Source organism: Pan troglodytes, chromosome 1 (genome assembly GCF_028858775.2).
Source record: "Pan troglodytes isolate AG18354 chromosome 1, NHGRI_mPanTro3-v2.0_pri, whole genome shotgun sequence".
NCBI lineage: Eukaryota > Metazoa > Chordata > Mammalia > Primates > Hominidae > Pan > Pan troglodytes.
The window spans coordinates 67,052,344-67,162,067 of NC_072398.2; the positions used below are offsets into that span (position 1 = coordinate 67,052,344).

A 109,724-nucleotide genomic window follows, 5' to 3' on the forward strand; every position below is an offset into this window, starting at 1 on the left:
GATTTTGGAGCATTTCAGACTTTGGATTTTGAGGTTAGTGGTGCTCAACCTATACTAAGCAGATGGCTACAGTAAGGCTGTTCTGAAGCTTGGCGATGTCTTCACCTCTTGAGAGGAAGAATCCTAATGGGTGAGGGTAAACCACCCAAGGAGCCGGTGTGGGTGTGTAGCCCAGAAACACAGAGCTGAACAGGCTCAGGAAGCCCCCAAGTCCACTGAAGGTGCTGAAACAGTCTCACTGGGACTGGGATGAAACTATAGCTGGGTGCTAACTAACTAAGGGGCAACCTTTACAGTGGAAGATGTGTCAACAGGAGAATGGCCTGCCAGGGTCCAGGAAAAGGGACTTGGCAAAGCGAGAACTTAGGTCTATCCCCAGTACTGCCCATATAGGTTGTGTGAGAGCAAACCTGCAGCTGGAGCCACAGGTAACAGGACCCTGTGCAGTTATAACCGGGAACCTCTGTTTTAAAAATCACCCATTTCCTTTTCTTCCTTCCCTTCCCTCTTACCCCTTCATTCCTTCCCTCTCTAGACAATCCCCTCACCAGTGCATGCTTATCTAATTATGCTCTTACCTAAGAAATCCCAGAGGCTAATATTGAAACAATCCAGGTACCCCACTCCTCCCACTTAGGGGGAGTTGTGAACAATTGAGCCAAAATCAAGCTAATACCAACCAGACCTCCTGATGAGCAATTAACCAAGAGAGCCATCGGAACAAGACACACAAGTCCAGTACCCTGTACCACTCCCACATGTCCCCTATACCACATATCCCTTTAAAAACTCTATGGTAAGTTATAAAATGTAAGATGGTACTTTAGAATGCTAGCTTGCCATCTTCTGGGTTTGCTGGCTCTGCTTTTCCTCCCAGCACCCCTTGCCTCTGGCTTTGCAGCAGCAAGCAGCTGAACCTGGGTCCGGTTACACAGCCGTGTCCTTGGGGTGCAGAAGAGGCACCAGGCTCCTGATACCAGCCCCAGCTCTGATTCAGTGCTCTTGGTGCTGTAGTTCAACTTGTCTACACTGTCCTATGCATAGAGCCAGGCTGGTGAGCCTTCAGGAATGTCCTGGGATCCTCGGCAGTCCCGTTTTTCCTGGTAAAGAAGGACTGCACATCACTGTGCAAAGGGCCTCTGCCACATCTCATCCTCCCTCCCCTCCTAAGTGAGAAAACCTGGCTGAAGAGCAGAAGCTTGCTCTCCAGAGTAGCCATGCCTGGAGCCCTCACACCTCTGCCCTTCCCTAACTAGCCTGGGCACCTGGGGTGGAGGTGGTGACAGGTGGGTGGGGGAAGCGTGTCAAAATAGAGTTTTTGTCTCTGCAAGGCCAAGGACTGGGTCTGGCCCAGGCACTTTCATCTGATGAGGCCCAGCTCTTAGCAGATTGTTGATACTTTTTATTCCAAATGTAAGATTTCAATTCTACATATGTACAAGAATGTAATTTGCTTCATTGATGTTTTCAAACATGATGACATAAAATTGCTCAAAGTACGCCTTTATATTTTTATACCTTACTTATATTTTATTTCTTTTTAACTCACCCAGCCCACACTCCCCATTAGATTTGCCAGAGGTTTTCATGGTCTTTTCGAAGAATAGACATGCTTACTGTTCAATATAGGCAAAACCAGGCCACAGCTCATCCTGCCAGGAGAATCCACACCTACAGAGGGATGCCGCACTCCAGCAGCCCTATAGGAAATTTCTTTCAAGAAACTTGCTTCACACCCGTGGCCAGAGTGCTATGAAGAGAGGTCCTCTCTGGTTACGTTCAGTGCAGCAGTTGAAAGAGGAAAAGGGAGTATGTTTTTATGGAAACCTCAAATGCCCTTCCACATCTCCTGTGAATTACCTCTGTGTTCAGGCAGCCGAGCTAGACAGCTGCGAGGAGAGGCGTGTGGTTTTGATAGGGGCCTTGGAAAGAAAAGGCCCCTTGTACCCTGGCCAGCGCATGTAGGTGGTGTGACCTGGGAGGACAGCGGAGCCAGGAGCTCCGCAGCTGTGTTGGAAGCCAGGCTCCCAGCGGCAATGTTCCAGGGAGCCAAAGGGGGAGCCAGAGAGCCGGGAGGCTCCAGCCTGGTCCAGAGAGAAAGTGACAGCACCTGCCCAAGGCGGTAAGCAAGGATCAGGGAATATGGGGGAGAATTCCGGACGGTGGCGAGGCCCCTGCCTTCCCCTTCCTCTCTCCTTCCCTCTCCTCCCCTCTCCTCCCCTCCCCTCCCGCCTCCCCCTCCCCTCCCCTCCCCCCTCGCCTCCCCTCACCCCTCCCTCTCCCCTTCTCTCTCCCCTCCCCCCTCCCCTTCTCCCCTCCCCCTTCTTTTCCACTCCCGTTCCCTCCTTCCACTCCCCTCCTCTTCCCCCTCCCCTCCCACCTCCTCTCCCCGCTCCCCTCGTCTTCGTTTCTTCTTTCCTTCCTTCCTTCTCTCTCTTTCCTCTTTCTCTTTCTTTTTCCTTCCTTCTTTCTTTTCTTTTCTGTATTGTCTTGCCTCTTTCTTTCTCTTTCTTTTTTCTTTTCTTTTTCTTTTTCCTTCCTTCCTTCCCTCCCTCCCTCCCTCCTTCCTTCCTTTGTTCCTCCCTTCTTTCTTTCTTTCTTCTAAGAACAGAGAGGAAAATTTTCTTTTCTTTTTCCTTTGAGACTCGGTCTCACTCTGTTGCCCAGCCTGGAGTGCAGTGGTTTGATCATGGCTCACTGTAGCCTCAACCTCCTGAGCTTAACTGATCCTCCTGCCTCAGCCTCCTGAGTAGCTGGGACCACAGGTGTGTGCCACCACATCCAGCTAATTTTTAAAAATTCTTTGTGAAGGTGAGGTCTCCCTATGTTGCCGAGGCTGGTCTCGAACTCCTGGGCTCAAGGGATCCTCCCGCCCCAGCCTCCCAAAGTGCTGGGACTACAGGTTACAGGCATGAGCCACTGCACCTGGCCCCAGATTATTCTTATGTACAGCAGGGTTGATGCAATGTACAATGTTTTTCAACTGTGTTTGACCAAGAATCAGAGCAAACCAGACTATGAGATACAGTCTTCATTATATACCCCCAGACTATGTTTATAAACCTAAAACAAAAATTACATGAAACTATACTTTTATGTGTGAGACACTTTGATATATTCTACTGTCTTCTGTTCTATTCTAAAAAAGAATGTTGGTTGTGGCTCACTAAAGTGATTCCCTGTCATATTCACAGATTGTGTCCTGCAGTCTGAAAAACACTGACATAGTAAAGCTCAACAAATGTTTGGTGAGTAAATGAATGATCGAACAAATAAATGAATACTTCAATCTCAACACCAGTAAAACAGAGGGGCTGCACTAGATAATTTCTTAGATCTCTTCATTAAAAATACTGAGGTCGATGCCTTTGTTTTTAAATTTCCAACAGCTTCATCATGCCCCTGGGCTCTGGTAAGCCTCAGTTGAAGGGATTCCCACTGATACAAGAGATCAGAGGGTTCTTTTTCAATGTGTTTATTACATAAAGATAAGCAGTATCTTCCCTTCTAACCTCCCCAGACCTTCTATCCCTGAGCCCAGAAGGACCAGCAAAGTCAGAACGTAAACCTAAGGTATAGAAGATTCCCAGAAGTCTCATTTGTGGTGTTCTTCCTCAGTTTTCTACAAGGTCCCAAGGCTGAGGTGGAATGTGGAGGAGTGGAGGCCTGAAGTCTCTGTGGCCTTGAAAGATGTGGTAGTCAGTGTGGGCCAAGAAAATATGCTGCTATGCCAGTAGACAATTTGAATCTTCAGCCTCTTGTACCCTGAGGGTTCCATGAACCCATCCAACTGCTTGCAGTGAAGCCCAACCCACTGCTTGCAGCTTATGCTCCCTCGGCCTGGGCCAGGGGCTTCCAGGGTCATCTGGCAGGGTCACTATAGTGCAATGTAGGTCTTGAGAAGCTTGGAAAGGGCTGGTCTTCTGGTGAGCTCCAGAAGTGGCTCCAGAGACCACTGCCTCAGTAGGACCTGGTTATACTGAGTAAGGGCTTCAGAAAGTTTGAGGAAAAGTTTCCAGTGGAGACCAGAGGTGGGTTCTCTGGGTTCTCTGCTATTTAGACAGGAGGTAGAGGTGCCTTCCTACCCCATATTATATTGTTAGCTAATACTGATTGGGCACTTGTCCATCCCTTGTACTCTGCAAAGCACATCATCTCATTTAAACCCCACAACAACTCTGTAAGCTAGATATTAAATATTATTATTAGCCATAATTTACAGATAAAGAAACTGGGGCACAGAAAGGTTAAGCAACTTGCTCACAGTCATGCATGGTGTAGAAATAGGATTTACCCAAGTAGCCTGATGTCAGAGCCCGTATGCTCCATCACTACACTGTTCAGTCTTCACCGGGGCAGGTGGTGTTGAGTTAGTGAAGAGAAGGCATTCTACCTGGCACTGTTCTGCAGGGGGTGCCAGGAAGTACTGACATGTGATGTCATTGCCTTATAATGTCATCCCATCCAGAGCACAACCCTTCCACTCTGTCACTGATTGCCACGTGTGCCAAGTGTAGCACGCGATGACAGACCCAGGTTTATGACATCACTGCTCTAGGAACGTTATTGGCCTCAAAAAAGGCTGCTTGGTCAGTCTCTCAGTGCGAATGTTTGGGGCTAGGAGACCAGAATCAGAGAATGGCACCCTTCTGGAAGCAGAGTAATTAAGGGCTAGCATTCTGGAAGAACAGGGATGGAGCAAAGGTATCAGCAAGCTCCCAATAGCTCTAGGATAAAAATAATAAGGGTTATAATTTATTGAAAAATGACTATACAGCTAACACTAGACCAAATGCTTTTAAAATGTGGTTTCAGGTTATTTTACAACGCTATCATGAAATTATTCTTATTCCCATTTTATGGATGAGGAGCATGAGGCTCAAAGAAGTTAAGTAAATGGACCAAGATCATCAAACAAACAGAAATGGGATTTAAAGCCAGGCCTTTCTGACTCAAGGTTGTGTACTGAGTTCCTGTCCAATTCTGCTTTCTGCATGTGTATTCATACTCAGCAAAGTTTGCTGCCTGCATGAAAAACAATATTTAAAGTCTCCACCATGTATTGGCCACTTAACTGCCTCTATCACTCCTCCTCAAGGATGATGAAGGGCTGGGGCAAGAAGAAGATTAGATAGTATACCTCACCAACCATTCACACTGTTTGGAAGCAGCTCAGGCAGATTGCTGTGATGACAGCTGGCAGCAGAGCATGGGGAAGAACATAGGCCAGTGTGGCTCATGTTCCACCATGTCACTCCACTCCACCCATCCAGTCCATGTCATTGATAGGGACAAATGAGCTCCTGCACCATGCCCATCAAATGCCCTTCTCTCTCCCAGATGCCTTGTGTTACTCCTTCAGTCTCTGCTTTTTCCTCTTCCCAGACAGGTGGGCAGACCCTTGTTTTCACTACTGCCAGTCAGCAGCTCAGAGGAATTGCCAGATTTTAGAGGCAGACTTGCAAATAATAACCAATACATAAAAGAACACCTACTTTGTTTCCATGCTTAAGGAACTGGGCAGAATGACACAGATTTCAGAAGTTCCTAAAAGCAGGAAAAGGATGTGGCCTTAGGGAAAGGGCCTTCCACTCTCCATTTCTGGTGGTCCTTACAGTGAGTGTTGGAAAGATTAAATGAGACAGTAAATGTGCTTGTGCTGTCAAAAGGGAAACACACCCAGGAAACAAAAGGGATTCCTGTCCCTTGGAGTCTGAGCAATAGGTTGACCAGTGGGATGGGCAAGACCTGGGATTCAGATCTGAGGCCTGATCTGCACCCACTATGTGCCACTCATTAGGATAGTGAAGTCTCACATAGATAAAGGCACATGGCACTTCAAAACAGCGTTCTTAAGATGGCTTGGAGGATGTATCAGGGTAGGTGACTCAGGGAGATAAGGGGCTTGTGTACACCTTGTCTCTTGATGTAGCCTCCAGGCCAGTCCTGGTCCCATTCACCACTAGGTGGACTATCCCATACCAGTGAGATGGCAACACCAGTGTGTCTTGAAAACCAAGGAGGACTCACGTGGACAATTTAACGTGGAAGTCCCAAGGTGTCTGATAATTACTCGGTTGTTACGGTTTCTAGAAATAAAGCATGATGGAAAACAGGCTGTCCAGGCTGAATGAGGAATAGGTGATGAGACTGTGCAGGCACTTAGTGGGAACCATCTCTCTGGGCAGCAAGGCTGAGGGAGAAGAATGCCTTCTGGGGGAATGACTATAGTGACCACAGATACACAGGTCACATAGCCTTGGGGAGGAGGGACTAAGACTTTCCAGGAGGAAATAAGGGTAGAGTCAAGCAAAGGCCAAGCATGCAGGCTCTGAGGGACAGTGTTTGGGAATCTAATGTGGTAGTGGTTAAGAGTGCAGACTCTGATACCTTGGCTCAAATTGCAGCTCCACTATGTAGGAACTGTGTGGCTGTGGCCCTTAAGCTGCCTATGGCTCTGTATCCTCCATCTGTAAATGCAGGTAACACTAGTAGTAGCTGCTTCGTTAGGATGTGATGAAGATTAATTGGGGCATTGTGTGTGGCATGCTAGCATAGTGTTAGCACTAGTAACTGCTCAATAAATGTACCATTGCTGTGAGGCTGGGAATGGGAGGGACATACACACACACACACTCATCCCAGCTCCAACTTTCATCTCCACAGGCTCCTTCACAATCAGTGAAGAATTAGGTACTTTCTTGCCAAAGATAGCTGAAGCTCAAAGCCTGTACCATATGGACACTTGGGATATTTTGAGCAACCATGTTGGGATGCGGGCTAGTGGCAGCACCAACTGATAACGTGGCTATGGGAGCTATTTTAAGTGTTCACCTACTCTCCCCATCCCATGCTCTCCCCAAATGCCAATGGTTCTCAACATTTTTTGGATCATGGCCCCTTCAAGAAATGGATGGCTACCAAGGATCCTCTTGTCAGAACAGCACATGTCCACATATCTGCCACATTCTGCACTTTATTTCAGAGGCTCTATGGACTTCAGAATTTGAACCCTATTCCAGATATTCAGACTCAGAGACCTAGAGGTATGTCTCTGCTGCCTGCCTCTTTCCTCTGAAACCATGCCTTAAAAACACCAAGGGGACATTGAAACCTGCTTTTCTGGATCACATTCTGAAAACTGCTGTTCAGAAGAGTTGCAGCTTCAACAGGGCCACAGGGATATAAAAGAAGCCCTGGAATGATGTCTTCCCTAAAAACAACAAAATCATCAATAATGAATAGGAAGAACCAATATTGTGAAAATGGCCATACTGCCCAAAGCAATTTATAGATTCAGTGCTATTCCCATTAAACTACCACTGACATTCTTCACAGAATTAGAAAAAACTATTTTAAAATTCATATAGAACCAAACAAGAGCTTGTAGAGCCAAGACAATCCTAAGCAAAAATAACAAAGCTAGAGGCATCATGCTACCCAACTTCAAACTATACTACAAGGCTACAGTAACCAAAACAGCATGGTATGCTACAAAAACAAGCACACAGACCAATGAAACAGAAAGAGAACTTAGAAATAAAACCACACATCTACAACCATCTGATCTTCCGAAAACCTGACAAAAACAAGCAATGGGGAAAGGATTCCCTATTTAATAAATGGTGCCAGGAGAACTGGCTAGCCATATGCACAAAATTGAAACTGGCCCCTTCCTTACACCTTACACAAAAATTAACACTAGATGAATTAAAGACTTAAACGTAAAACCAAAAACTATAAAAATCCTAGAAGAAAATCTAGGCAATAACATTCAGGACATAGGCATAGGAAAAGATTTTATGAAATCGCCAAAAGCAATTGCAACAAAAGCAAAAATTGACAAATGGGATCGAATTAAACTAATGAGCTTCTGCACAGCAAAAGAAACTATCATCAGAGTGAACAGACAACCTATAGAATGGGAGAAAATGTTTTCAATCTATCCATCTGACAAAGGTCTAATATCCAGAATCTACAAGGAACTTAAGCAAATTTACGAAACCCCCCACAAACAACCCCATTAAAAAGTGGGCAAAGAATGTGAATAGACACTTCTCAAAAGAAGACATACATGCAGCCAACAAACACATGAAAAAAAAGCTCAACATTACTGATCATTAGAGAAATGCAAATTAAAACCACAATGAGATACCATCTCATGCCAGTCAGAATGGCGATTATCAAAAAGTCAAGAAACAACAGATGCTGGCGAGGTTGCGAAGAAATAGGAATGTTTTTACGCCGTTGGTGGGAATGTAAATTAGTTCAACCATTGTGGAAGACAGTATAGTGATTCCTCAAAGATTTAGAACCAGAAATACCATTTGATCCACAATCCCATTACTGGGAATATACCCAAAGGAATATAAATAATTCTATTATAAAGATACATGCATGCATATGTTCAATACCGCACTATTCACAATAGCAGACTTGGAATCAACCCAAATGCCCATCAGTGATAGACTGGATAAAGAAAATGTGGTATATATACACCATGGAATACCATGCAGCCATAAAAAGGAACAGGATCATATCCTTTGCAGGGACAGGGATGGAGCTGGAGGCATTATCCTCAGCAAACTGGCAAAGGAACAGAAAACCAAACACCGCATGTTCTCACTTATAAATGGGAGCTGAACAGTGAGAACACATGGACACAGGGAGGGGAACAACACATATTGGGGCCAGTTGGGGGAGTGCGGGGTGGAGAGAGCATCAGGAAAAATAGCTAATGCATGCCGGGCTTAATACCTAGGTGAAGGAAGGGTTGATAGGTGCAGCAAACCAGCATGGCACATGTTTACCTATGTAACAAACCTGCATATCCTGCACATGTATCCCGGAACTTAAAATTTTTAAAAATCATCAATAATAACAATGAAAGCAGCTAACGTTTTTGGGTACTTGCTATGTTCCAAACACCGAACTAAGCTCCTTACATGCATTATCTCATTTAATACTCCCCAAACTTCCATGATGGCAATAGTATCCTGGTCCCTGTTTTGCAGATGAGACACTAAGGCACATAGAGGTTAAATAACTTGCCCAAGATCACACAGCTAGTAAGTAGTAAGATTCAAACCCAGACCCAGACCCTGCTGTCAATCAGTATACTTTGTGACAACCTAGTGATGTCACAGGAACCACACTTCCATCACCTATTTTAATGCCCTGAATGTTCATCCTAATAAATGCACATTAGACTTGAGTGGGTAAAAATTCTGAATGTACTGAGTCTTCTACCTTGGGCCAATCCTTCTCTTCAAAATGAACCTGCATGGGAATCAATGCTGAAAGTGGAAAGAGACCCCAGACAGGCCTGGCATCTGTATGCATAACACAGAAAACCATCTCCCTGCACCCCTACTCCCAGTTAAAAGGCTGTGGGCATCTTTGAGCCAATGAATGGGCTGCTACAAAGAATTCTGGGAATCCCAACCCCTCACAGTTCTGCAACTCACAGTCCTGCAAAAGGTGGGTACTAGAATAGGGAGGTGGGCATATAGGCCAAATACTCTGTTCTGCCTTCCAGGAGGGAAAAAGCATGCTACCCAGGAAGCTCACAAGTGACATGTGGCCCATGGGCATACCAGGGCTAAAGTGAAGGATGGACTGCTCTGTGGAAAGAAGGAGTGAAAGTGAACAAGAGGCATAGGGCCACCTGCAGGAAGACTGAGAGGAGGGAAGGAGGAAGGCTGGCTTTGGCAGGGAGGGGAGGCAGGAGCAGAGGGAGCCAGAGGATCGGTTCAGGCAGTGAGAGAGGGCAGCCCCACTCTATTTCCCAGGCTGCTCTCTGGATGCAGGCAGGAAGGTTGAGTGTATTACACTGGCCCCACCTCCAGAGGCTCTCTCTGCAGCCGCTGGACTGGACACAAAGCGTGAGAGACAGAGACACCATCTCTGCTGATTTGTACCTAACTGGTTCCTGTTGCTGAGAGCCCACGTGTCACAGAAGCCAGGGCAGAGGCCCCACACTGCTGTCTGCATTTCCCAGGTAAGCAACTGCCTGTGTGTGAGCCAGGAGTGGAGAGCAAGGCCTGAAGGCGGTGAGCAGAGAAGAAAGTAGGAGGCGGCTGCCTAGGATGGACTTTAGTACAATCTGGAAAGAATGAAGGAAAGAAGAGGGGTATGGGCTGGGGTTGCAACAAGCCCTTAGGGTAGGCTTCTGCAGAGTGTTGATGGATGTATGAGGTTGGGGAGTCAAAGGCTGCATTTGGTCCACTCTTGGCTGGCAAGTGCAGAGGAAGTTCCAGCAAAGGACTGCTCTGACAGCCTCTGGGGACTAGCACATCTGGGGAGCAGAGAGGCCCGCCATACCATGGCATCAGTGTTCCTCTTTCAGACCAGGTATATTTGTGCAGACTTTGCCAGAAAATCCCTCCCTGTGCCCCTGCCTGCCTCCAGGTCTTCCTGGTGGTCGAGAGCATGCGTGTGGCAGCGACAGGAGGAAGAAAGCAGGACATATTCACTGGGGATATGGCTTCAGATGGAGGAGGGATACCTCATCTGAAAAGAGAGTCTCCTGACGGGCTCTGGAGAGGAGATTGGTTAGCTAGTGGAGGGCTGTGTGCCACCCTAAGGAGGCTCCCCTGTGGCCCAGAGGAAAAGAATGACACACAGACTGTGGAAAATGGGGTATTTGTGCTGGAGGTGGGGTGGGGAGCGGGTAAAGTCAGTGATCTGTGAACAGTGCCACAGAAACAAGCAGTATGTTGTCGTAAAGAGGGAAAGAGACCTAAGACATGTGTTTCATACAAATCCAGCATCCCTTTGCTGTCCCTGCTGGGGGACCCACAGCCCCGGATCAAGCCTGCTGGTCTGAGCAAGTTCTATGAGGTTGGCTAGTGGTATGTCCCCTCTATGAACTACACATTCACTCCCTAAGATCCACTACGCTGAAAATATGTCAGACCTGGGCTCCTGTCAAAAGGCATGCCAGCTACCCTCTGCCACGTGATGGGTGAGGGAAGCAGTGAGAGAAGAGGAGTGGTCCCTGGGCTTTAGGGCACAAAGAGACATGAGATGCTGAATTCCAGTCACAACTGCAATGTGTCCTCCCTCCATCCATGGCTTCTGTATCCAGAGCAGAAAGTGAGGATTCCTCCATACTGCTCCCTCTTCATACACACAGGGTAACTGGGCTCATGATCAGGCAGAAACCAGGGAAGAACAGTTTAATGAGATGGGGATAGGGTTAACTGGACCAGCCAAATACAAAGATCACTCCTTTTATCCAGTCTGAGATGGCAGTGAAAGGTGGGCAGAGGTAGAGAGAAGGAGCTTTCAGAAGGTAAATACTCCGTGACTAATACTCTTGAGCACCCCAGGCAGTGGCCTCTGCAACATGGGTCCTGGCTCTGATGGGCAGCCACTGGCCTCTCTCTTTGGCGGAGGGCAATCTGGGTCAATGAAAGCAGGGAGGAGCCCAGCAGCGAGGCCCTGTAGCCAAGGTTCCTTGGCCCAGAAAACACAAGGGGCTTTGATGCCTGCAGAAAGCCACGGCTTTTCACCCCAGGATGCTGCAGCTGCTCTTGGGCAGAGCCCAGCCCCAGAGCAGGCTTCAGTCTGAAGGCCACAGCTGGGAGGCAGGACCATTTGGGGCTTAATGGCCTTAAAATTAGAGAGAAACCCCACTGCTGCTGTCTATGAGCTGTGTGGCCTTGGGCAGGTAAGTAACCTCAATAAAGCTCAGTTTCCTGGTCTGTAAAATTGAAAGAATAATATAGTAATAATAGCATCTATCTTTTTTTTTTCTTTTTTTTTTTTGAGACGTAGTCTCGCTCTGTCACCCAGGCTGGAGTGCAGTGGCGCGATCTCAGCTCACTGCAAGCTCCGCCACCATGCCCAGCTAATTTTTTTGTATTTTTAGTAGAGACGGGGTTTCACCGTGTTAGCCAGAATGGTCTCAATCTCTTGACCTCATCATCCGTCCGCCTCGGCCTCCCAATAGCATCTATCTTAAAGTTTGCTGAGACGAATAAATGAAATTATGTTTGTGAAGCACTCAACATAGTGCCTGGCTCATAACGTGTGCCCAGAAAAATGAGAGTTTTAATACCCCCTCTGGGATTCTCAGAAGTTTCTCTCCAGACTAAAGCAGATTTAGCCCTCTGGTCAACAGTTGTCCCCCTGGAGAGGCCCTCAGTACACTGCCTCTCTAGTAACTCCTTTAAAATCTGTCACTCATCCAATCCTTGTTAACAAATCCTCCAGCAGGCTTTCTCCATGTCTTCAAGCTAAAATAAAATAAGTTTTAAAATAAAACCCAAATGGCTCTCATGTCTCATGTGTTATGTTTGAAATCCTACATCTGGCTTCTTGAGTCAGGAGATGTGTACCCCAGTGGACATCTGTGGTATGCCAGGGGATCAATATGGCACACTTGGGGGAAGATTAAACATTTAAACCCAGGTAACTTTAATACTATTTTCTATAAAACAAACGCGACTGGCAGGGCACAGTGGCTCATGCCTGTAATCCCAGCACTTCGGGAGGCTGAGGCAGGTGGATCACAAGGTCAGGAGTTCAAGACCAGCCTGGCCAAGATGGTGAAACCCTGTCTCTACTAAAAATACAAAAATTAGCTGGGCATGGTGGTGGGCACCTGTAATCCCAGCTACTCAAGAGGCTGAGGCAGAGAATCACTTGAACCGGGAGGCAGAGGTTGCAGTGAGCCAAGATCGCGCCACTGCACTCCAGCCTGGGTGACAGAGCGAGACTCCGACTCAATTAAAAACAAAAACAAAAATGAGACATAAAATGTAAACTCTCCTGAATGTTTATGATGAAGCAAAATTTCAAAGACAGGTCAAGCTCTCAGTGGGCATCCTCTGCCCCCGGGTGCTTATGGGTCCTTCCTGGCAGTTAGGAGTTCCTCAGAAGTTACAAGGGCCTGAGAAGCCCCGCTTAATCAGTGAGGGGCAACTGGTGCCTTCCTGACTCACCCTCATTCTCCCAAGGGCTGCTCCTTATCTTTGGAAGAGGTGGCCTACACAGCCCAGGGCCTGAGAGGTAACCCTAGCTGACACCATCATGGGATGGCAGACTTCCATTCCTGGCAGGGACAGCAAAAGCCAGCCTGGTTTCCAGCTTCCTGAGTGGGGGACACTGTAAGAGTGTCTTAGGAGGACCACAGCTTGGTTCCTACCCTCTCATCGAGTTGTCCCCCATGCTGACAAAGGACACATTTGGTTAGTGGTTGGGGATGAGCACCCTAGACAGGACAAGGCACAGCTGGCACCCAGCAAATGCCCCACCCTGGCTATTCCTGACAGCATGGTCTCCTGGGGCTTATAGCAAGTGGGATCTCCAGAGGGAATAGGATGACTGGAATTTTCAGCAGAGCCAGGCCTCTGTCCTCAGTGAGGCTCAACAATATGCCTGACATGGAGACCAGTTGGAAACAGAGCTATAGTGGGAACCTCAGTCCCTCTGCTCATGAAAGTGATTAAGTACATTCTTTGTGATTTTCTCTTCGTACTTTTCTTTTTGCAGGTATCCTGAGCCAAGCAGGATACTCCTCCTCAGAGGAGCAGGCAATAGAAGCGCCTGAACATCATGGCACAAGTGGACTCCCAGGACAGGTGGGGAGAGGGGTCTCCTCTCAGCAGCTTGACTGAGGAGGCTCATGACACCCAGATGCTGAGCATGAACTTAGAGAGTGACGATGAAGATGGTGGGGAGGCCGAAAAAGAGGGCACCGCTGACCCGTTGGCCTGTCCAAGGGGCAGCTCCCCAGTAACACACGAAAATCCTGACTTGCCATGGCCCCATCCACTGGGCAAAGAGGAAGAGAAATTCTCTGACTCCTCCAGTGCTGGGGGCATGGGGCAGAAACCAGTGGAAATGTCTGGGAAAGCCAGTTGGAACAGAGATGTGACAAAGATCAAGGAGACCCAGGGTTCCCCGGGAGCAAGCAGAGCTCTGGGTACCCTTCCCAGTGGTCTCGCACACAAATTGTTAGGTCAGATGCAACCTCTTGGGGACCGACTACCTGCGGGTGATGATGGAGACTCGAGGGCAAACCAGGACGCAGTCTTGGATGTCCCATCCAGCTTCCCCAGCAATGGAAAGTATCTCTGTGCGCACAAAAGTGTAGACACGTGCGCAGGGAACTCTTCTCTGTTGTGTTTCCCCAGGCCGGGGAGCAACTGGGACCTTCCCACGCAAGAGACACATACACCAGCCCAGGCGTCGGCCACCCCAGCCAGCCTGGCTGCCGCGGTCCTGGCAAAAGCGCGGAACAGCAGGAAAGTACAGAACCAGGCGGGCCGGCGCGAGGGCGGAGAGGCTGAGGCGCGTCCCTACAGGTGCCTGCGGGGCGGGCGGGCCTTTCAGAAGCCCAGCAAGCCGCTGAGCCCCGCGGAGACGCGCGGCGGCGCCGCCAAGCGCTACGCGTGCGAGCTATGCGGGAAGGCCTACTCCCACCGCGGCACACTCCAGCAGCACAGGCGCCTGCACACGGGCGAGCGGCCCTACCAGTGCTCCTTCTGCGACAAGGCCTACACCTGGTCCTCTGACCACCGGAAGCACATCCGCACCCACACAGGCGAGAAACCCTACCCGTGTCCAGACTGCGGGAAGGCCTTCGTGCGCTCTTCGGACCTGCGCAAACACCAGCGCAACATGCACAGCAACAATAAGCCCTTCCCGTGCTCCGAGTGCGGCCTGACCTTCAACAAGCCGCTGTCGCTGCTGCGCCACCAGCGCACGCACCTGGGCGCCAAGCCCTTCCGCTGCCCCGCCTGCGACCGGGAGTTCGCTGTGGCCAGCCGCATGGTGGAGCACCAGCGCGTGCACTCGGGCGAGCGGCCCTTCCCCTGCCCCACCTGCGGCAAGTGCTTCACCAAGTCCTCCAATCTGTCCGAGCACCAGACGCTGCACACCGGCCAGAGGCCTTTCAAGTGCGCTGACTGCGGCGTGGCCTTCGCGCAGCCCTCGCGCCTCGTGCGCCACCAGCGCATCCACACTGGCGAGAGGCCCTTTCCTTGCACGCAGTGTGGCCAGGCCTTTGCCCGCTCTTCGACCCTGAAGCGGCACCAACAGATCCACTCCGGGGAGAAGGGATTCCTCTGTGCCGAGTGCGGCAGGGCCTTCCGCATTGCCTCTGAGTTGGCCCAGCACATACGAATGCACAACGGAGAGAGGCCCTACCAGTGTGAGGACTGCGGCCAGGCCTTCACCAGGTCCAATCACCTCCAACGACACCGAGCCAAGCACGGCACCTGCAAGAAGGAGCCCATCCTTTCCTCCTCTGACGAGTGAAGATAGCATCGTCGACCTCACTACTTGGAACCTTCCCAGGTGGGCCCACTCACATGGTATTGCCAGCCTCACTGGTCAGCCTCGCCTCCCAGCAGGTCGCGGGTCATGAGTGGTCCATTTGATTATTTATTTGATCCCTTGAACAGAAAGTCACCACCGAGAGAGCACCCAGGTGGGTGGTTTCACATCAGTGGTTCTGAGTGTCCGAGGTCATAAGCAATTGGAAAAGGGAAAGACAAAGTAGTGGGAGCTGATCAAACGTTGAGTTCCTTGGGTTGGGGAACCTGAATCAATCAGAAACTGCTTCTAGAATTACATGCTGGGCACTGGGCCGGGCTCCAGGGATAAGGTGGGGAAAAAGACTAACCTGTCCTACCCTCAAAGCCAAATGCAAATACTGAAAAGAAGGCCTGAGGGGCTGGTCCTCTTTAGAGAAAGATGCTTTTTGGTTTTTATATAAATAAAGGAATCCCCAGAAGTGGTCCCTATGATGAACTCCCCCAAAGCAATGCCGTTTTTGGAGGAACTCAAACCCAGTCCAACATCCCATCATTTCACTTGACTGCAGAGATGGCTTTACCCTTAGGATATATCTTTATGAGTCTTGGCTTTGAAGTGGAGAAGGGCTTTATCTTAGAGAAGGTGGTTTATGTCATATTCCAGTTATTCTAGAAGTTCAGGACAGCCTTAGCATCTGAAAAAGAAGCCCATTCCTCTTTATAGTGGAATTTAGTAAGTAGATCTAACCCGAGTCTCACCCACAGAATTCATATAAATTCATATATGCCTTCTCTCTGGCTGCCTCTTTTCCTGTTTGCACTCTGAGGGCTTAAGTCATATGTGATATTTACAAAGCAATTGGCCCATTTACAGAGAGACATATATAATTTCTCCACAAAGCCTTGACCATGGTTCATGAAACCGTTTGGGTTCATTTAAATTTGTCTGAATCATTAGTCTTGACTTGAAGTGAACAAAACACCCTTTGCCCAAGTGCCATTGGCTTGTCTGCATTTCAAAATCATTAAAACCAGGTATGGAAGCCTACGTGCTCACAGTTATCTAATGAGGTTATTTCAAAGTTTGCATTACTAACAGCCATTCTGCAAAGTGTATTGATGTGTATAGTGATCTGTATAAAGTCAGTAGTTCTTAGCTGAACCTCAACTGTGAGGAATCTATGACTCCACAGATGTCCTTGGTGCACATAGGCAAACGGCACTTCTCATCTTACTGAAGTTAAATAAGATATTCCATAAGAAGGTATAGTGCCCTTTTTGGGGGAGTACCTTTAGTATATTCCTAAAATTGCCACCAAAGAATGCCAAATCTGAATTTCTCTTGGTTTCCACCTGATTTGGAACTAGAGTGTGACCTCTAAATAGCATTCTCATGACACATGGGGGCGCCAAAGAGAAGTAAGAGAGATAGCTAGATAGCTAGATAGTCTTGTGTCTTGTTTGACCAAGGTAACCGTAATAAAAGAGTCCATCCCCATCCTTTACTGTTGATGTGACCTTGGGCTTCAGTTTCTGCATCTGCATTGGCAAAATAGAAGTCATAGTAGTAGGTAAAAGTTAGAGTGATCCTACTATATGACGGAAACTTTGGCTGGATGCAAGAGCTTTAAATTGGTAGAAAAGTCACAAGATGAGCTTGTGACTATGAAGAGAGCAAAAGCTAACTTTTTTTTCCTAGATAATCAATAAAATAGTTGAAGACTGAAGGATTACTCCTTTTCATTGTATCCTTTCTTGAAGATGGTCATTAGTATAGTTTTTACAAATTAAAAAATTTGGTTTTGTTTTATAATTTTTATGGAGTTGTTCGCCAAAACCTGGTTGCATAGGAGTCACCTGCGCTGTTTGTTAACCATATAACTTTCTGAACCCTAACCTTGAATACTGATAAAGGTCTGCAGTGTGGTATCTAGGTATGGCTTCCACATGGGCATAGCTTTGGAGAAGGAGTGAGCGTACTTGTTAATAGGCAGAAACGCTGGATTTGCTTGTGCTGGGTATCTTTGGTGCTGTATACTATGTTTCTGGAATATAAGGGGTAGAATGTACTGAACAGGTCCAAGAGAAGTTCATTAGTCCTTCAGGCCTTTCACAAAACAACTCAGATTTTAAGGAAAATTGTCCCAACCAGTCTTTTCTCACAACAACTGCCAGGGTCATTCTGAGTAGGTATTAGAGAAGAAAGGAATCCCATTGGAACCAGTAGTCACAGATCACTGGACCAGACAGTGGTACACAAGTAGAAGGCAACAGTACATGGAGTGGACAAAAGAGAAGCCAACCAGCTGTGAGGTGGCTTGGGGCAAATTCTGCCCAGTAGAGTCTGTCCATTCAGAGTAGGGGTAGTTGAGTCACATCTTTGGAGAAGAATCAATGCTTGAAGACAGGTTATTCTGTCTTGCATTTGTGCCCCAAATTATGCCGAGCTACTTTCTGGTTTTCTGTTAACCTACTGTACATCACAGCAGACAATCTTATTTCTCTATTATGTAATTAAAAATCAGGGTAAAGCCAGGTGTGGTGGCTCATTCCTGTAATCCCAGCACTTTGGGAGGCCAAGGTGGGAGGATTGCTTGATCCCAGGAGTTTGAGACTAGCCTGGGCAACATAGTGACACCCCCATCCCTTTAAAAAAAAATTTAAAAATGAGCCAGGTTGGCCAGGTGCGGTGGCTCATGCCTATAATCCCAGCACTTTGGGAGGCTGAGGTGGGTGAATCACCTGAGGTCAGGAATTCGAGACCAGACTGGCCAACATGGTAAAACCCCATCTCTACTAAAATTACAAAAATTAGCTGAGCATGGTGGCAGGCGCCTGTAATCTCAGCTACTCGGGAGGCTGAGGCAGGAGAATCACTTGAACCCAGGAGGTGGAGGTTGCAGTGAGCCAGGATCACACCATTGCACTCCAGCCAGGGTGACAAGAGTGAAATTCCATCTCAAAAAATAACAACAAAAAAAATGAGCTAGGCGTGGTGGCACACACACATAGTCCCAGCTACTGGGGAAGCTGAGGCAAGATGATTACTTGAGCCTAAGAGGTGGCAGCCGCAGTGAGCTGTGATCATGCCACTGCAATTCAGCCTGAGTGACAGAGTGAGATGCTGTCTCAAAATAAATAAATAAAATAAAATAAGGGCAGGGCCTTCTTCGTGACAAAAAGAATTTAAAGCTTCTCTCTGGGTTAATGCTGTTTCCACAGTACAGGTTGCCAAAATTAATTTGAATATACCCAGTAAAAATGTTCATTTATAAGTTTCCACTTAATAAAAATTCCCCTGATGGGTTCACCAGTCTATGGTGCTCATGACTTGTATTCTTTAGATCATAATGATAATAGCCAACACTTACATTGTGTTCAGTTTGTGCCAGGAACTGTTCTAAATGTTTTATATATGTTAACTGTTTTTTAAAGCAAACTTATGGTGATTCTTATCCCCATTTTTTTAAGATTAGGAAATCAAGGGAGAAAGATACCACAGCTAGAAAGTGGCTGGCACAGTAATGATGTGACATTTAGACATGCTTGCTCCAGAGACTGTTCACAGGGCCAACTGCCTCTGTTTGGAATGGAGTCGTTGATGTGCATTTTTAAAGTGGATGACAATAAATTCAATTTAAACGATGATAAAAATTGAAACACAGCACAGCAGAAATCATGGCATGACTCAGGAACAAAGACCTGTGAATGACTTAATGGATCTGGGAGAGTCTGGGTTGGCAGCTCTTAATCATTGATGCCTTGGAAACTGTCAATAACCTAGCCAGGGGGAATAAATTGGAGTTAAAGGAGTAATACTTCCTTGAAGGCCCACTGTTGTTTCATATCACTGGCTAAAGAAACATTCTGTGCCTGTGCCTTACACAGAAAAATATACCAGCAGTTAATCTTGGCAGTCAACATTTACACACTCTATACTCTAAATGCATGCACATTGAAAAGCTATATTAACCTGATATGAACACAATAGATCACCCAGGAATTCCAACTAGAGCTTAAAAAATCTTGCTTGGAAGAAAATTTTGTGTAAAGCATTAGTTTAATTGCCAGAACACTCAAGCAGATGTCATTGCTAGACTCAGAACTAGAATACGAACTACAAACTCCATGACCCATGAACATATTGCCAAAGATGGAGTGACTCAATGTTTCATCAAACCAGAAGAGGGCAGCTGTTTAAGTTGACAGGAAAGCTCATTTTTAACATCAATTTCCCTCTTTCCATTCTGCATTAAACCATGCCAGTACAATTTTTCCACTGTCTAGATAATGTTTTTATCTCTCTCTCTCTCCTCCTCATTTTTCTCCTTAACCACCCCCACCCTACAACTTTCAGTCAAATTGGTTCAGAGTTTCACTGTTTAGGAGTGTCAGGAACTCAGCAGATTGGTTCAGCAAATGAATAGAACTGCTATAAAATATAAGTTATCACTAAGATTTAAAGAAAAACACCTCTTGCTAAAAACAAAGACTACATGGAGGAGGCCAAAAACAGGGATAGAGGGAATCTCTTGTGGTAGTTCAGATGAAGTCAAGGACAAGTGGGGACAGAGGTAAGATGAGAAGATGCCAGAGATTTCAGGGGTGGAGTTAATAAGGCTTGGTGAAAGGATAAAAATAGCTACCATTTAGTGAACACTTTTTAGGGATTGGGCACTACATTCATTATCTCAATTAATTCCTACAATAATCTGTTATGAAAGGTCCTTGAAAAATATTCCCACATGGGGTCTGCAACAATTTTCCTTTCCAGGAACGCAATCAAGATTAATAGGTCATGCTATTGTCTGTTATTGTTAAGCAAAGGTCAATAAGGTCTACGTGTCCTCTCTAAGAATAGGCTGCCTGTCTGCAACAAGGAGAATATGTAGCAAATTTCTTGCCTTTTGGTTTAGAAGTTATGCCTGCTTACATTTTTATTTTTCATCATCACTGTGGTGGCTTTAAAAATGTGTTCACAAATTCTTTGACATACCTCCCTTCAAGAGTGGAGCCTAGTTTCCTTCCCTTTTAGTGTGGGCTGGACTTAGTGACTCGGTTCTAATGGATAGAATAAAGCAGAAGTGATGGTGTGTGACTTTGGAGGCTAGGCATAAAAAGTACTGTGGCTTCCATAGGATACTTTGTTTCTCTTTCTCTCTCTTTTTCCCTCATTCACTTGCTCTGGCAGAAGACAGCCACCATGTCATGAGTAGCCTTGTAGAGAGGCCCTGTGCTGAGGAACTGGGTGTTCCACCAACAGCCACATCAGTGAACTTGTAAGTGGATCCTCTATCCCCAGTCAAGAGTTCAGTTGACTGGAGACCTGGCTGACTACTTGATTGAAACCTCATGAAAGACCAACAGCCAGAATTGTGCAGCTAAGTGGCTCTCAAATTACTGATCCTTGGAAACTGTAAAATAATAAATACTTGTTTTTTTTAAGATGTTGAATTTTGGTTGGTAATTTGTAATGCCACAGTAGATAACAATAATATAAAGAACAACTTCCTCCTAACGAGTAAGAGACTAGTCACCACAAGCCCTGATTTCTACCTTAAGTAAATTGCCAGAAGGTTTGGAAACATGTCTGCTGCCTCTTGCCACATTCTCTCCAATGGCCACCCACTAAGGCTGGTTGAGGCCCAGTTGTTGCATAGGTACCCTTGTGTAATCTGTCCCATTGCCAAGTGAGCCTTAATAGCTCCAGGGCCCAGGAAGAGGGAGCCTTTGAGAAGGGGGCAGAAATACGTGGACACCAGTATCACATCTGATAAGGAATTGTAAGTATGAATCCCTTTTGGTCACTCTCTTTCTTGGTATATTTCAATTCTTAATTCAAAGATAAGTAAATTAATGTATGGTCTTTCCTAGAAAGGGGAGAAATTCGTAGTTCTCCAGAGCCTAAAACACAGTCCTTTGAGGGCAATATTATAATATTATCCCCATTTTGCAGAAAAGGAAACACCATGCAAAGGATTACTGCCAGTAAAATTACAAATGTGAAGGAAAGCATTTATTACAAGTATACTAAAGATGGTGCTTTTGTATTGATATACCAGTCCTGAGAAAAGTAGTAAAGAACTAAGGATAAGGATGAAATTAGAGTGAGTCTGAAAATCACTCCAGAGTTTCCAAAATGCTATAACCAATTAGATCTGCAGCTGTTTCCTAAATCTTCATGATGAAAATGCTTCTGAACCTTTTCTTGAATCACAAGCTACTTGAGAATCCAATAAAAGCTGCGGACCCTATCAAAAACCCCTCATTACTGATGTTTTGTGTTACAATTTCAAGGAGTCACAGGCCTCCTGAAGCCCATCAACTGGCCTAAAATAAAGATTCTCTTTTGAATTCCACTTCCAAATATGTCTCGAGCACCAAAACCCAGGAACTGAAGTCAGTTATAATAGCAAAAGGGCTAACACAGACTTGCAAAGTAAGCCCTATCAAAGACTATCTTTTGGATAATTTTTAAAAGAGAAAAACAAGCAAGGTAACTAAGACAGCTTATACTCCAAAGGGGTAAACAAATTTCTTCAAATACTGAAATGAATGTATTGCTGATACAGGAAATCAGTCATGTTATGTCTTATAAATGTAACGATTACTCTTGGAATATATAAATGGTATATGTAGTTTGAAAAATCATCCAAATAAGTATTGTCACAGCTTTTAAGAAAAATAAATACTTTCTTTTGAAAAGTACAAATAATTAATGACAAAGATAAACCAGACTGCAAATGGACTTGAGGAAAGAGGCTACATTTACATTCAGAACTGCATGCCAGCCATCACAGGGATTGCAATTACGGAAAACTTCAATAAAGACTAGTCCTTAAGAAACCAAGTAGAACACCAGATTATGAAAATGGCTTGGCTCCTTGATAAGGCTTATTTATTTGAGAATTAAATAATTTTTACAGTTGAGTTTATCAACTATAAAAATTTATATATATAAATATATTTATATATAGCTTATCAACTATAAACTCAACTGTAATAATTTATTTAATTTTCAGCCATTAATAACAGTATTATCTATACCTGTAAGTACCTATCTTATTCTTGCTAGAAATAACCACAGCATTTCTAAGGGGGAAAAACTGCATTCTTAGATTTATTTCAAGCCATTCATGAGGGGCAGGGCCTGGAGGAGAAGCCTGAACTGAGTAAGTTAGTGACAGAAAACTTGTTTTATTGAATAGATCTTAATAGACATAAAAACAAAAGGTGGAGATAAACTTGACAGCTCAGCCACTAGGGTCCCTCCACTTCATGAGTCCATCATGCCTCCTCAAGGTCCCTGGCTGAGTGACAGCATGAGCAGAGGAAGCACGGGAGACTGCTTTCTCTCCAGAATGAATCCGCTGATAGGGTTGCAGGGATACCAGCTGAGTGAAAGTCCCCCACACTCATCTCAGTAGAAAGGCTGCACTCTAGAGTGCATTTATTGGTATCTTTTTCACCTGTCCACCTGGACAAAGGCCACACCACACTCTTGGCATTTTTGTGGCTTGCTCTGCTGAGGGGCCACCTTAAGTCTTGACAGCAGGTTTGATTTGTGAAACTCCTTACAGCAGAGAGGACAGATGTGTGGTTTGCAGTCTTCCTTCCCTGTGTTTTGTTCATCTGAACTGTGCTGGCTTTGGTGTACCATGGACTAGGGATCTCTCACAGTACACTTTCCATAGTCATTTTGGAGCACTCCATCTCATGCACATTACACAGGTGCCTCCAAACATCCGCTGTGCGGATGAAACCTTTATCACTTTCAGGCCCCTTACATGGCTGGTCTCCAGAGTGAATCAATTTGTGCATGCATAGGTTGGCAGCCCAGAATAATTCCTTGCTACAGGTGGGGTGACAGTAGGAATCCTCCCCTAAATGGTTCTGCTTATGCTCCTGAAGTCCTGTGAGGTCCGAAAAAGATGTCCAACAATTGTGCTGTTGATCAGAGCAATCTTCTCTAGAGATCAGATCTATGTCTTCATCATAAAATGTCAACAAGGATCATATTTTCATCATCCTCAATAGACTCTCCCTGAAGTTCTTCTGAGTGCTCAGAACAATATGATTCTATGCCTTCATCCTCATACTGTAGGTTAAAGTTGGTTCTAGAAGTGACCGAGATCCCTATAGGGGTTTCACTCTGGGAGTGGTAACAGATTTCATAAGTTTCCTCATCTTCACACTAAAGTTCTACCAGAAGCTCCTGCCAACCTGAGAAAACTGCTAAGATACAGCCAGCAAGGAGGGTAGCCAGTACTCCTCCTGAATATCCATATGCAGCCTTAATTCCTGATTTATCTTTCCTGAGCTCAGGCTGGAGTCATCTGAAGATGCCTTCTCTGTGTCCTGGGCATCATCTGACTGCCTTGCTACCTCTATGTCCATTCTCAGGCCACTGGGCTGGGTATTTGTTTTTGGCTTTTTGGTGAAGGTCCTTTGGCCCTACATACTTCCTAAACAGTTTTGACATAGCTTTATTTTAACTTTTAAACATCCTAAAGGAAAAGAAAATAACTTTTATTCATATAATTTGCTAAAATCTACTCAAAGAACTACAAAATTATTTACATTTTTCTCAATAGATAAATGGTTTCTATTTATTTAATTTGAGACAGAGTCTTAACTCTGTCACCCAGGTTGGAGTGCATGGTGTGATCTCAGCTCACTGCAACCTCCATCTCCTGAGTTCAAGCAGTTCTCCCAAGCAGAATCAGGCCTCAGCCTCCCGAGTAGCTGGGATTACAGGCATGCACCACCATGCCTGGATAATTCTTGTATTTTTAGTAGCGATGGGGTTTTGCCATGATGGCCAGGCTGGTCTCAAATTCCTGGCCTCAAGTGATCTGCCTGCCTTGACCTCCCAAAGTTCTGAGATTACAGGCATGAGCCACCACACGCGGCCAATAGTTTCTAATTCTAAAAAGAAGTAGAACAGTAGTTGCTTGACCTTCAGTCAAGATGGTGTTGGAAGTTTACACTTTAACCACCACTCCTGAAATACATAGCAATGCAATTATAGATAAGATATAACAAGAGAAAATACTTAAAATATAGCTGTGCTTAAAATTAAGATTAAAACCCTTATGGACTATAACTAAATAGAAATACAATGCAGTAGTTGAGACTAAAGATGTAGGCTTGTTGGGTTCTGTGTCTGAGAATTGGCAGAAGTGGCTGAGAGTACAGTTCCCAAAGTATAAATAAAATAAAAATGAAACTTAGGTAGAAAAAGTTGTGCTCACAACCTGTGAGATGCTTATACAAAGCTGCATAGCTGGAATAGCAGTTAGAAGAAGATACATCCTCTGAACCAGGATGTGGTCACAATAAGAAGAAATTAGTAATCTAGAAGACAAGCAGGAGAGAAAGGGATTACAATGAAAAGTTGGTTCTTTGTAGACACTAATCAAAAAGAGAAAGCACTAGCAGGACTGTTAAAGGGAAAAGGGAGAAAGGCACCAAAATATTAGAAATGAAAAGGGAGGCTAAGCATGGTGGTTCATGCCTATAATCCCAGCAGTTTCAGGCTGGTCTCAAACTCTTGGCCTAAGTGATCCTCCTGCCTCTGAGGTAGCCTGAGGCTAGAAGGATCACTTGAGCCTAAGGCTAGGAGGATTTTTGAGCCTGAGAGGTCAAGGCTGCAGGAGGATCACTTGATGCCAAGAGTCTGAGACCAGCTTAAGCAACACATTGAGACCCATCTCTACAAAAAATAAAATATAAAAAATTAGCTGAGTGTAGTGGTGTACACCTTTAGTCCCAGCTACTCAGGAGGATGAGACAGGAGGATCACTTGAGCCCAGGAGGTCGAGGCCACAGTGAGCCGTCATTGCACCGCTGCACTCCAGCCTGGTGACAGTGAGATCCATCTCTAAAAAAAAAAGAACTAGAACAGAATAAATAATATTTGAATAAACTAAACCACCTAGTGCCTGTAAATTTAAAAACTTCAATGAAATGGAAAAGTTTCCGGAATAATATAAATCATCAAAATAGCCCTGGGAATATAGTTCAAATCAGGCTGGGTGTTGCGGGAAGTCAGGGACCCCAAACGGAGGGACTGGCTGGAGCCGCAGCAGAGGAACATAAATTGTGAAGATTTCATTTTAATATGGACATTTATCAGTTCCCAAATAACACTTTTGTAATTTCTTATGCCTGTCTTTAATCTCTTAATCCTGTTATCTTCGTAAGCTGAGGATGTACGTCACCTCAGGACCACTGTGATAATTGTGTTAACTGTAAAAATTGATTGTAAAACGTGTGTTTGAACAATATGAAATCAGTGCACCTTGAAAAAGAACAGAATAATAGCGATTTTTAGGGAACAAGGGAAGACAACCATAAGGTCTGACTGCCTGCGGGGTCAGGCAAGAAGAGCCATATTTTTCTTCGTGCAGAGAGCCTATAAACGGACGTGCAAGTAGGAAAGATATCACCAAATTCTTTTCCTAGCAAGGAATATTAATATTAATACCCTGGGAAAGGAATGCATTCCTGGGGGGAGGACTATAAATGGCCGCTCTGGGAGTGCCTGTCTTATTTGCTTGTGATAAGGACTGAAATACGCCCTGGTCTCCTGCAGTACCCTCAGGCTTATTAGGGTGGGGAAAAACTCTGCCCTGGTAAATTTGTGGTCAGACCAGTTTTCTGCTCTCAAACCCTGTTTTCTGTTGTTTAAGATGTTTATCAAGACAATATGTGCACAGCTGAACATAAACCCTTATCAGTAGTTCTGTTTTGTCTTTTGTCCTGTTCCCTCAAAAGCATGTGATCTTTGTTATGCTTTTTGCCCTTTGAAGTATGTGATCTTTGTACCTACTCCCTGTTTTACACCCCCTCCCCTTTTGAAACCCTTAATAAAGTCTTGCTGGTCTGAGACTCAGGCGGGCATCACGGTCCTACCGATATGTGATGTCACCTCCGGTGGCCCAGCTGTAAAATTCCTCTCTTTGTACTCTTTCTCTTTATTTCTCAGTTGGCCAACACTTATGGAAAATAGAACCTACGTTGAAATATTGGGGGCAGGTTCCCCCAATAGCTGGGTGTGGTGGCTCATGCCTATAATCCCAACACTTCAGAAGGTAGAGGTAGGACGATCACTTGAGCCCAGGAGTTTGAGACCAGCCTGGGCATCATAGGGGAAACAATGTCTCAATAAAATATTAAAAAATTAGTCAGGTGTGGTGGCGCACACCTGTGGTCCCAGCTACTTGGGAGCATGAGGTTGGAAGATCGCTTGAGCCTGAGAGGTCAAGGCTGCAGTGAGCTGGGATCACACCAGTGCACTCTAGCCTGGGTACCAGAGAAGACCCTGTCAAAAAAAGAAAAAAGAAAGAAAGAAAACATTCAGGCCAGGCACAGTGGATCACATCTGTAATCCCAGCACATTGGGAGGCCAAGGCAGGCAGATCACTTGAGGTCAGGAGTTTGAGACCAGCCTGGCCAACATGGTGAAACCCCATCTCTACTAAAAATACAAAAATTAGCCAGGCATGGTGGTGCCCGCCTTTAATCCCAGCTTCTCAGGAGGCTGAAGCAGGAGAATTGCTTGAACCTGGGAGGCGGAGGTTGCGGTGAGCCAAGATCATGCCACTGCATTCCAGCATGGGCAACACAGTGAGACTCTGTCTCAAAAAACAAAACAAAACAAACAAAAGACAAACAAAAAATTTCAAATCAATAAGCACTAAAAATTATTAATCTATTATTTAAATTTTTATTCCCTTTCCCTCAACCTCCAAATAACTTAGGCTTACATGGTTTTACAAGTAAATTCTATCTATCTATCTATTCTTCAAGGAATAGATAATCATTTTCTAATACAGACTATCCTAGAAAATAAAATGAGAGAGGGCAACTTTTACATAAGACTGGATTAGGAAGATATAAGGGAAGAAAATTATGACTGCATCTCACGTGTAAATACAAATATAAAAATCCTAAATAAATGTTAGCAAATAAAATCCAATAGGGAAAAATAAATCCTCAAAACCAAATAACAATGAAACAAAAAAATATATGACTAAGGAAGATTTATCCCAGGAATAAAAAGATGTTGCAATATAAAGAAATTCTACTGAAGTAATTAACCACATTAACTGATTAAAATCAAAGAAACAGGATAATCGTAACAGACATGATAGAAAAAGTATTCAATAAAACTCACTAGAAATTCATAATAAAAACTCTTGGAAACTATGAAATTAAAAGACACCTCTTTAGATTTTCTTGACAACAGAGGTTAAGACAGAGACCGAAGTACTAAGTACTCTTTTTGGGAGATGATTCCAGGAAGTAGGAGTGAGGCCACAAGGAGGATGAAACAAGCAAGGAAGGCAAGCCAATATAAGGGTGTGTGTTATCAAGATTGCTGCTCTAAGCAAGAAGGTCTCAATACCACTGAGACTTCTAGGAGTATACAAAGAATTGTCCATCAGAGAAAAATAAGACTAGAGGCTGAGGCATCTATTCATAAGCTCCCATCCACCAATGATTGACAGATGCCCACAGGCAACATTAACACCCCCAGCCCAGGACTCCCAGGTTGTACCCACACTAGGACTGAGTGGGCTCCTGTGGTTTCTGAGAAGGCCTGCTATTGCAGAGAAGTCATTGGGCAAAAGAGAAAGACACATGGCATATGCTTGAGGTGAGATGCTGTTAGCATAAGCCACCAATGTCTGCTATAGCTGTGGCTATAATTAGAGGTGGACAGAGGGGATGTGATGCTGGGTACCAAAAATGTCTATCGTAGCTAACTAACAAAAACCTACAACTGACTGGGTGTAGTGGCTCATGCCTGTAATCCCAGCATTTTGGGAAGCCGAGGCGGGCAGATCACTTGAGGTCAGGAATTTGAGACCAGCCTGGCCAACATGGTGAAACATCATCTCTACCAAAAATACAAAAATCAGCCGGGTGTGGTGGCTCACACCTGTAATCCCAGCTACTTGGAAGGCTGAGGTGGGAGAATTGCTTGAACCTGGGAGGCGCAAGTTGCAGTGAGCTAAGATCATGCCACTGCACTCCAGCCTGGGCAACAGAGTGAGACTCTGTCTCAAAACAAAACAAAACAAACAAAAAAACCTACGACCAACATCATAATGGTGAAATGCTTTAAAGTCAGAAACAAGAGAAGGAGCCTCCTGTTATGAAAATTACTGTTCAACATTGTATCTGAAGGCCTACCTGATGCTATAAGGACAGAGAAGTATAAAAATTTAAAAGGAAGAGACAAAACTGTATTTGTAGATAAAATAACTGCCTACAAAAACAGTCTAAGAAAATTTACAGATAATTCATTAGAACTAAACACAAGATTACCCTATAAAAATTAATAGATTTCTGTACAAGCAATAATCAATTTTTAAAATGTAATTAAAGTAATATTCACATTAACAGTAAAATCTCTGTGATCGTTGGGAATAAAATCCAATAAAAGATTAACAGAACTCTTATGGACAAAATTATAAAATGATATTGAGGAACATAAAATAGAATCTTATAAAATACAAGATAGATCAACTTTATGCTCATAGATGGAGGGACTCAGCACTATAAAGATTAAATTATCTGGAACTTAAAGTCAACACATTCCCAACAAAAACTCCAATGCATATGTTTTAAGGACCTTGAAGAAAATGGTTCTCAGATTCATGGAAGGGTTGAAGTCCCATAAATGGCCAAAATAATTCTGAGAGGGAAAAAATAAAAAAGAAACATGGAGGGGTAGCCTGACCAGTTAGTAAGATGTATGCCACAGCAAGTCATTTTAGTGTCATTGAGTCAGTTTTATATTGACATAACATTAGACAAATATTTTCATAAAAACAGACTAGAAAATCCAGAAAGAGACCCAAGCATACATACAGGCTCTTGGTATATGATAGAGCAGGCATTACAAATCAGTGGAGAAAGATCAAGTTATTCAATAATGGTGTTGGAACAACAAGATATACATACAGAAAGAAATAAAATTCGATTTCCTCCTCATGCCATAAAAGATTAAATATCCAAGTGTAAATAACAAAATGTTAAAACTCTAAGAAGTAAACTTACATACCTTTATAGCATAGGAGATGATTTTCTTTAACAAGACATTAAAAGGAAGTATAAAGGAAAATAGGCTGGAATTAGACCACATTAAAAACTTAAAGTTCTGTAAAACAAAGGGTGACATGACTAAATATAAAAGACAAGTGACAGATTGGAAGAACATTTATGACATATATACTTGTCAAAGGAGGACCATCCATAATCTATAAATAACTCAGACAAATCAATAAGGAAAACATATCAAAAACATTGGCAAAGACTAGGAAAAAAATCCAGAAGAAACATGAATTACCAGTAAACATGGGAAAAGATGCTCAACCTCAGGAATAAACAAGGAAACCCAAAATAAAGTGCAACTCCATTTAACTTCCATTAGATTGGCAAACATTTCACAAATTTCACAACCTCCTTACGCAATTCACTGAGGACGCAACATCTCTTGTATAATATTCCTGACAAAAATGCACAACCCAATCAAATCACGTGTAAACCATTAAGCAAACCCAAATTTAGGAACAAGAAACAAAATAACTGTCCTGTAAAATTCAAATACATCAATGTCATGAAAAATAAAATCTAAAAAACTGTTCCAGATTAAAGGAGATTAAAGAAACATGGCAGCTAAATACATCGTATGTTCTGGGTCAGAAAAAAAATTGCTAGAAATAACTTAATTGGGAAAACTGGTGAGTTTTATAGTTCTACATCAATGTAAGTTTCTTGAATTTGATAATTTTATCATGGTTACGTAAGAGAATACCTTTGTTCTTGGGAAATACATGTGTGAATATTTAGGACTGAAGGGTCATGATGTCTGCAATTTATTCTCAAATGGATTAAAAAATTGTATAAGTAAAAAATAAATATGTATGAAGGGAAGAATGTAATAGAGGCAGGACACAGCCAAGGGTCCCAGGCGAAAGCCCTCCTTCAAGCCTAAAACAACGTGAAGGCTCAAAAACCAGACTGCTGGTCCGGGATGGATGAAACCTGCCCTTTCCTGACTGATTCTCCCTGAATAATGCTCACCTGTGCACTGGGGGAATGGGGTGGAGCCAGGGGAAGTTCATTCCATTTGAAGGGGGAGGAGCCTGACCTCTTCAGTTCCTGTGTGGTGGCCTGGGATTCAATCTGTAAGGTGGGGGCCTGCTAGCAGGACTGTCTCTAACTTTGCTGAGAGTTCCTCTTTCCTTTTTTTCTTTTCACCCAATAAACCCTGCCCTACTCACCCCACAATGTGTCTACGTGCCTGAATTTTCCTGGTTATGTGACAAGAACCCCATTTTTTCCTACATTTTTGGCGCCCAGAATGTGGGATCTGAGGAAGATTCAGTAAAATGCAGACCCAAAACCTCTCACTTTCATTTCTGAGCCTTTTGGTCCTATGGCATTTTTCTTCGTTTTTCAAGACAGTAACAGCACCTATCTTTTAAAATATTGCTGGTGGTCCACACCCACGTCAATGGCGGCAGGCATGTGCAGGACGATTGGGTGAGCTGCAGCTCCCAACACCCCTTCTCTCCCAGGGGGATACACGGCTGTGTCTGCAGCATGTGTGTAAGGTGAGGTCACACAGAATGGGAATAAGCCACAGCCGCTGCCCAGGCCCCAAGGCAGCCCCAAAGGGCTGACTGGCCAGACTCAGTCCAAACCCAGGGGAAAGGAACCATTTGCGTTAAGAATAAGAGGTTCTTTCCCCAGGCGTCTTTCCAACCCTGCACTTTAAACTTCTTTCCTTTTCTCTACCCTGTCAGCAGTTAACTTTTAAGGAGTTGTTTTGTTTTGTTTTTGTTTTTGTTTTTTGCTTTTAGAAGATGTTTTACTAGGCCAGGAATGATAAGGATCACTGTTTATATTCTCTGCAAAGTTTTGTTTTGTTTTTTGTTTTTTGTTTTTTTGAGATAGAGTCTAGCTCTGACACTCAGGCTGGAGTGCAGTGGTGCTATCTCAGCTCACTGCAACCTCTGCCTCCCAGGTTCAAACTATGCTCCTGCCTCAGCCTCCCAAGTAGCTGGAATTACAGCCACGCACCACCACGCCTGGCTAATTTTTGTATTTTTAGTAGAGACAAGGTTTCATCATGCTGTCCAGGCTGTTCTCAAACTCCTGACCTCAGGTGATCTGCCCACCTCAGCCTCCCAAAGTGCTGGCATTACAGGTGTGAGCCATTGCGCCTGGCCACTCTGAAAAGTTTTAATTAGGTAAAAGGATTTGTGAGGTTGGTCTTAAGCTGTAGCCAATCTGGTGTGCTTTGCATGATTTTCTGTATAGTCAGTAGCAAACTTTGCTGTAGGCCTCCATCTTTTTTCATGTGCCTGGGAGCATGACCTGTAACCACGTGGCAATATTTTGTTTATCCTATAACACTTTACAATGGCAGCTGATTCAATCCTGGCTTAGGGAATGAGTACTTTCAGGTTGATAGCTGTGTGGCTTTTGCCATTTACTGATTGCCATTTACATTAAAGGTAACCTTTAAATGTTCTAAATTTTGTAAGAACTGCTTACCCCCTTTGAAAATACCTCATACACTTGCAGTTAAATCATAACCTTAATTAAGACTTGCTGGTTTCACCTGTGAGGTTACGTTTAGTAAAGTTTGAAAGCCAGAAATATTGGCAGCTTGGTGAGGCTAAAGTAGGATAATAATGGAGTTAAAAGGATTTTCTTAGAGCATGCTCAGCTTAATTAAAACTGGATATCCAAGTTATAGGTATATTTAAAAGGCCTTTATGTTTTTTTTTCTTCGATCTTGTTTTGCTGGAAAATTTTTTTTTTTTCTCAGCCAAACGAATTCTTTTTCTCCATTTTGTCTTGCCACTCTTAATGCACACATGAGAAGCCAATAATCCAATTAGGAGATTGGCAAAGGAAAACTCGTATGGCTGCTGGGTTTTCTTCTGCCTATCTGTGTAGTTACATATGTGTTGTGATTGTGATGTCTATTTAAAAAAAGCTCTAATTAATTGACTTAAGGATAAGTGCTTGGATCAAAAAAATTTTTAAAGGTTAGATAAAAGCTGTGGTACCCTTCAGTTCACATGATTTTAATCTTTGAAAAGTAAAAACAGCCTTAAAGATTATTGGTAAAGTGCAGATGTCGTCAAAATGTAAATAGGTGGACTAGATTGTGCAGGTCAGATACTAGGTTTGCTAAATGTTTTGGGGTTATAAACTGCTTTCTTGGTTTTTGAGAACTGCTCAACTTCCTGCCTCACAATTGGTAAGGCCTGGGGACATACAGAACCAACCACACCCTTAATTATGCTGGAAGGAGTCAAACCTTGGCTTCACTTAGTACATAATTAATACAATTTACCAGGTTTTACATTAAAGTTAAAAATTGTTAGGAATTACCATTATAACATGTAATAGAAACTACTGGAAATAGATTTACATGCAACGTATGTAAGAGCAGTAAAATGTGTTTTTAATAAAAGATTATAAGAAGGTGTGGAAATGTAAATTCTTTCTTAGGGTTAAAGGATTGTTTTGAATTAGATAAGATAAAACTCAAAGTTCAAACAAGCTGTGGAAAGGCTGTAAAAATTCATCTTGCAAAAGAAATTCTGTGTGTGAACATATTAACTAAATTCAAAAGGTTATTATATGGTTTTTATGTAAATTGAGCATTGAAATAAAAGCACAACAAGATACTCTTAAGGTACTAATCTGCTCTTTAGCAAAATTTGTAAATGGTTATAAAAAGGTTTTTGCTTTTTTAAATTTTTGAATCATTTTGGCAAAATAAATAACTTATGGTAATCTGGAATTCTGTTTCATAACATCAAGTGTTTTAAACCTCTCACATATTTAATCGGCTTCCCAAAATCAAACTTCAGTTTCAAAATTGTCTTTCCTGATGCCTGGCTTTTGGATGCTACAGAGGGCCCCTGGAATACTCAAAAGGGAGGTAAACGGGATTAGTTGACATGTTTAGGTACGTGGGTTTGCCAAAATGATGTTCAATCTTCTTTAGGTTATATTTTAGTGAATAATATTAATATATATTCCAGAATTGTATGGGATTTCTAAAATTCTAATGTCTAAAGTATATACTCTCAATCCTAATTAAGGTTGTTATATTAAGTTATTGTAAACCCCAGAGATAACCAACCTTCTTTGTCAACTGTGTTTCTGACTGTTAACTACCCTGGACATTTTGTTATTCAGAAAAGTGTTGTCTTGCTTTGAGCCTTTTCAAAAGATGGTTTATAATAAGCTACAGGACTCTGCCAGGTGCACTCAAATACAGGTTTCTGATAACTTTGGAGATTGTAACATTGAAATAAAGGAAAAACTATTTATGGCCTTTAATAATTGATAAAGGCATGAACAAAATTTGGAGCATGTTTGTTTCTTTCTGCCTGGTTCCTCTAGAATTTGGAAACTATCTGTGAATATTCTTAACTTATGGCAATATAGTTATTTCCATCAGGACTCATGAAGAGCTGAAATGCTCATGAATATCAAGCAAAACAAGACTCATTGAATGGACTGAACTAATAGAAAATTTCAGTAATCTTTTTTATTTTTGCTTGGAGCATTGTTAATCCTTGTTTTGTTTTTCAGAGTTATGGAAACTTATTTTGAACTATTTATGGCCTTTAATAATTGAGAAAGGTGTGAACAAAATTTGGAGCATGTTTGTTTCTTTCTGCCTGGTTCCTCTAGAATTTGGAAACTATCTGTGAGTATTCTTAACTTATGGCAATATAGTTATTTCCATCAGGACTCATGAAGAGCTGAAATGCTCATGAATATCAAGCAAAACAAGACTCATTGAATGGACTGAACTAATAGAAAATTTCAGTAATCTTTTTTATTTTTGCTTGGAGCATTGTTAATCCTTGTTTTGTTTTTCAGAGTTATGGAAACTTATTTTGAACTATTTATGGCCTTTAATAATTGAGAAAAGTGTGAACAAAATTTGGAGCATGTTTGTTTCTCTCTGCCTGGTTCCTCTGGAATTTGGAAACTATCTGTGAGTATTCTTAACATATGGCAATATAGTTGTTTGCATCTAGTGCAATAAGAATCCATTTTCTTTTGCAACAGGATGCAATTAGAGAAACTGGTTGTTTTACCAAGGCTTTGACTGGAAGGGCATGCTTCCCTTTAAAGAGTCAAGCTCGATTTGCAGAGCTGATAAAACTAGGTCTCATACCCTTGTCTACACAGTCTCCATACATGGTTCCTAACCTGCAGTGAGTAAAGAATGTCACTTTCCAACAGGCCCAGGAACCACATGCTCTTGGGACCTCAAGAAGAGCAGAGTTTACCCAACTCACAGGTATTTGAGGATACAAACCCATGGCTGGGCTCAGCTTTAAAAGGTCTTACCGAAGATTCCTTGTGGAACAGTTCCACCAAAGCCAATCTAAAAGGCCTATGTAGAAATAATTATTCTTGTTGCACTTTGTGCAAATAATCGGGCCAAGTATAAGACTAACATCTATTTCGTAAATAATGCAGTCCTATCCTGATTTGTTCTTAACATAAATGAGGACTAAAGAAAGAGAAATTATATTTTAAAACTTACACATTTATCATTAAATTCTAGACTCATTAGTTGTTTTTAAATTTTTGCCTACATTTTAAACTAACTCTGCTTATTCCTATAAACCGACCAGTGATCTCCAGCTGCAGCTCAGAGGGAACAAGAGGGATAGGTGATATAAAAATCTGGATCAATATTCTAGTTCTGAGCAATTATCCTGCAATTCCTGCCAGGTGATGGGAATAAATAGGGTGCCCATAACCCGGAGGTTTCCTTTTTGGGAAAGTAAGACCAAGAGAGCTAACCAAAGCCAAGCCCCATGCATTCCAAACCTTAGCAAGCATATCTATAGTCACCAATTATCTGGATGTCCTTTTCTCTCCCTTGTTGGAGGAGGACTCAATCCCACAGCTTCATTGTAGCATTCGGCTTATGATAAGGAATCCATGCAATGCCCCAGAGACACACTCAATTCCAGGCTCGGGTAAAAGCCCTAGGAAAGAAAACTGGATCTGAGGGATCCGGAGGCAGACAATAGCAGAAATTAAAAGGCACAGCACAGGTGAACATGACTAATTCCTGCTGATTAAACCAAGCTTCCGGTTTCATGGATAAAAGTCATGCTGGTATCCATGGCATAAGTGAGGTCTAAGGAATTCAAAGGCTACTGACAGCAGGGCAGATAGGGCATATGTAGGTAAGAGCAGATACTCCCACACCATCCTGGTCCCCCTGATAAAATGGGTGAAAGCCGCTTTGACACCCATGGGTGGCACCCTGTCATGGTCACTGGGACTTGGGGATACAAGGATGGAAGAGACAAAGAGCAATGCCCCACTTTCTCTCCCTCATGTACCCTGAGTATTTTCCAGGGAAAGAAAGGAAGCAGGGACACCTGCTCCTCTCTTTCTAGATGAGTAGCCATTTATCTTCAGTCTGTATCCCTTTCAAATGCATCCTGAACCCCTGAGAGTCCTCTGAAAAAAATGCCTTCTTTTTTCCTTTTTCTTCCTCTGTCCTCTCTTCACTGAAAAGTAATTGTGTCTTCATACTACAGGAAACTCCCCTTGGATGCATCCTCCAAACTGGAAAAAGTTAATTTCCCAAACCTTAAACTCATTGGCATAGGATTGGGCTTGGGGAAAGGGAACCCAGAAGCCTGAGATACTGGCACAAGGGTAAAAGTTTTTTTTCCAGTTGGGCTTTTGGCCTCCTTCTCCCAGTGCAAACTGGTAAAAGGCCTTAGGATTTTTGAGCTGTCCTTACTCACCTTGTTTCGTTTTAATACATATTTTCTAACAACCTGATTTGTTTCTTCTCGCCTCAGGCCATCAAACTCTAAAAGGTCATGCATCCAGAGCCTCGGATGATGGCCCCTTTTGCCAGAAACCGTTATATAGGCCTTTGAGGGAGATCTGACTGCCGTAGTCCCAAAACAGCGCCCCCTGTCAGCAGGAGGCAGTTAAGATTGTCTTACTGTCCTTATCCTTATCTTTAACCCTTATCCTTATCCTTATCCTTATCCTTATCCTTATCCTTATCCTTATCCTTATCCTTATCCTAACAGCAGTTAGATGTACTTCTTTAGAAGGGGGAATGATAGAGACAGGAGACAGCCAAGGGTCCCTGGTGAAAGCCCACCTTCAAGCCTACAACAGCCTGAAGGCTGAAGAACTGGACTGCTAGTCCCGGAAAAAGCACACCCTTTCCTGACTGATTCTCTCTGAATAATGGCCACCTGTGCTCAGGGGGAAGGGAGTGGAGCCAGAGGAAATCCCTGCATGGGGAGGAGCCTGGCCTCTTCATTTCCTGTGTGGTGGCCTGGGATTCAATCTGTAAGGTGGGGGTCCTGCTAGCAGGACTCTCTCTCACTTTGCTGAGAGTTCCTCTTGCCTTTTTTCCTTTTCACCCTATAAAAACAGCCCTATTCACCCTACAATGTGTCTGCATGCCTAAATTTTCCTGGTTGTGTGACAGGAGCCTAGCTTTTTCTACAACAGAGGGAAGGGAGGAAAGAAAAGAGGGAGATAGACAAAGAGAAAAAAAGGCAACTGCAGCAAACTGTTATTAATTGGTGAATCTAGGTGGAGGTTATACGGGATGTCATTGTATTATTCTAACAACTTTTCTGCTAGTTTGAAATTTTTTCAAAATAAAATGTTAAAAGTACATATTTACATCAAGTGTTGGTAAGGATGTGGAGAAATGGAAATTTTCATACTCTGATAAAAGGAATGCAAATTATTGGTACAGTTCTTGGAGAGTAATATGATGTTTAATATTACATTGATATAATACTATTAATACAGTATGATGATGATGATATGATAGTAGTATCAGTAATCATCAATATATCTATACCTTATACGTTAGCAATTCAAATGGGATATGGGAAGAAAATAGTAGAATTTTGTACTTATCTTTTAAGAAAAAATTACATTTGATAATGGGTATTACAGGTTAATACAATAGGACATTTATATAATTTATAAATAGAGACATATTGAGGATAAGCAGTTAAGCTTTTTTATTGATGAGGCAACACAATCAGCAAAGCAGGAGACCACCCCCCTTAAGAAATTTAAGTATACATGAGGAGATTATGAATATATGTAAGAATATTAATTGCAGCATAATTTCTAATGGCAAAACTTTGGAAACATTTTAAATATTCATCAGTAAAAGAATACATAAATCAATTGTGTTTTATTAATATAATGGGATGTTAAATAGCAGTTAAGATGAATGAAGCAAAGCTGTAAGTACAGGTTTAGAAAATGTTGAGTGAAAAAACCAAGTCACAGAACCATAAGTCTATTCATATAAATTGTCTTATTCATTTGGCTGTTCCAACAAAGTACCATAAACTGGATGGCTTATAAACAACAGAAATTTATTTCTCACAATTCTGAAGGCTTGGAAGTCTAAGATCAGGGCACCAGCAGAGTCAGGATCTGGTGAAGGTCCTCTTCCAGGTTGCAGACTGCTGCTGACTTCTAATTGGATCATGACATGGCAGAAGGAGAGCTAGCAGTTCTTGGACCTCTTCTTATAAAAGGCACTAATTTCAATCATGAGGCTCCACCCTTATGACCTGATCACCTCCCACAGGCCCCACCTTCAAATATTATCCCACCGGGATTAGGATTTCAACATATGCATTTTAGGGTGGACACTTTCAGTCCATTGCATAAATTTGGGCACAGAAAAAGACATGAATAGAAGGATAACAACGTGGAGAGACATAGGGAGAAGATGGCCATTAACAAAGCCAAGGGGGAGAGGCCTGGAACAGACTCCCCCTCACAGCCCTTAAAAGGAACCAACTTTTAAGACACCTTGATATCAGACTTCTAGCCTCCAGAACTGAGAGGTGAAATATTTATTAAGTCATCCAGCTTATAGTACTTTATTATTACAGCCCTAGCAAACTAATACAACATTTATAACTTGGCAATTTTGTTATTTTTTTTAAAAGTATGTTTTCAACCAGAGGGAAAAAACCCTTCTTCCCTCAAAAATGTAAAATGAGGAACTAGAAGGGGTGAAGCTGATCTGCTATTTAATAGAATATCCTTATATATTTTAATAGTAAAGTTAAAATTTTGATCTGTTATCAAAGAGGTTTTTGTTTAATAAACCTGGTGGGTCAGTCTCATGGAGCAAGGGAAAACAATTCCCATGTGCTCAGAAGAGCATTTTGTAATTTCCTAATTAGGGATAAGAAAGACAATTCCCAAGTTTCCTTCAGAAAAGACTGGGGCAATAAACATAATTAACTCTAAGAGGTTTAATAATAAATCACCAAATCTCATGAGTATAATAAATACAACTAGGGAAGTATTTTAATATAGTCTCAATATAATAATCACAAATTCAACTTCAGAACAGTGTGAATTACAAATATAATGTGGATATTTTCTTGGCATAGATCTCAGGCCATGCTATTTTTAAGGTCATTTGTTATTGGAAGCAGAAGGGGCATGATAATATGTAACCTTAGTCCTGCTGACAGAATTTCAGCAAGAGTAACAATGTCCTCCTGCAAACTCTTGATGATACCTTGCTAGAGAAAAAATATGAAGCTGAATAAAGCACAGAATATGAATATGGCCCATGAGAAAACTTCTTTAAGACCACCTGTAGAATTCTGCAATCACATACACAGGTTTTCTTGTTAGCAACATGCTGGTCTCTCTAATTCCCAATAGCATCTTGCTGTGATATTGTGAGCCTTTAGCATTTTGAATCTCTTGTCCTCACATGTTCAGAACAGTGCCCGGGATATGCCTTTGATAGGTGTCAACTGATGAATAAGGTGAGACAAACAGTTTGATATGAATCCATATTTATTGGATCTCATAAACCCAAAGCAAGCTTACTGACAGTAAGTACAGCAGATGGGGTCAGGGTGGGGGCAGGAGGGTTGCTTTGTTGCCCAGGCTGGAGTGCAGTGGTGTGATCACAGCTCACTGCAGCCTCAAACTCCTGGGCTCAAGCAATCCTCCCTAGTAAGTCTATCGAGTTGCTGGGATTACAGGCATCAGCCACCATGCCCAACCAATCAGGTGATTCCTCTCCTCTGCTTCTGTGTTGGGCCTATAAAAGTCCATTGCTCACACTGTGCAGCACTCTGAACTTTTGGTTCTCAGTGATGCATGATTCCTGAGTCATTCTTTGCTCAAATAAACTGGTAAATTTAATTTGTCTAAAGTTTTTCTTTTAACACATGTAAAGTATTATTACAGAAAAAAGTGTAACTATTAAAACAGTGTTTTAAAGGACCAAAAGCACAGAAGTCAATTAGTTTAGGCAACGACAATAAAATACTTTAGACAACTTTTTTTTTTTTTTTTTTTTTTTGAGACGGAGTTTCATTCTGTCACCTAGGCTGGAGTGCAGTGGTGTGATCTCGGCTCACTGCAACCTCCGCCTCCTGGGTTCAAGCGATTCTCCTGCCTCAGCCTCTTGAGTAGCTGGGACTACAGGCGCACGCCACCACGCCCAGCTAATTTTTGTATTTTTAGTAGAGACGGGGTTTCACCATGTTGGCCAGGATGGTCTCGATCTCCTGACCTTGTGATCCACCCGCCTCGGCCTCCCAAAGTGCTGGGATTACAAGCGTGAGCCATAGCACCCTGCCGACAACTTTTAAGAATAACCACACTGATGAGAATGTCCAGATATTTACTATAATAAATAACTTTTAAATAATGCTTACACTAGAGATTAAGAAAGAAATGGAGACTAAATAGGAGAGGGAAATGTTAGTCCTTTACACTTTAAATACTAAGAATATCAAACTAATATTATCTTTTCCTCACAAAGTAGCATTTATTAACTTTAGTACATGTTTTCTCAATATTTTTCCAAAAGAAATAATGGTTTCAATGACCGATCCTCAACTATCCCCCACCCCTTTCCATCAACCTCCTTGAGCTCATCATATCAAGATCTTCTTAATTGTTTCCCAACAAGTCTTCATCAAGATTTACTCTCTAAGCTTTAGTTCCATCCACTCACCTACCCAACCTTAAAACATCTATTTATACATTTGTCCGTCCCTTTTCTCCCACGTATATGTCCATCCTTGTAGCTATTCCCTCGCCCACCTGTCTGTCCATCATCAATCCGTCCATGCTACATTTACAGAATATTGAGATAAAGGCATTGCCCTAACAACCTGATACAGGAATAAGTAAAGAGAGAATTATATCACGGTATAAAAAGTGCCACCAAGGAGAAGCATCCCAGAACTCGATGGTAGTACAGTGGAAAGACCTGTACTTGGAGGAAAGATAATGGAACTTTCTAGGAGAGTTGATACATTGGCTGAATTTCGAAGGTAAAATAAGCATTAGGAAGGTAAAGGAGTATTATGTACAAAGACAAAGAGATATATGAAAGCAATATGAGTCTGGAGAAACTGTAATTTGACCTGACTAGAAGGTAAGTTGAATAATGAGAGATGACTGAAGAGGCAGACAAAGTGGAGATAGCAGATAGCCTTTCCTTCAGTTATGGTTTCAAACCCTATGAAGAAAGCTGTTGAGTTTCTATCCACCTGCATATTTTTTATTATTATTTTAGTTAGGTGTACTTTTTTCAAAGATAAACACTCTATTCCTTTTGCTTCTTCCAGTTTTCAGCTGAAGATGTGGAGGCCTCTCCTCACAGATGTGTTTTGAAAATTTAAAAGCATTTTAAACAGCAACCTAAGTAAATTAATTATTCAAGACAAGACACAGACCTCTTTAATTGCTTCAAAGAAAGTAAAATACCGGGTAACTTGTCAGGTATTTGTCCAAATATTCTTTTCCCACAACTTCTGCTCCAAAGATTATGCATTTAGTAATAATACAAAAATCTATTAACAATATTTAGATTAATACTAAAATTTAGTAATAATTTAGAAATCTCTAGTTTGAACTATTCATGAGGAAATTACAAACTACTACACATCTCTAACTGGTAGCATTCACATGCCAGCTGTGGTCTATTATTTGGTGACATGCGGGGACTGCTTCTAAGTTGTTTGAGGGGCTTCTATTTTCTGAATATATCAAGGACAAGATGATGTGACCTGCAGCCCATTGGGGGTCAAGGGGAAAGGTGGTAGAGGTGAGGAATAAGAGAAGTAAAATGTAAGTGCAAAGGCTTTATTCTCTCTGCTTATGGATCTTTCCTCATATCCCCGAACGGAGTCCACCAATTCTGCTTCCCAGTAAACAGCCTATGGGGCACCTGCCTGTAAATACCTGGAGCATCATCAGGTTGGGGGACGGGGAATTAACAAACACCCTAAAGCCTTTGAGGTAGAAGCAACGCAGGCCCTCTTATAATGTGGGCCAACCGCCCGGCCCCAGGCTCCGCGGATCCCGCCCGGAGTGGTCTCCTGGATCCTCTCTCCTAGGGCGGGCGTCCGGTTCCCGCGCGCTCCAAAGGGCGGCCCGCCGGCCGAGACCACAAGGGGGCGGCGCCTGACCCACTCAGCGGGCAGAAAGCGCTGCCTGCTCCGCTCTCCAGGCGCCGCCCCGGCTCCCGGATGTAGGGTGCCCTCCGCCCGCCCCGCCCCCCGGGGGTGGGGTGCCCTCCGTCCGCCTCGCTCCCCTCACCCGCAGGCCACCCGGCTTCCCACCGGATGGCGGCGACCGGGTCCTGGAGGCCCGCAAGGCGGGCGCCGCTCAGCGATCTTCGCTGATGGGCCGCGGCGGTAAAACCTGCCCCGCCCACTCGCGGTAAGCAAAGGTACGGCCCCCCAGGCCCCGCCCCCTGTCCTGACAGATAAGCCTCCTGGCCAACCAGGCTTCTCATCTTCCTCTTAAGTTTTGCTCCGTATCCCCGCCCCAGCTTTGAGCCCCACCCCCAGCGGACAAGCTCCGCCTCCAGCCCGCCTCAGAGGAAAGTGAGCTACAGGATAGAAAGCTGCGGGTCTGCGCAGCCTGGGTGCACAGAGTACCTGTAATGCCTGTGGTGCCGGCCGGGAGGGTCGGGCCCAGAAGAAGGCAGACTAGCCCCTGCCCTGCCCAACTTCAGTCCAGCCAAAGAGAAGTAAACGAGGGAGTGGGTGTTAGGTAAGGAAAGTACCCTGACCGGACGGGTTAGGTGAGAAGGTTTCTTGGAGGAACTGAGACCGGAAGATGGAGGGAATTCGCTAGGCCAGAGGCGGGAGGGTGCCCAGGGGAGGGGACAGAGTTCCAGTAAGAGAAAATAGCAGGCCTCGGTGAGAGGATCACCATAGGTTCACACCTCTAGAGGCTTTTAAAGTGGGAACGTGGCATAATCAGATCTACATTTCATAAAGGTCACTCTGCAGAGTGCATTGGGAGAAGATCAGACTAGAGACAGGAAAATCAGAAGACTGGCATTGATGTGGACTAGGATGGGGGCAGTGAGGATGAAGAGACAGGGGTGGATTTGAAAGATGTTTTGCACATAGAATTAACAAATTTTGGATGAGGTGGCAGGGTAGGTGAGAATTCAAGAGAATGAAGAGTAAAGATGATTTATTTCTGCATCAGCAAGGTCAATGGTGACCATACAAGTTATCGCTCTCTCCCCTCCATATTTTTAGCACTTTCAGAGCTGTTACCTTACTGCCTTGAGTGTTTCTCTTTTGCGTAGAGAATTTATTGCTGTTCCAGATTAGAGGTTCCTTGAAGAAATGGACATCTTCAGGTTTTCCTTTGTTTAGATTGTACCGCAAATTACCCATTTGATCATTTGCTGAATGATCCAATGAATCAATGGCCCCAAGGGTTTGATCCTCAAAACTAAAAAAAAAGCTGTCAGAAAGGCCAGTCCTCAAGATGTAGATTTTACAGTCATGTGCCCCATAATGACATTTTGATCATCGATGGACTACATATATAACATTGGTCCCATAAGATTATAATGGAGCTGAAAAATTCTTATCACCTAGTGACAAAGCCATTGTAACATTGTACCGCAATGTATTACTCACATGTTTGTTGTGATGCTGGTGTAAACAAACCTACCATGCTGCCAGTCATATAAAAAGATAGCACACATGATTATGTGCAATACATAATACTTCAAAATGATAATAAACGACTGTTACTGGTTCATATATTTACTGTATTATACTTTTTATCATTATTTTAGAGTGCATTCCTTCTACTTATAAGAAAAGTTAACTGTCAGCCTCAGGCAGGCCTTTCAGGAGGTATTCCATAAGAGCATTGTCATCACAGGAGATGACAGCTCCGGGTGTGTTATTGCCCCTGAAGACCTTCCAATGGGACAAGATGTGGAGGTGGAAGACAGTGACACTGATGATCCTGACTCTGTGTAAGCCTAGGCTAATGTGTGTGTTTGTGTCTGTTTTTAACAAAAAAGTTTAAAAATTAAAAAGTTAAGATATAAAAAGCTTATAGAATAAGGATATAAAGAAAAAATAGTTTTGTGTATCTGTACAATGTATTTATGTTTTAAACTTATTATAAAAGAGTCATTTTTTTCAAGTTTATAAAGTAAAAACATTATGGTAAGCTAAGGTTACTGAGGAAAGAAAAATATTTTTTCATAAATATAGTGAAACCTAAGTGTACAGTGTTTATGAAGTCTATAGTAGCGTACAGTAATTTTTCTAACAAAAGAAATATATACTATTCACAGAATATTAAAAAGACTAGAAGATAAGGAATCACTTTTCTGATATGAGTCAGTATTTGATCCTACATCATGTTATCACAGTAAAATAGAATCAAAGATTGACTCACCCCAGCATTATCAAAAGACCATGGAGGCCAGGCGCGGTGGCTCACGCCTGTAATCCCAGCACTTTGGGAGGCTGAGGCGGGTGGATCATGAGGTAAGGAGTTCGAGACCAGTCTGGCCAACATAGTGAAACCCCATCTCTACTAAAAATACAAAAAATTAGCCAGATGTGGTGGTGTGTGCCTGTAATCCCAGCTACTCAGGAGGCTGAGGCAGGAGAATCGCTTGAACCCAGGAGGCGGAGGTTGCAGTGAGCTGAGATCGCATCATTTCACTCCAGCCCAGGCGACAGTCTGAGACTCCGTCTCAAAAAAAAAAAAAAAAGACTATGGATTTGGGGGCCAAGCAGCCCTGGGTTTGAATATTGGCTCTATCCCAAACTAGCTGGGCAATTCTGGACAAGTGAGGAATTCCTTAAGACTCAGTGTTAGTTTCCTAGGGCTGACATAAGAAAGCACCAAAAACCGGGTGGCTTAAAACAACAGAAATGTATTACATCACAGTTCTGGAGGCTAGAAGTCCAAAATTGGTGTCAGTAGGGTCATGCTCTCCTGAAGGCTCTGTAGGAGGATCTCTTCCATCTCCTAACTTCTAGAGGCCCAGGTGTTCCTTGGCTTGCTGATACATCACTCCAATGCTCTGTCTTCACAGGGTGTTCTGGGTCTCACCATCTTCTTATGAGGGCACCAGTCACATTGCATTTGGAACCCACCCTATTCTAGTATGAACTCAAATTATTGTATCTACAATGTCCGTATTTCCAAATAAGGCCACATTCTCAGGTACTGAGGGTTAGGACTTTCACATGTCACTTTTCGGGGGACAAAATTCAATCCATAACACTCAGTATCTTCATCACATAGTTGCGAATAAAGGTACCTTCCTTGGAGAGCCATTATGAGAACCGTGTATGAACTTATTTTTAAAAATTCCTAGCACAATATCTGACACATGATAAATAAGAAAAGTGAAATGTAATAAAAACCAGTCCATTGGAATGATACATTCTTTTTTTTTTTTTCTCGCTCTGTCACCCAGGCTGGAGTACAATGGCGTGATCTAGGCTCACTGCAAGCTCTGCCTCCCAGGTTCATGCCATTCTCCTGCCTCAGCCTCCTGAGTAGCTGGGACTACAGGCACCCGCCACCACACCTGGCTGATTTTTTGTATTTTTAGTAGAGACGGGGTTTCACTGTGTTAGCCAAGATGGTCTCGATCTCCTGACCTCGTGATCCGCCTGCCTCGGCCTCCCAAAGTGCTGGATACATTACTTTTAATGGTGAAAAGCACAATTACTTTTGCAGCAATCTTACAGTTATCAATACTATCTTTAAACAGTGTTTCTAATATTTTCTGCTATTATCCTTTACAGTCACAAGCAATGAGTTCTGCTTTTCACCTTCTTCTTGCCTGACCCTATTTGTGTTTCTATTTTCACTTTTTTAAAGTAAACCATCTTTATCTATATGTGGGATATACCTTTTAAAAACTCTAGCACACACCTTAATGAAGAGCTCCCAAATATAATCAACAAATGTCTCAGGTGATATGTCCTGGAAGTAAGGGAAGGGAAGGTGAGAAAAAGTAGTGTTTTGCACTAATATATTATTTCTAATTCTCATTCCAACCCCATGAGACAAGCATTATTAACCTTGCTTTTAGAAGAAGAAACTCAGGCTGAGAGAAGGTTAGGTAACTTGCTTAAGGTCAGAGCTAGCATGTGGTAGGGACAACATTCCCCCCAGGTTTGCCTGGCTCCAAAGAGCACATGTATTATTCTCCCCTCCTTCCATCACCTTGTGGTATTATTTCCAAACTCACATTATCTTTTCCTATTTCCTTTCCAAGTAGTCACTTGGAGCTGTCATTTTCCGTATTCATATATTTCATTAAATCCTTGCTTCTCTTTCCCAAAATTGGCCAGAAGTAAAATTGTGAAGTATGTAGAAATCTTCTTTTGATCATTTGGTAAACTTTGACAAGGCCTTGTGGAATACTTTGGAGATTGCCAATCATACCCAGCCTTTTCTCTTTTTCTGCATTCTCAGAGACCAAGATCCTTCTGTGTAAGACTCACCCCTCCTTTGTGCTCTTAATCTCATCCCTTTTAGTCTCTTTGGGGATCTTTATCTCAGAACTGTATCTTTCATCATTCCCACTTCCTCTGCACTTACTAATATTCCCTATTTTTAAAAAAATCCCTTTATAGCATCCACCCCCCGAGTCATCACCCAATGGCTTATTTTCCATCTTTTTCTTTCGAGCCCTGGAGAGAAAAGTATAGTATACAGTTGTCAACTCCATTTCTTCTTCAACTAATCTACTGTAGTCAGATTTTGATCCCACCTTCCACTGAAACTGCTCTAAGATTATGCGAAAGCCTTTTAAATACCAAAGCCAATGAATGCTTTGAAATCATCATCTTACTCCATTTCTCTGCTGTAGCGGACAGTTTTTGTTACCTCATTCTGTTTAAAACTCTTCTTTTTTCTTGGCTTCTGGAAGATTGCATCTGTCTGTGCTCCTCTTAGTTTTCTTGGGTTTTTTCTTCCTCTACATTCTAATATGGCCCACAGCCTGTCTCTCATTGCATGCCATCCCGAGAATTCTTCCACTCTGATAGCTTCAACCAGTACCTTTATACATAGCTACGCACCAGAGATGTATAGCTGATTCTGTCCTCACCTGACCTCCTCTTTAATATTTCCAAAGGACTTTCTCTTAAGATGAATATTGAAGAAAAAGTGAAAATTTGCTGTGAACCTCTCTAAGTAGAGAGAGAGGGCATTCTAATCAGGCAGTTTCGACATCATGTGCAGAGGTACAGAAGTATGAAAGACCAGTAAAAATTGAGAGGTCTATGGTAAGTTCAGTATTGCTGCAGGGTGAAGTGGAATAGGTGTGGTCAGGATGTGTGGAGAGATGAGAGGTGAGGCTAAGCAGATAGGCAGGGGTCAAGTAATATGAAGGGTCTTATTAGCCGTACTAGATGGTTTCAAATTTTGCCCTGTGTATGGTGAGCCATTGTGGGATTCTGAGAAGAGTAGTGTAATTGGCTCTAAGTTTTAGAAAGCTTACAGTTAGGAAAGTAAAAGAAGTCTAAGACTAGAAGCAGGAGGCCAAGGAAGAAGCTGTGGTAATAATCCAAGTGAGAGATGGTGATGAGGCGAACTAGGACAATGGACATGGTTTGGAGAGTAGAGACAATGGATGTTTCTAAAGTGGAATCAGGAGAATTTGTTGACAAATCAAATAAAAGGGAGGAAAAAAGGTGGACTCCAGGATGATGAGGTTTCTGGTTTGCGTAACGGGGTAGATGAAAAACAATTTAGCACAATGGATTATAGGAAGTGAAGTGTATTTATTGGAAAAAATTCATGTATTGATTCATTCATCAGACAGACATTTAAGCATTTTCTACATGCTAGACACTATGCTAAGCCCCAGAATAATTTCTAATTTGGACATAACTTTTGAGAATGCCTTCAAACATCGAGATGGAGATGTTTAGCAAACAGGTAGAGATAGGCATCTAAAGCTCAGCAGACATGTCTCCATTTTGTTGTTATTATTAACAACATTGTCACATATGTTCTTGTGGGTAAATTTTTGCCCAGATGCTTAATTATCTACACTGTGCAGAAGATATTAGAGAAATGAGAATGGCTGAAATTTATAATCCCATGCCATGTCACTCATATTACTTTGTTTAATAATGTCCTTATCAACTTTTGTTCTTCTATGATTGACATAACTTTCCAAAAGGAACAAATGTGCAACTACATGACTGAGCAGTGTGATATAACTGATTTCTGAAAAATTTGGTATAGAATCAAAGGGTTAAATATCCTCTTCATAAGCATTTTTATTACTCTCAGAGAAATTTACTACCTTCTTCAGTTTAACATTTCAGTGTTCTTGGACTTAACGTTTTAGATATGATTACTACTTACATATTGTGATAGCATTATGAATAAGCATTATCCTTTTTGGAAAAGGGGAAAAATTTGGGAAGTTATAAATATATATACCTTTTAACTCAGTAATTCAACTTTTTGAAAATTCAACTGCTCTAAAATCATCTAAGCAATAGAAAAAGCTGTATGCATGATGATGTTTATCACAGCTTTATTTATAGCTTTTAAAGGAAAGGAAGCAACCTTGGTGTCCCTGGGAGTAAATTATAGTTATTTTATGTGTAACCATTAAAATAATGGTTGGAAAATTATAGAGAGACAGGAAAAGTGTATATGATAGAATGTTAGACAATTCAGGAGAAAATTTTAAGTAGACTATAATTATAACCATGTAAAAAATACATATGAAAAATAATGTAAGTATATTGCCAAAATACTAACAATAGTTATATTTGGATGGGGAAATTATAGTGTGTTTGTTTGTTCCCAAATTATCTGCATATCAGAGATTGATCATTTTCATTTTCCCAGGGATCACTTGCCCTTTCTCTAATAAAAGCACCCTGACTCAACAGAGGGAATTGCAGGTTCCTTCTCTGAGTTCATGTGGTTTCAGTGGGGTTGACTCCACCCCGCCAGAGACATAGCCCAAGCCAAGATCATCAAAAGCAATTAGACCCAATTCTAGGATTTTTATTGGAACTTTAGGAAAAGATGCAAGTTATTTCCACTGCGGATTGGTAAGAGGATAGAGTGGAAGCTTGGAGCTGTAGGCAGCCATATAGTCAGAGTGGGGGTACAATCTATCTGTGAAAGGAGCCAAGACAGAGGAACACAAAGACAAGAGATGGCTACAAGGAGACTGGATTCTGAGAACACTCTTTGAGCCCCAGGACCTAACTGTGTCTGATGTGAAATTATCCCTGGAATTTTCAGTTATGTGAGCCCATAGCTTTATTTTGGCTTCAGCCAGTCTGTATTTTTTCTCTTTTAATAGACAACAACAACAAAAAGAGTCCTAATTAATTAGATAATCAGATTTTGTCACCTTTTTGTTATTTTTTTTTTAAAGCATATGCATCGAAAGCATTCCAAACCATCCTAAACATTCTAAAGTTTATATTCATTTCTTGACCTGCACTAGAAGCGCAGGTGAAATATTGATTTTAACTTCAGGATTCCAGAAATTCCAGAAATCTTGACTCAGCCCAGTCACATTGCCTTCATAAAGTTACCGAAGGTTTTAAGCAGAGGGAACAAAGTAATACAGAAGGACTTTGTTGTTAGTTGGGCTAGTATTTGATAATTACAGTAATGTGTACTTCTTGTTTTGTGTCTCTAGAACCCCTCCCTTCTCCTGCTGACAGCATTCCCTACTTCTTTTTGGGAACTATTTCTTTACCCAGCTCTGCCAGGGATGGGCAGATTATGTAAATGTGGTCATTCAGGATCCTTTTGAGATTTTCCAAATAGAAATTAAGAAAAAAGACTCTTTTACCTGAAGTTGAAGCGGAAAGATGCCAGTGCCCATGACTCCAATCTTCTAGAGGATGCTGGTCTGAGAGGAGGCCGTCTTGCTGAGGAAAGCAGAGGCAAGATATAAAGTCCAAATGGTAAATAATTCAGTTCTAGTAAGTCTCCAAGAATAGCTACATTCCCGCCCTTTGCATTACTTGATTATATGAGCCAATAAAATTTCCCCCACCCCCTAAGGTACTTCCTATTAGATTTGTTCACTTGCATCTGAGAGTCCTAGCTAAATATATGTCTAGTGCCCCAGTAAACCTAGGTAGGGACATGTAGCCTAACCTAAAGGTCACGTCAGATCTCTCTGTTTTTCCCTAAACCTGCAGATCTTGGGATTTCCACTTTCTAGTCAGTGGCATGTTGGAGATCAAGCCAAGGATTTTTACTTTGTGTATGAATGAGGAAGATAGTATGAGATGGCAAGGCATGTTTTGAAGCAGGAAGTTCTTTTTGTTTGTTTGTTTGAAACGGAGTTTCGCTCTTGTCACCCACGCTGGAGTGCAGTGGCGTGGCTCACTGCAACCTCCGCCTCCTGGGTTCAAGCAATTCTCCTGCCTCAGCCTCCCAAGTAGCTGGGATTACAGGTGCCTGCCACCACGCCCGGCTAATTTTTTGTATTTTTAGTAGAGACGGGGTTTTGCCATGTTGGGCAGGCTGGTCTCAAATTCCTGACCTCGGAGATCGAGACCATCCTGGCTAACACAGTGAAACCCCGTCTCTACTAAAAATACAAAAAAAAAAAAAAAAAAAAAAAAAAATTAGCCAGGCATGGTGGCGGGTGCCCGTAGTCCCAGCTACTCGGGAGGCTGAGGCAGGAGAATGGCGTGAACCTGGGAGGCGGAGCTTGCAGTGAGCCGAGATCACGCCACTGCACTCCAGCCTGGGGGAGCAGAGCGAGACTCCGTCTCAAAAAAAAAAAAAAAAAAAAAAAAAAAAAAAAAGTCCTGACCTCGTGATCCGCCGACCTCGTGATCCGCCTACCTCGGCCTGCCAAAGTACTGGGATTACAGGCGTGAGCCACCGCGCCTGTCCTGAAGCAGGAAGTTCTAAATCAGCTTACCCACTTAAGTGAAAAGGAGTAACAGAGAGAGAACAAGATGGCTAGTCATCTGTGAGGAGGCAGTTCATTAGCTGTAAAGAAAAAGGAAATGGAAGAGAGAGTATCTACATGGCACTGAAAAATGAAGGAAGCACCCACTAAGAAATGTGGTCCAATCAGTAACTTGAAACCTAACTGGATTAGCAATTCTTCTCCCTTGAGAAGGGGAGAAGAGCAAAAACTTGGTGGAAGGAAAAACAGGAGAGTTGAGAATGGGACAAAAGTTGCATGTTGTTTTAGTACTAGGAGAGTTTTACAGAGATATACTATACTATTCCAGTTTTTTTAAAAACAGAAGGAGTGCTTGCTAAATATTCAATCATCAAAGATAAAACATGGCAGTATATTATTTCTGATTTCTCATTGATATTATACTTCTCATATGAACAGCTAAGTTTGAAACTCTAAGGAAAAGAAAAGCTCACATAAGACCCGGCTAGTCAGGTATGTATATTGAAATTCAATCTTTTCATAATAAAAAATAATAAGGATTCTTACATTTTCTCTAATATGAATCAAAATGCACAAGATTTTAGTTGTCATCAGCAATGTTATATAAATTAGCAAACAAGAAAAATATGAAAAGGTTGTTCATATTTATAAATTTAGAGATGCTATTTATATCCTATCCCTTTGAATTTGATGCTAATATATAAGAGTTGGTGAGTTAACTTGGACAAACAGCTTGGAAGATGAAATACATTTACTTCAAAGTCAAAGCCATTTTTCTAAAAGGATAAACTAGTTTTGCAAATGTACATGCAAATTTTAAAGGGAGCTGATGTGTTAGTACATGATTCAGTTATTGGAAAACTTCTAAGTATGTTTGAAACAATTTGGGTATATAAATCTATTTTTTAAACTGTAAATTTTATGAAATCTTACTACAAGCATTTCTGATGAAAATTTAACATCGCACTGAGATGTGCTATAAGTATGAAATATACACCAGATTTCAAAGACTTAGTATGACAAAAAGAATATAAAATATTGTAACAATTTCTTATATTGATTACATTATGATATTTGAAATATGCTGGAATATACTGTTCTATCTCAGCGTGAAATTTAAGAAGGACGGTGTGGAGGAGGTGAGAGTAACCTTTCTGAGCTTACATTTCCGCTTATTCCCTTTTAGCCCTCCACTGCATTTCTCAAGGGTTCCTTTGGAAATTATTTTGCCAATGAGCCTCCACTGGAAAACAAATGACAAACATGGAGGAAATGTTTATGTAGTAACATATAGAAAAACATTCTCACTAATAATCAAAACGATGCACAGTGAAACAGTGATGAATACTCTTTCTTGGATCTTCAACTCAGCTGTGTACATACCCTAAATATGCATGTTCCAATTCAGAAGGGTGAGCCACTGATTCCAGCTTGAGTTCAAGGGAATTGCCTGGGAATTCACAGCTCTCGTTTTTCCTGTCTGGAAGTCTTTATGAGAGCAATTAGGCAAAAAAAGAAACAAGACATCCATAGAGAAAAGGAAAAGGTGAAATTATCACTGTTTGTTGATGACATGGTCTTATATATAGAAAAATCTAAAGACTCAAAAAAACTATTGAAACTAATAAATAGATTAAATAAAGTTGCAGGATGCAAAATCAACACACAAAAATCAGCATTTCTACACACTAACAACAGTCTATCTGGAAAAGAAATCAAAAGAACAATCCCATTGACAATAGCCACCAAAAAAAAAAAAAAAAGCTTAGGAATAAATTTAACCCAGGAGAAGGGCCTATACACTGAAAACTATAAAATGTTAATGAAAAAATCAAAGACACAAATGGAAAGATACCCCTTCCAATCAATTCATTGATTGGAAGAATTATATTGTTAAAATGTCCATACTACCCAAAGCAATATACAGATTTGAAGCAATCCTTATCAGAATTACAATGTCATTTTTTTTATAGAATAGAAAAGATAGTCTAAAACTGATATGGAACCAGAAAAATTTTGAATAGTAAAGGCAATCACTAACAAAAACAGCAAAGCTGGAGGCAACACAATACCTGATTTTAAACTATACTACAAAGCTATGGTAATTTAAACAGTTTGGTACTGCCAAAAAAATACACACATTGACTAATAGAACAGAATAGAGACCCAAGAAATGGGTACATGTATGTAAGGTCAATTGATCTTCAGAAAAAAAAGTCAAGAATACACAATGGGGAAAGGATAGTCTCTTCAATAAAAGAGTCTTGTAAAAACTGGGCATCCATATACAGAAGAATTAAATTGGACTCTTACATCATATGCAAAAATCAACTCAAAATGGATTAAAGACTTAAATGTAAGACTCGAAATTGTAAAAGTACTGCAGGTTGAGTATCCCTCATTCAAAATACTTGGGAATGGAAGTGTTTTGGATTTTGTTTTTTTTATTCTGGAATATTTGCATTACATTTAATGGTTGAGCATCCCTAACCCAAACATCCAAAATCCAAAATACTCCAATGAGAATTTCCTTTGAGCGCCACGCCAAAACTAAAAACGTTTCAGATTTTGGAGCATTTCAAATTTCAGATTTTCAGATTAGGGATACTAATTTTTTGTTTGTTTGTTTTTGAGACGGAGTCTTGCTCTGTCTCCAGGCTGGAGTGCGGTGGCGTGATCTCAGCTCACTGCAACCTCTGCCTCCTGAGTTCAAGTGATTCTCCTGCCTCAGCCTCCCAAGTAGCTGGGACTATAGGCATGCACCACCATGCCCAGCTAATCTTTTGTATTTTAGTAGAGACGGGGTTTCACCATGTTGGATAGGATGGTCTTGATCTCATGACCTTGTGATCTGCCCACCTTGGCCTCCCAAAGTGCTGGGAGTACAGGCATGAGCCACTGCACCCGGCCTAGGGATACTAAATATAGAATAAAATAAAAGGGAAAAACTACATTACATTGATCTGGGCAATAGTTTTTTGGACTTTTTTTAACCCCCAGTGCTCAAGCAACAAAAGTAAAAATAGACAAATGGGACTGTATCAAACTAAAAAGGTTCTTCACTGCAAAGAAAACATTTAGCAGTGTAAAGAGACAACCTATGGATTGGGAGAAAATATTTGCAAGCTGTACTTCCAATAAGGGGCTAATATCCAAAATATGTAAGGAACTCAACTCAATAGCAAGAAAACAAAAAAAAACCCAACTAAAAAATGGGCAAGGGACCTGAATAAACATTTCTCAAAAGAAGATATATAAATGGCCAACAGATATATGAAAAAATGCTCAACATTGCTCATCATTCAGAAAATTCAAATTAAAATCTCTGTATCATCTCACACTTGTCAGAATGGCTATTATCAAAAAGCTGAAAGAGAACAAGTGTTAGGAAGATTTGTGGAAAAAAGGGTCCCTCTTGTATACAGTTGGTAGAAATGTAAATTAGTACAGTCTTTATGGAAAACTGTAGGAAGTTTCCTCAAAAATCTAAAAATATAATTACCATATGACCTAGCAGTTCCACCTCTGGGTATTGACTCAAAATATTTGAAATCAGTTTGTCAAAAAGATGTCTGCACTCCCATGTTCCTTGCACTACTATTCAAAATAGCCAAGTTACAGAATTAATCTAGATGTTCATCAACAGATGAATGGATTAACAAAAAAGTGGTGTATATATACAAAATGGAATATTTTTCAGCCTTAAAGATTCTGTCATTTGTGATAATATAGATGGAATTGGGAAACATTATGCTAAGTGAAATAAGCAGGCACAGAAAGATAAATACTGCATATTCCCACTTACATGTAGAATCCAAAACAATTGAACTCAAGCAGAGAACAGAATGGTGGTTACAGAGTCTGGAGGGTGAGGAGAATGTGGAGATGATGGTCAAAGGGTACAAAATCTCAGGAGAAAATGTTATTTTTTCTTGAGAGCTATTGTACAGTATGATAAATATAGTTAATAATAGTGTATTCTACATTTCAAAATTGCTAAGAGTAAATTTCAAATGTTCTCATCACAAAAAAAATTTGAGGAGATATGTTAATTAGCTTAATTATTGCACATTATATTCATAAATCATAATATCACTTTGTACCCCATAAATATATGCATTTATAAATTGTCAATTTACAAAAAAATGGAAAGATACATTTGGTTTGAGATGAACCTGTAGTGGGCTCCCCTCCCCACTCCCACAGATGGAAACTAGATATTTGTCTACTAATCAGTGAGGAAAACTGCATGTTTATAGGGAAGTGAGGTTAGCATGTTACAGTTACGAAATCTGCTGGGTGGCTTGGATAGTATCTTGTTGGAGAAAGGACTCCTAGTCAAGTTTTAGGCCTAATTCTGCTCCTAAGATACTTGCCCTGGAAAAAATCACTGATGTCCCTAAGTCTCTTTTCTATAATTTGAAAATTGGGCATTAAAACAGCTGAGCTTCAGAGTCCTTTTCAGGTCTATCATCCTAAAATTATGTAATTCGTGAATCACAATAATTTCAGAAAACATAAGTACATTTTTCCCCCATATGGGGCCAACATCCATAATTCTCAAACACTATTATTAAAGAAGATAAAATAGAAAAAAAAAAACAGGTTCTATGGCTATTTTAAGGGTCTATTGGCATAACTCCATGAAGCATTTTGGTAAGTGACCTTGTTTTAGTTCTGCAGCTTTAAATTTCAAGAAAGTTTTCAGACCAAGCTGTATCACCCTTGGAGAGGGAGTGGCTGAAGGAGAAAAATGGTTATTATGTCTAAGCCTCTGTACACTGCACTGAACTCGGAAGTGACATTGTACATTGGCTGGGCCAGAGATTGATGAGACGCACCTGACTCAGATGAAGACATATCCTGATTAGTCTATAGACAGAACTACTGGAGGGGATTAATCAAGCTTCACATGACCCTCACTTACTTGGACTTAGCAACATCTGTGCTTCCTTCCCCTCCCCTCCAACAGAATCAGGGAGGGGGTTCTAGAAGCTTGCCCCTGCATGTTTGCTCTAAAAAATAATGCTAAGTTCTGTATCCTTCCTTTTGTACCCTTTAGAGAATTGAACTTTGTCTGAAAAACCCAAGAAAGACTGTCAGATATTTCCTGTAGTCTGAAACTGTAATTGAACTTAACAGTACAGTGGTTGTTTATGTAAAAATGAAGGAATCCAGCCTGGCACGGTGGCTCATGCCTGTAATCACAGCACTTTGAAAGGCCGAGGTGGGTGAATCACGAGGTCAGGAGTTTGAGACCAGCCTGACCAATATGGTGAAACCCTGTCTTTACTAAAAACAAAAATTAGCAGGGCGTGGTGGCGTGCACCTGTAGTCCCAGCTACTTGGGAGGCTGAGGCAGAAGAATCGCTTGAACCCGGGAGGCAGAGGTTGCAGTGAGCCGAGATCGCACCACTGCACTCCAGCCTGGGTGACAGAGTGAGATTCTGTCTCAATAAATAAATAAAAACAATCCAATAATTTATTCTTGGTCTAGTATAGAAAAAAAGCATATGTTGAGGCAACCAAGAATTGAGTAGCAAATGAAACATTAGAATTTCCCGTGAAAACAAATACTACGTGAAATGAAACTGGGCCTCCAAAGCTTTATCTTAAGGATAGCAAGAAATAACCAACAGTAAATCCCATACATTGAGAAGAGCCAGCAGGAGGCAGCAGATCTCATTGACTAGGGGAAGCACTTGCCCTACAGTAGATCTGAGGTCGTATTTCTTTTCTAAGTCATATTTTTTTTTTCATTTCAATTATATGAATTGAATCAATCTACTTCATGGGTTTCTCTACTTTGCATTCACTTTTGAAGGATATTCTCCCTGCATGTGAAATTTTAGGAAGTTTTTTGGGAGTTTTTTCAGCACTTTACACATGTTGTTCCTTTGTCTTGGGTCCTCCATCATTTTTTGTTTGCATTGTGTTTTTGTTTTTGTTTTGTTTGTTTTTGTTTTTGACACGGGGTCTCACTCTTGCCAAGGCTGGAGTGCAGTGGCATGATCTTCACTCCCTACAACCTTGGCCTCCTGGGCTCAAGCGATTCTCCCACTTGAGCCTCCCAAGTCGCTGGGACTACAGGTGTGTACCACCATGTCCAGCTAATTTTTGTATTTTTTGTAGATGAGGTTTCACCATGTTGCCCAGGCTGATATTGAACTCCTGGACCCGAGCAATCCACCTGCCTCGGTCTCCCAAAATGCTGGGATTACGAGTGTGAGCCACCATGCCTGGCCAGGTCCTCCAGTGATTCTGATGAAAAATCAACTGCCATTCTTCTCAATGTTCCTTTTTATGTATTGTGACTATATTTTTCAGGTTATTTTAAAGACTTTTGTTTGTTTCAAAAAAGGCTTTGGTCTTCAGTAGTTTGACATAATGTGCCTGTATGGTTTTCCTTGTGTTTATCTTGCTCAGGATTGTTGAAATTTTTGGATTGTAGGTTGATTTGTTTTTAACAATTTAGAAAAATATTTGCTATTATTTTTTCAAACATTTTTTTTTGCTCCAGTCTATCTCTTCTCTCTCTCTTTTCTCTTCAGTTATATGTATATATTGCTTTATGTTGTTCCATATGTCTCTGGGGTTCTTATTATTGATTTTTTTTCTCTTTGTAAATCAGTTTGAATTGTTTCTATTGTTTCAGTAAATAATCTTTACTTTTACAGTATCCAATCTGCTATTAATCCCTTCAAGTACATATTTCCTTTCAGATGTTGTTCTCTCAATTCTATAATTTCCATCTGATTTTGTTATAGTTTCCATTTTTCTGCTGAGATTTCCACATCTGCTCACTTATTATATGTATAGTTTTCTTGAAACCCTTGAGTATATTTATAATAGTTTAAAAATATTTTTCTGCTAATTTAAACATCTATGTCATCTTGAATCTGTTTTCATTTAGGTGTGTGTATGTGTAATTAACACTAATTTTGCTATTCTTGTATTTAGTGTTTTTTTTTAATCATACATTAGATGTATCAATTGCTATGTTAAAGAAAGTCTGGATTATGCCATCTCCTTCAAAAGGTACTGAGTTTTGTTCTAGCAAGTAGTTAACTTACTAGTGAGTCATTTTGATCCTGGGGTGACTTGGCTTTAGGCTTTGTTAGAGCAAGTCTAGAGTAGCCCTCACTCTATGCTATGGTCTTCAGTCCTAAAGAGTGGCCTTTCTAGCATTCAATTGTTTACATTGAGTGTTCAGCAAAGCCTTTCCACTTTGGCTGGTAGGAATCCCAACATCTCCCAGTTTTGTGCAAGCTCTTGCATTTTCTTCTGGCTAGAGCACTGCCCCCCACAACCCCAGCAGCGATTCCATGCCATGTCCTTGTAGAGTCTTCCTACATGTTTGTGCAACTTAGTTTTCACCCAAAAAACCAAGGAGACTTCTACACATGTTTCTGGGGCTGCTTGTTTACAGAGCTCCTGCCTCATTAGTACCACAAATCTGAGCTACCCCAGCATTACTAACCTCTAGTCTGTGTTTTCTCCATCCAGCATGACCACTGCCTTTTGTGTTGCCCTCAAGCAGAACCTGTGGTGAATATTGAGCTCACCTCCTGTGTTTTCTTCTTAAGGATCACTGCCTTGTGCTACCTCTTATCCAACATCTAAAAATTGATGCTTTATGTATTTATACATTTTTAGAGTTATTCATTTGGAAAGTAAGTCCAAAATTCATTATTCATCATAGCCAGAGCCATAATATTATGTGCCTCTCTAGATCTATCTCATTTATGCCTTGTGTCTTCTATCAAAAGCATTTGGCTTTGATACTAGACCTTGTCCTGATACAAGACTGTGCTCATCACGTAGAAACCTGGAAAATAAATATCCTTTTTCCTTTCAGCTCTGATTCTTTTACTTTTTTATTTACATATAGATATTCAAAGTGATCATATTTTTTTTGCCCTTACATACTTGAGTAGGATTGGTATTTAATTGTGGAGCTTATTATAATGATTCTCAATGACTTCAGCAGAGGTTTTTGTTTTGTTTTATTTTGTTTGTCCTAGAATATTATGTGGGCACTTACTAGAAATAAGTAAACCATGGCCCAGGTCTTGAAAAACTTTTTGCTAGTATTTGATGAAATAAAAATTAACCTGGTATATCTTTTTATTTTTTATCAGTTTTTTTATTTCAATAGATTTTTGGGGAACAGGTGGTATTTGATGAAATGGACAAGTTCTTTAGTGGTGATCTCTGAGATTTTTGTGCACCCATCACCTGAGCAGTGCACACTGTACCCAATGTGTAGTCTTTTATCTCTTGCCCCACTCTCACCTTTCCCCTTGAGTCCCCAAGTCCACTGTGTCATTCTTATGTCTTTGCATCCCCATAGCTTAGCTTCCCCTTATAAGTGAAAACATACGATGTTTGTGACTTACTTCACTTAGAATAATGGCCTCCACTTCCATCCAGGTTGCTCCAAATGCCGTTATTTCATTCCTTTTTATGGCTCAGTAGTATTCCATGGTGTTTACACATATTTCTGGGGATGCTTTTTTACATATATATATATATCACATTTTATTTATTCACTTGTTGGTTGATGGGCATTTGGACTGGTTCCATATTTTTGCAATTGCAAATGGTGCTGCTATAAACATGCTTGTATAAGTGTCTTTTTCATATAATGACTTCTTTTCCTCTGGGTAGATATCTAGTAGTGGGATTGCTGGCTTAAATGGTAGATCAACTTTTAGTTCTTTAAGGAATCTCCACACAGTTTTCCATAGTGGTTGTACTAATTTACATTCCCACAGCAGTGTAAATGTGTTCCCTTTTCACCACATCCATGCCAACATCTATTATTATTATTATTTTTAAAATTATGGCCATTCTTTTAGGAGTAAGCTTGTATCATATTGAGGTTTTGATTTGTATTTCCCTAATAATTAGAGATGTTTAGCATTTTTACATATGGCCACTTGTATAACTTCTTTTGAGAATTGTCTAGTCATGTTTTTAGGCCACTTTTTGATGAGATTGTTTTTTTTCTTGCTGATTTGTTTGAATTCCTTGTAGATTCTGGGTATTAGTCCTTTGTCGGATGCATTGTTTGCAAATATTTTCTCCCACTCTATGAGTTGTCTGTTTACTCTGCTGATTATTTCTTTTGCTCTTCAGAAGCCTTTTAGTTTAATTAAGTCCCATCTATTTATCTTTGTTTTTGTTGCATTTTCTTTTGGGTTCTTGGTCATGAAGTCTTTGCCTAAGTCAATGTCTAGAAGAGTTTTTCTGATGTTATATTCTAGATTTTTTATGGTTTCAGGTCTTAAGATTTAAGGTCCGTGTTGAGTTGATTTTTGTTTAATGTGAGAGTTGAGGATCCAGTTTCATTCTTCTTTTTTATTTATTTATTTTTTATTTTTTTATTTTGAACCATCCTTTTAGAGTAACAGAGATTTATGATACTTGTTAATATTTGGCAGAGCAAGTCACTTCTTTTTTTTTTTTTTTTTTTTAGTATTTATTGATCATTCTTGGGTGTTTCTCGGAGAGGGGGATTTGGCAGGGTCATAGGACAATAGTGGAGGGAAGGTCAGCAGATAAACATGTGAACAAGGGTCTCTGGTTTTCCTAGGCAGAGGACCCTGCCGCCTTCTGCAGTGTTTGTGTCCCTGGGTACTTGAAATTAGGGAGTGGTGATGACTCTTAACGAGCATGCTGCCTTCAAGCATCTGTTTAACAAAGCACATCTTGCACCGCCCTTAATCCATTTAACCCTGAGTGGACACAGCACATATTTCAGAGAGCACGGGGTTGAGGGTAAGGTTATAAATTAACAGCATCCCAAGGCAGAAGAATTTTTCTTAGTACTGAACAAAATGGAGTCTCCTATGTCTATTTCTTTCTACACAGACACAGTAACAATCTGATCTCTCTTTCTTTTTCCCACATTTCCCCCTTTTCTATTGGACAAAACCGCCATCATCATCATGGCCCGTTCTCAACGAGCTGTTGGGTACACCTCCCAGACGGGGTGGCGGCCCGGCAGAGGGGCTCCTCACTTCCCAGACGGGGCGGCAGCCAGACGGGGCGGCTGGCCGGGCGGGGGCTGCCCCCCACCTCCCTCCCGGACCGGGCGGCTGGCCGGGCGGGGGCTGCCCCCCACCTCCCTCCCGGCCGGGGTGGCTGGCCGGGCGGGGGCTGCCCCCCACCTCCTGGACGGGGCAGCTGCCGGGCGGAGACGGTCCTCACTTCCCAGAGGGGGCGGCTGCCGGGCTGGAGGGGCTCCTCACTTCTCAGACGGGGCGGCCAGGCAGAGACGCTCCTCACCTCCCAGACGGGGTGGCGGTCGGGCAGAGACACTCCTCAGATCCTAGACGGGGTCGTGGCCAGGCAGAGGCGCTCCTCACATCCCAGACGGGGCGGCGGGGCAGAGGCGCTCCCCACATCTCAGACGATGGGCGGCCGGGCAGAGATGCTTCTCACTTCCTAGACGGGATGGCAGCCGGGAAGAGGCGCTCCTCACTTCCCAGACTGGGCGGCCGGGCAGAGGGGCTCCTCACATCCCAGACAATGGGCAGCCAGGCAGAGACGCTTCTCACTTCCCAGACGGGGTGGTGGCCAGGTAGAGGCTGCAATCTCGGCACTTTGGGAGGCCAAGGCAGGCGGCTGGGAGGTGGAGGTTGTAGCGAGCCGAGATCACGCCACTGCACTCCAGCCTGGGCAACATTGAGCACTGAGTGAGCGGGACTCCGTCTGCAATCCCGGCACCTCGGGAGGCCCAGGTGGGCAGATCACTCGGGGTCAGGAGCTGGATACCAGCCCAGCCAACAGGGTGAAACCCCGTCTCCATCAAAAAATACAAAAACCAGTCAGGCGTGGCGGCGCGTGCCTGCAATCCCAGGCACTCGGCAGGCTGAGGCAGGAGAATCAGGCAGGGAGGTTGCAGTGAGCCGAGATGGCGGCAGTACAGTCCAGCCTCGGCTCGGCATCAGAGGGAGACCGTGGAAAGTGGGAGATGAGGGAGCGGCATCAGAGGGAGACTGTGGAAAGTGGGAGACGAGGGAGAGTGAGAGGGAGAGGGAGCCAGTTTCATTCTTCTACATGTGGCTTGCCAGTTATCCCAGCACCATCTGTTGAATAGGGTGTCCCTTCTCCACTTAAATGTTTTTGCTTAGTTTGTCAAAGATCTGTTGCCTGCAAGTATTTGGCTTCATTTCTGGGCTCCCTATTCTGTTTCACTGGTCTATGTGTCTATTTTTATGCCAGTACCATACTATTTTGGTGACTTTAGTCTTGTAGTGTAGTTTAAAGTCAGGTAATGTGATGCCTCCAGATTTGTTCTTTTTACTTAATCTTCCTTTGGCTATGCAGGTTCTCTTTTGGTTGCATATGAATTTTAGGATGTTTTTCTAATTCTGTGAAGAATGATGATGGTATTTTGATAGGAATTGTTTTAAATTTGTATATTCCTTTTGGCAGTATGGTCATTTTCATCATATTGATTCTATCCATCCATGAGCATGGGATGTTTTTCCATTGGTTTGTGTCATCTGTGATTTCTTTCAGCAGTGTTTTGTAGTTTTCCTTGTAGAGGTATTTCACCTCCTTGGTTAGGCATATTTCTAGGTTGGTTTTTTTCAGCTATTATTAAAGGGGGTGACTTTTGTATTTGATTCTCAGCTTGGTTACTGTTGGTGCATAGCAGAACTACTGATTTGTGTACATTAATTTTTTATCCCGAAATTTTGCTAAATTCATTTATCAGTTCTAAGAGCTTTTTGGAGGAGTCTTTATGATTTTCTAGGTATATGAGCATATCATCCACAGACAGCAACAGTTTGACTTCCTCTTCACCAATTTGGATGCCCTTTATTTTTTTCTCTTGTCTGATTGCTCTCGCTAGGACTTCTAATACTATGTTGATTAGAAGTGGTGAGAGTGGGCGTCCTTATTCCAGTTCTCGGGAGGAGTGCTTTCAACTTTATTCAGTGTTATGTCGGCTGTGGGTTTGTCATAAATGGCTTTTATTACATTAAGATATGTCCCTTCTATGCCAATTTTGCTGAGGGTTTTAATCATAAAGGGATGCTGGGTTTTGTCAAATGCTTTTTTTGCATCTATTGAGATGATAATGTGATTTTTGTTTTTAATTATGTTTATGTGGTGTATCACATTTATTGACTTGCATATGTTAAACCATCCCTGAATCCCTGGTATGAAACCCACTTGATCATGTTGGATTATCTTTTAGATATGCTGTTGGATTCAATTCACTAGTATTTTGTTAAGGATTTTTGCATCTATATTCATCAGGGATAGTGGCCTGTAGTTTTCTTTTTCTGTTATGTCCTTTCCTGGTTTTGGTATCAGGGTGATACTGGCTTCATAGAATAATTTAGGGAGTATTCCCTCTTTATCTTGTGGAATAGTGTCAATAGGATTGGTACCAACTATTCTTTGAACATCAGACAGAATTCAGCACCAGCTGTGAATCCATCTGGTCCTGGACTTTGTGTGTGTGTGTGTGTGTGTGTGTGTGTGTGGCAATTTTTAAATTACCATTTCAGTCTTGCTGCTTGTTATTGGTGTGGTCAGAGTTTCTATTTCTTGCTGGCTTAATCTAGGAGGGTTGTGTATTTCCAGGAATTTATGTATCTCCTCTAGGTTTTCTAGTTTATGCACATAAAGGTGTTCATGGTAGCCTTGAATGATCTATTTCTGTGGTATCAGTTGTGATATCTCCTGTTTTGTTTCTAATTGAGCTTATTTGGATCCTGGCTTTTCTTTTCTTGGTTAATCTCACTAATGGTCTATCAATTTTATTTATCTTTCCAAAGAACAAGCTTTTTGTTTCATTCGTTTTTTGTATTTTTTGTTTGTTTATTTCAGTTTCATTTAGTTCTGCTCTGATCTTTGTTATTTCTTTTCTTCTGCTGTGTTTTGGTTTGGTTTGTTCTTGTTTCTCCAGTTTCTTGAGGTGTGACCTTAGATTGTCTATTTGTGCTCTTTTAGACTTTTTGATGTAGGCACTTAAAAATATAAACTTTCCTCTTAGCACTGCCTTTGCCATTTCCCAGAGGTTTTGATAGGATGTGTCACTATTATCTTTCAGTTCAAAGAATTTTCAAATTTCCATCTTGATTTCATTTTTGATCCAATGATCATTTAGGAGCAGGTTATTTAATTTCCATATATTTGCATGGTTTTTAGGGTTCCTTTTAGAGATAATTTCCATTTTTATTCCACTGTGGTCTGAGAGAGTACTTGGTAGAATTTTCTTATATTTATTGAGACTTGTTTTGTGGCCTATCATGTGGTCTATTTTGGAGAATGTTTCATGTGCTAATGAATAGAATGTGTATTTTGCAGTTGTTAGGTAGAATATTCTGTAAATATCTATTAAGTGCATTTGCTCTAGGGTATAGATTATTTTTATTTTATTTTAATTTTTTTATTTTTTTTGAGTCGGAGTCTCACTCTGTCACCCAGGCTGGAGTACAGTGGTGTGATCTTGGCTCACTGCAACTCCGCCTCCCATGTTCAAGCAATTCTCCTGTCTCAGCCTCCTGAATAGCTAGGATTACAGGCATGCACCACCATGCCCAGCAAATTTTAGTATCTTTAGTAGAGACAGGATTTCACCATGTTGACCAGGCTGGTCTCGAACTCCTGACCTCAAATGATCCACCCTCCTTGGCCTCCCAAAGTGCTGGGATTGCAGGTGTGTGAGCCGCTGTGCCCGGCCTGTTCTAATGTATAGTTTAAGTCCATTGTTTCTTCGTTGACTTTCTGTTTTGATGACCTGTCTAGTGCTGTCAGTGGAGTACTGAAATCCCCACTATTATTGTGTTGCCATCTATCTCATTTCTTAGGTCTAGTAGTAATTGTTTTATAAATTTGGGAGCACCAGTGTTAGGTGCATATAAATTTAGGATTGTGATATTTTCCTGTTGAACTACAAATTTTATCATTATATAATGTCCCTTTTTGTCTTTTTAAACTGTTGTTGCTTTAATGTTCATTTTTTTCTGATATAAGAATAGCTACTTCTGCTTGCTTTTGGTGTCCATTTTCATGGAATATTTTTTTTTCACTCCTTTAAGTTTTTGTGAGTCTTTATTTGTTAGGTGAGTCTCTTGAAGATAGCACATACATGGTTAGTGAATTCTTATCCATTCTGCCATTCTGTGTCTTTTAAGTGGAGCATTTAGGCCATTTACTTTCCATGTTAATATTGAGATGTGAGGTACTTTTCTATTCATCATGCTAGTTGTTGTCTGAATACCTTGTTTTGTTTTCATTTTATTATTGTTTTATAGGCCCTGTAAGATTTATGCTTTAAGGAGATTCTATTTTGGTGTATTTCAAGGATTTATTTCAAGACTTAGAGCTCCTTTTAGCAGTTCTTGTAGTATGGGCTTAGTAGTGGTGAATTCTCTCAGCATTTGTTTTTCTGAAAAAGACTGTATCTTTCCTTTATTTATGAAGCTTAGTTTCACTGTATACAACATTCTTGGCTGATAATTGTTTTGTTTAAGGAGGCCAAAGATAGGACCCCAATCCCTTCTAGCTTGTAGGGTTTCTCTTGAGAAATCTCCTGTTAATCTGATAGGTCTTCCTTTATAGGTTACCTGATGCTTTTGCCTGAAAGCTCTTAAGATTCTTTCCTTCATCTTGACTTTAGACAACCTGATGACTGTGTGCCTAGGTGATGATCTTTTTGCAATGAATTTCCTGGGAGTCCGTTGAGCTTCTTGTATTTGAATATCTAGATCTCTAGCAAGGTCAAGAAATTTCCCTCAATTATTCCCTCAAATATGTTTTCCAAACTTTTAGATTTATCTTCTTCCTCGGGAACACCAATTACTCTTCGGTTTGGTCGTTTAACATAATCCCAAACTTCTTGGAGGCTTTATTCATTTTTTTAAATTCCTTTTTCTTCGTCCTTGTATTGGGTTAATTCAAAAGCCTTGTCTTTGAGCTCTGAAGTTCTCTCTTCTACTTGTTTGATACTATTGTTGACTTTTTGGTGTATTTTGCATTTCTCTAAGTGTGTTCTTCATTTCTAGAAGTTGTGATTGTTTTTTATTTATGCTGTCTATTTCTCTGGAGATTTTTCTGTCTATATCCTGCAACATTTTAAAAATTTCTTTAAGTTGGTATTCACCTTTCTCTGATGCTTCCTTGAGTAGCTTAATAATTGGCCTTCTGCCATCAGAGAAATGCAAATCAAAACCACAATGAGATACCATCTCACACCAGTTAGAATGGCGATCATTAAAAAGTCAGGAAACAACAGGTGCTGGAGAGGATGTGGAGAAATAGGAACACTTTTACACTGTTGGTGGGACTGTAAACTAGTTCAACCATGTGAAAGACAGTGTGGCAACTCCTCAAGGATCTAGAACTAGAAATACCATTTGACCCAGCCATCCCATTACTGGGTATATACCCAAAGGATTATAAATCATGCTGCTATAAAGACACATGCACACATACGTTTATTGTATGTTATAAAGACACATGCACATATACATTATTGTGTCTTTACTATTCACAATAGCAAAGACTTGGAACCAACCCAAATGTCCATCAGTGATAGACTGGATTAAGAAAATGTGGCACATATACACCATGGAATACTATGCAGCCATAAAAAAGGATTAATTCATGTCCTTTGTAGGGACATGGATGAAGCTGGAAAACATAATTCTCAGCAAACTATCGCAAGGACAGAAAACCAAACACTGCATGTTTTCACTCATAGGTGGGAATTGAACAATGAGAACACTTGGACACAGGAAGGGGAACATCACACACCAGGGACTGTTGTGGGGTTGGGGGAGGGGGGAGGGATAGCATTAGGAGATATACCTAATGTAAATGACAAGTTAATGGGTGCAGCACACCAACATGGCACATGTATACATATGTAACAAACCTGCACATTGTGCACATGTACCCTAGAACTTAAAGTATAATTAAAAAATATATATATATATATATACGTAAAATGCCTGGCACGTAGTCAACCCACGTGTTAGTGATTGCTACAATTTAATTAATTTGATAGCGTGTTCAGAGCTAGATTTAGGGTGTGGCTATCATGGGTGCTAAAATATAACAGGTACATAAAAATATCCCTAGAAATATCATGAGATGAATAAAACTGTATTTATCAGAAAAAACAATTGGCCTTCTGAATTCTTTTTCTGGAAATTCAGAGATTTCTTCTTGGCTTACATCCATTGCTGGTGAACTACTGTGATCTTTTGGGGGTGTCAAAGAGCCTTGTTTTGTCATATTACCAGAATTGTTTGTCTGTTTTTTTCTCATTTGGGTAGACTATGACAGAGGGAAGATCTGGGACTCAAGGGCTGCACTCCAGATTCTTTTGTCCCATGGGGTGCTTCCTTGATGTGGTGCCCTCCCCCTTCCCCTAGGGGTGGGGCTTCCTGAATGCAAAACTGCAGTGATTGTTATTTCTCTTCTGGGTCTAGCCACCCAGCGGGCCTACTGGGCTCTGAGCTCGTACTGCGGAGTGTCTGCAAAGAGTCCTGTGATGTGATCCATCTTCAGGTCTCTCAGCCATGGATACCAGCACCTGCTCTGGTGGTGGTAGCAGGGAAGTGAGGTGGACTCTGTGTGGGACCTTAGTTGTAGTTTTGTTTAATGCTCAGGTGTTCTCGAATGCTGGTTGTGCTGGCAGTAAAGTTGTCACGTAGACAGACTCAGGACCTCTAGTTAGCCAGGATGTCACAGGCAGTGGAGTTAGCTATTGTTTTCTCCTTTCTTGGGGCAGGGTTGTTCTTTTATGAGTTGCTGTAATGGTTTGTGTTGGTTGGCCTCCAGCCAGGAGGTGGCGCTTTGAAGAAAGCATCCGCTGCAGTATTATAGGAAGGATACAAGCTTGCCCTAGGGTAGCCTAGATAAATACTGAGGTTTCTCAGGTGGTGGGTGGTGCCATAGAGCTCTCAAGAGATTATGACTTCGGCTGCCATAGCGCGTAGAGAAAGACCATAGGTGGGGGAAGGGTTAAGTGTGTCTGAGCTCAGACTTTCCTTGGGTGGGGCTTGCTGTGGCCACTGTGGGGATGGGGCTGTGTTTCTCAGACGGACGGAGTTATATCCCTAGGGGGATTATGGCTGCAGGTCACCAGGGAAGTGGGAGGTTGCCGCAGTGACAGGCCCCACCCAGCTCCCACACAGCCAGTTAGGCCAGTCTCATTCCCACCATGCTCCCCCAACAGCACCGAGTTTATATCCAGGCAGCTGGTAAGCAGGACTGGGAACTTGCTCCAGGCTACAAGCGCCGCCACCCTCCCCACCCCCCCAACCCCGCGCCCAAGAAAGCAAGCAGGGTTTTCAGGTTTTGCCCCTCCTCACCATGGCTTCTGTGATTGCACTTCCCATTCACCCCCAGATTCTGCCCTGGAAAATTCATGCTTGGTTGAAATTATTACAAAGCAGCTGGAAGTTTCCTTCTCCCTGTGGTCCTTCCCCAACTCCACTGACAGCCCTCCTCAAGGACTTCTGTGAGATAAAGTCAGAAATGGGTTCCCTGGGCTTTCTTGGGGCCTGGGAGTGCCTACAGGGCTCTTCATGCTGCTGCTTCTACTTTTATATTTCTCCCAGCTTTCTAAATTCGTTTCAGCTCCAGGTAAGGTTAAATTCTTCTCCTGTGATCTGGATTTTTAGACTCTCCAGTGAGGATGTGTGTTCAGAGGTAGACTCTCCCGCCTCGCGCTTTGGGCACCCGCAGTTTTTCAGCTGCCTCCTGGAGTTTACAGCAGCAAGCTGCTTTTTTCAAAGGGTCTGTGAATTCTTTTGGTTTTCATGGTTTCTCCAGTGGTTCTTGGAGCAAAAGTTCACAATGTGAGTCTCCACATGCTATTCTGTCCAACTAAGTGGGAGATGCAAGTTAGGCCTGCCTCCTATTTGCCATTATCCCCTGCCTAGAGGTCAATTATCATATTGATCTAGCATGGCTGGGATCCTGGCCAAACCCCACCCTTAAGCCTGGAACCATCGCCCTAAATGAAAACAGCTGACCCTGTTTTTCCACCCAAATGTTGCTTTTTTGGCCTGCCACGCCCCTTTCCTGTGTTCACAAAAATATTTCAGCTGGCAGATACAATCTGCTGAGCGTCGGGAACACAAGCTGCTGAGCATCGGGGATACAAGTGGCTGAGCGTCAAGCCGAGAAGCAGCAACTGAACATCAGAGACTAACGATAGACATGGCTAACTTCAGATGGTGTGGCTTCAGGGAAACATCACCTTCTTCCTGCACTACCTCCTTTCCAATTCCCCATCCCACTGAGAGCCACGCTTATTGCCCAATAAAATCCTCCGTGTATACTACCCTTCAATCCGTTTGTGTGACCTGATTCTTCCTGGGCGCCAGACAAGAACTCGGGTGCCAAGAGGGCAGGGGCTTGGATGCTGCTGCGGGGCCTGCACAGAGCCTGCTTCTGCCAGACAGGAGTGACCGGCTGGTTCCAGCATTTGTTCCCTCTGTTTCCTGCGCTCACTTGCTCACACACTCCCTCTTGTGAGGAGTGGCCAGTGGCAGGCTGAGTGAACCGAGCCACCCTAGTTCCCGCCCATGAAGGGAGTCAAGGTCAAGGGAACAATCCCATCTCAATTTTTTTTGATGTATCTTTTTAAAAAGGTAAGTCTGTGAAATAAACTTTTTATCTACTGATACCTGGATTCATTCATTTCGTTTATTTTAATTTTCAATACTCACTATACATAATTTTAAAAAAACAAACTTTCTTTACTGGAGTCAGATAAAATATCAGAAGAACTCTTATAGGTTCAAAATTCAGAGATCCTTCTGCTCAAGCCGCAACTCTAGGCTGCCCTGAGGGACTCTAAAACAATTACTGATGAAATTCTACACATGCTTTATATAAAAGGGTCTATAAGACAGGTAAGATTTTAATCACTGAGGGACAATACAGCAATAATGGGTTGAAATCATAAAAGCTATACAGTCTTAACCCAATAGCAAAAGGGGCAAGGAATTCGAATAGGCAGTTCACAGGAGAGAATACTAAATATCCAGTAAACATGAAAAGGAGCTCAAAATCATGAGTCATCCAGAAAATGAAAAAACCATAATAAAGCACCACTGTACATCTGCTAAAATGACTGTAATGAAAAAGACATACAATAATGAGTGTTGGTGAAGACAGAAAACACTTGAAATTCTATATTCTGTGGGGGTGTAAACAGATACAAGCACTTTGGAAAACTAGCAGTATTCACTAAATTTAAACTAGGCATACCCTATGCCTAGCAATTTCACTCCTATATATAGCTCACAAAAACATGTACACATGTAGACAAAAATATCAATATAAAAATGTTCATATGACATTGTTCATTATAACTCCAAATTGGAAACAACCAAAATGCCCGTTAACACTATAAAATGGTTAGTAGTATTTTTATGTGACTGAACGCTATGAAGCCATGATAAATAATGAACTGCTATATGTAAAAATATGAATACATATCATAAACATTAGTCAAAATCATCCATACACAAAAGAATATATGTTGTATGATTCCATTTATATAAAATTTTTAAAAATACAAAAGCCAACCTATGATATATCACTACAACAGCTACCTTTGAAGAAGGGGGTACAGATTAGAAAGGGGCACAAGGGAGGCTTCTTGGGTATTTCTAAAACTCTATTTCTTGATCTGGGAGGTAGTTATGTGAGCATGTGTACCTTGTAGAAATCCATCAAGTTACACACAGATGGTTTGATAACATTAAGAAACATTCTTAAACTGGAGTTTCGCCCACAGCAAATGATAAGTTACATTGATGGAATGAAATACTATTACCCATAACTATTCCTGAAATTTGATTTATATAGAATTTCCACATTCTGAGACTAAACTGGTAGATAAGATTTAGGCAAAATTTAGAGAGACTGGTGCAAGTAGAGAGAAAGGTATGAGAAAAGCATAAAGGTCAGCAAGTGTAGATCATGTTCAGTGACTAGCGAGAGATGCAGCATCATGGGAAAGGTAGCTGAGAAGGGAATCCAGGACCGGACCAAGGAAGGTCTTGAATATTGGACAGGGTTTGTTCTTAATCTCGTAGGCTGTAGAGAATCAATATGAGTTTTGAACAGGATAATAATATTTCCTTCCTTCAGTTCTTCTACTTTTAATAAAGTGAGGTATGGGGAGAGTATCTGAACTTATTCAGAAATGTTTTTGTCCTAGACACGCATGTATGTGCATGCGCACACACACAAAATAGTGTTGTGTGTGCTATTTTGTGTGTGTGTGTATAAAATAATTTCATCCCCACAACAATCCAAAGGAGTGAACTATTCCTACTTCACAAATGAGGAAATTGATGTCTAGAAAGGTAAGTAACATCTGAGGACAACAGGAGTAGACTTCTGCCAACAGAGGGACAGCTTTGCTTCCTTTTTCAGAGTAGCCTCAGGAGACAAAGCACAGAGGGATTCAGCACTTGTCTTCTCCATTGGTGGTAGGAGGTGGTGAGCAGAAAAAGCAAAGAAAATCTCAGTAGCATTCTGGGGAAGCCACCCTTGCGGGCAGGTGGCTGGCATGGTTCCTATAGTAATAGATACGAACCCCTGCACAAAACCTCATCCTCCTCTACGCCAGAGGACCCAATTTGATGATTTAATCCAAGCTGTGGAGTCAGAGTCACTCAATTCTGTGTCAGCTCAGGGCACTGCCTCTAGAAAAATACTTTTTATTTTAGCAAGTCATTATTAATGATTCTTCTTTCTTGTTTCAGAAATGTTCTCCTGCTCAGTGATGTGCTGGGTGAATGAGTATTTTTTGAAATTTTCCATCTCCTTCATAGCCTTCAGATTTGGCTCGTGAAAGAAAGCTGAGAAGGTGGAAAATTTCCTTTACCCATACTGATCTCTCTTATCACCAATTGTGTCTATATATGTGAATCTAAGATAAGCCATTTTCTCATTAAATGTCCAATATTAGTTTTGGTGTCAGATAGTAGTTTTAGTTTCATTCTCAGACCCATCCCTTCCTAGTTCAGTGATTTGAAAATAGTTAACAAACCCCCTAGAGTCTCAGTTTTCTTATCTGCATTGGGATGTGATGCTAGTACTTACTTCATAATGAGAAAATGGATGTAAAGTGCTTAACACACAGCCCGAAACCAAATAAATTATTAATCCCGTATGGAGACTTGTTTTCTGGCCTTTTTATTACTTAATGGAGAATTTCCTAGTAATTTTTAACAATGACTATCCAAGGTAATTGGTAAATATAGTGTTTCAATTAATTGAATATTACCAGTAACTGAGTTGATACACACACACATAAAACCAATACGTAAGATCAACAATACTTAGGGAATAAGATTCACAATTGAATTCTAAGGGCACTATTATTGTAAAGCACTTAAAACCCAGGATATGAATCCAGTTGGCTAACCTTAGTGTCCCTACATTAAGATATAAACAGAGATAGGTTCTGCATGTACCCATTTAAAACATGCAGAAACTGAGATATGCCTTTTTATCTATGATATTATTACACCTGAATACATGGCCCTTCATTGTATAACCATGAGAAAGTCACTTGAATTCTCAAGATTCATTTTCCTTGTCTCTAAAATGGAGACAATCATAATACCTCCTTCATGGAATTGTTGTGAAGTTTAAATGACAGAGTCAATTTTAAAAAGCTTATCATTAGGCTGCCTATAATCCCAGTGCTTTTGGAGCCCAAGGCAGGTGGATCTCTTGGAGTCAGGAGTTCGAGACCAGCCTAGTCAACATGGTGAAACCTCGTCTCTACTAAAAATTAGCCAGGTGTGGTGGCACACGCTTGTAATCCCAGCTACTCCGGAGGGCTGAGGCAGGGGAATTGCTTGAACCCAGGAGGCAGAGGTTGCAGTGAGCCGAAATCATGCCACTGCACTCCAGCCTGGGCGACAGAGTGAGACTCTGTCTGAAGAAAAAAAAAAAAAAAAGGAAAGAAAGCTTATCATATAGTACATATTCATTACTGTAAAGGATTAGCTTTGTACTCCACCTAGATCCTCTTTATAGGCCTCTTTGTATCTCCTGGTTGCTGTTGTTTGTGTTGGCTGCTGATAATTCTCAGCTGTGCCTCCACTAGGAACTAGCCTTCAGCCAAACAGAAGCCTCCTTTCCTGGGAGGAAACGCCCCCACCTCCCAGGACAGCCAATTGTAACAGACACAGTAGTACAAAAGCCTGCCCACCGAGCTCTCTACCCGCTACCTCAAAGTGGGCTTAACATGTGGTGCAACTTGCGCTTCCCTGTAGAATCAAACCAAAACTAGTCTTCAGCCGTGACCATGCTCTTGTTTAAGTTTCCTATTCCTGTCCTATCCTGCTGCCTTCACTCCTCTTATCCTGGGAGCACTTCCCAATCAAGCATAAGAATCTTCATCTCAGTCCTCACTGCTTAGGAACCCAATTTAAGACAACTGGCATTGGAGATGGATTCTAGGGTTAATTCACTTGCTGGCTGGATGGCAATGAGGACCCCACTGCCACTGGAGGTAGGTGGAGAATTAATCCCTGGTATGCTATACAGTGTGATTGCTAAGATTTCCATTGTAATGAGCTGGTGTGGGTTTGGGTGGAATGTCTGGTGCAGTGTCTCAGGCATTTGAGAAATGAGGGAAAATAGTTATAAGTTACTTGGAGTTGAATGAGTAGTTGAGAGAAAATTACAGACTCAGATAAATTAGTCAAAATTTTAATGCAAAGCATGAGAGTAGAAGGCTTCAATTCCTGCAGCTGGAATGGGGTGGGGGCACACGACTTGATTGCAATAGTGCAAAACTCTGAGAAGGCAGAGCTCTCAGGCTAGGCAAGTCTCTTAAGCCAAAGTCATGATCTTAATAGGGAAAGCATGTGATTTTGACTCTTGGAATAGATCTTTGCATATATGCACTTCGAACTTTAATTTCCCCTGAACCCTCCATTCCTGAAGAAATGGCCTATTCTCCATTGTTGAAGATTGTCCCCCATTCTCCACCTTGCTTGAAGACTATAAAGAGACTTCAAATAAGGCCTTACAAGACCATGAAGGGTCCTCTTCAGGATATACCCCCACTTCCCCTCTTAGCCACCTGATGCGTAACTAGCATCAAATCTCAGCTCAATCAGAAAAGTGCTGGGCCTTCGTAATGGAAGATGACATTATTTGTTCAAGGAACCTCAGGACCTAGAGAAAACTTACTAAGCAGAAGCTGAGAGAGTGTGTCTAAGAGAGGACCCTAGGAGTGCCTAACCAAAGGGAACAGAGTATAAGTTTGTTAAGGGAAAGCTTGGAGATTTGGGGCACTCCACCACTGCTGTAAGCTAATTCCCTAGCAAGGACTTGGGAGGTGACTCAAGCCGATGCTAGGAAACATTTTGGAACACTGAAAAAGGCAATGAAGCAAAGTGAAGTAAAAATGCAGGAACTTTTGTGACAAATAATGGAGAAGGTATTAGAAATTTCAGAGAAGTGAGTATGCTGGGTTACATCTGCTAAATAAGGCAAGAAAACCACTAGATGACCAAATTCTTAAGAGAACTCACAGGGCAATCCATTTAGAAAGAAATGCACTGGTGAGGGGGCTTCAGCATCATTGAAAACCTCAGCAGTAGCTGTCTTTTGTAAGCCAGTTCTGGTGGTAGGGCATGCGGTTACAGAATTGGGTGCCTAATAACAACGGAGATGATAGAAGTCTGGAAAAACAAGTCAGGTGGCAGCACTTAACTGTCAGAAGCAAGGTGGGTGTAATAACCATAATGGGCAGCAGGCTCAGGATGGCAGCCAGAGAGGCCTAACCTACAGATATCAAAGGAGATGGCTAGAACATGGTGTTCCTAGGGACAAAATAAATGGACAGCCAAAAAGGGTACTGCTTATTATATATAATCAAGAGATCAAGAATGGTTGGGTAGAAGGCTGAAGTCAGCCACTTCTGTAGAAAGTCATAATCTCCTAATCAGTTTTTGGCTGTCTGGTTAGAACCCATTTACTGAAGGAGAGGCCAGGTCCCTATGAGGAAGAATGCTGCAACACCATGGCAATTGTAGATAGTAGTTATTTCTCCAATCTTACGCCCCAAAAAAATCTTTGACCATTTACCCAGATCTTTCTAGAGCTATTAGATACACATTTTGGGTTGATGCTGATACCCAGGGGGCTCAGAGCACCAATGTGGCACCGCTGTTAGAGTAGGGGCACATTTGCGGCTGAGACAGCAAATGGAATCTTGGCCCAGATCCACCTCACGGTGGATCCAATGGGTCACAGTCCCACGCTGTGCTCATTTTCCTGCTTCCAAGCTTGGTAATTGGAAGAGACATGTTTAGCATTTGGTGGAAACCTCACATTCATTTCTTGATGTATACAGTAAGAAGTCCTGTAGTAGAGAAGATTAAGTGGAAACCCCTGAAACTTCACACCCCCTGTCCCCTTTCTGCCCACACCAAGACTAAAAAAATTTTATCACAAAAGAATGGCAGAGATTAGCGCCACCCTGAGATCCAAAGGATGCAGGTATGATTGTCTTCATTGCATTCCCCTTTAATTCACCAGTTTGGTCCCTGCAAACAGATGAATTATGAACAATATTGGATTATTAAATATGAAACCAAATAGTATTCCTAATTGCAACTGCTGTGCTGGATGTGGTATCATTACTTATCATAAACTTATGACAAAATTATCTTCCCCAAGAGTACCTATGTCTTTCATGAAAGACATTCATGAATTCATGAACTTGGGAATTTTTAAATAGACCAATTAGACATAGAGTTAATTTCTTAAAATGGGTTGGGTGTCTGATTACATTTTGGGTTGTAGAGTAGAGTGAGAATGTAAGTAGCTAGTAGATTACTTTAAATTTCTACTATTAAGCAGGGCTTTCAAATAATTATGCCAATTAACAAATTTATACATTTCGGTAAGAGCTTATAATATATCAAATCTTGTTTTTAAATGGTTTAAAATAGATACCTTACAAACAATAAGTATGACTCACAGTTGGGGATAAAAACAGATTGAAGCTTTGTGGAGAAATGTGGGGAACCAGAAACTCCCCCTATTCTGACTGGAAAGTATAATCTTTCTTCCCCCTAAAAGCTTGTTTGCCAGCTGGCTCTTCCTGAGTCCAGCTTTAGGAGAAGACTGAGAGGGAGCAAAATCTCTGCACAGAGAGAGGGAAAATCTAATCTGAATTATACCAAGTCTTTGAGAATCTACTCCTCTCCCTCATGTTCACACAGATCCTTAAACTTCTCCAAAATGTTCCAGGGATATATCACCAGGAGGAAAAGAAATGGAGCAGGGGAGAGCTCCACTGCTGCATAGGATTTTTACCCTCCCCAGAAGGCCACCTAAGGCCAGCAGCCCAGAACAGAAGCAATCTGAAAAGAGGTTAATCTCAACCAGTCTCCATTTTAATTGTGTAAAGTACTTTCCTGTGACTGAATGCAGAGTGAGTCTCTACAAAAAGACTACAGCTGCCTTCTTGCAGTCCCCAAGAACAAACACATAGCCTTTTGTTTAAAAGGTTGTAGTGCTCTTTACTACTGGGTCACAGACTTGGAAGAAGTTAAGAATTGATGAAGTTCTTGTCATCATTCCTTTTCCATGTCCTGGACTCCTTGTCTAGATGATAGCAGAAACCCCACTGATCTCCTGTAGGCTTAACTATTTACAGAGTGCTTGTCTTACTTCTCTACTTCCTCATATCCCAATCTTCCCTTGGTCTTATGGATCTTTCCTCACCAGTTCCTTCTTTCCTACATGAGTTCGTGGTATCATTGGTCCCAATTCTTTGCCCCATTATCTGCATTCTCTGCCCCATTCACTGCATTCACATCCTTGTCATGGCCTCATTGTGAGTGGGGCTTGACTTTGAGCTTAGTCCTGTTGCTTGCTTTGCATTTCCATTTGCTCTCTTGCACTTTCACCATTTGCCATGAGAAGGACATGCCCAGGGTAGGGAGGATAAGACTCATGTGATACAAATCTGCTCCCACCACTGGCAGCTTAAAGCAGACCTCCCCTCCTCTTACTCTGCCAGCTGATCTGTAGAGCTGTAGTGAGAAGCAGAGCCCAGTCCAGATCTGCTGAACCCCAGTTGACAAACTGAATATGAGCAACAGTAAATTATTTTTGTCTTAGGCCGCTGAGATACGAAATGCTTTGTTAGTTAGCAATAGGTGGACAGGTCTCAGGATTCCACCAGAATCAACAAGTATAAACTGCAGCCCTTCTTCTCAGTTGGTTAATATTATCTCTGAATCTCAAGATATCACCGGCAGACATTGCCACCCTTGCATGCCATAAAACACACACACCTCTGAATGTTAAATAAACCAACAACAAAACAAAATCCAATAACTTTGCAAGAGTCTAAAACTATTAAAAAGGTATAAAAGTTTAGGATATTTAACTGGTTTATTAAAAGTTACAAAGATAAATGTAGTACTCACACCTACCTTTATTTTCCTTTGTTCATAAGTTGGCCTTTTATTCTCTCATCATTGAACTTGGATACAATACCACAAAGACAATATTAAGCACTATTAAACAACAGGCAACACTTTGCCAGATACTCAACAAGTATTAAACTATAAACTTAAAGGCCGGGTGCGGTGGTTCACACCTGTAATCCCAGAACTTTGGGAGGCCAAAGCGGGTGGATCACCTGAGGTCAGGAGTTCAGGACTAGCCTAACCAACATGGTGAAACCCCGTCTCTACCAAAACTACAAAAATTAGCCAGGCATGATGGTGGGCACCTGTAATCCCAGCTACTCAGGAGGCTGAGGCAGGAGAATCGCTTGAACCCGGGAGGCAGAGGTTGCAGTGAGCCAAGATCACATCACTGCACTCCAGCTTGGGCAACATGAGTGAAACTCCGTCTCAATTAAAAAAAAAAAAAAAAAACTATAAACTTTATAAATAGAGAACCCTACCATACTGTGAATTGAAACATCCAAATAATGTAAGGACTTCAACTATTTTCTACCTACTTGACATTAATACACGTCCCATAAAAATTCCAATATTTGGGGACTTGAAAAAATGATTTTTAATATTTGTTTAAAGAAATGAACATCTGGCCGGGCACAGTGGCTCATGACTGTGATACCAGTACTCTGGGAGGCTAAGATATGTGGATCGCTTGAGGCCAGGAGTTCACAACCAGCCTGGACAACATGGTGAAGCCCTGTCTCTACAAAAAAAAAAAAAAAGAACATCAAATAATGAAAAACAGGAAAAACTTAAATTCACAGATGTCAAAACAAATTACAATAATTAAAACTATAGTTCTTACACAAGAAAAAACAGGAAAAACAGCTAAAAATAGAATGCATTTACATATAAGAATTTTTTACATGAGACAGCAGTGGGAAAAGCATTCTGCTCAGTGATGGAGCTGGGATTAACAATTTGTAGGAAGCATCAGTTCTGTAAACTGCTGGAGGCAGGACCATTTCTGCTCATTTTGTACCTCCAATGCCTGAAATGTAGGAGGCACTCATCAAATAATACTGAGCATATTTTACTAAGGACCTGCATTTACAAAATTTAATCACAGTGAAACAAGTAATTGTGAAATTTCTAGAGAAATATATGATTAGTAGTAATCATTAAAAGGGGATCAACTGATTTAAAGATTTTAAGGACAGATCTATTAAAAGGCAAATAAGTAACTGATGGATCAATATAGAGTATTTCTACAAAGTAATAGGAAAAGCACTAAGCACTGAATGGATACATAAGTGATGTTTACAGACAGATAGTTCATTAAAATGAAATTATATGCAAATATACAGAAATGTATACAAATCCATTTCCTCCTAAGTTAGCAAAATATTTTTTAATAAAAACAATGCCAATGACTGTATGTGCATTTATGCTTGCATGCGTTAGAAGTTGGTATAATAATTGTAGAAGTTGATTTCTGTAAAATCCACCAAGAATCATGGAAATGTAATAAGGTTTGCTCCCATTCTTTACAGCTTTAGGGTGTCCCTCCTAAAGAAATCATTTAAAACTTAAAATTTACTCAGATAGTCACAACGATCTTATTTAGAACAATAAAAGATTGGAAGCAACATTAAAGTCTAACTAGTGGGAGGGTTAAGTAAAATATGGTGTGTCTGTTGTATAGGAGGATATTTGTAACCAATAAATGTAATAGCTGTGAAGGTCATCAAGTTCCATGGAAATACAATTATTATACAAAGTTAAGTGATAAAGAAAAGGCATGACACCCTACACTAAACTGAACAGGCTCTGCAAGGTACTTGCCAGTCATCCCGCTTCCTTCCATTAAACCAAGTGCAGGCCATACCTCTGATGGTTTGTTGTTTCAACCACAGGCTGTTGGGTCATGTGTCACATGACTCCTCATCATAGCTTTTGCCCAAAGGGTGAGTGTCTGTGTTAGTGGACCTTTTTAATTTGGAGACTTGCATATTTTAGTTTGTGAATGATTTTTTGGTATTTATAGAAAATTTCTTCCCATTCTTTTTGTCTGCAATCTTCATAATTCCTAATAATTGGATGGATTATAAACCTCTTTAAGTTTCTCTGTGATTTAAAAATGTATAGTCATCCCTCAGGATGCACAGGGGGTCGTTTTCAGGACCCCCTTGTATGCCAAAATTCACATATATGCAAGTTCCACAGTTGGCCTTTTGAAATCTGCATACAGAAAAAGTGTAAGCACCTTTTGTATTCCTCAAATACTATATTTTCCATCTGCTCATAAGTGGATCTGCCCAGTTCAAACCTGTGTTGTTCAAGGGTCAACTGTATCTCCTGATAGGTTTTCTCAAGTTTATCTTCTACATTTTCTACTGAATCTTTAATTTCAGCTATCATTATTCATTTTCATGAGCTCTTTCTTGTTCTCTGATAGTTCCTGTTGCAGACATGTGGAGCTCAACAAATATTCCATGTGCTTTTCTACATTTCCTGGCTTTCGTTAGATTGGAGCCATGTACTAGTTCTGGTGAGTGGTCTGTGAGAAGAAGTGACATAAGTCACTTTCAGGCTGAGGCAGCTAAAAGCTACTGTGCCTGGGTCCATCCCTCTTGCCTCCTGCTCTGGTGTCCTTGTAAGCCACATGTGAAAATGGTGGTGTCTTAAAATCAAGGGAGCTTGCATCTCTGAGTCCCAGATAAAGGAGAACAACTTATAATTGCTTTGGACTTGCTATAAATGAGAAATAAACTTTAGTTGTCCTCAATCATTGAAAATTGAGTGTTGCTACAGCATAGCCTATTATATTTTAATACAATGCTTTTTCTTTTTTTCATGGCATTCTGTCTTGCTTCATGAATGCAGTATTTTTTCTCCTCTCAGTATTATAATAATTCCTTGCTGGTATAATCTGTTTTTCTTCTAATTCCTTTTTCCTGTTTGTTGTTTCTCTTTTGGATGTTAGAGGCTCTCCTTAAGTATCCTATGCTTTTTGACCATTCAATTTAAAAATAAGGTATTAAAAATTTGATACAAAATTTCGTAAGCATGGATGGGCCTTGTAGACCGTTAAGCAGGGGTTAGCTCTTTATTGAGAGACCCACATGTGTCAGTACATGAAAATCCTTTGGGGGCTATTCAATATCCAAATAGAATAGTCCTCCAATATTTTGGGAGGTGGGATGGCACATATATCCGTCTGTGTTGTGAGGGCAAGGTGTGGGAAGAGTCTCATTATTTAAAGTGCAAACTTTCACTAAATTCTGCATTTTCAATGCCTGGTGTCCCCACATTTGGAAGCCTTATTCGATTTTGTTAGAGAATCAACTTCTGATCTTTTGCAGGGTTAGTCATCTGGTTGTGCAGTTTTTTTGTTTTTGTTTTTGTTTTGTTGTTGCTGTTTTGAGATGAAGTCTTGCTCTGTCACCCAGGCTGGAGTGCAGTGGCTCAATCTCGGCTCACTGCAACCTCCGTCTCCCAGGTTCAAGCGATTCTTCTGCCTCAGCCTCCCGAGTAGCTGGGACTACAGGCGTGCACCATCATACCCAGCTAATTTTTGTATTTTTAGTAGAGACGAGGTTTCACCGAATTGGGCAGTTTGGTCTTGAATTCCTGACCTCATGATCCGCCTGCCTCGGCCTCCCAAAGTGCTGGGGATTACAGGCTTCAGCCACCGTGCCCAGCCTGTGTAGTTTTGAGAAGGGGATTTGGGAGGATCCAGCTACATACAGATTTCAACCAAGCCCTCTATTTTTAGTCTTATGCCTCATCCTCATCTTTGGCAGTGCCTGGGTCTTCCAAATGCTAAGTCCTCCCAGGAACCCATTGGGCAAGTTACCTTTCTGCTGTAGGCATGTGGGCTGGGCTTACTCCACTCTGCAGTCAGTCACTACTCCTCCATCTGGTATTTGGACTTGACATAAATGAGATCTTTCAAACTTGCCAAATTTTCTTCTTATCTATGGTTTGCTTGTGTGTTCTCTTGTTTCTTGTGGGATTTATGTATTTTTATTCCTTCACTGAGACTTGACGGCATGTAGGAACAGAGAAGAAATTTCTTTTAGAAAATAAATGATAAATTACCTCTTTTACCTGGAGATATATTGCTTTTGTAATGGAAAAATATGAATAAAATAATTATAAGGAAGTGCCAACACTGCTCACTATGAATTACTAAAATCTATACAAGTACAGCAAGAAAGTGGCCAACAGACATGATTCGATTTTCTTTCCACTCACCTCCCTCTAATATCAGCGAAGGTTTCATGGAATTCTGTAGGTGCTTATGCAATTCTTGAAATATTAAGAAGGTTTAGTAATTCAATTTCAGGAATACTTATTGATGAGAAAAATCACATCACATCAATAAAACTCCTTTCCAGAATTGTTTTCTGTGAATTGGCACCAATAGTACAAGCAAAAATTAATATTTTAGTTTTTGTTGCTTTGTTATTTGGTTTCTGAACAAAATTGTAAACTTAAAAAATTGACTTTTTTGGAGAAAGGAATAGATGTAAAAGTTATCATTTGGATTAACTGCATTGTAACATATAAACTCAGATATATTTGCTAAGTGTTATTCATGTTTTCATTGTAGCTTAGCTCTATTTTAAGTTTTTCTTTCATAAGGTTAATTTTTCCCTCTCATATGCAACAGTGAGCCAGAGATAGCTTATTCCCCTGATTCCCACTCCCCTCAGCACATACTATATTACCATGAAAATAGAAATACGGTTTGCCCTCATCCTTATATCTTTTTGGGAATCCATTCTAAGGAAATGATCCAAAATTCAGCATATTTGGCATTAAGTTATTCGTAACAGTCTTGTTTATAACAGGAAGAAATTAAAAGCACACACAGTTTCAACACATACACACTCAACTTACCACAGTCAGGTGTTCTTAATTATGTGAGGGAAAGATTGGCTTCAAAGAGGAGCATAGGGTTCATCTTTAGTAACAGCAGGAAGGCAGAATATATGGGTGCAGATGGTGGAAGGTGGGTAGATTGAGGGAGTGGGAGTTTGTGGAAGTTCTCTTCTGATTGCTCCAATTTTGCCAGGAAAGTAAGAAGCAAGGTTGTCTGCTGCGAGTGGGGGCAGAGGTGTTGGATGTGTGAGGAGAAAGAAGAAGGTGCGAAATACTCATCTAGTAGAGTGGGAGGGTGAATGTACTAGGGAAATACAGTGTGGTTGTCAGGCAGCTTTATGGACCTCCTTGAGGTCAAGAGTTGAATTTAAAGCAAGACATGCCAGCATGGTTTTTTATGTTTCCAGCCACTTCTAGCTGGACTGACTTCATAGGCCAAAGCAACAAAAATGAGAAATAATCAAATTTGGAGTTTAGCCAAGCAAATGTAATGAAACAACAGGGACATGGAAAGTGAGGATATATACACAGAAGTGACTAATGACTGACTATGGATCTAAGCTGGTTTAGGAGGGAAGAGAAGAGGACATAAAGTGGGTGGGGACAGTAAAAAGGTGGCAGGATCAGTGGATTATAGGTTCTGTGGAGGGGGGTGCAGAGGATTTTTTGGATCTAGGGCTTTAGAAAGAGCTAAAAATATAAGGGCGATCACAGAGGGAGTATCATGGAATAGTCACAGTAATTTGTTATGATAAGGCCCAGGGTGTCACCTGAGAGTAATGAGGGAGGGTGGAGGACAAGATCACCAATGCAGGGACATTTAGTGAAGTGTGTGGCCATGACACATGAAGTTTCTTCAGGTGGTATATTAAAATCACGAAAAATCGAGATAGAAGTAATGTTGAAGAAAATGACAGTGAGACAAATGTCAGTAAGTTATAGCTGCAATGAAGGGTAGTGGGTGATATAGTCGGATGACATATGATTCAAAGCAGGGGTATTTTGGGAGGAGAGAGGGAGAATGGTCTGGAAGTTGTGATGAGCAGCAAGGAGGACCTCATCCTGCCTTCAAGCCCAGAAGTCTGAGGGCCGTGGGAGGAAAAGCAGCCTCTGCGCTACTGGAGGCAGTGTCCTCTGGGGAGAGCCAAGTTTTGATTAGAGCAAGAAAGTGAATGTTCAGAGAAGAGGCTGGAGGCAGAGGGATTTTTTGCTAATGATGGATCATGAATTCAAGAGGGCACAGTGGAAGGTTTGGGGAGCTCAGGAGGGGTGGGATGTGGGGATAGAATTAGGTTGTAGAGAGTCATATAGGGATAAAAAGATGGGAAGTGAGAGTGTCCTGGGAACCAGCAGCTTCTTGGGGCAAGTAACACAAACAGGGACAAACGCCATAATGAGATTGGTTCCAGTGGACTCAAGGCAGATGTTGATGAGAAACTCTGAGTGTTGAGCTGTGAGCATTTGAGGGTATGGAGTCATGAGTGTCTGGGGCTTCCTGCTGGCCCCTGTCCTTGGCAGGTAAGAAGAACTGGGATCTTAGAGCTGGGGTAGAGCTTTTGCTTGAGCTCTCTTAGGGAGGGACCATGGGGTTACTATCATACATTGTCTTTTAAACCTAACAACTCTAAAAGGGTTTTATTCCTCATTTTATAGATAAGAAAGTTGACCTTAGCTCAGAGAGGTTAAGCAACTTGCCCAAAGCCACACAGCTAGTCAGGTTTGAGTTCAGATTCAAAAGCCAAATCTGTTTTTTCTTTTTGTTTAGTTTTGTTCAGGTGTGTTTGTTCACGTTTGTTCTTTTTCTCTCAAATCACACTGCCTCTATACCTCTTCTTTGAGATGAATGAGACTGAGGTAACATAGGTATAGCTGAAGATATGTTTGTGGAATGGGGGCAAAGTTGAAGAAATTTACTCTTGAAGGCATGTTTTTTGTTTTTGTTTTTCTGTTTAATCCAGATATCCATTTGTGGGGGTCCTCTCTTTCCCTTTAAACTGAGATAAGAGTGCTTCAGTATTTCAAACAAGTGAAAGTTATTAAGGCCTTCCCAAAATTTCTACAGAGTCCCAGGGCTCGTGTTTTCATAGATTCCTCTGGGTCTCAATCATAGCGCTCTTATGTCTATGCTTCATTGCCCCAGATAGAAAAGCGTTCCTTCCTTAAATTCTACAAAACCACATTCTCACAAAGCGCTTGTATTTGTGGTAGACTGTACAGAGGCTTTTGATGGGAGGCAAAGAAGGGGTATTTATTCACTCTTGTTCTTAAAAGCCTTTGTTTTCCCCACTGGGATTTTGCACTTGGGGCTTCTCCTGAGTGTCAGTTAACTTTGGCCAACTTGCCGACTCCTCCCTATTCCTCTCCTTGTTGTCCTTCAGAATGCGATTTTTTTCCACTCTATTATGTTAGGCAACTGTTCCTATCCCTTACTCTCCTTTCTGGTCTAAGCCTTCCTTTGTAAATCCAAGTTCATTAAGGCTTTCCACTGATGAAAAGATCTTCCATGAAACAAGATCCAGCTGCCTGGTTTCCCTTTCCATTGCCCTGTGTGCAGATAGAAGCAAGGCCATCTGTTAAGATGGGGAGCTAAGGTGGGGAAGGCAGGAGTAATAAAGGGCTTGGGAAGGGGGTAGGGTAATGCCAAGTGGCCTCTACAAGGAAAAGGGAGGCAGGAGTATCAAGGGAAAGGAATGCCAGGGATGCTGGGGAACTCAGCTGAAACAGATTCTTTAGCAATCAGCCATGCAAGCAGAAAAGTGAAACATTTGCTGGGTTTTCTTGGGGTTAAAGTCTGCAGAGTGAACACAGGATAAAGACAAAGACACAAAGTTATGTAATGTGCTGACAAGACAGTTGCTGGCGAGACTGGCTGTGGGTCTGAGCGGGACAGTGAGAAAATGGGCCAAGAAGAGGAGAAGGAAAACAAGAAAGGAAAGAAAAATCCAACATCTCAACAAGATTGGAAAATGGGCTGTGAAAGGAGGGGCAAGACAGGAAGGAGGTAATGTTAGAAAGGGGATTCATAGAGGAGTTAAGATTCAGCAGTTGCTTGGCTCTCCTTGCACCCTAGGACCTGAGTGCCCACTGGGCCTCCACGCCATGCTGGCGCTGCCTGCTGGCTGTACTCCCATTTTCTCCCTGAGAGACGTCAGCCTGCCAAAGCTGCAGCAGCATAAAGCAGCCCACCTCTCCAGCTTCACAGAAGCCTGATGAGAAGGCTAATCAGGAAATCAAGTGCCCCTCCCTAGGCAGGCTTAGCACGGCTCCCTGCAGCACCTGTGGTCATCCAGTTTAGGAAACACACAGTCGCAGAATAGCTCCTATTTCTCTCTCTCCCACTTCTCTAACATCCCACTCTCCTTTTAGGGAACAATGTTCTCTTCTGCCTGCTGCCACACATATGGGGGGTAGCAGGAGTGGGCATTTGATTTCCCTGGATTTGAAATTGAATCCATCTCTACTGAAATTCTCTCTAATTTACATGTGCTCAGTGTTATCACCTTGTGGTCTGATTGCTCATCAGTTGCCTTCCTCCAATCCCACAGTCTCCCCACATTTTTGTTTCATTTTTATTTACTCCTCTTCCAAATCAAATGTCATCTCTGTTAACACTATATTGGAAGAAGGGCAGAGAGAGCCCTTCTTTCTGCATTCTTGTTAGAAGCGAGCTGTGGTTTAGGAAATGTTCCACATGCCATAGGTGATCCATCTGTCATCAGTGCAGCACAAAGCAGCATTTCTGCCTGCTTTTCCTTTCTCTCTCTTCCCCCCCAAGCCATATCTCTAGTAGCTTGATATCATGTACTACTGTGCCTATGGCACAGTTAGGGGCCACTTTAAAGTTAAAACAAATGTCCTTAGTCACGGGGCCATATGGAGACTTGGTGGGTGGTACCATTAGTGGTAAAGCTTGAGGCAGATTTGCATTTGCTTTGTCCAGAAGAGAGAATCCCAAATCAGAGGAATGTTTTCATAAAATATTCTGGAACAAATTTAAAGCTGCTCTACCACCAAACAAGAATCTTCCTGTTCTCTGTGCAATTTTTCCCCTCAAATGATTTCAGACATGCCCATCCTGGGCAGAAGCTCCCGACACTTACCTGCGTGATCCTTGGCGACCATCATTTTATCCCAATGGGCACATTTGATCATGGTCTTCTCCAAAATCAGCACAGAGCTCTCTCAGGGGATTTTTTGGGAAAACAATGACACAGTTTCTCTTTAATATTTCATCATAGATTCACATATTTCTGGTGAACTCACAAGGAAACATCTAAAGCACAGAGCAAGCTATTAGCCAATGAACTATAAGCAATCTTCAGCTTCTGGGCATTCTGCTCACCCTTCAAAGTGATGTCCTCAGCTAATTAGACAACTTGCTCTTCTGTCACAGGGACCAGAATAGACCGTGACTGTGAGCAGCTTGGAGGCAGGGGACATGTCCCTTCTCATTGCACGAACACATGTTTGGCAAGAAGTAGGGCCTTATGGCAGAACCAAATTGAATCTGGAGCTGAAAGGAGCCCACAAAATCATCTAGTTAATAGGTTCCTTAGAACACTAGGGCCCAATGAGATAGAGGTTAAAGGGTGTCGGGGAAGAGGAAAGAGAGAGGTTCAGGGGCTGTTTCATGGGCAAGTTAGTTTGGAAAATTATGTAATCAACAAAGTTTTATTACTATTATAGAACATACTGAGTCTTTAAAGTGCTATTGAGCCTTATGAATGACCAAAAGAAGGGACATACGTGTATATTGTGTATTCTCACTAGAGTTCTGTGAGTCGGTGTGGGAAGGGCTGATACCATTCAATCCTCTCATTTTATACATGAGGAAAATGAGGCTGTAAGAGGAAATAGCAAGGCCAGGTGTGCCACATGCCTGTAACCCCAGCTACTTGGGAGGCTGAGGCACGAGAATCACTTGAACACGAGAGGTGGAGATTACAGTAAGCCAAGATTGCACCACTGCACTTTAGCCTGGGCAACAGAGGGAGACTGTCTCAAAAAAACAAAACAAAACAAAAAACACACTCAGAGACATTTACCTTATTATCAGTGTTTCTGGGATTAGAACCTAGACCTCTCCTTGCTGTGCTTTTTTCCACAGAAAATCACCACAGCCTCTGCATCCCAGGCAATGGGGAGAGAACCTGCTGAATGAGCCAATAGCACTAATATGATGTCAAGAGCTTGTTTTTAGCTTGACATTTCAAAGATTCATGTCCTGTGACAAGAAGAATTACCCCAAACCTCCCCAGGCCTTTAGAGAACACATTTTCCCTCATGAACCATGCAGTTCCCAAACTTTTGATCCATGTGAGGAGATGTCATACGCTGCTTTATATTTTATTCATGAGAGCCCAAGCCATCACATCACCTGTAAAAAAAAAAAAAAAAAAGGCAAAAATGATTGCTACAGAGAAAACCTTTATGGAGAGATGCAAAACCCTATACTGAAATTAGAAAAACATAAAATGCCAAGAAAAACAGTCAAACGTGCATGGAACACTAGACAGAGAGGTGTGCATGTGATGGAGTGGGGGTGTCTTCTGAATCATTTCCCTAAATATAGCAATGCAGTTTTAAAAAACTAAGCCTTTAAGTGCTGCTTCCCAGAAATCCTGTTATTTCTCTGCATATGCCTTATGTAAGTCTGTGCCACAGGCCTGCAGAACAGTCAAACGGGAAAGGACAGCCCTATCCCGAAAGAACCATCAAGAGAGATTCAACAGAAAATTTGAGAGACTATGAAGCTCAGGAAGCTTTGGCTTTTCCATCCGTGCAGCTGTGAGTGGTGCTGTCTGTTACAGCTGATGTCTGTCAAGTGCTTCCCACCTAGATATTGTGGAGTAGCTCTAATATTTATTCATTTCACTTCTGAATAGAGCTGTCACTGTTGTTAATCATTTCCAAAAGCCTTAACGTTATTCTTATTAAACTCCTGAAGGAACGTCTCTTTCTACCTCCTACTCTCATTCCTTTGGCATCTCTCTCCATTTTCCTTTTTCTATCTTTACCTTCTGAGTGGTTTTAGAAAGAGGCCTCCAGAGGTTTTAGAAATCCATTTCTTTAGATTCTTCTTCCAGCTTACATTTAGTAACTGCTTACAACAGTTCTCTGAACTTCCTCCTAGTAAGTGGTACAGGGTGGCAGGAATCCTGATGGCCAATGGCAGGCATTTGTATACCCCACAGGTGAGTTGTTGAAAGAGAGTCACATTTATGTTGGAACAACTGTCCTGATGTTTCTGGCTCCACTCTGCCGCCTCCATAAATGTCCATGTTTGGGGTCAGCTTTGAGCACACCAGTGAACAGAGTGAGTTGTCATGATGGCAATCTCCTCTCCTTTCTAGAAGTCCCTTCTAATGTCATTGACCTGCGTGCACCCTCATCCTGGCAGTTTCTCCTACCTGGGCCTCTCTTTTTCCTACTTACCCATAACAAAGCCTCTTTACCTATCTGCAGTCCCATTTAATCCTTTTTAGTTTCTCCCCTGAACTGCTAGAGATAATCATGCATCCCTGCTAGCTGGAGCCCTGGAAATAAGCTGATAAACAATTTCCTAATAATCTATTAACTGATAATGACTATATGTTATTTGCCTAGGATACTTCACATTTTCTATTAAAATATGAAGTATCTTAGGCAAATAATATAGGAAATGTGAAGTATCCTAGGCAAATAATATATTACTCATTAATTCACAAAAGTACTGAAATACCTATCATGTGCTAAGCCTTATTCTAGGGATCAATTTAGACAAGGTCCCTGCTTACCTTCTAGTGGGAGAGACAGACAGTAAGTACATAAACAAGACCATTTGTGATAGTAGTAGGTTCTATGAAGAAAATAAAGAAGGTAATATAATAGAATAATTAGTTGAGCTGGGGTAAGTAGGGAGGGCTTCACTGAGGAGGTGATATTTGAATCTTCCCCTGAATGAAGCAGAGCAAGATCTGGGAAAAGAGTGTTCCAGGCAGAAGGAAGAGCAAGTGTAGAGTTTCTGAGGTGGGAACAACTTGGATAGGAAAGGGAAGGAAGTGAGGATGGCTGTGGTGTGATGAGTAAGGGAGTGGAGGGAATAAGCCCGGAGAGGTGGGCTACAGTCAAGTCATGCAGTGCTTTGTAGTTCCTGATAAGAAGTTTAAATTTTATAAGTGCAATGGGAAGTCTTTGGAGGGTTTTGGAAGGGGACTGACTTTCAATTTAATTACTAAAAGGCCAGGCTCTAACTTAACAGAATGTTCCTCTACCTGTGGAGAAACTTTCAAGCCAGCAGAGGAAGAGCTAAGACAGTGTATTGAGAAGCAGCTTCAGGACATCTGGATCACAGTTCTAACTACCCAAAACAACTTAGGAAGCTCCCTCACCTCATTGCTTTCAGATTTTTCACATGGACTATGATGAGGTTGCACCACTTAGTACCCACAAGCCTTTTCCTATCATAACACACATAGAAAGTAATTTTTGTACTGCACCCCTGGGAATGAGGCTTCTAGAGTCTTCCCTAAGGGCTGAGGTACACCCATAACACACAGGGAGGGAACTTCTAGACTAGGTGACTTCTAAGGTCTGTCTTCGTTCTAGTAGTGTAAGAGTTCATGATATTTCCTTGTGATGTCCTTCAATTCATACCACACAGGCGATTGTCTATTCTAAAATAAGAGCAATACCGACCTAGGTGATAATGATTCATGTGGCCTATTATTTCACATTTCCCAAGCATCAAGCCTCAAATTCTAAATAAGCATTGTCATCTGGTACTTTCTGCTGCTGACCATACACATTTCTGTGACTCCGGCTTTTCTGCCACTTGAGTGATCAAGCCCTTCCTGAAGTGGCCTGCCCAGCTCACAGCTGGCGATGCTTCAGAATGTTTTACCTTTCTGATTTGCAAACTTAGATTTCAAACCAAGTGGCAAGATAATCCATCACAATGACTGAAGTCCAAAGTGTTTATTATGCCCTTTCCCCTTTTCCATAGTTTGAAAAAATTTCTTATTGCCTAAAAAGCTAGAGCCATAGTCTGATGTAATAGATAAAACATGGAGACAGGAGGTATCTGCATCAGAGATCAAAAATTGCTCTAAAACAATAAAAGGTAAATGTGTAAAGATTGCAAGTTATCCTCTACCCATAGAACATGTCCTTTGATTTACACATTCAGTCACACAGATGCCTTTGGATGTATCCCTCCCCATTTTTCTATCCTATCCTAGTATATACAAACTAATTGAACTCTACATTACTTACATTTATTGTACCTCCAGACTTTAAACATCCTTTCTGTTTTATGATTTACACCTCCCATACTCACCTTTGCTCTGCACCCCATCATGAGCTCAGTTTTTTTTTATTTTACTTTAAGTTCTTGGATACATGTGCAAAATGTGCAGGTTTGTTACATAGGTGTACATGTGCCATGGTGGTTTGCTGCACCTATTGACGGATCCTCTAAGTTCCCTCTCCTATCCTCCCACCCACCAATAGGCCCTGGTGTGTGTTGTTCCCCTCTCCATGTCCATGTGTTGTCATGGTTCAACTCCCACTTATGAGTGAGAACATGCAGTGTTTGGTTTTCTGTTTCTGTGCTAGTTTGCTGAGAATGATGGCTTCCAGCTTCATCTATGTCCCTAGAGAGAACATGATCTCATTCCTTTCTATGGCTGCATAGTATTCCATGGTGTATATATACCACATTTGATTTATTTTTCTTTATCCATTCTATCACTGATGGACATTTGGGTTGGTTCCGTGACTTTACTATTGTAAACAGTGCTTCAATAAGCATAAGTGTACTTTATAGTAGAATGTTTCTATAAATAATATTTATAAATATTTTTGATAAATATTTTAAAAAGATATATATAAAGGATATTTTAAAAAGAGTAGAATAGTCCACTCTTTATAGTAGAATGATTTATATTCCTTTGGATATATACCCAGTAATGGGATTGCTGGGTCAAATGGTATTTCTGGTTCTAGATCCTTGAGGAATTGCCACACTGTCTTCCACAATGGTTGAACAAATTTACATTCCCACCAATAGTATAAAAGTGTTCCTATTTCTCCACAGCCTTGCCAGCATCTGTTGTTTCTTGACTTTTTAATAATTGCCATTCTGACTGGTGTGAGATGGTATCTCATTGTGGTTTTGATTTGCATTTCTCTAATGATCAGTAATGTTGAGCTTTTTTTTCATATGTTTTTTGGCCACATAAATGTCTTATTTTGAGAAGTGTCTGTTCATATCTTTTGTCTACTTTTTGATGAAGTTGGTTTTTTTCTTGTAACTTTGATTAAGTTCCTTGTAAATTCTGAATATTAGACCTCTGTCAGATGGGTAGATTGCAAAAACTTTCTTGCATTCTTTAGGTTGCCTTTTCACTCTGACGATAGTTTCCTTCGCTGTGCAGAAGCTCTTTAGTTTAATTAGATCCCATTTGTTAATTTTGGCTTTTGTTGCAATTGCTTTTGGTGTTTTGGTCATGAAGTCTTTGCCTATGCCTCTTCCCTGAATGGTATTGCCTAGGTTTTCTTCTAGGGTTTTTATCGTTTTAGGTTTTACACTTAAATCTTTAATCCATCTTGAGTTAATTTTTGAATAAGGTGTAAGGAAGGGGTCCAGTTTCAGTTTTCTGCATATGGTTCGCCAGTTTTCCCAGCACTATTTATTGAATAGGAGATCCTTTCCCCATTGTTTGTTTTTGTCAGGTTTGTCAAAGATCAGATGGTTGTAGATGGGTGGTGTTATTTCTGAAGTCTCTGTTCTGCCGCATTTGTCTATGTGTCTGTTTTGGTACCAGTACCATGCTGTTTTGTGTAGCCTTGTAGTACAGTTTGAAGTCAGAACAGCCTCCAGCTTTGTTCTTTTTGCTTAGGATTGTCTTGGCTATACCGGGTCTTTTTTGATTCCATATGAAATTAAAAATAGTTTATTTCTAATTCTGTGAAGAACGTCAGTGGTCGTTTGATGGGAATAGCATTGAATCTAGAAATTACTTTGGGGAATATGGCCATTTTCATGATATTGATTCTTTTTATCAATGAGGATGGAATGTTTTTCCATTTGTTTGTGTCCTCTCTTATTTCCTTAAGCAGTGGTTTGTAGTTCTCCTTGAAGAGATCCTTCACATCTCTTGTTAGCTGTATTGCTAGGTATTATTTCTGTAGCAATTGTGAATGGAAGTTCATTCATGATTTGGCTCTCTGCTTATCTGTTGTTGGTGTAAAGGAGTGATTGTGATTTTTGCACATTGATTTTGTATCCTGAGACTTTGCTGAAGTTACTTATCAGCTTAAGGAGTTTTGGGGCTGAGATGATGGGGTTTCCTAAATATACAATCATGTCATCGCAAACAGACAATTTGACTTTCTCTCTTCCTATTTGAATACTCTTTATTTCTTTCTATTGCCTGATTGCCCTGGACAGAACTTCCAATACTATGTTGAATGGAGTGGTGAGAGACGGCGTCCTTGTCTTGTACCGGGTTTTCAAAGGGAATGCTTCCAGCTTTGCCCATTATGATATTGCCTGTGGGTTTGTCATAAATAGCTCTTATTATTTTGGGATATGTTCCATCAATACCTAGTTTATTGAGAGTTTTTAACATGAAAATATGTTCAATTTTATCAAAGGCCCTTTCTGTGTCTATTGAGATAATCATGTGGTTTTGTCTTTGGTTCTGTTTATATGATGGATTACATTTATTGATTTGTGTATGTTGAACTAGCCTTGCATTCCAGGCATGAAGCCGATTTGATCGTGGTGGATAAGTTTTTTGATGTGCTGCTGGATTCAGTTTGCCACTATTTTATTGAGGCTTTTCACATCGATGTTCATCAGGGATATTGGCCTGAAGCTTTCTTTTTTTGTTATGTCTCTGCCAGGTTTTGGCATCAGGATGATGCTGGCTTCATAAAATGAGCTAGGGAGGAGTCCCACCTCTTCAGTTGTTTGGAATAGTTTCAGAAGGGATGGTACCAGCTCCTCTTTGTATCTCTGGTAGAATTCAGCTGTGAATCTGTCTGGTCTTGGGCTTTCTTTGGTTGGTAGGCTATTAATTACTGTCTCAATTTCAGAACTTCTTATTGGTCTATTCAGGGATTTGACTTCTTCCTGGTTTAGTCTTTGGAGGGTGTATGTGTCCAGGAATTTACCAATTTCCTCTAGATTTTCTAGTTTATTTGCATAGAGGTGTTTATAGCATTCTCTGATGGTAGTTTGTATTTCTCTGGGGTCGGTGGTGATATCCCCTATATCATTTTTTATTGTGTCTATTTGATTCTTCTCTCTTTTCATCTTTATTAGTCTGGCTAGCAGTCTGTTTTGTTAATCTTTTCAAAAAACAGTTCCTGGATTCATTGATTTTTTTGGAGGGTGTTTTTGTGTCTCTATTGCCTTCAATTCTGCTCTGATCTTAGTTATTTCTTGTCTTCTGCTAGCTTTTGGATTCATTTGCTCTTGCTTCTCTAGCTCCTTTAAGTGTTTTCGTTGTTGTTGTTTTTCTAAATTTTAGTTCTGGGATACATGTAGAGAACATGCAGTTTTGTTACATAGGTATACATGTGCCATGGCAGCTTGCTGCACCCATCAACCCACCATCTACATTACATATTTCTCCTAATGCTCTCCCTCCCCTTGTCCCCCACCCCACTGACAGGCTCCGGAGTGTGATGTTCCCCTCCTTGTGTTCATGTGTTCTCATTGTTCAACTCCCACTTATGAGTGAGAACATGTAGTGTTTGGTTTTCTGTTCCTGTGTTAGTTTGCTGAGAATGATGGCTTCCAGCTTCATCCGTGTGCCTGTAAAGGACATGAACTCATTCTTTTTTATAGCTTTTTAAATTGTGATGTTAGGGTGTCAATATGAGATCTTTCTAGCTTTCTAATGTGGGCATTTCATGCTATAAATTCCCCCTCTTAACACTGTTTTAGCTGTGTCCCAGAGATTCTGGCATGTTGTCTCTTTTTTCTCATTGGTTTCAAAGAACTTCTTGATTTCTGCCTTAATTTGATTATTTACTCAGGAGTCATTCAGGAGCAGGTTTTTCAATTTCCATGTAATTGTGTGGATTTCTTAATCCCGAGTTCTAATTTTATTGCACTGTGGTCTGAGACTGTTATGATTTTAGTTCTTTTGCATTTGCTGGGAAATGTTTTATGTCCAATTACGTGGTAGATTTTAGAATAAGTGCCATGTGATACTGAGAAGAATGTATATTCTGTTTGCTTGGTCTAGAACTGAGTTCAAGTCCTGAATATCCTTGTTAATTTTCTGTCCTGTTGATCTAATATTGACAGTGGGGTGTTAAAGTCTCCCACTATTATTGTGTGGGAATCTAAGTCTTTTTGTAGGTCTCTAAGAACTTGTTTTATGAATCTGGGTGCTCCTGTATTGGGTGCATACAAATTTAGGATAATTAGCTCTTCTTGTTGAATTGATCGCTTTACCATTATGTAATGCCCTTCTTTGTAACCCCTGCTTTTTTTTTTCTCACTTTCTATTTGCTTGGTTAATTTTCCTCCATCCCTTTATTTTGAGCCTATGTGTGTCTTTGCATGTGAGATGGGTCTCCTGAATACAACACACTGATTGGTCTTGACTCTTTATCCAATTTGCCAGTCTGTCTCTATCTTTTTTTAAAAATTTTATTATTATTATACTTTAAGTTTTAGGGTACATGTGCACAACGTGCAGGTTTGTTACATATGTATACATGTGTCATGTTGGTGTGCTGCACCCATTAACTCGTCATTTAGCATTAGGTATATCTCCTAATGCTATCCCTCCTGCCTCCCCCCCACCCCACAGCAGTCCCTGGTGTGTAATGTTCCCCTTCCTGTCTCTATCTTTTAATTGGGACATTTAGTCCATTTACATTTAAGGTTAGTATTGTTATGTGTGAATTTGATCCTGTCGTCATGATGCTATCTGGTTATTTTGCACACTAGTTGATGCAGTTTCTTCATCATATCATTGGTCTTTATGTTTTGATGTGCTTTTGTAGGGGCTGGTACCAGTTTTTCTTTTCCATATTTAGTGCTTCCTTCAGGAACTCTCTTGCGAGGCAGGCCTAATGGTGATGAAATCCCCATCATTTTTTTGTCTGGAAAGGATTCTATTTATCCTTCGCTTATGAAGCTTGGTTTTGCTGGATATGAAATTCTGGGTTGAAAATTCTTTTCTTTAAGAATGTTGAATATCAGCCCCCAATGTCTTTGGCTTGTGGGGTTTCTGCTGAGAGGTCCACTATTAGTCTGATGGGCTTCCCTTTGTAGGTGACCTGGCCTTTCTCTCTGGCTGCCCTTAACATTTTTTTCTTCATTTTGACCTTGGAGAATCTGATGATTATGTGTCTTGGGGTTGATATTCTTGTGGAATATCTTAGTGATGTTCTCTGTATTTCCTAAATTTGCATGTTGGCCTGTCTTGCTAGGTTGGGGAAGTTCTCCTGGATAATATCCTGAAGTGTGTTTCCCAGCTTGTTTCCATTCTCCCCCTTTCCTTCAGGTACTCCAATCAATCATAGATTTGGTCCTTTTATGTAGTCCCATATTTCTTGGAGGATTTCTTCATTCCCTTTTATTCTTTTTTCTCTATTCTTGTCTGCATCCCTTCTTTCAGCAAGGTGGTCTTCAAACTCTGATATCTTTTCTTCCACTCAGTCAATTCAGCTGTTGATACTTGTGTATGCTTCACGAAGTTTTCGTTCTGTGTTTTCCATCTCCATCAGGTCATATATGTTTCTGTCTAAACTGGTTATTCTAGTTAGCACTTCCTCTAACCTTTATCAAGGTTTTTAGCTTCTTTGCATTGGATTAGAACATACTCCTTTAGCTCAGTGTAGTTTTTCATTACCTATCTTCTGAAGCCTACTTCTGTCAATTCATCCATCTCATCCTCTATCCAGTTTTGTGCCATTGCTGGAGAGGTGTTGTGATCATTTGGAGGAGAAGAGGCACTCTGGCTTTATGGGTTTTCAGCATTTTTTCATTTATTCTTCATGAGTTTGTCTAGTTTTGATCTTTGAGGCTGCTGACCCTTGGATGGGGTTTTGGTGGGGACTTTTTTTGTTGTTGATGGTGGTGTTGTTGCTTTCTGTTTGTTTTTCTTTCAATGGTCAGGTCCCTCTTCTGCAATTTGCTGGGGGTTCACTTCAGGCCCTATTCATCTGGTTACCTCCTGCACCTGGAGATGTCACTCAAGGAGGCTGGAGAACAGCAAAGATGGGTGGGTGCCTGTTCCTTCTTCTGGGATCTCTGACCTCCAAAGGCACCAACCTGATGCCAGTAGGATCACTCCTGTGTAGGGTGTCTGACAACCCCTGTTGGAGGGTCTCACCCAGGTGGGTGGCATGGGAAACAGGACCAGTTTAACAAGCACTTTGACTGTCCTTGGTGGAGGGAGTGTGCTTTGCTGGGGGGAAACCCACTTGTCTGTGCTGCCTGGATTCCTCAAACACACCAGGAGGAAAGGCTAAGTCTGCTAGTCTGCAGAGACTGCAGCCACCGTTCCCCCTAGGGGCTCAGGCCCAGGGAGATCGGGGTTCTGTCCCTGAGCCTCTGGCTGGAGTTGTTAGAGTTCCTACAGGGAGGCCCCACCCAGTGAGGAAGGATGGGTCAGGGTCAGGCCTGAAGAGGCGCTCTGGCTGCAGTTTCCCATATCTGGTGTGTTGGGCTGTGGAGGACACCTTTTGGGATCAAGCCGTCCAGCCTTCCTGGCTCCAGCAGGGGAAAAGCGTGGCCTGGAGCTACAGAGACAGAGCCCAGGAAGCTTAGCATATTAGGCAGTTATGAGTCCCAGTGCAGGTTGCTGTCCCTCTCCTAAGGAGCTCAAATGGCTTAGATAGGCAGCAGCAGCTTTGGTGCTGGTTGCCCCTTTCCCCAGGAACTTGCCAACCTTAAGCAGATTCTAGCTGAGAGGCTGTTGAGAATCTGTGCAGGTCCGGGATTGGGACCCTAGGCCCCGGTGGGGTGGGTTTGCAAGTGGGATCTTCTGATCCGTGGGTTGCACAGTTCTGTGGAAAAAGCATGGTTTACCCTGCTGGGTAGCACGCTCACTCATCACCTCCCTTGACTGGGGGATGGGGACTCGCCTGCCTCGTGTGGCTCTCAGGTGGGCCACTGCACCACACTGCCCTTCTTTCCTCTCTGTGGATCACACCAGCCGTCTAGTCAGTTCTGATGAGAGAAGCTGGATACCTTGATTGCCAGTGCAGGATTCACATGGTATAATGGTTCTTTTCTTCTCTTTCTTTCTTTTCTTTTTTTTCTTTTCTTTTCTTTCGAGTTTTGCTCTTGTCACCCAGGCTGGAATGCAATGGTGTGATCTCGGCTCACTACTACCTCTGACTCTCGGGTTCAAGCAATTCTCCTGCCTCAGCCTCCCGAGCAGCTGGGATTACAGGCAGCTGCCACCATGCCTGGTTGGTTTTTTGTATTTTTGGTGGAGACTGGGTTTCACCATGTTGGCCAGGCTGGTCTCAAACTCCTGACCTCAAGTGATCTGCCTGCCTCAGCCTCCCAAAATGCTGGGATTACAGGCGTGAGCCACCATGCCCAGCCTAATCATTCTTTTCAGTGGGAGCCTCTGATCACTGCTGCTTCTAGTCGGCCATCTTGTGAACTCAGTTCTTTGACCTCCCTAATTCCACCATCCCATCCCACCTACTCCCAACCTCACTTATTTCCCTTCTCACTGTCTATGATGTGTTCACCATAATTTCTTGTGACCTTGACCTACTTTATCAGTTCTCAACCATAATAGCCCCCTGAAATCCCCAGCATTACCAGTTAGATAACCCAAACAATTGTGAGTTTATTTTGAAAGAGTCAACTCTGTGGCCACCTCTGGTTAACACTGGGTTCTGCCTAGCTGGTCTCAGGCTTCCCCGTAAGTGTGTGTGCTTTTGCTTTCTTTTATGTTGGGTACAATTTATTTTTTATGTTGGGGGCTTTTTTTTATGTTTCAGGTTGGGGCAGGGTTTCCTCAATCTTCACCCCAAGAATCTGGTGAAATTCCTTAAGGTAAAATTCATGAAAGTGTGGAGATCCACCCTAAAGTGAGGCACCCAAAGTTTTATCTCTCAAGCTGGTTTACATTAAGTCTCCAGCAATTAGTCAATTTTCCTTAAATACTCCTACCTGTCTCTAGCAGCAGCTTCTGCTCCAGGTAAGCTGCAGTTCTCTATATTCATCTGCCTCTCCAATTTTGAGGATGTATTTAATAGTTGGCTTTGTGACCTTAATTCTCTGATGGATCTAAGAAGAATTATTGGTTTTCAGTTTATTTCTTGTTGTGAGGACAGGAGTTACAATTGACAAGCTCCTTGCATATCAAACTGGCAACTGTGGGGCTTCTTAGTGATAGTCAAAGAACTTTATGGTGATACAATGCCTAGAAGATAGCAAATATTTAATAAATGTTTGCTGTGTCAAAGTCTAAAAACAAGGGCGCACTAATTTAGGGGCAATTTCTCTGAAGATATAGGGCTTATTTTCAGCTGTCATGTGAGAAAAGGAGCTTTACTCCTTGGTCTTGAGCTAAGATTGTGGCTTTACTTGTTTACGTACTTTTTGGAATAAAAGTTTTCCCAAAACTTCTGACCCAGAATCAGATCCTAGTTTCCCAACTAGGTACCATCTGTTGTATTATTACTATTATTATTTTATTTATTTATTATTTTTGAGATGAAGTCTCACTCTTGTCCCCTAGGCTGGAGTGCAATGGCAGGATCTCGGCTCACTGCAACCTCCTCCTCCCAGATTCAAGTGATTCTCCTGCCTCGCCCCCAAGTAGCTGGGATTACAGGCACCTGCCACCACGCCTGGCTAATTTTTGCATTTTCAGTTGAGACTGGGTTTCACCATGTTGGCCAGGCTGGTCTGGAACTCCTGACCTCAAGTGATCCACCTGCCTCGGCTTCCCAAAGTACTGGGATTACAGGTGTGAGCCACTGAGCCTGGCGGCATCTATTATATTCTTACTGACTCTCCTCTAGAATTCTGACAGATTTTCTAAGTCTCAACTTGAATAAAATACCTCGTTTCCTATGTTGTCATCTACCATGAGCCCCCTGAATTTCTGTTCTCTCCATCTTAAACATTTATCCCTATCCTCTTTTAGGTCAAAGCTATTAAGCAAGTTAAAAACACCAGGCATTGTGCTGTGTGCTTTATAGAGATGATTTTATTGGCTTCTCATAACAAAAAATATGAGATGGGTATGAGTTCTGCATTTGGAAGATATGGAATTATGACTTAAAGAGGTTAAGTAAATTACCTAATTTACATAGCTGGTAGGCGGCAGAGCTGGGAGATATTCAACCTCTCCCCTTGTTTGTCTCATCTCAGCGCATCCATCTATCCTACAAGCCAATGCAGAACACCTTCATCTGACAGGCACAGAACTAGGTGCCTTGGTGGTTACAAAGATCAACTGCATGTTCTTGTGCTCAAGAGTTACAATGCCCTCCTCTGGAAAAGAGTTGCCAACCTATGACTAACTCTGACAAAGCAGCCCCTGAAGCTGCCATTTTTGCTTCCTGCCTGGACTTCTTGCAAACTTGGAATGGGGCAAACTGATAAGAGTTAAAACTTGTTGGCTGAGTGTGGTGGTTCACGCCTATAATCCCAGCAGTTTGGGAGGCCGAGGCGGGTGGATCACTTGAGGTCAGGAGTTTGAGAACAGCCTTGCCAACATGGTGAAACCCCGTCTCTACTAAAAATACAAAAGTTAGCTGGGCCTGGTGGTGCATGCTTGTAATTCCAGCTTCTCAGGAGGCCGAGATATGAGAATCACTTGAACCCAGGAGGTAGAGGTTGCAGTGAGCCAAGATTGCACCACTGTGCTCCAGCCTGGGCGACAGAGTGAAATTCTGTCTTAAAAAACAAAACAAAACAAACAAACAAACAAACAAAAAACTGTTTTGGGGGATTAGTTTTATTATACTGTATTAGCATTATATACATTAAATATTAGAGTATTATATATTTTAGGTTTTTTTAACCTGATTTTAGTTTTCAAAGCTTCACAAATGTGCAATTCTGAGTTGCAATTTGATTTGGGAGCCATTTACAGAGATGAAGATAAATGATAGAATAGATAGAATAAGTAGATAGATGAGATAGTGTGACCTGACCAAAGGGAGAAAATTATAACACCTTAGGGTTGTGAGGGAAACTTAGCAGTCAATTAGAGTCACCACTCCAGGAGTTGAGTGGGCCTAACAAGCTCTCATGAGCTGTCAGGCCACCAGAACCTCACTCTATTCTGAAAGTGTGATAACAACTAGCACCTGGCTTTCAGAGTAATTAATCTCTACCACCAGGTCAGTAGCTGACATCCCAGGATAATTTTTTACCTTTTATCATCTTATAACTCATCTTTCTAATGTTTTGAAAGACTATGGACAAATATAACACCTGTCAACCAGTTAAGAAAGAACATTTCTATCTAAAAACATAACTTTATGGAAGTTCTTGATATGACATTTGTTTTACAAGCTCAAATATTTTAATCTTTCTTTTACCATCCAAACAGAACTTGCTTCTTGTATTCTTACCTGTAAGTTTCTCTCTGCTTCTCCCAATGTCCTTCCCATTTCTTTACCCTCTGTTTTTCTTTTCTTCAAAAACTTAGAGCAGACAGACCTTTTTTGACACAAGCTGTTTGGAATTGGACTTGTTACCTCTTTAAAATTCCTTTTTTTTTTTTCTGATAAATGGGGATAATAGCAGCTTCATAGAGGTTTTTCAAGGTTAAATGAGTAATAAAGATAGGGCCTATAGCTCAGTATCCAGCATATAAAGTGTTATAATTGCCTAGCTCTTATATTTAGCCATTGCTGCCAGTGTTACTGTTTTTATTTATTCATAGGTCCTTTTCTGTTTCTTTTTTCCTATGTCAGAAAGCCATTTCTAGATTTTCCTGGGTTTTCTATTCATTTAAGACCATCTTCTATGTAAATCCAGAGGTTTGCTCATGTGTCAAAATGTTTTCAACCCATAACTGGAAGTATCTATGATGAAGATGTAGGTACCATGATGTTTACTCTGGATGTGGGGACCTGGGACTTCTTTTTCAATTTCTAGTGATGATCTACACACAGCAGTTTACAGTAAAAATTGTTACTGAGGACTGAATAGAGGAGGCATTTTATTGCCCTGTTTGGTCAGTCTCCACGGAAATTTGACCCCAACTATAACAAAGTTATTAGTTGACAAAGACAACCTTGGAGGGGGACTGGGAGGGCAGAGTCTGTTTTACCCCCACCTCCTCAGGTTTGCATCCTCCATCCTCATAGTGTCCTGGGGCCCAGTGACCACCTGAGGCTGCACCTAGAAAGGGAACAAGGAGGACTTGGAAACATTCCTGCCAGGCGAGGCTCTCAGATGGCCCCTGAGGGTGCCTTTTGAAATATGTATAACCCTAGTCACTTAGAAATACAGCTCATTAAATGAGATATTTTTTTTAAATGGGAAATAATTTATAAAGATAAAAATAGCCTGGCCACAAAAGCACAAAAATAAATTCTGTAGCTTCTCTGCCTGATTCTGGGAGGGAAGGAAGGGAGGGTGAGAGTCAGAATGTATTCTGGCTGAAGTTAAGTAAGAACAGAAACTTGACCAACTTGCACTGGTCCCCCAAGATGCAGGGATCTTAGGACAGTGAAGGGGAATTGGATTCTTTAAAAATGTATATATATAATTCCTTACTCCTGAGCTCCAATCATTCCCAGCATGGGGTGCTTTGTTCCTAGACAATGGCACACCACAGGGGTGCAAAATCCATCCAGCCACCTGCCCTAGTTCCTCTTCCTCCCAAACACCTTTTAATCACAGGGCTCATAGCAGAAAATAATAGAGAGCTCTCAGAAGGCCCCTTCCTTCAGCATTTTAAAAATACTTTCACAGGCCGGGCGCAGTGGCTCATGCCTGTAATCCCAGCACTTTGGGAGGCCGAGGCAGGAGGATCACGAGGTCAGGAGATCGAGACCATCCTGGAGCACTCATCTCTACCAAAAAATACAAAAAATTCGCTGGGCATGGTGGCGGGCGTCTGTAGTCCCGGCTACTCGGGAGGCTGAGGCAGAATGGCGTGAACCCGGGAGGCTAAGCTTGCAGTGAGCCTAAATCTTGCCACTGCACTCCAGCCTGGGGGACAGAGCAAGACTCTGTCTCAAAAAGAAAAAAAAATATTTTCACATGACCTCAGCTTCTAGTGAGCTCCTCTTCACTCACCTGCCCCAGCCTTGGTGCTTCTTAAGAAAAGCAGCCATATTCCTGCTTCAGGACCTTTGCACTGACTGTTCTTCTTTCCCTCCAGAGGCCTCTTCCCCGAGAAAAGCTCATTCCCTCACCTCCTCCAAGCCTCTGCCAAAACATCACCCTCTCAGGGGGCTCATTCACCAATGCCCCTTCCCCAGCCAGCACGTTCCATCCTCCATACCCTGCTCTACTTCTCCTGTGACACATGCCACCTTTAAACCTACTATAACAGTTATTTCTCTTATGCTTCATCTTCTCCAATGAGGGCAAGAATTTTCATCTCTTTTGTTTATGGATACATCCCCAGATCCAGAACGGTATCCATCACATGGTCTGATGAACAAACAAATGATCAAACTTCTTTTTTTTCTTTTTTCTGACACAGAGTCTCACTCACTCTGTTGTCCAGGCTGGAGTGCAGTGGCGTGATCTTCATTCACTGCAACCTCCGCCTCCTGAGTTCAAGCAATTTTCCTGCCTCAACCTCCTGAGTAGCTGGGATTACAGGCGTGCACCACCATGCCCAGCTAATTTTTGTATTTTTAGTAGAAACGAAGTTTCACCGTGTTGGCCAGTCTGGTCTCGAACTCCGACCTCTAGTGATCCATCTGCCTCTGCCTTCCAGAGTGCTGGGATTACAGGTGTGAGCCACCACACCCAGTCAAAATTTTCAATCACATCTGATAGCAACATAGGACAGACATCCCCCCAAAAGGATTTGATGAATGACAGATTCTCCCTTCCAGCCATGACTTAGGTGGTCATGACTTAGTTATGAGGATGAGAGCAGGGATGTATGATTGCCGAGAGCTAATCAGGCAAACCATAGCACCTATGACTACTCAGAAGATTTGCTTTACTCAGATTGTACCTAATATAGCAGCCACATTTGTACTTCAAGAAATTGGAAATGGAATCATAGCAAGAGAACCATGAAGAGGTCTTAGTGTGGAGTGAATTTTTCCCCTTTGTTTTTTTCTGTCCTCTGCCTGGAACACAGCCATGTGCAGGGCTCAGAACACAGGAAGTAGGGGCATCTTTTACATTGACTGTGTAAAAACCCCATTATTTCTCAATCCCTGTGTTCTGGGCTTATAATATACCAAGTGAGTAATTGTGAGTAGTTAGAATAATGCATGGTTCTAAGCACTTGGTACGTAGCTGTAAATACATCTTTAGTGAGGCATCCTGTGCATGTTCTGGCTGCCTGCCTGCTTCCCCTATCAGCCAAAGACCTGAGAAGCCTCCAAACCCCATGCGGAAAAGTAGAAAGCACGCCCTGATAGCTGAGGAGCAGTCAGGGGAAACTGAAGTCACCCTTGAAAGAGCACCAACAGGGATGGGGGCTAATATCCAAAATATACAAGGAGCTCAAGCTACTCAAAACAAAAACTATTAAAATGGGCAAAGAAATGTCAAATAGACATTTCTCAAAATGAAGACATTTCTCTGAAGAATATATAAATGGCCAAGAGATATGTGAAAAAAATGTTCAACATTTCTGATCACCAGAGAAATCCAAATTCAAACCACAATGAGATATCACCTCACACCATTTAGATTGGCTGTTATTGAAAAGGTGAAAAATAAATGTTGGTGAGGATGTGGAGAAAGGGGACTTCTTATGCATGGTTGGTGGTATTGCAAATTAGTGCAGCTATTCTGGAAGACAGTAAAGCGACTCCTCCAAAAATGAATAATAAACATGTGATTGAGCAATCCTACTACTGGATATATACCCAAAGGAATTGAAATCAGTATGTCAAAGAGATGTCTGTACTCCAATGTCATTGCAACATTGTTCACGACAGCCAAGATATGGAATCAACCTAAGTGTCCATTAATGGATAAATTGATTAACAAAATATGGTATATGTGCACAATGGAACATTGTTCAATCTTAAGCAGAAAATTCTGTTATTTGCAACAACATGCATGAACTTAGGAGAGAGTATGTTAAGTAAAATAAGCCAGGCACAGAGAGACAAATATTGTATGACCTCACTTATATGTGGAATTTTAAAAAATCAAGCTCATAGAAGTAAAGAGTGGATGGTGGTTATCAAAGGCTGGGGGAAAGGGCAATAGGTGGGGAAACAGGACGTTGGTCAATGGGTACAAATTTTCAGTTAGAAGTAATAAGTTCAGGTGTTCTATTATACAACATAGTGATCACAATTAATGTATATTTCAAAATAGCTGAAAGATAGGATTTTAAATGATCTCACCAGAAAGAGGTGATAAATATTTGATGTGATGGATATGCTAGTCTGATATGATCATTCCACAATGTATACATGTATCAAGACATCACATTGTACCTCATTAAATATAAACAATTATTTGTCAATTAAAAGTAACATAAAACATATAATATATATTATATATATATATATATAGAGAGAGAGAGAGAGAGAGAGAGAGAATGCACGCATGTGAGAGAGCACACCAAGACAAAGCAGGTAGCACTGTCTACCCTAGACCCAGCGTCAGAGTCAAGGCTCAAACCCCAACTCCTCCACTTGTCAGTTCTGCAAGCTTAGATGAGGACTTGAATACAGTCAAGCTTCATTTCCATCTGTGAAATGAGACATTACTTGTTCTATTTTCTCTGTGGGGTTTTAATTATGAAAACGGTTAACACCTATTGAGTGCTCACTATGTACCAGATGATGTTAAAAGTGCATGTGTATATATTTATACATATATATATATATGTGTGTGTGTATATATTTGCAATAAAGTGCACAAATCTTAAGGGTAAAGCTTAGTGAGTTTTTATATATTTATACACTTGTAAAACCACTACCCAGATAAAGATATAGATGACAAGCACTCCAGAAGAGACTTTCATGCCTTCTCCCAATTCAAAGCGTCCAAAGGTAATTGATATTTGGCCTCCATCACAATAGATTAGTGATAGAGTTTGGCTGTGTCCTCACTCAAATCTCATCTTGAATTGTTCCCATAATCCTCACGTGTTATGGGAGGGACCAGGTAGAGATAATTGAATCATGGGGGACAGTTTGCCTCATCCTGTCCTTGTGATAGTGAGTTCTCATGAGATCTGATGGTTTTATAAGGGGCTTCCTCCTTCGCTAGGCACTCAATCTCTCACCTGCCACCCTGTGAAGAGGTGCCTTCTGCCATGATTGTAAGTTTCATGAGGCCTCTCCAGACATATGGAACTGTGAGTCAATTTAATCTCTTTCCTTTATAAATTACCAAGTCTTGGTTATGTCTTTATTAGCAGCTTGAGAACAGACTAATATAGTAAGTTGGTACTGGGTAGTGGGGTGCTGCTGTAAAGATACTCAGAAATGTGAAAGTGACTTGGAACTGGGTGAAAGGTAGAGGTTGGAATAATTTGGATAGTTCAGAAGAAGTCAGGAAAATGTGGGACAGTTTGAAACTTCCTAGAGACTTGGAGGGCTCAGAAGACAGGAAGATGTAGGGAAGTTTGAAACTTCCTAGAGACTTGTTGAATGGCTTTGACCAAAATGCTGATAGTGATATGGACAATGAAGTCCAGGCTGAGATGGTTTCAGATGGAGGTGAGGAACTTGTTGGGAAGTGGAGCAAAGGTGACTCTTGTTATGCTTTAGCCAAGAGATGTGGTGGCATTTTGCCTCTGCCCTAGAGATCTGTGGAACTTTGAAGTTGAGAGAGATGATTTAGGGTATCTGGTGAAAGAAATTTATAAGTAGCAAAGCATTTGAAAGGAAGCACAGCATAAAAGTTTGGAAACTTTGCAGCCTGATGATGCAGTAAAAAAGAAAAACCCATTTTCTGGGGAGGAATTCAAGCCTGCTGCAGAAATTTGCATAAGTAACAAGGAGCTGAATGTTAATCACCAAGATGGTGGTGAAAATGTCTCCAGGGCACATCAGAGACCTTCATGGCAGCCACTCCCATCATAGATCCAGAGGCCTAGGAGGGAAAAAAATGATTTCTTGGGCTGGACCAAATGGTTTCCTTCCTGCTCTATGCAGTTGAGGGACATGTTGCCCTGCATCCCAGCTGTTTCAGCTCCAGCTGTGGCTAAAAAGGAGCCAAGGTTCAGCTTGAGTCATTGCTTCAGAGGATGCAAGCCCCAAGCCTTGGCAGCATCCACGTGGTGTTGGTCCCACAGGTGCACAGAAGATGAGAAATGAGGTTTGGGAACCTCCACCTAAATTTCAGAGTATGTATGGAAATGCCTGGATGTCCAGGCAGAGGTGTGCTGCAGGGATGGAACCCTCATGGAGAACCTCTGTTAGGGCAGTGCAGAAGGGAATGTGGAGTTGGAGCTCCCACACAGAGTCCTCACTGGAGCACTGCCTAGTAGAGCTGTGAGAAGAGGGCTTTGTCCTCTAGACCCCAAAATGGTAGATCCACCAACAGCTTGCATTGTGTGCCTAGAAAAGCTTCAGACACTCAACACCAGCCCATGAAAGCAGCCAGGAGGGGAACTAGACCCTGCAAAAGCCAGAGAGGCAGAGCTGCCAAAGGCTATGGGAGCCTAACTGTTGTATCAGTGTGACCTGGATGTGAGACATGAAGTCAGAGGAGATCATTTTGGAACTAAAGTTCCAAAGGTTTAATAACTGACCTATTGGATTTCAGACTTGCTTGGAGCCTGTAGCCCCTTTGTTTTGGCCAATTTCTCCCATTTGAAATGGGTGTATTTACCCAGTGCCTGTACCCCATTGTATCTAGGAAATAACTAATTTGCTTTTGACTTTACAGGCTCATAGGCAGAAGGGACTTGCCTTGTCTCAGATTAGACTTTGGACTTGGACTTTTGAGTTAATGCTGGAATGAGTTAAGACTTTGGAGGACTGTTGGAAGAGTGTGATTGTGTTTTGAATTGGGAAGACATGAGATTTTGGAAGGGCCAAAGGTAGAATGATGTGGTTTGGCTGTGTTCCCACTCAAATCTCATCTTGAATTATAGTTCCCATAATCCCCATGTGTCATGGAAGGGACCAGGTGAGATAATCATGATGGTGGTTTCCACCATCGTGTTCTCGTGATAGTTCTCATGAAATCTGATGATTTTATAAAGGGCTTCCTTCTTCGCTGGGCACTCATTTTCTCTCCTGCCATCCTGTGAAGAGGTGCCTTTGCCATGATTATAAGTTTCCTGAGGCCTCTCCAGCCATATGGAACTGAGTCAAACCTCTTTCTTTTATAAATTACTCAGTCTTGGGTATGTCTTTATTAGCAATGGACTAATATGATTAGTTATGCATATTCTTGACTTTTATATAAATGGAATTCATACAAGATGCATTCATTTTTTTCCTGGCTCTTTTCATACATGTTTGTGAGATTCATCCATGTTGCATGTAACAGTCAGTTTTGTTTACTCCTGTGTACTGTTTTATTATATGACTATATCAAATCTGTTATTGATGAATATTTGGATTGTTTCCAGGTTTTGCTATTATGCATAAAGCTGCTTTGAAAATTCTTGTAGAAATATTTTGGTGGAAATCCTTTTATTTCTTTTGAGTATATAACTGGGATGGTTGGAAGGTGCTAGATCTAGGAATTATGTATGTTTACCTTTAATATCAACTGCCAAGTGGTTTTCCAACCGGGTTATACCAATTTTTACTCCCACCAGCAACAACAATTTGAATTCAAGTTGCTTTGTATTTTCATGAACACTTGGTATTGCTAGTCTTTAATTTTAGTCATTCTATTGAAAATGTTTTGTCATGGCTTTAATATGAATTTCTCTGACTAATAATGATAAGCAACTGTTTATATATGTATTGGCCAGTTGGATAGCCTCTATTTGAAGTTCAGGTCTTTTGCCTTTTCAATTTTGTTGTTTGTATTATTGGTTTATAAGAGTTTTTATACATTACAGGTGATACTCCATTGTGAAGTATATGTTTTGCCCATATCTTTTCCCTCTGTGTCTTGACTTTTCACTCTGTTTATAGGTCTTAATGTTTATTTAGTTAACAGTGTCTCACTGTATCGCACAGGATGGAGTGCAGTGGCACAATCATAACTCACGGTAACCTTAAACTTTTGCCTCAGACTCCTGAGTGGCTGGAACTACAGACATGCACCACCATGCCTGGCAAGTTTTTTTTATTGTAGAGACAAGGTCTCTCTATGTTACCCAGGCTGGTCTTCAATTCTGGTCCTAAAATGATCCTCCCAACTCAGGCTCCCGAAGTGCTGGTATTACAGATATGAGCCACCATGCCTGGCCCATAGTTCTTAATTTTAAAGAAGCCAAAATTAATATATCCTTTCTTTTATGATTATTGATCTTTATGTCCTGTCTAAAAATATTTGCTTCTGGCAAGGCTTCTGAAGATGTTTTCCTATTCTTTCTTCTAGAAATTTTATCATTTTATGTTTTATATTTGGTCTGTAGTCTATCTTAATTTTTATGGTGCAAGATAGGAGGGTCACTTTCATTTTTCCTATATCAACATCCAATCGACATTTATTAAGAAGGACATCCTTCCCCAGTGACTTGTAATGGCATCTTTGTAATAAGTTGTGTAATGGTATTTATGTAGAAGTATTCCTATGTTTCATTGTTCTTTTTCTTTCACTGATACCACATAATATTTATAGTACTGTAGCTTTAAACTAGATTCTTGAACTTTGATCTTCAACATTTTTTTTTCACAATTCTAGGTCTTTTGTATTTCCATGTAAATAATAAAATCTACTTACCAATTTTTATAAAAACCTTCTGATAATTTGATTGGATCAATCACCTGGGGGCAAATTTAACATCTTAAATTTAACAATGTTAACTATTCCAGTCCATGAATATGGTATTTTTCTCTATTTATTTGCTATTCTTTACTTTAATCTCAGCAAAAGCTTGTAGTTTTCAGTGAAATTATTTTAAGTGCTATGCTTATTTAACCTCCTGAACAGCCTTAAGAGATAGGCACTATTATCCCGGTTTCCAAACTCATAGAAGTTAAATGATTTGCTTAGGGTCATGTAGCTAAAAAGTGAGTGAGTCACTATGCAAATGAAATATAATCATGCAGGGACATGAGTTTATAGATTAAATAGTGTTATAAAGCAAAAGAAACAATCAACAGAGTGAAAAGATAACCTACAGAATGAAAGAAAATACTTGAAAACTATTCATCCAACAGGATTAATATCCAGAACATATAAAAAACTGAGACATCACAGAAGAAAAAAAAAATCCAACTAACATAACAGGAAAGGAGGTGGCTGGCAAGATGGCCGAATAGGAACAGCTCCAGTCTGCAGCTCCCAGTGAGATCAATGCAGAAGGTGGTTCTGCATTTCCAACAAATGTACCTGGTTCACCTCATTGAGACTGGTTAGACAGTAGGTGCAGCCCACAGAGGATGAGCTGAAGCAGGGTGAGGCATTGCCTCACCCAGGAACTGCAAAGGGTCAAGGAACTCCCTCCCCTAGCCAAAAGAAGCTGTGAGGGACTGTGCCATGAGGAATGGTGCATTCTGGCCCAAATACTATGCTTTTCCCATGGTCTTTGCATCCCACAGACCAGGAGACTCCCTCAGGTG

The 109,724-nt window shown here is 41.5% G+C and overlaps 1 protein-coding gene and 1 long non-coding RNA gene across 2 annotated transcripts; both read left to right on the forward strand.

The window, feature by feature from the left end:
• The first annotated feature begins 9,644 nt into the window (after positions 1-9,644).
• Positions 9,645-22,157, forward strand: ZNF648 (zinc finger protein 648). The gene is made up of 2 exons (XM_054656504.2): positions 9,645-10,000; positions 13,501-22,157. The coding sequence occupies exon 2, from the start codon at positions 13,564-13,566 to the stop codon at positions 15,268-15,270; it is 1,707 nt and encodes a 568-aa protein (XP_054512479.1). The 5' UTR covers positions 9,645-10,000; positions 13,501-13,563; the 3' UTR covers positions 15,271-22,157.
• A 20,082-nt stretch (positions 22,158-42,239) lies between these two features.
• LOC134808532 (uncharacterized) lies at positions 42,240-68,910 on the forward strand. Its single transcript, XR_010151703.1, has 2 exons — positions 42,240-43,650; positions 68,664-68,910. It is a non-coding gene; the product is annotated as an uncharacterized LOC134808532 (long non-coding RNA).
• The last annotated feature ends 40,814 nt before the right edge of the window (positions 68,911-109,724 follow it).

What these genes read in the sequence shown, in the direction of transcription:
- ZNF648 (XM_054656504.2), top strand. Translation starts at nt 13,564, where the DNA reads ATGGCACAAGTGGACTCCCAGGACAGGTGGGGAGAGGGGTCTCCTCTC.